This window comes from Pelobates fuscus, chromosome 10 (genome assembly GCF_036172605.1).
Source record: "Pelobates fuscus isolate aPelFus1 chromosome 10, aPelFus1.pri, whole genome shotgun sequence".
NCBI lineage: Eukaryota > Metazoa > Chordata > Amphibia > Anura > Pelobatidae > Pelobates > Pelobates fuscus.
This window is the reverse complement of record NC_086326.1, coordinates 120094608-120229117: the sequence shown is the minus strand read 5'-3', so window position 1 is coordinate 120229117 and position 134510 is coordinate 120094608. Positions and strand designations below refer to the sequence as shown.

General features: G+C 42.8%; 1 protein-coding gene across 1 annotated transcript; it reads left to right on the top strand.

Annotated features, from left to right (window-relative positions):
* Positions 1–30522: 30522 nt before the first annotated feature.
* LOC134575706 (S-adenosylmethionine synthase-like) lies at positions 30523–76195 on the top strand. Its single transcript, XM_063435078.1, has 5 exons — positions 30523–30664; positions 60346–60564; positions 62574–62756; positions 74414–74547; positions 75812–76195. Exons 2-5 carry the CDS (start codon positions 60448–60450, stop codon positions 75912–75914), a joined length of 537 nt encoding a protein of 178 aa, XP_063291148.1. The 5' UTR covers positions 30523–30664; positions 60346–60447; the 3' UTR covers positions 75915–76195.
* The last annotated feature ends 58315 nt before the right edge of the window (positions 76196–134510 follow it).

Genomic DNA, 134510 nt, shown 5'->3' with positions numbered 1-134510 from the left:
ACAGCTTGCGCACCACTACAGCTTGCGCACCACTACAGCTTGCGTACCACTATAGCTTGCCTATCACTACAGCTTGCGCACCACTACAGCTTGCATACCACTACAGCTTGCCTATCACTACAGCTTGCGCACCACTACAGCTTGCATACCACTATAGCTTGCCTATCACTACAGCTTGCGCACCACTACAGCTTGCGCACCACTACAGCTTGCCTATCACTACAGCTTGCGCACCACTACATCTTGCCTATCACTACAGCGTGCGCACCACTACAGCTTGCATACCACTACAGCTTGCCTATCACTACAGCTTGCGCACCACTACAGCTTGCATACCACTACAGCTTGCCTATCACTACAGCTTGCACACCACTACAGCTTGCCTATCACTACAGCTTGCGCACCACTACAGCTTGCATACCACTACAGCTTGCCTATCACTACAGCTTGCATACCACTACAGCTTGCCTATCACTACAGCTTGCCTATCACTACAGCTTGCGCACCACTACAGCTTGCATACCACTACAGCTTCCCTATCACTACAGCTTGCGCACCACTACAGCTTGCATACCACTACAGCTTGCCTATCACTACAGCTTGCGCACCACTACAGCTTGCATACCAGTGTTTTGTAGTATATAGAACAACAAGGGTATTCGGGATACGGCTGAAAGATCTATAATTGAAACATAAAAGTGTACATAGTGTAAATCTACATAAAGTAATTAGTAAGTGATCATGAAATGCACTCACGAGATGTAGATGAAAAAATCGCGTTTCAAAGGTGCCTCTCCCGGTAGTAATGGGGGGCTGATGCCTTTCTCCACTTACTCCCGATAGTAGATGAGAAAAACAGGACTTCCAGGTGGTGGAAAAGATAAAACAATTTATTTGGGATAAAAGAAATCCCCCAGCAATAAAAATAGGAATACAGGCTTTAAAAAGAGGTCCTACGCGTTTCGTTCACCAATTGGAACTTCCTCAGGGACCAAATAAATTAAAATTACATGTAGAAATCACAAACATGAAAAAATACAGCCTACTCCCACCCTCGCACCAGTCCTGTTTTATAGGGCTAATCCCTGAGTTAGTTGATAACCATCTGGGCGTTCTTCTTTCTTTCCTCCCTCATTGGTGGAACAGTGGGTCCTCTCCAGCTGATTTCTTTCGGTGTTAGTTGAATTTCCCGGGTTCTGTACCGGCCGAAAACCGGAACCGGAAGTGAACCTTCACTTCCGCGTTCCACTGAGTCATGCGTTCCAGCAGTGGAATTCAAAGAGGTTAGGATATGTAGTAGTGTGGCCATCTAGTGGTCGCCAGAAGAACAGTCCCAGAGAATAGGATTTTTAAATAGATATGAATCTAGCAAGAAAAAACATAATAACATCGGCAGCAAAAAGTGGAAAATAGATTTATGCAACATACATCGCTTATACACCTTGAAAATCAGTACAAAACACAATTCATATATAATTTGATATTAGAATATATAAATTTGAGAGAATGGTACTACATCTATGTAGATAGTATTAACTAAAGTGCCCTATTTGTGCTCAAATATTTTTAGATTTTATTTGAGATTATTTAAAGTTATAAAAAGTTATAAGATATACAATTTAAATTTAAAGTTATAAGATATACAGTTTGAACAATAATAAATGTGAATTTGGAAGGTGATGTTTATGGTATACACATCTACCCTCAAAAAACTCTTTGTATATAAACGTATATTAGTCCCAGTGAGACACCTTTAATTGGGAAATAAGAAGTGGTGGTGATAACAAATATCTCCTTATCAAGGAAATATGTGTAAAATATGATGTCGGGGCTTAAATCAAATGCCCCCTAGGTATCGGTGCAAAATTAATATAGGTATGATAAGAATAGCCCAGAGATATACTATATGAAAAATATATTGGATGCATCTACCTTAAATGTGTCTTTCACATTGATAATATTATGGATTGAGGGAGATACAAACGGATATTAATCTATGAACCACAAAACCACTGTACTTTATAGGAAACAGATAAGATCTATGTCTACATTCAATCCCATAGGTTCTAATGTTTGTAATTGATGAATCCAAAAGGTTTCCCTTTGGGATAAGTTCTTAATCCTATCGCCCCCACGCCAGTGGGGCATGACCCTCTCAATGCCCATACATCTAAACTGTTTCCATGAAAAGGAGGGGCATGTGCTACAATGAGCAGAGACCGAATGGGTGGTTAACCCTTTCTTAATGTTATTCAAGTGTTCAAGAATACGAACTTTCAAAATTCTCGTGGTACGACCCACATACTGTCTGCCACACGGACACTGCAGTAAGTAAACCACAAAGTCCGTGTGGCAGCTGATGTCTGATTTGATGTGGTATATCCTCCCTGTTATATAACTGGAAAAGGTGTCAGATCTCACAATGGACACAGTTTTGCAAGCTTTGCATACGTTACATCCCCTGCAGAATCCCGTATTGGTGTTGGTAAGGGAAGGTTTTATAGCGTAGCTAGGGGCCAACATATTCTTCAAATTCTGATTCTTTTTAAAGATCACTTGGGGGTGTTGGGATAAATGTTTTCCCAGCACTGGATCTTGTAATAATATTGACCAATGATTTTGTATTCCCTTTTTAATCTTCCTATGGTCAGTGTTGTATTGAGTGAGGAAAGCAGATCTAAATCGGTTATCTGTAGTGTCAGGGGTGGGTTTGTCCTCCAATAACTTATTCCTTTTAATTTAGTTAGATGACGAATTTCTTTTTCCAAGGCATTTCTCTTATATCCTTTTTCTAGTAGTTTCCTTTTAATGTGATGTGATTGGGTATGGAAATCATGGTCATGTGAGCAATTGCGTCTGAGTCTTGTAAATTGACTCTTAGCTATCCCATTGAGCCACGGCTTATGGTGACAGCTATCCTGATGTACAAAACCATTGCCGTCTGTTGGCTTGAAATAGCATTTGGTGCGTATCTGGCCAGCTTCACTAAACAATGTAAGGTCCAAAAAATTGATTATGTCTTTACTCCAAACTGGGGTAAAGACCAGATTATATTGATTAAAATTCAGATATTCAACAAACTCAAAAAATAAACTAGAAGACCCCTTCCAAATAATAATCACATCGTCGATATAACGCCGCCAGAGCACCAGGTTTTCCCTCCAGCCATGCCCAGACCACACAAATAGCTCTTCCCATCTGCGGACATAGGTGTTGGCATAACTGGGGGCAAACCTGGTGCCCATGGCGTTCCCCGTGATCTGTAAATAAAAATTACCATTGAAGAAAAAATAATTGTGCTCTAAAATAAATTGAACTGCAAATAAAATGAACGTTTTTAGGTCCTGTGATAAATCGGGATCTTGGGCCATGAAGTGATCAATCGCTTCCAGCCCTAATGAGTGACTAATAATTGTATATAAGGATGTGACATCCAAGGTGGCCCAACTATAATCTGGATCCCACTCAATATTTTCAATTTCTTGCAAAAAAGATTTTGTATCCTTGACATAGGAAGGTGAATTTTGGGCATATTTCTGCAGGAAGGAGTCTACAAAGGCAGATAGATTAGCAGTTATCGAATTGATCCCGCTTATAATTGGGCGACCTGGTGTGTTAGGGAGGCGTTTATGGGTCTTAGGGAGAAAATAAAAAATAGGAGTAATGGGATTTTTCTGAAATAAATATAGAAAGTTTTTTGGAGAAATAATTTCATCGTTTTTAGCTTGTTCCAAAATATTTCTTAATTGTAAATTAAATTGATGTGTAGGGTCAGATTTCAAGAGTACGTATGTATTTAAGTCGTTCAAAATATTGGAAGATTCTTCCAGATAGTAGGTCATTGTCATCAAGACAATACCCCCCCCCTTTGTCCGCTTCCCTAATAACCAAATCATCCCTTTTCATGAGGTTTTTTAAAGTATTGGATTCTTTTTTAGTAAGATTATAAGTGCGCCCCTTAGATTTATTATCCCATGTCAAAGATTGAAACTCCTGTTCAACCATTCGTTCGAATGAACAGGAACAGGAACAGGAGTTCAACACGGACTTTGTGGTTTACTTACTGCAGTGTCCGTGTGGCAGACAGTATGTGGGTCGTACCACGAGAATTTTGAAAGTTCGTATTCTTGAACACTTGAATAACATTAAGAAAGGGTTAACCACCCATTCGGTCTCTGCTCATTGTAGCACATGCCCCTCCTTTTCATGGAAACAGTTTAGATGTATGGGCATTGAGAGGGTCATGCCCCACTGGCGTGGGGGCGATAGGATTAAGAACTTATCCCAAAGGGAAACCTTTTGGATTCATCAATTACAAACATTAGAACCTATGGGATTGAATGTAGACATAGATCTTATCTGTTTCCTATAAAGTACAGTGGTTTTGTGGTTCATAGATTAATATCCGTTTATATCTCCCTCAATCCATAATATTATCAATGTGAAAGACACATTTAAGGTAGATGCATCCAATATATTTTTCATATAGTATATCTCTGGGCTATTCTTATCATACCTATATTAATTTTGCACCGATACCTAGGGGGCATTTGATTTAAGCCCCGACATCATATTTTACACATATTTCCTTGATAAGGAGATATTTGTTATCACCACCACTTCTTATTTCCCAATTAAAGGTGTCTCACTGGGACTAATATACGTTTATATACAAAGAGTTTTTTGAGGGTAGATGTGTATACCATAAACATCACCTTCCAAATTCACATTTATTATTGTTCAAACTGTATATCTTATAACTTTAAATTTAAATTGTATATCTTATAACTTTTTATAACTTTAAATAATCTCAAATAAAATCTAAAAATATTTGAGCACAAATAGGGCACTTTAGTTAATACTATCTACATAGATGTAGTACCATTCTCTCAAATTTATATATTCTAATATCAAATTATATATGAATTGTGTTTTGTACTGATTTTCAAGGTGTATAAGCGATGTATGTTGCATAAATCTATTTTCCACTTTTTGCTGCCGATGTTATTATGTTTTTTCTTGCTAGATTCATATCTATTTAAAAATCCTATTCTCTGGGACTGTTCTTCTGGCGACCACTAGATGGCCACACTACTACATATCCTAACCTCTTTGAATTCCACTGCTGGAACGCATGACTCAGTGGAACGCGGAAGTGAAGGTTCACTTCCGGTTCCGCTTTTTTCGGCCGGTACAGAACCCGGGAAATTCAACTAACACCGAAAGAAATCAGCTGGAGAGGACCCACTGTTCCACCAATGAGGGAGGAAAGAAAGAAGAACGCCCAGATGGTTATCAACTAACTCAGGGATTAGCCCTATAAAACAGGACTGGTGCGAGGGTGGGAGTAGGCTGTATTTTTTCATGTTTGTGATTTCTACATGTAATTTTAATTTATTTGGTCCCTGAGGAAGTTCCAATTGGTGAACGAAACGCGTAGGACCTCTTTTTAAAGCCTGTATTCCTATTTTTATTGCTGGGGGATTTCTTTTATCCCAAATAAATTGTTTTATCTTTTCCACCACCTGGAAGTCCTGTTTTTCTCATCTACTATCGGGAGTAAGTGGAGAAAGGCATCAGCCCCCCATTACTACCGGGGGAGGCACCTTTGAAACGCGATTTTTTCATCTACATCTCGTGAGTGCATTTCATGATCACGATTGCGGCGATCTGGGGTTAATTTTAACGGGTGACGGACGAGGTCCGTCACTCGTCGTTAAGGCAATCCCCAGAGTGACGGACCTCGTCCGTCACTCGTCGTTAAGGGGTTAAAGATATAAATCGTGCCATCTATGAATGTATAAACATGAGAGGCACAGTATTCAATAGGGAGAGAAAAAGGGGCGTTTAGCTAGTACTGAATGCACAGTGGTAAAGAAAAAAGGAAAAAATGTCTAATGACAAACACAGGTAGCGATGTTGACACAATTTGATTGCTCAACTACTGTGATTCCCTTAAATTCTAATATGATCCCTTACAAAATATAAATATAAATCGTGCCGTCTATACATATAGCAATAAGAGGCACAGTATTCGATGGGGATTAGAAGAAAGAGAAAAAAACGTTTAACCAGTACTAATGCACAGTAATAAAGCAAAAAGGAAAGATGTCTATTGACAAAACTCAGGCAGCGATAATGGTAAGATGTAACGAGAAAAGAATCTCTCTTTTGTAACACAGGTCGATCGCTAAGCTGCTTACGTTCCCTTTGCTTCTGCTAATAAACACCTTCGTGGGTGTTCTAACGCTAGATAATTAAACTAAATACTGTTCCTATCAGTAGTATCGGACTCCAAACCCATATCAAATGATCAATGAGAATAGTTTAACAAAAATCAAACATAACGAAAAGATGTGCAGAGAGGGGTTTCCCTTAGTGCATATTGGGTGGTGCACGTGAAGTGTCAAAGTGCCGTGAGTGGGAATACCCCCCGTCTTAACCCGACGCGCGTTTCGGAGTCTGAAAACTCCTTCGTCAGGGGTGGAAATTGCCGCCAGAACCCCCCGGATTTTAAACATAAGGTGGCCAATCATGACGGCGATAATTTGTTCGTCATCAGTGACGTGGTATCTTGACGTGAGCATCATGTGGGTGGAGACTCACGGATACCACGTCAGATGATTGGCACACGTCCCTCGCTCCATGGGGATAGTTTAATGATACCGGTGCAAGAATGCATTGCCGGTTACATGGTTGATCAAATGAAGGCTTAATTCTTGCTAGAAAGCCATTCAAATATATGGCAATCAGCAAATACCCCTCAAAAGCTTTTTTATATATATATACAATACAAACACTGCATCCTGAGAGTATTCTATGGAAGGTGAAAGTCCTCTCGTATTCTTATACGTGATATATATGGAGAGATCACTGAAGGGTAGGAATAATAATTTAAAGGGGAAGATTTCCCTTAGTTGGTCAGTGAAGAGTCCATAACACACGAAAGAAGGAAGGAGGAAACCTCTCGTTATCTTATAAGTGATATATAAGGAAAAAATCACTGATAGGTAAAAATAATAATTTAAAGGGGAAATCTCCCTTGGTTCATCAGTGAAAAATCCATAACACACAGAAGAAGGAGGAAACCATAATATAGGATGGTGTTGATAAGGTGGAGAGAGAGGCGAAAGGGGAGGAAATGGACGGTAAATATGGGACAAAAAAATATATATATATATAAATATGATGTCCTCCAAGTCAAATCATAATACAGTGATAAATAAAAACAATATATTGAAATAAATACTAAACAAAATCCCGTGAATTGATCAAAAAATACTTAGAAAATTATAATTAAGATAGATGAAGTAGGCTATTTACAGATATACAAAATAAAAATATGTGTTGTCTGAAGAGACTTCTAAATAAAGGGGGAGTATGAAAAGCCCTCATTAAGACCTTTAGGAGACAGAGTTTTTAGGCGGTAGATCCAATAACATTCGCGTCTTCTTAGACGTTGGTCCCAATTGCCTTTCCTCTGATCCTGTTTAATTAATTCTATGCCTTGAAATTTGAGGGTATTGACGTCTCCATTATGGACTGTTTTCACATGCCTGGAGACAGATGTTTCTATATTTCTAGTTGTTTTCACTGAGTTTATGTGTTCTAGAATGCGTTTCTTAAATGGTCTGAAGGTTTTTCCCACGTACATCACATGGCATTGACAGGTAATGAGATATATCACACCCTTCGAATTGCAATTGAAAAAGGAGGGTGAGGTGAAATTTTCGGTATTGGAGCTATTGCTAAAGTTTTTGGAGTTAGTATTAATGTACCTGCAAGCTTTGCACCTACCACATTTATAGGTGCCTTTAATTTTTTGTGACAGCCAGTGACTGGAAGGTTTTTTCATTTGAAAGTGGCTGTGCACCAGAATATCTTTCAAATTATTACCCCTTCTGGCTGTCAAGGAGGCATGAGAAGGGAGGACATCTCTGAGATGTGTATCCTGTTTCAGGAGAGGCCAGAAGCGATTCATGATGGTTCTGACCTGGTCCCAACCGGCATCGAAGGTGGCAATAATCTTTAGGGTCTAGACCTAGGTTTTTGGCTTTCTTCTCTTCGCTTAGGAGGAAATTTTTATGTAAAATGAGCTTTCTTGCGAATGTTATTGGATCTACCGCCTAAAAACTCTGTCTCCTAAAGGTCTTAATGAGGGCTTTTCATACTCCCCCTTTATTTAGAAGTCTCTTCAGACAACACATATTTTTATTTTGTATATCTGTAAATAGCCTACTTCATCTATCTTAATTATAATTTTCTAAGTATTTTTTTGATCAATTCACGGGATTTTGTTTAGTATTTATTTCAATATATTGTTTTCATTTATCACTGTATTATGATTTGACTTGGAGGACATTATATTTATATATATATATATTTTTTTGTCCCATATTTACCGTCCATTTCCTCCCCTTTCGCCTCTCTCTCCACCTTATCAACACCATCCTATATTATGGTTTCCTCCTTCTTCTGTGTGTTATGGATTTTTCACTGATGAACCAAGGGAGATTTCCCCTTTAAATTATTATTTTTACCTATCAGTGATTTTTTCCTTATATATCACTTATAAGATAACGAGAGGTTTCCTCCTTCCTTCTTTCGTGTGTTATGGACTCTTCACTGACTAACTAAGGGAAATCTTCCCCTTTAAATTATTATTCCTACCCTTCAGTGATCTCTCCATATATATCACGTATAAGAATACGAGAGGACTTTCACCTTCCATAGAATACTCTCAGGATGCAGTGTTTGTATTGTATATATATATAAAAAAGCTTTTGAGGGGTATTTGCTGATTGCCATATATTTGAATGGCTTTCTAGCAAGAATTAAGCCTTCATTTGATCAACCATGTAACCGGCAATGCATTCTTGCACCGGTATCATTAAACTATCCCCATGGAGCGAGGGACGTGTGCCAATCATCTGACGTGGTATCCGTGAGTCTCCACCCACATGATGCTCACGTCAAGATACCACGTCACTGATGACGAACAAATTATCGCCGTCATGATTGGCCACCTTATGTTTAAAAACCGGGGGGTTCTGGCGGCAATTTCCACCCCTGACGAAGGAGTTTTCAGACTCCGAAACGCGCGTCGGGTTAAGACGGGGGGTATTCCCACTCACGGCACTTTGACACTTCACGTGCACCACCCAATATGCACTAAGGGAAACCCCTCTCTGCACATCTTTTCGTTATGTTTGATTTTTGTTAAACTATTCTCATTGATCATTTGATATGGGTTTGGAGTCCGATACTACTGATAGGAACAGTATTTAGTTTAATTATCTAGCGTTAGAACACCCACGAAGGTGTTTATTAGCAGAAGCAAAGGGAACGTATGCAGCTTAGCGATCGACCTGTGTTACAAAAGAGAGATTCTTTTCTCGTTACATCTTACCATTATCACTGCCTGAGTTTTGTCAATAGACATCTTTCCTTTTTGCTTTATTACTGTGCATTAGTACTGGTTAAACGTTTTTTTCTCTTTCTTCTTATCCCCATCGAATACTGTGCCTCTTATTGCTATATGTATAGACGGCACGAATTATATTTATTTTTTGTAAGGGATCATATTAGAATTTAAGGGAATCACAGTAGTTGAGCAATCAAATTGTGTCAACATCGCTACCTGTGTTTGTCATTAGACATTTTTTCCTTTTTTCTTTACCACTGTGCATTCAGTACTAGCTAAACGCCCCTTTTTCTCTCCCTATTGAATACTGTGCCTCTCATGTTTATACATTCATAGATGGCACGATTTATATCTTTAAGGGACCATACTGTCTAGAGGTTGATTGTCGTATGTTTCCCTGTGAATAGCACTCTGAACAAAGTATTCATTTTGCACACCAGGGACAGACTCTCTAATCATTTATAGGATACAGAAGTACAAGTTGATATATAGTAGCAAGTGTATCTCTCTCTATAAGTAGTTAATAAAGTTTCAGTGTAACACTGTTGATTTCGAGATACTTTTTCTTGCTCTATATCCACCACTTTCAATATTATTTATTGCTGTTTTGTCCTATTGTTGTTCCCCTAGTTCGCCCCTATCCACTGGACTCCTTATCTTAAGATAGATTAGGCTCATACCAATATCGACTTGTCATTTTACCAGCTTGCTGGGTAGTCTCTCTCTTTCTTAAAGGGGCACTACCACGGCATTCAGTGCTTTTTTTCATTATATCTACATTTCTAGTTTACTGAGCCTTCTTTTTCTTTTGTACTTTGTCTTTTTCTTTGTGTGTGAGCCATCGATCGCAAGGTTAACACATTCTAAACATGCTTAAATTTTGCATGCAGTGCTTATAGAATCTAGAGTGGACTTTACTAAAGTAAATAATTAGCCGTCGAGGAATAATTTCTTTGTATTAAAAGAATCACAGGCATTTGTATGGGATATCCTGTTTTTTGGGGGGGTTTGGCTCAAAAAAACATACATGAGAATATATGCAACAAAAAAAACATCTGCATACTAGAAACTTAAACAGATTAAAATAATAACAGGTCATTGAAGTTTTATTAAATATTAAAGTTTCCCATAGCGGGAGACAAGAGTTAATGGGAAAACAGGTAATGAGAAAGAGCAAATGTGTTACTCAAATGTTCTCGATATGATAGTCATTAAGAGCCAGATATTGCTCACTGCATCTAGGTGATTTCAGTAAGGCTTTTGACACTGTTGCACATAGAAGGCACAGCAATAAACTGCAATCTTTAAGTTTGGATTCCAATATTATTGAATGGGTTAAGCAGTGGCTGAGTGACAGGCAACAGAGGGTTGTAGTCAATGGAGTATATTCGACGAAAGGTCTAGTTAACAGTGGGGTACATCAGGGATCTGTACGTAGACCCATTCTCTTTAATATTTTTATTAGTGATATTGCAGAAGGTCTTGATGGTAAGGTATGTCTTTTTGCTGATGATACACAGCTATGTAACAGGGTTGATGTTCCAGGGGGGATAAGCCAAATGGCAAATGATTTAGGTGAACTAGAAAAAAAATGGTCAGAGCTATGGCAACTGACATTTAATGAGGATAAGTGCAAGATAATGCATCTTGGATGTAAAAACCCAAGGGCAGAGTATAGGATACTCTATATTTGATACCCTACTAAACTCAACATCTGAGGAAAGGGATTTAGGAGTAATTATTTCAGACGACTTAAAGGTAGGCAGACAATGTAATAGAGCAGCAGGAAATGCTAGCAGAATGCTTGGTTGTATAGGGTGAGGTATTAGCAGTAGAAAGAGGAAGTGCTCATGCCATTGTGCAGAACACTGGTGAGACCTCACTTGGAGTATTGTACACAGTACTGGAAACCGTATCTTCAGAAGGATATTGATACTTTACAGAGAGTTCAAAGAAGGGCTACTAAGCTGGTTCATGGATTGCAGGATAAAACTTAGCAGGAAAGGTTAAAGGATCTTAACATGTATAGCTTGGAGGAAAGACGAGACAGGGGGGATATGATAGAAACATTCAAATGCATTAAGGGAATCAACACAGTAAAGCAGGAGACTATATTTAAAAGAAGAAAAACTACCACAACAAGAGGACATAGTCTTAAATTAGAGGGGCAAAGGTTTAAAAATAATATCAGGAAGTATTACTTTACTGAGAGGGCAGCTGAAGTGGTAGAGGTTAACACAGTGAGGGAGTTTAAGCATGCGTGGGATAGGCATAAGGCTATCCTAGACGTAGGATAAGGCCAGGGACTAATTAAAAGTATTTCAAAATATTGGGTAGACTAGATGGGCTGAATGGTTCTTATCTGCTGGCACATTCTATGTTTCTATCAATTCTGTCAAAAAAAAAAAAACAAACAAAAAAAAAAAAAACACACATACCGGTATATATATATATATATCAGAAGGGGAAAAAGCTGCACTCACGGTCTTCCATTAAAACTTCAATTTATTGGATATGTGGATATGCATTAAAAGATCGATGTTTCAGTCCCACATCTAGGACTTTCTTTCCTGAATGAATATATATAATCTCAAAGGGAAAGGTCTAACAGTTTGAAGTAGAGAAACAGCATTGCAAACTGTAGTGAAATCCCAGAATGACATGTAGTATTTTTACTCTGAAACACTGTGTTACTCATTTATATGTTTGTCTAAATGTCAGGATATCAACCAGTGCATAATTGTGAAACCTTTTGAATGAATTAATTACATTCAAACAGATTTATTTCATAGATTCTAACCATGTATTTTTTATAATAGGTTTTGACTATAAGACATGCAATGTTCTTGTAGCTCTGGAACAGCAATCTCCTGATATAGCGCAAGGTGTTCATTTAGATCGGAAAGAAGAGGATATAGGCGCTGGGGATCAGGTATCTAATTATTCTTACTCTTAAAAGCTACATTAGAGCCTTCACTTCCAGAAGAGTGTATAAATGATTTTGCTTTCATGTACTTTGACAAAACACAATTTAGTCCATAAATCAGTCCATTAGCCTGTATGGGAACCAATTTCTCTGCCAGAACCACTGGTCACTCATTTTAAAGGTCCCTAAGCACCACAATTACTTGAGACTAATGAAGTGAAGCCCATGGAACAGCGCAGTCAGGGGAGTGGGCCTTGACAGAGCCAGGAGTAGGCAGGGGAGTAACCAGTTAAAGGGGCGTGGTTATTTGTAAATGGGGGTTGGATAATAGGAGTATATTAAGCAGCCATTTTATGAGTAAGGGACATTTTAACTAAACTGACACTTACCTGGTAATTGTTTTTGGCAGGTCTGTGTTGGTTTTTTCTTTTGTCTTTCAGATCATGGCATCAATGGAAGAAATCCTGGAGGGAGTGAGAGCTGCTGTGCGGGATAGAGGACTGGCCTGGCTTCATGAGCAACTGGGGGCTCAGGGTCCCCCCCCTACAACCCCTGCGGCGGCTGCACGGCGTTCCATGAGGAGGGCGAGACCGCCCCAGCGGCTGAGCCCAGGCATGGAGCCCGAAGTCGGCAGACGGAGGAGCCCGTCAGCGGAGTCTGTTGGGGCCCTGGATGAGGTAGCGGGCCCCAGCGGAGTGGAGGTACCGCGGCCGGCACCGTCTGTTCGTCGCGGTGCTGGCCGGGCGCGGGCAACAGCTAGGCCGAGGCCTACCACGCGGTGTGCGCCCCGCCGGGAGGCGGCAGGCGGGACGGTTGCGGCTGGAGCCAGGACACGGAGCGGTTCGGATGGAGGAAGCAGCGAGCAGATGCGGCCCGGTGAGTCAGGGAATGGCGCTGGGGCCGGGCAGCGGGCGGGGGGCAGAGCGGAGGCCGCTAGAGATCAGGCGGTCCCCCTGATGGCAGGGGGAACCCCTGTGCAAGGGGACACTACGGGGGCGGCCTCTGGTGGGGCCGGGTGCAGCACAAGGGACACAGACGGCGGGTCCGCCCAGCCAGGTACCTTGGGGCCGGCAGGGCCCGCGGCTTTAGCGGACCGGAGGCGCCAGGACAGACAAGTGGAATCCCCAGTTCGCAAGGCGGCCCAAAAGGGGCCGGGTTCAGCGGGTCGGAATAGCTCCCAGGACTCAGCCCAGGGCATGGAGACAGGACGGGCTGGGAGAGAGCGGGAGGGCCACAGGGGCGGCTCCCGGGGACAGCGGGGTTTTTCGCACAGCCCTAGGCCGCATCGCAGCAGGGAGCAGCGCGGCGTCAGTGCCAGGCATGACAGGAGGCAGGCTGACGGGTGGAGGGGCAGAGAGAGGAACAGGTCAACAAGCAGGCTTAGCAGGAGGAGATCGGTTTCAGGGGAACGGAGGAGGAGGCAGCGGCGCAGTGCGTCTGGGTCATCAGGCTGGAGCTCGCCAGGTCAGCGGCGCAGCGCTTACGGCCGGGAGGGCCAGGCAGGGAGGCGGGACATGGTGCGGAACTACAGGCAGGAGCATAAGGAGGTTGGGCGGGTATGTGATCATGTGGACACACTACCCAGGTGTCGTTCTCCTTGCAGGTCTCGCAGCACTACACCCGCAGGGCCAGGCTGACAGGAGTCTGCGCCAATTGGATGCTCCAGAGCCAAGCATGGCGGACGGAAGGGAAACGAACCCACGGCCTTCTGCGGCTTCGGGATCAGGCGGTGAGTCAACTGTTGCACCACATGCAGGAACACTATTGACTTGTTTAAAATCTTTCTTAGACTCATGGGCGGGTGGGGAAATGGCTTCACCTCAGTTTGGGAGAGTGTGGACGTGTGAGAAGGGCCAAGGGTCACCGGGTAGGGCCGTGGGTCCAGCACAGGATAGCGAGGTGGGGTTATCTGCGTCTGAAACTAGTAAGGAGTCAGGGGAGAAGGTTGGTATTGGGGGCGAAATTACCGACGCTGCGCGGCAAAACGTGCACGTGTCTTTCTCGGGCCCATTAGGTTGTCATCTGAAAATGGACATAAAGGAGAAAATTTGGAAGGGTGAGTTTGTGGAGGTTTTTTCCTTACTCCCGTTGGAGGAGTTCTTAGACATGAAGGAGGAGGACAAGAAGGACGCGAAGAAGGAAGAGGAGAAGAAAAAGCGTAGGTATCGGAAGATTCCCAAAACATTTGGGAACTGGCTGAGGGCTTTTTGTATCCTGGCCAGCGTGATAGGGGAAAAGTCGCCGGATAAATGCTCCCAACTGTTTTGCTACCTAGACGGGATTGGGGAAGCGTACCGGACTTATGGCGGGGTCGCCTGGTGGCGGTACGACGAACAATTTCGCCAGAGGTTAGCGGCGAATCCCAGCATGCGGTGGGATCAAATGGACCTTCCCCTCTGGATGCGGCTCATGATGGCGCAGAAGGCTGCGCCCTTTCAAGGGACGGCCGGTGCGGCCCCTGGGGGACCTGCATCGGCCGGGCAAAAGAAAGGCTTCTGTTGGCTCTTTAACGAGGGCCAATGCAAGTGGGGAACGTCGTGCCGGTTTAAGCACGAGTGCTCCGGTTGTGGGGGGGCCCATGGAGCCAGTCGGTGTTTTAAGCGAGGTAAGTCTGCACCAGGAGTGGGAGCCAATGGAGCGTCGGCCCCCTCCGCTGCCGCGGGGGGCAACCCCGGTGAAAATAGGCGAGATGCTGCCGTGGCTAAAACAATACGGTAACCATCAGGACGCCGAATTCTTATGGCGAGGCTTTACGGAGGGTTTTTCAATACCGTTTCAGAGTAGGGATGTGGGGAGGTTATGCAGTAACCTCAAGTCGGTGGGGGAGCACCCGGGAGTAGTGCGGGACAAGTTGCTGAAGGAGGTGCAACTGGGTAGGATGGCAGGGCCGTTCGAGGCTCCGCCGTTGCCTGACTTGAGGGTGTCCCCGCTAGGGGTAGTCCCCAAGAAGGAGGCGGGTAAGTTTCGGTTGATTCATCATTTATCATTCCCGAAAGGGGCGTCAGTAAATGATGACATCGATGAGGCCCTGTGCTCCGTATCGTATGCATCATTCGACCATGCTGTCGAGTTGGTTCGGAGAGCAGGGCGAGGGGCCTTAATGGCGAAGGTGGATGTGGAGGCAGCATTCCGGCTCCTTCCTATCCACCCAGACTGCCACCATTTGTTGGGGTGCCTTTTTGAGGGTAAGTTTTTCGTGGACCTGTGCCTACCCATGGGTTGCTCCATCTCATGTGCGTATTTCGAAAAGTTTAGCACGTTCTTGGAGTGGGTAGTGCGTAAGGAAACGGGCGGGGGTACGGTGGTCCATTACTTGGATGACTTTCTGTGTGTGGGCCCGGCTGGGTCCGACAGATGTGCCCTAATACTGCGGGTTTTTCAGAGGATAGCGCAACAGTTTGGGATTCCTCTGGCTGTGGACAAGACAGTGGGCCCGACCGAGTGCCTGAGTTTTCTTGGGCTGGAAATCGACTCGGTCGTGGGGGAATGTAGGCTGCCGGAGGAGAAGTTGAGGGTGCTCCGCCAGCAGGTGAACGCGATAAAGGGCGCTAGGAAAGTTACACTTCGGGGACTGCAGTCCTTGCTCGGCAGCCTTAACTTCGCCTGTAAGGTGATCCCTATGGGTAGGGTTTTTTGTAGATTGCTGGCTAGGGCTACCTGTGGTGTTCGACTACCAAGTCATTACATCAGGGTGTCTGTAGGCATGAGAGAGGACTTGGACATATGGGACCGCTTCCTCACTAAATTTAACGGGCGGGTGTTTTTCAGGGATGCGATGAAGGCATCTGGTGACGCCGGGCTGTTTACGGACGCCTCGGGGAGCGTTGGCTTTGGGGCTTACCTTGGGGGCAAGTGGTGTGCCGAGGTTTGGCCTAAGGCTTGGTCCGAGAGCCCCTTGATTCGGAACCTCGCCTTTTTGGAGCTTTTTCCAGTTGTGGTAGCGGTATCGCTATGGGGCGAGGAGCTCAAGGACAAGAAAGTTATCTTCCACTCTGATAATATGGCAGTGGTACAGGTAATTAATAGTCTATCGGCTTCGTCCCTTCCAGTGGTAAGGTTGTTGCGGCAGCTAGTGCTCTTGTGTATGTCTTGGAACATTGTCTTCAGGGCACGGCACGTGCCGGGTCTGCTGAATGTGGTCGCTGACGCTCTGTCTCGTTCGCAGTGGGAGCGGTTCCGGGAAGCAGCACCGGACGCGCAAGCGACAGGGCAGGCGTGCCCGGAGGAGATGTGGCGGCTCGGGACGTTGTGCTTGGGCGATATATAAGGAGCTCGCTGGCACCGGGGACTTGGGCCGCTTATACTAAGGTTTGGAGTGAATGGGAGGAAATGATGTCCCAGGCGGGAGCAGGCGATTCCGCAGCCGATAGGTTGGATACGCTGTTGTGGCTTCTTTGCAGGTTGGTGGCAGGTGGGTCGTCCCCTTCTAGGGTGGAGCGCTACATGTCTGCGTTAGCTTTCCTGTTCAAGTTTAACGGGTGGGAAGACTTGACAAAACATTTTTTGGTGAAGCAAACTTTGAAGGGTTTCAAGAAGGGCAGGAGGTCCGTGGATACGAGGAGGCCGGTGTCCTTTGCCACCCTTCAAGGGTTGGTAGGGTTGTTGAGCGAAGTGTGCAGTTCGGCATTTGAGGTAAATTTGTTCTCTGTGGCTTTCATATGGGCTTTCTTTGGGGCCTTTCGAATTGGCGAATTGGTGAGCGCCAATAGGTCGGGGGCATCGGGCCTCCGGTATGAGGATGTGGTTATCGAACAGGACAGGGTCGTGATTTGGCTCCGGCGCTCGAAGACGGACGTCTTCGGAAAGGGTAAGAAAATTGTCCTGTCCTCGCTACCAGGGTCCCCGGTGTGCCCGGTAGTGTGTGGGGACGTGTTTTTGCAGATTCGCCCGAAGGTTGGTGGTTGCTTCCTGATTCACGAGGATGGGAAAGCGCTGTCGCGCTTTCAGTTCTTACGAGTCTTCCGCATGGGGTTGACGAGATTGGGCTTGCAGCCCGGACAATTTGGTACGCACTCCTTCCGTATCGGGGCTGCGACTGAGGCGGCGCGTCTCGGGCTAGGGGAGGAGCGGATAAAGCAGATTGGGAGATGGGAATCCATCAGGTTCCGTGCATATGTAAGGCCGGAAAAGTTGGTGTGAATGGAATGTTGTGGATGTGGGTAAAGGGTGCTCTGCCGGTTAACTGAATTTGTTTCCTTTCAGGCTTGGTCGCTTGGCTGGTGGGTCACTCGTTTGTCTACTGGGCGGAGAAGAGGGCCGCAGTTCGGAGACAAGGCACACAACTGGGTTTTCTTCTGGACACAGTGGACCTTCGGTGGTTTGGTTTTCGGGGTTTCAGCTGGCAGAGCATAAGTGGGGAGATTTTTGGGATGTTGTCAAGGGGGTTTGCCCCGGATATACTTTTGATTCACGGTGGGGGCAATGACTTAGGTTTGGTCCCCCAGAAGGTGTTGGTCAGGAGAATGAAGAGGGACCTGGATAGGGTGAGGGCACTGGTCCCTGGAGTTACAATAGTGTGGTCTGAGATGGTGCCGCGGTTGAACTGGAGGCATGCCAGGGACCCGGCGGCTGTGGCACGTTGCCGAGGTAAAGTAAACAAGGCCATGTCTGTCTTTATTAGGAGGATAGGGGGGGTCCCAGTGAGGCACTTTGAATTGGAGGGCGGGTTGCCCGGTTATTTTAGGCGGGATGGTGTGCACCTGTCTGAGGTGGGGTGTGATCTATTAAATTTAGGTTTCCAGGAAGGTATTTCCAAAGCCCTATTTATGTGTGGTGGGGGTCGCTCGAGACATTAAGGGTTCAAGTCTCTTGCTATGGCGGGATAGGGCTTGGGTAATTGGAAGGTAGGAGGAGTATAAATTGGTTAGGCTGGATTAGACTGGAGTGTGAAATGGTTTGTGGGTTCGAGCTCATCGGTGGCTCCGAACCAGGTGGTGTAGGGGGGTCTCGGTACACCCCTACAGTTAAAAAAGTTATGGATATGGGGCCTCTTTGGTAGGCTATGTGTTATTTGTTATTTATATTGTTATTTATTGTTATTGGGCGGGGTCATTGCCGGGGGTAATTTATGTACGGTGGGGGGTGGAGGTAAATTTACATTATGTGGCAATGACCCCAATTTGTTACCTTGTTTATAATAATAAATAAAGCTGTGGACTTTTATATTCCAACAGAAATACGGTGTCTGTAAGTTATTGGGGGGTTGGGGTAAACAGCGCACCTGCCGAATAATCGACTGTGCGCATGTCATGGTTTTGGCGTATAGATCATGCCCATGCAGTCTCACTGTCTTTATGTGGGTTTGGTCACACCTCCCCTGCTTTTGACTCACACAGCATCTATGAAAAAATAAATGGTTTAATTTTCAATTAGATCTTACAGTGCTTGGTAATGAAGCGATTATTGGTCTATTTTAGGTCTATTGTTTAACACTTACCGTACTTTATTGAATATATTCCACTCATTAAATTTTTTTTTCATTTCTCAGGGTTTGATGTTTGGTTATGCAACAGACGAGACAGAGGAGTGCATGCCTTTAACTATTGTGCTTGCTCACAAACTTAATGCAAAGTTAGCAGAGTTAAGGCGCAATGGGGAACTGCCATGGCTCCGACCAGACTCCAAAACTCAGGTAATCAATACAAAGAGGCATTTTCAATTTAAAAAAACTATTTAACTACAGTTTGATTTACCTCTCCCTTTATCAACACTACCCCTGGAACCTAGTCAGAGATTGATTTCCTAAACTGCTTCTACCTATTAAATAGATTCTTACCTAATCTTTCAAAGATATTGTTAATGCTCTCTCTATCTATATCTATATACATTAAAGAGTCACTCCAAGCACCATAACAACGTTGTGCCACTTGAAACGTTTTGGTGTGTACTTTGCACACTATCTCTCTTCTCAGTCTGACTAATGGCTTTCAGTTGCAGGATAAGGAGATTTTTCATTTTAGTCTTTGCTATGCGTACAGCATGCTCATATTGCATGCACAATCCAGGCAGCCATCTCCCTTCTGTCTTAAAGATAGTTGAACCATGGCGACTCATTTTAAGATTATGTTCTGGTAAAAGAATAGTTAATTGGAAGATTATATACAAACATTGATTTGTACTTGTACTCTCCATGGACTAAGCAAAATGCATTATAGTATTAACCCCATAAGACCACAGAGCGTTCTATGCGTCCCTATTTTGATGGCTCTAAACGCAGCATGGCGGCATAGAACGCCCTGCGATCTTATGTACTTACCCGGTCGCCGGCGATCCCACGCTGGCGATCGCGGTATGGGGACTCACCTGGGAAGCCCAGGGAGTCCCCCTCCGTCCATGTCAGTGCCAGCAGGGGGACTGCCTGTAATGACAGGTACTCCCCCTGCTGCCTGAAAATAAAATAATAAATGTTTAATCAGTGTAAAAATAAATAATATATACTTAGATCATATATATATTTATTATTTATATTATGTAAATATATATACACACATATAGATTTACTAGCCTTAACAGAAACCTGGCTCTCCCCCTCTGACACTGCCACCCCTGCATCTTTGCCCTTCGTTGGTCTCCAACTTACCCACAACCCAAGAAACTCTGAATGTAAAGGTGGTGGTGTTGGGTTTCTCCTCTCCTCTCACTGCTCCTTTAAACCTCTTCCCACCCCCCCTTCCCTCTCTTTCCCATCATTTGAAATACATTCAATTCACCTTTTCAAACCCTTCTCTGCTAACATTGCTGTTATTTACCGTCCCCCTGGTTCCCCTCTTCTCTTCCTTGACCACTTTGCTGCCTGGCTACCCTATTTCCTCTCTTCTAACATTCCATCCCTAATTCTCAGGGACTTCAATATTCCTATAAACCCACCTTTGACCTCTGCAGCCACTAAACTACTTTCAATTACTTCCTCCCTCGGGCTATCACAGTGGGCAAATTCTCCCACCCATGTAGCTGGCAATACCCTAGACCTAATATTCACTTATGCATGTACAGTATCTAATATCTGCAATACTCCATATCCATTCTCTGATCACCACCTCTTATCATTTGCTCTCGCGTACCCCCTCTCCCAACAACCTCAGCCTAACCCCCCTTAACTCAGGAGGGACCTTAATTCTCTTGATCTCCAACAGTTGTCAGCTGACACTGATTCACGACTGCTGTCCATCCCTTCCCTCTCCTGTCCTTCACTGGCCATCTCCACATATAATTCTACTCTTACATCTGCCTTGAACAGTGCAGCACCAACCCAAACAAGTACCTCGAGGAGGACCCGCCTCCAACCATGGCATACTAAATCAACGCGCTACCTGCAAAGATGCTCTCGTTGTGCTGAACGCTCCTGGAGGAAGTCTCGCACCCAGTCAGACTTTCTCCATTATAGATTCATATTGTGTTCATACAGTGCAGCCATTGCCCTTGCCAAACAGTCCTTTTTTTCCTCTCTCATTAGTTCATGTTCCCGCAATCCCAGGCGTCTCTTTGACACCTTTAATTCTCTTCTTCGCCCTGCTGTGGCCACCCCCCAAACTAACCTTACTGCTGATAACTTTGCATGTTACTTCACTGACAAGATTGAACAACTAAGGAAAGAATTATCCCCTCCTTGCCTTTCTGTTTCTCAAGCACACATAGATCATTTTTTTTCTTACCCTTCAGACATTCTCCCCAGCTACTGACCAAGAGGTGGCTGCTCTTCTTTGCTCCTCTCGCCCCACCACTTGCCCACTCGATCCTGTCCCATCTCACCTTATCAGATCTCTCTCCACTTGTCTCGTGCCTTCTTTAACACACATCTTCAACTGCTCGCTCTCTTCTGGCATCGTCCCTGCTGACCTTAAACATGCCACTGTAATACCTATACTAAAAAAAACATCTCTCGACCCATCCACCCCCTCTAACTACCGTCCCATACCCCTGCTCCCTTTTTCCTCAAAGCTTCTGGAAGGACTTGTCTTTACCCGTGTGTCTCATTTCCTCAATTCCAACTCTCTCCTTGACCCCCTTCAATCTGGCTTGAGGGTGCTCCGCCAGCAGGTGAACGCGATAAAGGGCGCTAGGAAAGTTACACTTCGGGGACTGCAGTCCTTGCTCGGCAGCCTTAACTTCGCCTGTAAGGTGATCCCTATGGGTAGGGTTTTTTGTAGATTGCTGGCTAGGGCTACCTGTGGTGTTCGACTACCAAGTCATTACATCAGGGTGTCTGTAGGCATGAGAGAGGACTTGGACATATGGGACCGCTTCCTCACTAAATTTAACGGGCGGGTGTTTTTCAGGGATGCGATGAAGGCATCTGGTGACGCCGGGCTGTTTACGGACGCCTCGGGGAGCGTTGGCTTTGGGGCTTACCTTGGGGGCAAGTGGTGTGCCGAGGTTTGGCCTAAGGCTTGGTCCGAGAGCCCCTTGATTCGGAACCTCGCCTTTTTGGAGCTTTTTCCAGTTGTGGTAGCGGTATCGCTATGGGGCGAGGAGCTCAAGGACAAGAAAGTTATCTTCCACTCTGATAATATGGCAGTGGTACAGGTAATTAATAGTCTATCGGCTTCGTCCCTTCCAGTGGTAAGGTTGTTGCGGCAGCTAGTGCTCTTGTGTATGTCTTGGAACATTGTCTTCAGGGCACGGCACGTGCCGGGTCTGCTGAATGTGGTCGCTGACGCTTTGTCTCGTTCGCAGTGGGAGCGGTTCCGGGAAGCAGCACCGGACGCGCAAGCGACAGGGCAGGCGTGCCCGGAGGAGATGTGGCGGCTCGGGACGTTGTGCTTGGGCGATATATAAGGAGCTCGCTGGCACCGGGGACTTGGGCCGCTTATACTAAGGTTTGGAGTGAATGGGAGGAAATGATGTCCCAGGCGGGAGCAGGCGATTCCGCAGCCGGTAGGTTGGATACGCTGTTGTGGCTTCTTTGCAGGTTGGTGGCAGGTGGGTCGTCCCCTTCTAGGGTGGAGCGCTACATGTCTGCGTTAGCTTTCCTGTTCAAGTTTAACGGGTGGGAAGACTTGACAAAACATTTTTTGGTGAAGCAAACTTTGAAGGGTTTCAAGAAGGGCAGGAGGTCCGTGGATACGAGGAGGCCGGTGTCCTTTGCCACCCTTCAAGGGTTGGTAGGGTTGTTGAGCGAAGTGTGCAGTTCGGCATTTGAGGTAAATTTGTTCTCTGTGGCTTTCATATGGGCTTTCTTTGGGGCCTTTCGAATTGGCGAATTGGTGAGCGCCAATAGGTCGGGGGCATCGGGCCTCCGGTATGAGGATGTGGTTATCGAACAGGACAGGGTCGTGATTTGGCTCCGGCGCTCGAAGACGGACGTCTTCGGAAAGGGTAAGAAAATTGTCCTGTCCTCGCTACCAGGGTCCCCGGTGTGCCCGGTAGTGTGTGGGGACGTGTTTTTGCAGATTCGCCCGAAGGTTGGTGGTTGCTTCCTGATTCACGAGGATGGGAAAGCGCTGTCGCGCTTTCAGTTCTTACGAGTCTTCCGCATGGGGTTGATGAGATTGGGCTTGCAGCCCGGACAATTTGGTACGCACTCCTTCCGTATCGGGGCTGCGACTGAGGCGGCGCGTCTCGGGCTAGGGGAGGAGCGGATAAAGCAGATTGGGAGATGGGAATCCATCAGGTTCCGTGCATATGTAAGGCCGGAAAAGTTGGTGTGAATGGAATGTTGTGGATGTGGGTAAAGGGTGCTCTGCCGGTTAACTGAATTTGTTTCCTTTCAGGCTTGGTCGCTTGGCTGGTGGGTCACTCGTTTGTCTACTGGGCGGAGAAGAGGGCCGCAGTTCGGAGACAAGGCACACAACTGGGTTTTCTTCTGGACACAGTGGACCTTCGGTGGTTTGGTTTTCGGGGTTTCAGCTGGCAGAGCATAAGTGGGGAGATTTTTGGGATGTTGTCAAGGGGGTTTGCCCCGGATATACTTTTGATTCACGGTGGGGGCAATGACTTAGGTTTGGTCCCCCAGAAGGTGTTGGTCAGGAGAATGAAGAGGGACCTGGATAGGGTGAGGGCACTGGTCCCTGGAGTTACAATAGTGTGGTCTGAGATGGTGCCGCGGTTGAACTGGAGGCATGCCAGGGACCCGGCGGCTGTGGCACGTTGCCGAGGTAAAGTAAACAAGGCCATGTCTGTCTTTATTAGGAGGATAGGGGGGGTCCCAGTGAGGCACTTTGAATTGGAGGGCGGGTTGCCCGGTTATTTTAGGCGGGATGGTGTGCACCTGTCTGAGGTGGGGTGTGATCTATTAAATTTAGGTTTCCAGGAAGGTATTTCCAAAGCCCTATTTATGTGTGGTGGGGGTCGCTCGAGACATTAAGGGTTCAAGTCTCTTGCTATGGCGGGATAGGGCTTGGGTAATTGGAAGGTAGGAGGAGTATAAATTGGTTAGGCTGGATTAGACTGGAGTGTGAAATGGTTTGTGGGTTCGAGCTCATCGGTGGCTCCGAACCAGGTGGTGTAGGGGGGTCTCGGTACACCCCTACAGTTAAAAAAGTTATGGATATGGGGCCTCTTTGGTAGGCTATGTGTTATTTGTTATTTATATTGTTATTTATTGTTATTGGGCGGGGTCATTGCCGGGGGTAATTTATGTACGGTGGGGGGTGGAGGTAAATTTACATTATGTGGCAATGACCCCAATTTGTTACCTTGTTTATAATAATAAATAAAGCTGTGGACTTTTATATTCCAACAGAAATACGGTGTCTGTAAGTTATTGGGGGGTTGGGGTAAACAGCGCACCTGCCGAATAATCGACTGTGCGCATGTCATGGTTTTGGCGTATAGATCATGCCCATGCAGTCTCACTGTCTTTATGTGGGTTTGGTCACACCTCCCCTGCTTTTGACTCACACAGCATCTATGAAAAAATAAATGGTTTAATTTTCAATTAGATCTTACAGTGCTTGGTAATGAAGCGATTATTGGTCTATTTTAGGTTATTGTTTAACACTTACCGTACTTTATTGAATATATTCCACTCATTAAATTTTTTTTTCATTTCTCAGGGTTTGATGTTTGGTTATGCAACAGACAAGACAGAGGAGTGCATGCCTTTAACTATTGTGCTTGCTCACAAACTTAATGCAAAGTTAGCAGAGTTAAGGCGCAATGGGGAACTGCCATGGCTCCGACCAGACTCCAAAACTCAGGTAATCAATACAAAGAGGCATTTTCAATTTAAAAAAACTATTTAACTACAGTTTGATTTACCTCTCCCTTTATCAACACTACCCCTGGAACCTAGTCAGAGATTGATTTCCTAAACTGCTTCTACCTATTAAATAGATTCTTACCTAATCTTTCAAAGATATTGTTAATGCTCTCTCTATCTATATCTATATACATTAAAGAGTCACTCCAAGCACCATAACAACGTTGTGCCACTTGAAACGTTTTGGTGTGTACTTTGCACACTATCTCTCTTCTCAGTCTGACTAATGGCTTTCAGTTGCAGGATAAGGAGATTTTTCATTTTAGTCTTTGCTATGCGTACAGCATGCTCATATTGCATGCACAATCCAGGCAGCCATCTCCCTTCTGTCTTAAAGATAGTTGAACCATGGCGACTCATTTTAAGATTATGTTCTGGTAAAAGAATAGTTAATTGGAAGATTATATACAAACATTGATTTGTACTTGTACTCTCCATGGACTAAGCAAAATGCATTATAGTATTAACCCCATAAGACCACAGAGCGTTCTATGCGTCCCTATTTTGATGGCTCTAAACGCAGCATGGCGGCATAGAACGCCCTGCGATCTTATGTACTTACCCGGTCGCCGGCGATCCCACGCTGGCGATCGCGGTATGGGGACTCACCTGGGAAGCCCAGGGAGTCCCCCTCCGTCCATGTCAGTGCCAGCAGGGGGACTGCCTGTAATGACAGGTACTCCCCCTGCTGCCTGAAAATAAAATAATAAATGTTTAATCAGTGTAAAAATAAATAATATATACTTAGATCATATATATATTTATTATTTATATTATGTAAATATATATACACACATATAGATTTACTAGCCTTAACAGAAACCTGGCTCTCCCCCTCTGACACTGCCACCCCTGCATCTTTGCCCTTCGTTGGTCTCCAACTTACCCACAACCCAAGAAACTCTGAATGTAAAGGTGGTGGTGTTGGGTTTCTCCTCTCCTCTCACTGCTCCTTTAAACCTCTTCCCACCCCCCCTTCCCTCTCTTTCCCATCATTTGAAATACATTCAATTCACCTTTTCAAACCCTTCTCTGCTAACATTGCTGTTATTTACCGTCCCCCTGGTTCCCCTCTTCTCTTCCTTGACCACTTTGCTGCCTGGCTACCCTATTTCCTCTCTTCTAACATTCCATCCCTAATTCTCAGGGACTTCAATATTCCTATAAACCCACCTTTGACCTCTGCAGCCACTAAACTACTTTCAATTACTTCCTCCCTCGGGCTATCACAGTGGGCAAATTCTCCCACCCATGTAGCTGGCAATACCCTAGACCTAATATTCACTTATGCATGTACAGTATCTAATATCTGCAATACTCCATATCCATTCTCTGATCACCACCTCTTATCATTTGCTCTCGCGTACCCCCTCTCCCAACAACCTCAGCCTAACCCCCCTTAACTCAGGAGGGACCTTAATTCTCTTGATCTCCAACAGTTGTCAGCTGACACTGATTCACGACTGCTGTCCATCCCTTCCCTCTCCTGTCCTTCACTGGCCATCTCCACATATAATTCTACTCTTACATCTGCCTTGAACAGTGCAGCACCAACCCAAACAAGTACCTCGAGGAGGACCCGCCTCCAACCATGGCATACTAAATCAACGCGCTACCTGCAAAGATGCTCTCGTTGTGCTGAACGCTCCTGGAGGAAGTCTCGCACCCAGTCAGACTTTCTCCATTATAGATTCATATTGTGTTCATACAGTGCAGCCATTGCCCTTGCCAAACAGTCCTTTTTTTCCTCTCTCATTAGTTCATGTTCCCGCAATCCCAGGCGTCTCTTTGACACCTTTAATTCTCTTCTTCGCCCTGCTGTGGCCACCCCCCAAACTAACCTTACTGCTGATAACTTTGCATGTTACTTCACTGACAAGATTGAACAACTAAGGAAAGAATTATCCCCTCCTTGCCTTTCTGTTTCTCAAGCACACATAGATCATTTTTTTTCTTACCCTTCAGACATTCTCCCCAGCTACTGACCAAGAGGTGGCTGCTCTTCTTTGCTCCTCTCGCCCCACCACTTGCCCACTCGATCCTGTCCCATCTCACCTTATCAGATCTCTCTCCACTTGTCTCGTGCCTTCTTTAACACACATCTTCAACTGCTCGCTCTCTTCTGGCATCGTCCCTGCTGACCTTAAACATGCCACTGTAATACCTATACTAAAAAAAACATCTCTCGACCCATCCACCCCCTCTAACTACCGTCCCATACCCCTGCTCCCTTTTTCCTCAAAGCTTCTGGAAGGACTTGTCTTTACCCGTGTGTCTCATTTCCTCAATTCCAACTCTCTCCTTGACCCCCTTCAATCTGGCTTGAGGGTGCTCCGCCAGCAGGTGAACGCGATAAAGGGCGCTAGGAAAGTTACACTTCGGGGACTGCAGTCCTTGCTCGGCAGCCTTAACTTCGCCTGTAAGGTGATCCCTATGGGTAGGGTTTTTTGTAGATTGCTGGCTAGGGCTACCTGTGGTGTTCGACTACCAAGTCATTACATCAGGGTGTCTGTAGGCATGAGAGAGGACTTGGACATATGGGACCGCTTCCTCACTAAATTTAACGGGCGGGTGTTTTTCAGGGATGCGATTAAGGCATCTGGTGACGCCAGGCTGTTTACGGACGCCTCGGGGAGCGTTGGCTTTGGGGCTTACCTTGGGGGCAAGTGGTGTGCCGAGGTTTGGCCTAAGGCTTGGTCCGAGAGCCCCTTGATTCGGAACCTCGCCTTTTTGGAGCTTTTTCCAGTTGTGGTAGCGGTATCGCTATGGGGCGAGGAGCTCAAGGACAAGAAAGTTATCTTCCACTCTGATAATATGGCAGTGGTACAGGTAATTAATAGTCTATCGGCTTCGTCCCTTCCAGTGGTAAGGTTGTTGCGGCAGCTAGTGCTCTTGTGTATGTCTTGGAACATTGTCTTCAGGGCACGGCACGTGCCGGGTCTGCTGAATGTGGTCGCTGACGCTTTGTCTCGTTCGCAGTGGGAGCGGTTCCGGGAAGCAGCACCGGACGCGCAAGCGACAGGGCAGGCGTGCCCGGAGGAGATGTGGCGGCTCGGGACGTTGTGCTTGGGCGATATATAAGGAGCTCGCTGGCACCGGGGACTTGGGCCGCTTATACTAAGGTTTGGAGTGAATGGGAGGAAATGATGTCCCAGGCGGGAGCAGGCGATTCCGCAGCCGGTAGGTTGGATACGCTGTTGTGGCTTCTTTGCAGGTTGGTGGCAGGTGGGTCGTCCCCTTCTAGGGTGGAGCGCTACATGTCTGCGTTAGCTTTCCTGTTCAAGTTTAACGGGTGGGAAGACTTGACAAAACATTTTTTGGTGAAGCAAACTTTGAAGGGTTTCAAGAAGGGCAGGAGGTCCGTGGATACGAGGAGGCCGGTGTCCTTTGCCACCCTTCAAGGGTTGGTAGGGTTGTTGAGCGAAGTGTGCAGTTCGGCATTTGAGGTAAATTTGTTCTCTGTGGCTTTCATATGGGCTTTCTTTGGGGCCTTTCGAATTGGCGAATTGGTGAGCGCCAATAGGTCGGGGGCATCGGGCCTCCGGTATGAGGATGTGGTTATCGAACAGGACAGGGTCGTGATTTGGCTCCGGCGCTCGAAGACGGACGTCTTCGGAAAGGGTAAGAAAATTGTCCTGTCCTCGCTACCAGGGTCCCCGGTGTGCCCGGTAGTGTGTGGGGACGTGTTTTTGCAGATTCGCCCGAAGGTTGGTGGTTGCTTCCTGATTCACGAGGATGGGAAAGCGCTGTCGCGCTTTCAGTTCTTACGAGTCTTCCGCATGGGGTTGATGAGATTGGGCTTGCAGCCCGGACAATTTGGTACGCACTCCTTCCGTATCGGGGCTGCGACTGAGGCGGCGCGTCTCGGGCTAGGGGAGGAGCGGATAAAGCAGATTGGGAGATGGGAATCCATCAGGTTCCGTGCATATGTAAGGCCGGAAAAGTTGGTGTGAATGGAATGTTGTGGATGTGGGTAAAGGGTGCTCTGCCGGTTAACTGAATTTGTTTCCTTTCAGGCTTGGTCGCTTGGCTGGTGGGTCACTCGTTTGTCTACTGGGCGGAGAAGAGGGCCGCAGTTCGGAGACAAGGCACACAACTGGGTTTTCTTCTGGACACAGTGGACCTTCGGTGGTTTGGTTTTCGGGGTTTCAGCTGGCAGAGCATAAGTGGGGAGATTTTTGGGATGTTGTCAAGGGGGTTTGCCCCGGATATACTTTTGATTCACGGTGGGGGCAATGACTTAGGTTTGGTCCCCCAGAAGGTGTTGGTCAGGAGAATGAAGAGGGACCTGGATAGGGTGAGGGCACTGGTCCCTGGAGTTACAATAGTGTGGTCTGAGATGGTGCCGCGGTTGAACTGGAGGCATGCCAGGGACCCGGCGGCTGTGGCACGTTGCCGAGGTAAAGTAAACAAGGCCATGTCTGTCTTTATTAGGAGGATAGGGGGGGTCCCAGTGAGGCACTTTGAATTGGAGGGCGGGTTGCCCGGTTATTTTAGGCGGGATGGTGTGCACCTGTCTGAGGTGGGGTGTGATCTATTAAATTTAGGTTTCCAGGAAGGTATTTCCAAAGCCCTATTTATGTGTGGTGGGGGTCGCTCGAGACATTAAGGGTTCAAGTCTCTTGCTATGGCGGGATAGGGCTTGGGTAATTGGAAGGTAGGAGGAGTATAAATTGGTTAGGCTGGATTAGACTGGAGTGTGAAATGGTTTGTGGGTTCGAGCTCATCGGTGGCTCCGAACCAGGTGGTGTAGGGGGGTCTCGGTACACCCCTACAGTTAAAAAAGTTATGGATATGGGGCCTCTTTGGTAGGCTATGTGTTATTTGTTATTTATATTGTTATTTATTGTTATTGGGCGGGGTCATTGCCGGGGGTAATTTATGTACGGTGGGGGGTGGAGGTAAATTTACATTATGTGGCAATGACCCCAATTTGTTACCTTGTTTATAATAATAAATAAAGCTGTGGACTTTTATATTCCAACAGAAATACGGTGTCTGTAAGTTATTGGGGGGTTGGGGTAAACAGCGCACCTGCCGAATAATCGACTGTGCGCATGTCATGAAGCCCATGGAACAGCGCAGTCAGGGGAGTGGGCCTTGACAGAGCCAGGAGTAGGCAGGGGAGTAACCAGTTAAAGGGGCGTGGTTATTTGTAAATGGGGGTTGGATAATAGGAGTATATTAAGCAGCCATTTTATGAGTAAGGGACATTTTAACTAAACTGACACTTACCTGGTAATTGTCCCTCCCACCCTCCCTGTTGTTTTGGAGTTCCCGTTTGGTCACAGCGGCGGGATAGGGCTTGGGTAATTGGAAGGTAGGAGGAGTATAAATTGGTTAGGCTGGATTAGACTGGAGTGTGAAATGGTTTGTGGGTTCGAGCTCATCGGTGGCTCCGAACCAGGTGGTGTAGGGGGGTCTCGGTACACCCCTACAGTTAAAAAAGTTATGGATATGGGGCCTCTTTGGTAGGCCATGTGTTATGTGTTATTTGTTATTTATATTGTTATTTATTGTTATTGGGCGGGGTCATTGCCGGGGGTAATTTATGTACGGTGGGGGGTGGAGGTAAATTTACATTATGTGGCAATGACCCCACTTTGTTACCTTGTTTATAATAATAAATAAAGCTGTGGACTTTTATATTCCAACAGAAATACGGTGTCTGTAAGTTATTGGGGGGTTGGGGTAAACAGCGCACCTGCCGAATAATCGACTGTGCGCATGTCATGGTTTTGGCGTATAGATCATGCCCATGCAGTCTCACTGTCTTTATGTGGGTTTGGTCACACCTCCCCTGCTTTTGACTCACACAGCATCTATGAAAAAATAAATGGTTTAATTTTCAATTAGATCTTACAGTGCTTGGTAATGAAGCGATTATTGGTCTATTTTAGGTCTATTGTTTAACACTTACCGTACTTTATTGAATATATTCCACTCATTAAATTTTTTTTTCATTTCTCAGGGTTTGATGTTTGGTTATGCAACAGACGAGACAGAGGAGTGCATGCCTTTAACTATTGTGCTTGCTCACAAACTTAATGCAAAGTTAGCAGAGTTAAGGCGCAATGGGGAACTGCCATGGCTCCGACCAGACTCCAAAACTCAGGTAATCAATACAAAGAGGCATTTTCAATTTAAAAAAACTATTTAACTACAGTTTGATTTACCTCTCCCTTTATCAACACTACCCCTGGAACCTAGTCAGAGATTGATTTCCTAAACTGCTTCTACCTATTAAATAGATTCTTACCTAATCTTTCAAAGATATTGTTAATGCTCTCTCTATCTATATCTATATACATTAAAGAGTCACTCCAAGCACCATAACAACGTTGTGCCACTTGAAACGTTTTGGTGTGTACTTTGCACACTATCTCTCTTCTCAGTCTGACTAATGGCTTTCAGTTGCAGGATAAGGAGATTTTTCATTTTAGTCTTTGCTATGCGTACAGCATGCTCATATTGCATGCACAATCCAGGCAGCCATCTCCCTTCTGTCTTAAAGATAGTTGAACCATGGCGACTCATTTTAAGATTATGTTCTGGTAAAAGAATAGTTAATTGGAAGATTATATACAAACATTGATTTGTACTTGTACTCTCCATGGACTAAGCAAAATGCATTATAGTATTAACCCCATAAGACCACAGAGCGTTCTATGCGTCCCTATTTTGATGGCTCTAAACGCAGCATGGCGGCATAGAACGCCCTGCGATCTTATGTACTTACCCGGTCGCCGGCGATCCCACGCTGGCGATCGCGGTATGGGGACTCACCTGGGAAGCCCAGGGAGTCCCCCTCCGTCCATGTCAGTGCCAGCAGGGGGACTGCCTGTAATGACAGGTACTCCCCCTGCTGCCTGAAAATAAAATAATAAATGTTTAATCAGTGTAAAAATAAATAATATATACTTAGATCATATATATATTTATTATTTATATTATGTAAATATATATACACACATATAGATTTACTAGCCTTAACAGAAACCTGGCTCTCCCCCTCTGACACTGCCACCCCTGCATCTTTGCCCTTCGTTGGTCTCCAACTTACCCACAACCCAAGAAACTCTGAATGTAAAGGTGGTGGTGTTGGGTTTCTCCTCTCCTCTCACTGCTCCTTTAAACCTCTTCCCACCCCCCCTTCCCTCTCTTTCCCATCATTTGAAATACATTCAATTCACCTTTTCAAACCCTTCTCTGCTAACATTGCTGTTATTTACCGTCCCCCTGGTTCCCCTCTTCTCTTCCTTGACCACTTTGCTGCCTGGCTACCCTATTTCCTCTCTTCTAACATTCCATCCCTAATTCTCAGGGACTTCAATATTCCTATAAACCCACCTTTGACCTCTGCAGCCACTAAACTACTTTCAATTACTTCCTCACTCGGGCTATCACAGTGGGCAAATTCTCCCACCCATGTAGCTGGCAATACCCTAGACCTAATATTCACTTATGCATGTACAGTATCTAATATCTGCAATACTCCATATCCATTCTCTGATCACCACCTCTTATCATTTGCTCTCGCGTACCCCCTCTCCCAACAACCTCAGCCTAACCCCCCTTAACTCAGGAGGGACCTTAATTCTCTTGATCTCCAACAGTTGTCAGCTGACACTGATTCACGACTGCTGTCCATCCCTTCCCTCTCCTGTCCTTCACTGGCCATCTCCACATATAATTCTACTCTTACATCTGCCTTGAACAGTGCAGCACCAACCCAAACAAGTACCTCGAGGAGGACCCGCCTCCAACCATGGCATACTAAATCAACGCGCTACCTGCAAAGATGCTCTCGTTGTGCTGAACGCTCCTGGAGGAAGTCTCGCACCCAGTCAGACTTTCTCCATTATAGATTCATATTGTGTTCATACAGTGCAGCCATTGCCCTTGCCAAACAGTCCTTTTTTTCCTCTCTCATTAGTTCATGTTCCCGCAATCCCAGGCGTCTCTTTGACACCTTTAATTCTCTTCTTCGCCCTGCTGTGGCCACCCCCCAAACTAACCTTACTGCTGATAACTTTGCATGTTACTTCACTGACAAGATTGAACAACTAAGGAAAGAATTATCCCCTCCTTGCCTTTCTGTTTCTCAAGCACACATAGATCATTTTTTTTCTTACCCTTCAGACATTCTCCCCAGCTACTGACCAAGAGGTGGCTGCTCTTCTTTGCTCCTCTCGCCCCACCACTTGCCCACTCGATCCTGTCCCATCTCACCTTATCAGATCTCTCTCCACTTGTCTCGTGCCTTCTTTAACACACATCTTCAACTGCTCGCTCTCTTCTGGCATCGTCCCTGCTGACCTTAAACATGCCACTGTAATACCTATACTAAAAAAAACATCTCTCGACCCATCCACCCCCTCTAACTACCGTCCCATACCCCTGCTCCCTTTTTCCTCAAAGCTTCTGGAAGGACTTGTCTTTACCCGTGTGTCTCATTTCCTCAATTCCAACTCTCTCCTTGACCCCCTTCAATCTGGCTTCCACCCTCTCCACTCTACAGAGACTGCCCTTATCAAAGTTACTAACGACCTAATCGCAGCTAAATCCAAAGGCCACTACTCCATACTAATTCTTCTTGACCACTCAGCGGCCTTTGACACCGTTGATCATGCTCTCCTTCATCAAACTCTTCAATCGCTTGGTCTCTTTGACTCTGTCCTCTCGTGGTTTTCCTCTTATCTCTCCCAACGCTCATTCAGTGTCTCTTTTTCTAATGATACCTCCTCCCCTCGTCCTGTCTCGGTTGGAGTCCCCTAAGGCTCCGTCCTTGGTGCCCTTCTATTTTCTCTTTGTACTGCCTCTCTTGGCAAACTTATTACCTCTTTTGGATTCCACTACCACCTGTACGCCGATGACACCCAGCTATATTTCTCCTCCCCGGACCTCTCCCCTGCCGTCCTGCAACGTGTCACTGCTTGCCTTTCTTCCATCTCTGACTGGATGTCCTCCTGCTTTCTGAAACTCCATCTCTCAAAAACTGAGCTCCTTGTCTTTCCTCCTCCTAATACTGATCCTCCTCTCCCTTCAAGTTTGTGGTACCAACATCAGTCCATCCTTGCAAGCGCGCTGTCTTGGCGTCATACTTGACTCTGGTCTCACCTTTGAGCCTCACATCCAGCATGTTGCCAAATCCTGTAGATTCCATCTTAAAAACATAGCCCGCATCCGCCCCTTTCTTGCACCAGATATTACCAAGGAGCTTGTCCATGCTCTAGTAATTTCCCGCATGGATTATTGTAACCCTCTCCTGATTGGTCTTCCCAATAGCCGTACTGCACCCCTACAGTCCGTAATGAACGCTGCTGCTAGATTGATTTTCCTCTCTAGTCGTTTCTCTCACACCTCACCCTTCTGCCAGTCCTTACATTGGCTTCCTGTATGCTATAGGAGTCAATTCAAGGTACTAACTCACACCTATAAAGCACTGAACATTTCTAGCCCCTCTTATATCTCCTCACAGATCCATAGGTATGTCCCTTCTCGGTCTTTCCGCTCTGCCCTTGACCACCTCCTGTCCGTTGTCCGCACCCATACGGCCAACTCGCGCTTGCAGGACTTCTCGCGGGCGGCTCCTTTCCTATGGAATAGCCTGTCTACCACCATCAGACTCTCACCTAGTTTTGCATCTTTTAAGAAGTGCATTTAACCCCTTAAGGACACATGACATGTGTGACATGTCATGATTCCATTTTATTCCAGAAGTTTGGTCCTTAAGGGGTTAAACCCATCTCTTTCAGAAAGCTTATGGCCTCCAAGACTAACCCCTACCTCACATACCTGTCACTTGTCCTCTCCTAAATGGCAGCCCACCTTATTTGATTGCAAATTCCTGTCCTAATGTGTTTTACACCCTACCTCCTATAGAATGTAAGCTCGATTGAGCACATAGTTACATAGTTACATAGTTACTGTAACGGAACCGCTGGCACCCCGACCGGGTACCCTCCGCTGACGGATGCTCCTAGTGCTTTCCGAGGTCTCCAAGCACTCCACCAGACACCATAACCACTGTAGACTCCCACGAACCGCGCGCAGCTTGGTTGGGGTCTCGCCACGCTACCCACTCTGGACCCAAGACCAGGGTCTAGCTTCCAGTAGATGGACCTCTCCGAATTCCAGAGAGCAGGCACAGGAACAACTCTTAACAGAGCTCAGCGATTATACCCTGGGGAGTATAGTGATTATAGCAATCCCCAGAGTGTAGTTCTCCAATCCCCCCAAACATGAGCCGAAACTTCATGAAGGTACAAGATGATCTGAGGTGCTAGCACACCCAGTCTGCTTTTATTTCCATCTTACACATAAAAGACCGCCCACAGGGGCGGGGTAAAACAGCCAATAGCATAACGGTTACAACCCACAAGTTCCCTCCCCTCAGATAACCAGTTAACATAATTATTACAGCCAGGGAAAATACAGTTTTTATACATGTGCTATAACTTTAAAACCGTACATCCAATCTTCCCACAAACCACATATTTGGAATCAGCACACTTTAAACATACACCCTTCCAAAAATCAGCCAAATCCCCCCAGTGGATCAAAAGTTAGCTGGAGGTCCCTTTATGACCGACCGCAAGCACATTTTCCTGCCCAAAACAGTTCCATAGATTTGGGCTGTGCGGCCGGTCAATTTCATGCGAAAAAAACGACTAAGTCCCATTTCGAACGGGACTTAGTCTCTGGAGCTGCAAGTTCAGTATGGAAGAAGGTAAGGGTCAGCGGTGTTCGGTAAAATGTGTAGCCGATTTTAGTTCCACAGAATCTTTAGCATACACCGCTGACCGCATTCGACTGAACAAAGATGGCCGCCGCCACGTGCAATTAACCTGCAGTAACCTCACAGCCTGGGAGGTAAATTGCCTGCACACTTTAACTTCTGGGTGGTCCGCCTGTGTGGTACTTGGTTCAGTAAGCCCTATTTACTGAACCAAGTGGGAGAAAGCCAGGAACAAGTTATTTTACAGGTCTGGGAACATAGTCTTAAAGGGACATTGTTCACCAAAGTTACAAGATGTCCCCAGACGGTTCTTAAAGGGCCATACACACACAATAAAAGTTCATACTTTTCAGGGGCCATAGTCTTAAAGGGTATTGTTACCCAAAGTCTCAATATGTCCCCAGACAGTTCTTAAAGGGCCAGCAGCAGTACAATAAAATACCATTCACTGTGCTTAAAGGGCCAGCAGTCGCACAATAAAATACAATATGCCCAAATATAGTTCTCTAAACGTACCAATTTTCAAGGGGCCATAGTCAGCAGGTAGGAGGCGGGCAAACAGGCTTCTCCAATGCCCAGTGGCGAGGTTGGTTTCGTCACAGTTACATAGCTGAAAAGAGACTTGCGTCCATCAAGTTCAGCCTTCCTCACATATGCTTTTGCTGTTGATCCAAAAGAAGGCAAAAAACCCAGTCTGAAGCGCTTCCAATTTTGCAACAAACTAGGAAAAAATTCCTTCTTGACCCCAAAATAGCAGTCAGATGTCTCCTTGGATCAAGCAGCTATTACCCCACTAATTAGAAATTGTATCCCTGTATGTTATGTTTTTGCAAGTATTTATCCAATTGCAACTTAAACATCTGTATAGACTCTGACAAAACTACCTCTTCCGGCAATGAATTCCATATCCTTATTGCTCTTACTGTAAAAAAACCTTTTATTTGCCTTAGATGAAATCTCCTTTCTTCAAGCCTAAATGTGTAACCTCGTGTCCTATGTATAGCCCTGTTTATGAATAGAATAGAGCAGGGTCCTCTTCAACCTATTGTTCCTGTAAGTTTATTTGTAATTGTCCTATTTATAGTTAAATCCCCTCTCATAATATTGTAAAGCGCTACGGAATCTGTTAGCGCTATATAAATGGCAATAATAATAATAATACACATAAATACACATACACTGTCTACGTGTATTTTAATATAAATATCTATATATAAAATTATAAATATATATTAATATCAAAATACACCTACAATTATATTGATTAAATATATATATAATTTTCATTATATATATATATTTATATATAAAAACATAAATAAATATGTAAATACGTTAAAAAATCAAATAAAAAAAATAATAAAAAATAAATAAATAAAAAATATATATACAAGTGTAATTTCGTTCTAACTGTATTTTAAAATGAATATATATATAGATATCAAAATACATGTAGAACGAAATAATATATATCTATATACAAAAGTTTATATGTATATATCACTTATATTTAACTATATATAAATAAAAATAATTTTTTAAAATTATATAATAATTCTATGTATATATTTAAATAATTAGGTCATTTTATTAATTACACTTTGCAGGACCTGCCTGACAACCCAGACCGAAAGTTCAGGGAATTTAATTTGCTAGCACTATATTTAACCCTGTAACTTTCCAAGACACCATAAAACCTGTACATGGGGGGTACTGTTTTACTTGGAAGACTTCGCTGAACACAAATATTAGTGTTTCAAAACAGTAAAATGTATTACAACGATGATATCGTCACTGACAGTGACATTTTTTGCATTTTTCACACATAAATGGCACTTACACAGACGATATAATTGTTGTGATACGTTTTACTGTTTTGAAACACTAATATTTGTGTCTAGCGAAGTCTCCCGAGTATAACAGTACCCCTCATGTACAAGTTTTACATTGTTTTCAAAAGTTACAGAGTCAAATATAAGGCTTGTGTTTCAGTTTTTTCACATTAAAATTCCCAGGTTGGTTATGTAGCCTTTGAGACCGTACGGTAGCCCAGGAATGAAAATTACCCCCAAGATGGCATACCATTTGCAATGGTAGACAACCCAGGGTATTCCAAATGGGATATGTTCAGTCTTTTTTAGTAGCCACGTAGTGACAAACACTGGCCAAAATTGGCATTCAACTTAGTTTTTTGCATTTTCAAATATTAACACTAACTTTGGCCAGTGTTTGTGACCAAGCGGCTACTAAAAAAGACTGGACATATCCCATTTGCAATACCTTGGGTTGTCTACTTTTGCAAATGATATGCCATCATGGGGGTAGTTCTTATTCCTGGGCTACTATATGGCCTCAAAGGCAGCGTAACCAATCTTGCAAATTTCGATGTGAAAAAAATTAAAAATGTAATATGCTATATTTGACCCTGTAACTTCCCAAAACACCATAAAACCTGTACATAGGGGGTACTGTTTTACACGTGAGACATCGCTGAATACAAATATGTGTATTTTATTGCAGTAAAAGCAAACAGTATTTTGACATTCACAATTAAAATGTCACGTAGAACTAAGAAAATTTTAAAAAAATCTTATTTTCTCCCTTTTTATAAAATATTTTATTCATATTAAATTATGTTCCATACCTAAATATTTGATGTTAAATGAAAGCCCTGTTTCCCCTGAATAAAATGATATACAGTTGCAAGAAAAAGTATGTGAACCCTTTGGAATGATATGGATTTCTGCACAAATTGGTCATAAAATGTGATCTGATCATCATCTAAGTCACCATAATAGACAATCACAGTCTGCTTAACCCCTTAACACCGCAGCCAAATGTACAAGTTGTGAACGAAACAAAATGTAAACAAAACCTGGCATTTGCGCTATATGTCTGTCCAACCGTAATTCACCTCTTTCATATTAAATGCACCCCCCCTTATTATATATCATGTTATTCAGGGGAAACAGGGCTTTCATTTAATATCAAATATTTAGCTATGAAACATAATTTAATATGAAAAAAATGGGAGAAAATAAGATTTTTTTTATTTTTTTAGTTCTACATGACATTTTAACTGTCAATGTCATAATACTGTTTGCTTTTACTGCAATAAAACACACATATTTGTATTCAGCAAAGTCTCACGTGTAAAACAGTACCCCCTATGTACAGGTGTTCTGGTGTTTTGGGAAGTTACAGGGTCAAATATAGCGTGTTACATTTGAAATTGAAATTTGCGGGGGGTGGGGCCGGGCCGCCGAGCTGAGCGGCCGCAGGGGGGACCAGCTCCCGCACAACATGACCCACTGGACCCATCAATCTGCCTTTTTAGGGCTAAAAAATACTCAGCACCTGCGGCCCTCGATACAGCGGGCTACCGGAGCCGAGGAGAGGCTTGCCGAGAGGGTTTTAGTCCCTCGGAGGAGAGGCCCCGGCTGCACCAGGTGGGGGCCTGCCTGGCGGTGAGTGGAGTGGACGGCCGCCACTCCACTATCTTGCCCAACGGAGCCCGCACAGAACACCGGCGGACTCGGTCCTGATCCCCCCCCTCTGGACCGGGGGGGTGATCCCGGTCCTAGCCACAAAGCCATACCTGGAGACTCTGCCCGACCACCGAGCAGGCCCAGAGCCCAACCTAAGATGGCGGAGGGAGAGAGAGCGGGAACCAGACTGCAGAGTCCGCTGCAGTATACAAGCACCACCTGGCCTGGCACACGCGACACACCAAGCAACCCATACCTTGCAGAGGCACCCAGGACCTGAGATGGCAAGGTGCAATGCTCTCTACACCCAGAATGTGACTCCACTCTTTAAAGCGGTTGCCCAATGAGAATATCTAGAAACAGCAATACGCATGTCAGCCATGGTCACTACCTCCCCACCCCATGTCAAGTTTCAAGCTGTGATTCTCAACATGGACATACCTTCACTACTAGAGGATGAATCCTCATCTGGAATGACAGGCAATCTTGCACTCTTGGGTTTCCGCTTGCTGCCACCTTCTTTGTCATCTGTAAAGGAAGCATCACTACAAGAATCCCTGTCAGAGCTCTGCTAATCACCCAGTATTAGACTGAAATCCTTATACTAGCCATAGCGGACACTGCAGCAGTTCCACGTCTTCAATGTCTGTATGTCTGTCGCTCTGCTGCTCCCTGGTGGATAAAATTAACTAAGCTTACAGAAATCTGTTACTAATAACTACTCCTGAAGCATGTGGTTCTTAACTGCCTCCCTACCTAGCCTGTTTAGAACTAACCGTACTGTTATTAATGCACACAGCACAGTCGAGGTATTATAGCCATTTTCAGGGTCAGTTAGCCATGCCTAATGTAACTTTACCAAGTTAATCACTTTTGTTAATCTCAACGTTTAATGCTAGTCTGTTCAGCAAGTACTTGTATTATTGTATTATATTACTTAACCTTCATGTCAGTTTTCACTCTGCTCTTCCACGCTTTATATTGTCTCTTATACTAACATAGCTGTTGATTAACCTTGAACCAAGCCTGAATCTCATACCAAAAATGTGCAGATGTAACCTATGCCGATTAATGACTGTACCTGCTGTTGTGGCAGTGCCGGAATGTTTGTCATCATTATGCACGCAAAAATAAAGAATAAAAAAAAAAAGAAATTGAAATTCGCAAGATTGGTTACGTTGCCTTTGAGACTGTATAGTAGCCCAGGAAAAAAATTTACACCCATAATGGCATACCATTTGCAATAGTAGACGACCCAAAGTATTGCAAATAAGGGATGTCCAGTCTTTTTTAGTAGCCATTTGGTCACAAACACTGGCCAAAGTTAGCGTTAGTATTTGTTTGTGTGTGAAAAATGCAAAAAACGCCAATTTTGGCCAGTGTTTGTGACTAAGTGGCTACTAAAAAAGACTGGACATACCCCATTTGCAATACCTTGGGTTGTCTACTATTGCAAATAGTATGCCATCATAGGGGTAATTTTCATTCTTGGGCTACCATAGGGTCATAAAGGCAATGTAAGCAATCTGGCGAATTTTAATGTGAAAAAAATGAAACACAAGCCTTATATTTGACGCTGTAATTTTTGAAAACACCATAAAACCTGTACATGAGGGGTACTGTTGTACTCGGGAGACTTCGCTGAACACAAATATTTGTGTTTCAAAACAGTAAAAAGTATTGCAGCAATAATATCGTCGGTGTAAGTGCTGTCTGTGTGTGAAAAATGCAAAAAACTTCACTTTTACTGGCGATATCATCGTTGTAATACATTTTACTGTTTTGAAACACTAATATTTGTGTTCAGCGAAGTCTCCCAAGTAAAACAGTACCCCCCATGTACAGTTTTCATGGTGTCTTGGGAAGTTATAGGGTTAAATATAGTGCTAGCAAATTAAATTCCCTATACTTTCGGCATGGGTGGTCAGGCAGGTCCCGCTAATTGTAATTAATTAGGATACCTATTTATGTAAAATTATTACATAAATATATGTGTAGAATTAATATATGTATATATATATATATATACATATGTGTATATATACGTATATATATATATAATTTTTTTAAAGATTTTTATTTATATAGGTATATATATAGTGATATATACGTATATATTTATGTATATAGATATATATATATTATTTCGTTCTACGTGTATTTTGATATAAATATATATATATATATTAATATCACAATACAGTTAGAACGAAATAAAACACATCTATATATTTTTTTATATTTTATTTTTAATTATTTGTATTTTATTTTTTTACGTATTTACATATTTTTTTTATATTATTTATAAATATATATAACAATAATTATATATATATTTAATCAGTATCAGTCTACGTGTAATTTGATATTAATATATATATATATATATATATATATAATTATATATATATTAAAATACACCTAGACGGTGTATGTGTGTGTGTATATGTGTATATATATATATATATATATACTTAGATCATATATATATAATATATATATATGATCTAAGTATATATATATATATATATTTTTTTTTTATTTTTTTTACACTTTTAACATTATTTGATTTTATTTTCAGCCAGCAGGGGGACCAACTGTCATTACAGTTAGTCCCCCTGCTGGCATTGCTGCAGCCAGCTATCCCGGCCATGTGATTGTGAGGTCCTCGCAACTACAGGAAACGTTTGGTTGAAGTTATTGCTGCCAAAGGAGGTTCAACCAGTTATTAAATCCAAGGGTCCACATACTTTTTCCACCTGCACTGTGAATGTTTACATGGTGTGTTAATAAAATCATGGCAACATTTCATTCTTTGTGTGTTATTAGTTTAAGCAGACTGTGATTGTCTATTGTTGTGACTTAGATGATGATCAGATCACATTTTATGACCAATTTGTGCAGAAATCCATATCATTCCAAAGGGTTCACATACTTTTTCTTGCAACTGTATAATAAGTGTGGGTGCATTTAATATGAAAGAGGTGAATTACGGTTGGACAGACATATAGCGCAAATGCCAGGTTTTGTTTACGTTTTGTTTTGATCAAAACTTGTACATTTGGCTGCGGTCTTAAGGGGTTGAACACAATCAGTTGTAACTTGCAAGGAAATAAAAATGGAAAGATTCCTCACATTCCACTTCCAATCCTGCCAATCCTGTGAGATTGCAAAGAGGCAGATTGACAAGGTGTGCAGCACCGGGCTCCGCGCTCCTCATGTTAGGTCACGCCCCCTCTCATTAGTCCCCAGCACTCATGATCTGCTCCATGTGGCAGATTTGAAAGGAAAAGGTTACAAGCTGTTTTAGTACAACATGACATCTTGTCCTCAAACTACCTGTCAGCTTGTAACCTTTTCCTACCAGCTCTGTTACCCAGCGAATCGCGAGGAGCATAGTGAGAGGGGGCGGGACCTAACATAAGCGGGCAGCACCTATTACTGCACACCTTGCAGATGTACCTCTTTGCACTCACCCAGGATGGTCCTTGCACTTGCACAAAAAAAAACCCATAATTTTAATAAAAAAAGAGTTATTAACCAACGTGAGAATTGTTGGGAATTCAAAGTGAATTTAAAAATTAAGGCCAAAATACCTGGATTTTAACATTTCTCAACTATGCTTCCAATTCAACTACTTTGTTTTTAAATTTGAAATTCACTTTTAATTCCTGACTGTTCTCCCTTAGTAGAATAGCCCTGTCAGGTATTTCAACCAAAAATGTTTGCAGATATTATGGGGCAAATTGACTTATGCCTGTGGAAATATGATTATGCTCATGCTTCAGAAATAAACTATGGACAATTTAGTAGCACAACTTGTGGTTCAATAAAATGGCTATAAACATCTGACATAATTTGCAAGTAAGGTGGTGAGATCAAGAAAGACCTCAGTAGGCAGGTGCTAGTCCCGCATCTTGACATTGTCTGGGGTCAACAGGTGTTGCATTCAGTCTGACCTTATCTTCAGTAGTAGTTAAAGCAGAAATTCCTACTATCAATTTCATTCCAACAACTGACACTCTCAGTCAATTACATCCAGACAAAGTAGAAGTATTAAGTTCAATTTTATTGATGTATAAAGAGGAGACATCTTTAACACCTACAGCATCAATGTATTTGTTATAGTGCTTGCTATAACACAAACAGGGCTAATTCTAGACTATTGTGCAGCCTTGGCAAGACCAACTACGTTGCCAACATTGCCAACATTGAGTGTCTTTCTCCACCCAGCCTCTTTGTGTGTCTCTTCCTTCCCCAACTACTTGGTATGTCTCTTTTTTTTACTACCACAGCCCCTCTGCGAGTCTCTTCCCCAGCACCTTTGTGTTTCTCTTTCTCCCATCCAGCCCCTTTGTGTGTCTCTTTCTCTCCCTCAGCTCATTTTTGTATCTCTCCCCCGGGGCCTTTGCTTGTATCTCCTCCCCAGCCCTCTTGCATGTCTCTTTTTTCCTTGTCTAGCCTGTATGTCATTGTCCACTTCCCCAGACCCTCTGTGTAGGTCACTGCCCCCTTCCCCAGACTTTCAGTGTGTATCACTGTCCCCTTTCCTAGCCCCTCTGTGTGCTACTCAGGGCTGCCATCAGAAAGTTTGGGGCCCCTGACACAGCTCAAGGTCTGGGCCCCCTGGCGCCTGCACCCGAGTCCCCCCCCCCCCCAGTCCGCCCACAGGGATGCAGTGTCTGCAGGGCCGGTGCAAGGATTTTTGCCGCCCTAGGCAAAAGTAAAGTTTGCCGCCCCCCCATGTGACATCACAGTGCCCCACCCATATGATCTGCCATGTTAACTAACACAGTGCTGCAGTGCCGCCGTGTTTACAATAAAAGGCCTGCAGGGACAGGCTATAGACACCAGAACCACTACATTAAGTTGCAGTGTTCTGGGGACTATAGTGTCCCTTTAAAGTGAGGTAAATTAAAGATTAGTGCCACGAATAATATACTAGATTGCCTACTTACAACCAGATGAGGATGATGATGGGCTTCAGCTGCCGTCTGGCTCCACTGGTCTGGTGTAGAACAGGCTCTCTGGAGGCGGTTTGTAACTGTGGTCACAAAAATCAATGTTCTGGGAGAACGGGAAGCAGCTCCATTTTTTGAGGGCCCTTTACACAGCTCAAGGTCTGGGTCCCAGTGTCCACCTTCATGTTCCACGAATGAGTTTGTTCACAGGGGTGTGTGTGGGGGGGGGTGTGTGGGGATGTCCTGATGTGTGTAAGGAATGCATTGTGTGAATCTGTGTTTGTATGTGTAAGGGCTGCAAGGTGAGTTTGTGTATGTATGGGATGCAGTGTGTGTGTCTGTAAGGGATGCACTGAGTGTGTGGAAGGGGTGCATTGTGTGTTGCTGTGTGTAAGGGATGCATTGCTTGTGTATGTGTGTCTGTGTGTAATGCATTGTGTGTTTTTCTGTGTGCAAGGGGTGCATTGTGTGTGTGTGTGATGGATGTCAATCTCTCCCCCTACCACCGTCAATTTCCTTCTTCTCCCCCCCCTCCAATTTCCTTCTTCTCCCCCTCCCTCTCATTGCCTTCTCCCCCCTCCAATTTCCTTCCTTCTCCCCCCCTTCAATTTCCTTCCTTCTCCCCCTCCAATTTCCTTCCTTCTCCCCCTTCCAATTTCCTTCCTCTCCCCCCTCCAATTTCCTTCCTCTCCCCCCTCCAATTTCCTTCCTCCCTCCCCCCTCAAATTTCCTTCCTCCCTCCCCCCTCAAATTTCCTTCCTCCCTCCCCCCTCAAATTTCCTTCCTCTCCCCCTCCCTCAAATTTCCTTCCTCTCCCCCCTCCCTCAAATTTCCTTCCTCTCCCCCTCCCTCAAATTTCCTTCCTCTCCCCCTCCCTCAAATTTCCTTCCTCTCCCCCCTCCCTCAAATTTCCTTCCTCCCCCCCTCAAATTTCCTCCCCTCCCTCCAAATCTTTTCTTTGCCACTAGATGTCATGCTTTCCTAAATGTTGTCAATCTGTCACATATTTAATCTTTGCAAATACAATTTAATCAGAGAGTGTTTTAGCTGCTTTTTTTTTTAACACCAATAGGACTAGATTCCAAAAATTCAGACTCCATAGATGACAATGAGAGGCGTCTTACCTTCTAATGTGAGCAAAGCACATTGGCCTCCATTTTATATTTTTGGATAAGCTTTTCAAATAATTTAATATTTTTGGATTCGTGTTTTTTCCTCACTAAAATTAAAGACAACTAGCTACGTAAAGAGCGTATAAAACTATGCACATAAGATTTATGAAGCACTATTCTAGAACGACATTACTTTGAGCATTTAAAATACCTAAACACTGCTAAAGAGAAGTTAGGGACAAGTGAAGAAAAGGGGAAATAAAGAAAGAGAGAGACTTACTCTGATTACATTAACAGATGGAGTGAAGGAAAAGAAAAATAGACCAGAATGTAGATTTTTAAATGAAAAATATATATAGTTTTTATTTTTTGTTAGTTTTTTTGTTTGTTTTTACTCTCCCCTCTTATATCCATTTAAAAATTTAAGGAAAAGGAAAAATAAAAATTAAGTATTTTTAAATAAGGGCTCAAGCAATAAAATATAGTTCTGGTAGCATTGAATTAAGAGTAGAAGAGGAAGAAAAAGAAAGAGAAAAGAAAGACATATAAGGATAAAGATGGTCTAGGATTTTTCTTCTTTCTTCTTGTTCTTGTCTGCTCCCTGCCTTACATCCTGAAAGGTTGTTAGTGTAAACAAAGAAAGTACACAAGTTGATAGAGGTGAGGACTCTTTTTAAAGTCTTTAGTATGAAATGTTTAGTCAACGCCTATGTATTATGTATTTGCTTTTTTACATCTTTTTTAATGTTGATTTAGTCATCGAGAGTTCCCCAGTATTCTCAATAGAAATAAGACTCAATAGATTTGTATGACTTAAAAATGGTTAGCTTTGTTACAATTGACATACAGAGCCTTAATATACCACAAAACCAATGGGCATTTCAAGATTATTTGCTAAAGGAGAATATTCAATTGGCATTCGTCCAGGAGACTCACTGGTGCCAGGGCGATGAAAAAAGATGGAATAGATGGATCACCATTGAAAGTTTGTGCACCAAGACAAAAGTGGGATAGCAATGCTTTTTTCTAATACATTAAAGTTAATATTAAATATAAATAAACAAACCGGGAAGGCAGATTTATTATCATGGTATGTACTTTTAATGCCGAAACATTTACTTTAGTAAATCTTTATCTCCGAAATAAGAACCCTTTGAGTCTCCTGAGGAAAGTGCTTACCAGAGCAAATAAAGTAAAAACAGGTCTTTATCTAATATCTGGTGATTTTAATTGTACACAAGATCCCTATTTAGACAAACTAACAAGTAAAAACATTATATTAGACAAAAGTACTCTAAAAAATGCTAGAATTATATGATATATGGAGAGTCATTAACCCTCAAAACAAAGAATATACATTTTGGTCTCAGGGGCCTTGTTTTCTATTCTGGCTGTTGCTGAGCTGTATGGGCAGTCTTCTTCCACTAAATTTGTGGGTAAGGCCTCTTGGGTGGTCTGGGCCCGTGCTGGTGGTGCAGTTTGGAGCATGAGGCCTATGTCACGCAGTGGCTGGGGCATGTGTGGGGCCGGTTTTTGAGATCTCTGAATGCCTGAAGGTACGGTCTGTAACTTATTGCCACAGACGGGTTGGCTGATATCAGTTGTTTTTTGGCTCTAGGCTGTCAGAGCCTTGGTGAGTGCGACCGCTCCAGTGTGCGGCTAGGCTCCGCTCCTCATTTAACTAATACATTTAATAAGATTGTGGGGGGAAAAAAACTTCCCAGGAGAAATGTTAAAAGTGAATATTCTACCTGTATTAAAACCAGGGAAAGACCAAACAGATGTAAAAACAACTACCGTCCTATATCACTGATTAGTATGGACACCAAGCTGTTCTCCTCTATCATTGCAGACAGACTGAAAGGGATATTGAACACTATCATTTATCCAGATCAAATAGGTTTTTATACCTGGCAGGTTAGCTGTATTTAAAGAAGATTGATTAATATAATAGATGTATCGGAAAAAAGGGGGGAACCAATGCTGATCCTGTCATTAGACGTTAAAACAGGATCAACTGGGTTTTCATGGAAGAACACTAGAGTCATTTGGATTAGATGGTTGGAATTTAGATGCAAAAAAAAAACAACAGCCAGGACAATCGGCCAAAATATATGTTCCACGTGGTTTGCATTAAATAAAAGAACGAGACAGGGGTGTCCCCTGTCACCCACACTGTATATTGTAACGAATAGAATTGTAATAGAAGTATTAGCTTTTAGACTTAGAAACAACGTGATGCTAAGGGGCCACATCTCATCTAGAAACAAAACTTTTATTATACGCAGATGATACAATATTATATCTGTCAGATCCTTCTTCTTCACTACCAGCTGCTTTGAATGAAATAGACAGTTATAGTAAAATATCTAATTATAAATATAATAGATCAAAAACTATTTTTATAGTTATATTAATACCATTCAAAAAGACAGAGAACAGGTTCCAAACTAAGTTTGGTTAAAAACTCAGATTAGTAAAAACTTGAATAGAATAATGAAAATAAACTTTAGGGACTTGTTAATATAAACAAATAAAAAATCTAAAGGAGTGGTGCCGCCTTGAGGTGTCCTGGTGCGGCAGGGTAAACATCCAGAAATTGCATGTACTCCCTAAGTGGATATACATTGTCAGGATGTTACCACTGTCCATCCCAAAACCTTGGCTGACTCTGGTTAATCTTCCTTTTCCAGTTTTGTCTGGAAGGGAAAAAAACAAGGATTACAAACTATCTACTATCTAATAGTACCAGAAAGGGAGGACTAGGGTTTCCAGATATATAAAAATACTACAAGGCTGGAGTCGTGTATCATATTATGAACATGCAACCCGATCTAATCAAAACAGAATACTGGTATATTATAATAAACTAAATTAGTAATCTCAAAAATCCTTTAGATCCAAAGTAGCAGTTCAAAACACTTGTTTTTCCATTGTGCAGGTTTTATTATTATTATTATGATATTTATAGAGCGCCGTCAAATTCCGCAGTGCTTTACAATGGGTGGACGAACAGACATGTAGTTGTAACCAGACAACTTGGACACATAGGAACAGAGGGGTTGAGGGCCCTGCTCAATGAGCACAAACGGTAAGGATAGTATTAGACTAGTGACAGTTGTAGAAGAGGAATCAGTTGGGAGCTATTAACAGTTTAATTGATACGCTTTTATGAAGAAGTGGGTTTTTAACGATTTTTTGAAGGAGTGGAGACTGGATGAGCATCTAACGGAGGAGGGAAGAGAGTTCCATAGGAACGGTGCAGCCCTCGAGAAATCTTGAAGGCGAGCATCAGAGGTGGGAGTACGGACAGAAGATAGACGTAAGTCTTCAGCAGATCGTAATGGCCTAGACGGGACATACTTGTGTATAAGGGATGATAGATAGGTGGGAGCAGCATTATGTAGAGATTTGAAAGCAAGAACCAGAATTTAAAATTGAGCTCTATATTTTATAGGAAGCCAATGTAGGGACTGACAGAAGGGTGAGGCATGCGAGGTGCGGGCGGACAGGAAGATATACAGAGAAGAATAAAACAAAAATATTACCCCTCCAGCAATTAAAACATGGAATAAAGTTTTAAGTACAGATATAACTGAAGAAGAATGGTTTTCTTCTAGCTACAAAATGAAAAAGCAAGTACATCTGCTTTCGCTCACTGAAACCCATTTTGAATTGATTAATATTTGGTTTATGGTTGCAACAAGAATATCTACATTTTCACAGAGTCTAAATGAAAATTGCTGGAGATGTAATGATCAAAGAGGTATTTACCTGCACATATGGTGGCTGGTAGAAAAAGTGCTCCAATATTGATATTGGCTTAAAGAGTTTTGTTTGATCTATACAGGATAGAATTGGCCATAAAGCTTGAGGTAATACTGCTACATTTATACTTGCCTAAATTAAACAAAATTGACCAATTGCTAATGCTACAATGTTTGATTGCTTTTAAAGTAATAGTTGGTAGAAATTGCAAAAGCGAAAAAGATTATGGTCTAACCCAAATAAATGCTCAATTGATATATCAATTAAAAATGGAAAGAGGATATCCAGATATCCAGACTTTGGGAAAAATGGGAAAACACATTGAAGAATCTAACCAGTAACAGAAAGGTAAAAAATAAAAATGAGCAATGAGATGAGATTTGTTGGGAACTCTTTTTTTTTTTTTTTTTTTTTATTCTTTATTTATGCGTGCTTGGTTTAACAAGTTAACAGAATCACACAGAAACAATGGTATGACAATTTGAGCGGAACAGTGAAATGGTGTTAACATATATGACAAGGTAGCAAGCACATTTTTATATTGCAAGCAAGTTGGATGACATACCCGGGGTCTACAAGGTTGTGACAGGCATAGTGACATGTACGTTAATCCCCAGGTGTACTACAAGTGTGAGAGTGTGAAGATGCTCCCTAGTTCGGGTTCTTGTGTGTCGGTGTGTGTGGGAGCAGGTGTATATGTGTTGCAGGTAGGTTCAGATGTGTGGGTTCGGATGCCCTTGTGTACTCGCCTGTGGGGCACTGAGTAGTTCCATGCTAATTGGGCTGACATATGTTGGGTGCTCCGGTAGGCGTCGTACCCTGTGTGGCATCTCTATCCCCCTATCCCTGGGGGTGGCGGGGGTGGGCGGAGTGGTGTTAAACCAGAGTGGGCGCCAGTGTTCTATCGTGCGTGGGGGGCTGTCTGCCGCTCTTGGGAGAGCGGAGGCGCCAAGGCTGTGGTTGCATTTAAGAAAAAAGGGAAAAAGAGGGAGGGAGAGGAGCACAGAGACATGTGTGCAATGCAATGTGTGATGAGTGAGTTGCAGCAGTACAACTAAACAATAAAAGGTAAAACAATGGAGATGGTTGACTCTGGAACTGCTCTCATCACGGGGGGTCTGGGTCTTCCCTTAGGCGGTTGTGACCGCGCCTTGCGTATTGTCTCTGGGCTCAGTCCTTGTGCAAGGTCAAGTGGGCAAAGGTTGTGGGTTATATAGTGACTGTCCTGGATTGGAGCTGTCCTCTGGGTCCCAGCTCTCCGGTTGGCTTACTCCCGTGGAAGGTTGTAGTCCCAGTGCCCTCAGGAAGGTGGGGGTCCCGGCTGGGGATGCAAGGTGGTGTGCAGTCCCATTGTGATGGACAAGCAGTGCGCCCGTGTTCCCCCACCTGTAGACTATGCCTGCCTTGCACAGCGCAGCCGTCACGGTTCCAAAGGTCTTTCTCCTCAGCAATGTGGCTCTAGTAACGTCCTGGAAAAAGGAGAGCTGAGCGCCCTCAAATGTCAGCGGTGTTATGCCTTTTATGGCGGTCATTATCAGTATTTTGTCAGACACTGTCAGTAAGCGCAGGATAACATCTCTGGGCGTGTTGGTTGGTAGGTGTGCGGTGCTCGTCACTCTGTAAATCCCGTCCAGAGTTAATTTCTTTGCGGTTGTCTGTGGTAGGATTGTTGTGAGCAGCCTCCGTGTTTAGTGCGGTAGCTCCTCAGTCGTGACCGCGGCTGGAACACCTCTGATTTTTTTTTTTTTCAAAATTCTTTATTTTCAAGTTTTCAACTGTTAATGTGGGGTACAGAATAAAAAAGAGGGGAGGGGTACAGAGTACAATTCACATGTTGTAGTGAGTAAGGATTTGGCTTTTCTGAGCCGGGGAGAAAGAGACTGGGTTAACCATGGCTCGCGTATAAGATGTCCTTTGACGATGGTCTCTTTAGCTGATGTTGTCTGTTGGTCTTGAGGGTGTCATGGGGATGGGCTGTTGCTCAGTTATTGTGTCTTTAGGTTAGTACCCTATGTGTCTGGGGGGGTAACAGAGGTGGGTAGGGTAGTTGGGAGATGGGGGGGTTGCGTGTCCGTTCGTGGATCTCTGTGGTCTTCATAAGACCGGTTTCTCACGGTTTGGTGCAGGGTTGGTCACTGTGAGTGGGCCATGAGTTGTCGCAGTCAATGATCTGTGGTGACCGTTTCGGGACAGGAGCCCGTCCAGGACGGTGTGGGCCTTGTGGTGAGAGTTATGGGGAGAGGGGCGTGGGGGTGTTGGCCCTTTGAAGGTTTCGGGTAGTGGGGGGTCAGTGTCGTGGGGGGGGGCGTGGTTCTTTTGTATCCATTTGAGAATCATCCTTTGTGTGAGGTAGGGTTTGAGGTGTCAGTTTAGGTTGGGAATAACATTGGTGGGTCGATTGCCAGTGGTCTGGCAAAGATGTGTGGGGGTTGAGGGGGTTAGGGGAGGTCGGAGAGGTGGTATCTTGGAGGGGTCGTAGAGGAGTAGGGCGGCTGATGTCTGTAGGGGTTGGGGAAGTTTAGGGGTGGGTCAGCCTATATATGATCCGGGGGTCCCATATTTTGTTGTGGTGGTGGGTTGTGTCGTGAAGTAGGGCCGAGAGATTGTCCATTTCCCTGGCTTCCTCTATTTTCTTAATAGTTGTGTCCATGGTGGGAATGTTTTTGTTGCCCCATTGTTCAGCAATTGTACGCCGCGTGGCCAAGGCGATTTTGGCGAGTAGTTTGTTTTGTGCCCTAAATAGGGGGGGATGGGGTTTGGATAGTAATCAGGCCCACGGGTCAAGAGGGATCTCAATGTGAAGGAGAGCTGATGCTAGGTCTGCGACTTTCGTCCAGAGTTGTGCGATGTGTGGGCAGTGCCAACAGGCGTGTATGTAGGTGCCCTGCGACCCGCAGCCCTTCCAGCAATTGTCCGTGGTTGAGCATTTCATCTGCTTCATCCGTAGGGGTGTCAGGTACCATCGGAGGAGCGTTTTATAGGCCTGTTCCCTATGGTTAATGCATATGGTTAGGGATGCAGTTGCTTCCCATATTGCCGGCCAGTCTGACGGGTCATTGGGGGGGCCGATGTCCCTTTCCCACGCTTTGGTGTATGCGAGTGCTTCTGTCGGGGGGGAGGAGTTTAGCTGGAGGTAGATGAAGGAGATTTGGCCTTTGCGTATCGGGGTGTGTAAGCAGTCTCGTTCGAATTGGGTCAGGGTAGCGGTGGCCGTGGCGGAGTGGAGGGGGTGTTGTAGGAAGCTGCGGATCTGGAGGTATCTAAAGTGGTCAAAGGTGTTCAGTGGTGTGTGCCTGGGCAGATCTGGGAATTGGAGCAGCTGATTGGATCGAAAGAAGTGGTAGAAGCGGTAGAGTTTGTTGTCTTCGAAATGTGCGAAGTCTCTGGGATTCATCCCGGGAGGGAATTGTTTGTTTCGGAGGATTGGGGTCAGGGGTGAGGGGGAGTTAACGAGTTGGGTGTTTGGTGTGGTCTTATCCCATATCTGGAAAGAGGTATTTAGGGCTGGTGACATTTGTGGAGTGGCGGGTCTGGAATGTTTGGGAACCCAGAGGAGCAGTGAGGGGTGGTCCCTACCCAACAGATCGTGTTCGAGGTCTACCCATAATTTAAGTCCTGGGGGGGCGTGTAGGTGTTGTATTTGTGTCAAGTGGGACACCTCTGATTTTTATATGCGTTCAACGTTGTTTGTCCTCCAGGGAGGTCATCTGCCCAGCCAGTACATGTTGCTCTGCTTGGAGTCGGAGGACCGAATCCTTGAGGGTGGACACTGTGTCCTGTACGTTGGTGAGGTTAGCCTCTACATTTCCAACCCTCTCCGTTACGGTTTGTATGTCAGCCTTGACCATCGCGACATCCGCTGCTAGCAATTTTTGGATGTTGCTCAGAAGGGCCTTTAGGTCCCCTTTAGTAGTGGGGGCTGAGTCGTCGTGGGAGTCAGGTGGCAGCGGGTGTTCCGCCGGGAGGGCCGTTGGCGTGGCTGGCTCACCTTGGTCGGGTTCGGGTGCCGGGCCGGCTGGAGGTCGGCTGGGGGTCGCAGGCCGAAGCCACATCTCCCCAATATCACTGCCTTGTGTGTTGGGGCCAGCTGAGGCTTTGTGTGAGCGTCGGCCCATGGTAGTGGTACCCGTGTCCGGGTTGGATGCGTAGTGTTCTAGGAGGCTTCCGCCGAGGTAGGCCTCTAGGCCTTGAGTTGGCGATGCGCGGTAGGCCGCGGATTTGCGCCTCTGCCTGAGCTGCTTGGGTGCCTGGAAAAAAGGCATCAATCTGTGCGGTATGTATCCCTGGTCAGTGCCGGATACCCGTCGAGGCTCGATGGGGCTTTGTTTGGGGGATTTTTGGCAGATTATCTCCGGGTTCGGGAGAGCAGGTTTAGATGGCGTCTGTACAGGATGGCTGCCAGGCTCCGCCCCCCGTTGGGAACTCTTGATTACTTTTTTTAAATTGTGGATTTTGTGTCCTTTGTCTCAGATAGGAGTTACGTGTTAATATACAAGTTCTCTGTAACATTTTAATATTGGTAATCCTATCATCATTGCGTTTGTTTGTTTACCTTGTAAACTCAGATCCTACGGACAGGTGCTGGGTTTCCATATTTCTTGTACTGTTGATATGACAAAAAATAAAAAATAAAGATATAAATAAAAAACGAAAAATAATATTTTTGAATATAATTTTCAAATGATTTATCTACAAAAATTCCCATGGACTTTAATGGTAACTTCTGTAGATAAATAATTTAAAAAATATATTAAAAAATATTAAATCTTTTGAGAAGCTTATAAAAATATATTGAACCGAGGCCAGTGATGGAAAGCAAAGCTGATGGTAATGTGAGAACAAATGCTGAAAAGTTAAGTATCCATTTTATCTTTTTTTTTTTTACTATTATTTTGGATTGATTGTATTTTTTTATGTTGTATAAATGAATGGGAGCAGGAATTAATAGCTCCCTTCTGTTATTTCTAAAAATAAATGCAATATTTTATTTTTATGGTGCACTGAAAGATAATCATAAACTGTATGCTCAGTATACATGATATCCCATTTATATTATTTTTTCTCATAATACAAATACAACCTCAAGGGCTCTCATATAACATTTCTCAGTTGGAAGTGGTTTGGCTTGATTACTTTCTAAGAACTTGTATAGAACAATGTCAGCTTAGACAAACTGTCTTTTATACACAAAGGGATATCTATAAAACATATTTGATGAGACAATGAGAACACTGTGCTCCGCCGATGAATGACAGAGGTAATTAGTACAGTTTATGAATATGAAAGCTCTTTCACCCTCCAAAATCACATTCCCAGAAAATAAAGTACCTTTGCAATCCTCATTTCACTGAAAAAATTAGACTGTGCTGCAAAGAAGTAGGGCCGAGCCACTTTGGAACTACAATCTGTATGCTTTGTCATAAGCCTCCACAAAGCTAACCCCGATTTTTTTTTTTTTTTTTTAGATCAAAAGCAAATCATATGAAATTCTCACTGAACAGGGACAATGTGATTTGCTCTATTTACAGTACCAGTTCAGAAAGGTCCAACATTGATTTAACACACTTCTGCTATTACAGGGAAAACTGATACAAGTATTACACCAGTTATATTCTATTAAAGTGAATCCAACCATAGCAAATGTGACTCAGCTTAATAATCAACTTTACTGAGTAAGATACTGTATCAGTTTACCAGAACAGTTATACTATTGCTATAGAACCTTTACTACAATGTGAGTGTCTTTGTATGTATTGCATTTATTATATATAATACCTTTTCTACCTTTTACTGGCAGCCTTGGGTATGGCTCAGTGCCCTAACACAAGGTTCCTCACAGGAGCCAAAACTTGTGCTTAGCAAGCGAGATTATGAAATCCAAATAGTGCCCTCACCCATGAGCTCTTGGGGAACCATTGGCACTGAGATGATGATTTTTTTATTCTAAACAGACAAATAGATATAAGATACAACTCCTTTGTATCAAAAAGAAAAAAAGTGGGTTTCAGGGCAGATATTTCACTAAAGCGAGATAATTCAAAATGAATTTCAAATTCAAAGTATATACTTCCAGTTTGACTTTATTGACCTTAAATTTTAAATTTACTTTGCATTCGCTTTTAATTTTCACTATAGTTAATAACCCTGCAAGATTTCCTATGTAACTTTCACAGTTTCAAAATTCCAAAGATCTGTATGAAGTGGATGTTTGCATAAATGCGATTCATAGGATATGTTAGGGCTTAGAAATGGACATAGATTGTGGAATAAGGTGAGGTTTTGTTATAGTTTAAACTTCTAAAGAAAGCGTGACATAAATATTAATTTATGGTTGTCGCTCCCTTCAGGATCCATAATGGAATAATACCCTCATGAAGATAATTTACCAACAGGGACCATTTCCCTGCTGGGTACTGGGAATCAACACCTTGGACTCCTCTGTCAGCTGTTGCCACAGCAAGTGAGCTGTGCTCAGTACTCAAATTGAGTGCTGTACTCAGCCCTTGAAATTACCATGGATAAATAACCATGTTCTTCCATTGTAGTGTTTGGCGATGCCATTACTAACATCATCAGGGCTTCCCTCTGCGAGACGGAGACCTGTGAGAACTGAGAAGATCGTGATCGAGCCTTCCTCCAAGCTCTCTACAGCACTATCACTGGCTTCTTGCCTAATGCTGATTAACATGTTGTAACTGCAGGAAATAAACCCTCACACTCTGCACTCTAAGGGAATACTTCTGCTGAATCTAGGGATAGGGTTAGGATTAGCATTCAGCTTTGTCAGTGTTCATGATGAGTTAGTGTTTACGGGTGGGCAAAGTAAGGGTTATTGTTTGTAGTTAGGGTTAGATAGTATTCATGGTTTGGGTTAGTGTTACTGCAAAATGATAGAGTTATTGTTACATTAGGGTTATACTGCCAAGTCTAATGGGTTGGCTACATAGATCCATCTTCACTTGTTTTATAAAAAACAAGGAAACAAGCAAACAAAAAAAAAAAAGAAAAACCCTGCAATACATATCCAGGCATTCATATGAGATTCAAATGTAAATATAAAATTAAAAAATATAATGGATAGTGAGTAGCTGTGTATTTTGTGTTGTGTGCTTGATACATATGAGATTGTTGTACTCAGAAGATGTTGCTGAGTACAGTTTATGGAACTTTATCACAGCTTTAAAAAAATGTGCAGCAAAAATACGTGCATGTAAAAATGATATCATTAACTTACATAGTTTCATAGTTACATAGCTCAAAAGAGATGAGTATCCATCAAGTTTAGTCTTTCTCACAATCGATTTGTGCTGTTGATCTTGCAAAAAACCCAGTCTGAAGCACTTCCAAATGAGCAACAAACTATGGAAAAATTCCTTCTTGACCCCAGAATGGCAGTCAGATATCTCCTTGGATAACAACTATAACAGATAATATACCTGTATATTATGTTTTTGCAGCTGTTTATCTAATTGCTGTTTAAACATCTGCATAGACTCTGATAAAACCACTTCTTCAGGCAGAGAATTCCACATCCTTATTGTTCTGACTGTAAACATCCTTTCCTTTGCCTTAGACTAATTCTCCTTTCTTCCAGTCCAAATGCATGATCTCTTGTCCTATGTATAGTCCTACTTATGAATAGATTTCCGAACAATGGTTTGTATATATTTGAATAATGCTATCATATCCCTCATGTGCCGCCTTTTTTTCCCAAAGAGATTTAAATTTGGTAACCTCTCTTCATAACTAAAATGCTCCATTCCTGTTATCAACTTTGTAGCCCGCCTCTGCACTTTTTCTAGTGTCATCATATCCTTCTTTAGAACAGTTACCCAAAACCGTTGCCCAATATTACACAGCATATTCAGGGTGTGGTATTACCAGTGATTTTTTAAGAGACAAAATTATATTTTGATTCAATTTATATATGACATTACCTCACTGGCCTTAGCAACTGTTGATTGACATTGCATATTGCAGTCTAGTTTATTGTCTATAATAATTCCAAAATCTTTCTCATTTGTTGTTATCCCTAGTTCACTACCATTTAGGGTATAAGTTACTTGTGCATTCTATACTCCAAAGTGCATTACTTTGCATTTTTCCACATTAAATTTCATCTGCCATTTGATTGCCCAGTTGCCTAATCTATGTAAATCCCACTGCAGCAAAGCAATATCCTGATCACAGTGTATTACTTTGCAGAGTTTTGTGTCATCTGCAAACACTGAAACATGGCTTTCAATGCCTATTTCAAGATCATTTATAAATATGCTGAATAGAAGTGGTCACAGAACAGAACCCTGAAGGACACCACTTACCACTTACATATAATGCAATTAGGTTAGTCCTCAGTGCTTTTTTCACTAAAGAGTTTATGACAGTGAATATGCTGTAAAGATGCCCTTATCTTATTGAAATTAATATGACAAACCTTGAAAGGAAATAATAAAAAATGGCACTTCAGTGAAGCTCAACATTTATCATGTGAAAGTCCCCATGGTTTCTACAATATTATGCATTCATGGAGTAATTAAATGTATGAGCTACTAAAATGTACCATAGCTCTATCTTCACTTTGCTATTTTTTCTTTAGAAAACCTGCAGTGGGCAGGTTATTATTTCAGCCTTCATTTTCACAAAAACTTGACAAAGTTATGTGGTGGGGGTCAGCCTGTACTCAGACATTGTAACTGAGAACAATGTAGTGATTTTAATATTAGTAGCACATATCGAGTTTTACAAAATAATTACAGCAGCATAGATCAGTTTACAAAACTGCCAGCAAAAATGCAAAAAAAAAAAAAAAAAAATCACCACAAATGTTAGCATAAATTGGTGTAGCATATTACATATTTTATGTTTCTATTCATATACATATTAAGGTATGATTTACTCATGGGTTAAAAAGAACAGATGATAGTTTGCTATTATGTACCATAAGGACGCTGAAATGTGCTGTATAGGGTGATTGGGGGTAGTGTCCTTATATGGGTAGTGTCCTTAAATGGCCAGAGTTTAATTTAAAAGTTATGACATCATTTTGCCTATTTAAGGACCACTCTCTCCTACTCTCTGCTCTTCTCTCCGGGGGTATCAATGACTTGCTGATACAAAGACGACTTACATCAAAGATCTCTCTCTCTCTGCAATGTCGTTAAGAAATACCACCTGTTAAGTATATTATTGTTTGCTTCTGGAGTAGAATAAATGCATATTTTTTTATAAAGAACGTTGGATTACGTATTAGTACTTTTGGGTGATATAGATGTATATTAACCCATTAACCCAAGAAGATATATACATAAAAGACTTATTTCAATCACCCTGTAACACATAAATCAATATATTACAATTGTGAAACAAAATGGCAGCTCTGCAAGGCATTACATACAGCATATGAGATTTCCTGTACTGTCTTCTTTTACAAATGGTGGTCCTTTGTGGGGTTATTTGAACAGTCAAACTGCTACTTCAATGTCCTAAATTGAGACACAGGCCTATCATATCCATGTATCAAAATTTTGACCGTAAAAAAAATTGAAACAATGATATCTCTTACATGACTGTAGCTTCACAGGACTGTAGCAAATGTATTCATTTGGGGTATTGTACTAAACACAATTTGGGGTTTTGCACAGGAGTAGCATACATCAGGTTTACAAAATACACATTTTAAAAAAACCTTTATATGTGTATATGTAAACAAACAAAAAAACACGAATTTTAATACAATATTTAATAGAGATTGGCAGTTACATTTTGTTTTCTATCATTGCTATTAAATTCACAAGACAAGCATGCCACATTTTGAAAATGATATTTGATTCCTTGTACTTTGTGACCTGTATTAACAAAAAAACAACCAGAATTCTTCGACATATGATGTACTCTGTAAATCAGCTAGTTTTATTAAGCTGCACTAATGATGTACACATTATTATTAACACTGTGAATAAATGCATATTTCTTTTTTTTTTTTTGCATTTTTGTGCTTGCTTAAAGGAATGCTCCTAGCACCATAACCACCATTAGCGCACATCAGTTGTTATGGTATTTAAAGTATTCCTTTAGCAACATTTGCTGGTCAACTATTAAAGACATTTGCCAAATCCAGATAACATGTCCATTACAATGTGCCATACCTCTCTGTATACCATCTCACATTTTTATGACAGAAGTTAATTTAGATTTGTTTAAAAAAAACATAGAATTTGATGTAGCATAAAAAACAGTGCTTTGACTTTATGTCCATTCGATGGGTCAGTAAAGTACAATTTTTTTTAATTTATTTTTTAAACCTAAATATTTTTTAGTAATATTTACTGTTTACATACTTTTTTTTTTTTTTTTTTTTTTTAGCTATTCTGTGTTTTCCGGTAGGAGGGAGGTTTGAAGTTGCGCAATTTTCACCCTACTGGTGTTTTACTTGGAAGTTGTTATCTTATTGACAACCACATTTCTCAATATTACTGGAATTTGATTCAAGTGTTTTCCCTGGTTTAGTTAATTTTTAAACAGAGTTGACTAAATGCTTTGTTATGCGATTATAAAGCACTCGTGCTTCAATAAAGGTGTTTCTCTACTTCAAATATTTATGTACTTACACATGACTTTAAACAAGTCTAAAACGTGTTTGGGGCAACCACATGACTCTGAGCAAAGTGCACCCTGCTTTCCCCCTCCCAATTTGTAGAGGGACCACTAAAACAATGAGTGGGATGTGCTAGGATGTTAGAAATCCACAAAATTTTGTGTCATGCAACTTTGTCCTATTTTTGCATTAATTATTCAAATCCGTGTTATAGTGACAAATACTGAGTCATAATTTCATATATACGTGATAAAATATTTGAATCTCTCTATTGAAATTAATACCGGGATTACTAACACTTTGCATCAAAACATTTGAACAACATGCGTCTCTTAGATATATATTTTATTAAAGGGAAACTATAGAGCCAGGAAAACAATGTTGTCAGCCGGAAGTGGAGACCTAATGCCCACCAGGCCAAAAATTATACCCTGGAAGTCCTTCTAGTGGCTAGACACTGCTAGATCTGATCTGCTAGACAGCCAACAGAGGTGGAGTTAACCCACCACACTCATTTATTGCAGTTTCTTAAAAACTGCCATAATTACCTTTGTAAGGTTAAGGGACCTGGGACACTGCACCCAGACCACACCAATTAGCCTAAGTGGTCTGTGAGCCAATATTGTCCCTTTAAGCTTATGCTGCATTGGTTTTTAAAAAGACTCAAAGTCCAGCAAGTGAATATTTTAATCAAGTCATATATTTCACAAAGGGGGAAAGAAAGCAATAACAAGCATGCTTTCCAAAGATATATACTATAGCAATGTTATCTAAATTTATCTAATTGCTATAACCATATCTGGAAATGTGTTATCTTGTTCTGTACTAGTGATAGAAAATGTCACAGAAAAGAAAGGTAATTCAGCTGGAAGTGGCTGGTTTAAACACTAATGCCCAGTGCAAGGTGATTTGTGATAGCGGACCATTGGAAGTCCAGAGCCTCCTGGATATGATTGGCAAATTCCTTGTCATGGTTATATCCATTAATGCCCTTACTAGTAAAGTGCAACTTATATGAATGCATCAGTTGATTGAAATATTAATTATATTATCAAATGTGAAAATGACGGCTTTCAATAAATGGTATATGGTATGTTAGAAGAAAATGCTAACACTTCTACTTCTAACACAGGTAACTGTGAAGTACATCCAAAGGAACTGAGCAGTGATCCCCGTACGTGTGCACACCATTGTTATATCTGTGCAGCATGATGAGACTATCTCTCTGCCCGACATGCGGGAGTCATTAAAGGATAAAGTCATAAAGGCTGTAGTGCCATCTAAATATTTGGATGAGAAAACCATTTACCACTTGCAACCCAGTGGCCGATTTGTTATTGGAGGACCACAGGTATGTTTTATTTTTTTATTTTATTTCTATCACCACATTTTTTTTAAATTGTATTTCTATTTGTTGCAAATAACTGTTTGCAGTGCTGTTAGTATAAGAAACATTGGCATTGCTGAGAGTGGGCATTGTTTTACTCACTGGATCGATTTAGGTGTATAATTGTGTGCTACACCTTTAAAGGGACACTCTAAGCACCAGAACCATTACAGTTTAATTAATTTAGTGGTTATGGTGAAAAGAGCATATCCTTGCAGTCTGTTGTGTTTTGTCCTTCCAGTCCTGCAATGTTTGTGGAACTGATGTTCAGCATCCTCATGCCCAATATGCAGAAGCTGAACACTCACCATAGAAATGCATTAGTATAGTGCATTTGTATAAGAAAATGTGGAGATTGCTGGGCATGCGGAGTGGGTTCCTAATGCTTTGCTTTGGAAAAGCATTGGATTGGCTGATGAGATCAGTATTACTGATGATCACAGCTATGGGCACCGAGGCGTTCGCTGTGAGGGATTTAAATTTTTATTTCTATATTACAATTGTAAATTTGGGCCCCTAAATCTAAGACATTAACATACATGTTAGCATTTCTAACAGTAGAGTTTCTCTTTAGATATAATTCTAGTATTCTCCCCTCTGCCAAAATTTAATTTTAATGCAGTTCTGGCAAGAGATGGTTTCTGCTATAGCACAGGCAGTCATTCAACATTATCGTAGAGAAGTTCACAACGCACAAAAAAAGCTTTACCAGCGGCCCGTGCATTTCCAAACCTTGACTGTTGGTAAACAATATTTGGATTCAAGAAATATTGTAATGAGGGAGAGTGGACACTGGGATGGCATTGGGAAGGGAAAGAATATAACATTGTGGGCATGGAAGAGAAACAACTTTAAGACAACAATATTTTCTGCAGTAAGGTAATCAGTAAAAACTAATCCAAAAATTAGTGGCCTTATTGGAATCCATGGTTGTATATCCAGTATGTTAAAAGTTCAGTGGTTACTAATGGCGATTTTTATGTTTACTTTGTATACACATATTTAAAGGAATACTCCAAGCACAACAACCACTACATAATGCTGTAGTGGTTATGGTGCAAGTAGTACATGCTTTTGAAAGGTTTGACTTCTTACCTGGGGTCTGCTGGGAAACGTTGTCCACCTCCACAACCTCAGCCAGAGAGGCATTAGCTCAGCAGAGGTAACAGAGGCACCTGAGCAGGAGCTTCCAGTTCTCTGGCTGAAGTAGTGGAGGTCGACCCCACGTAAGATGTCAAATTATTCTAAAAATGCTTTAACTATTACTATGGGTAAGTGTTCCATTACAAGGACAGCCTAAGCATCAGAATTGTTTCATCATAATGAATGGGATCAATATTTATATACTACGGATGAAACATCAGACATATAGAAATGCCAAGATTTAAATTCTATAACAAAGTAGTTAGCTGTATTGAAAAGGACACTCAACAGCAAAACACTTTCAACTTATTGAAGTTAATTTTGGTCCTGTTCCATTTTGTCTGGCAATGTTTACATTTGCCTAAACTACTAGATAAGTTCAAGACTGACATCCTCATCCTCATTGAAGACCTTTGAGTTTCGAAAGGTCTTCACCTTCGTCATCACACACAAGATGATTCAATCAGATTCGGTGCTAATCTATGAGAAGCGTCAAATTGGTGAAGTCCAGCAGTTATGTTCCCAAAGCGCTATGAGAAGCAATGGATTTTGTTAAAAGTCATCATAAGTGATGACTTCACTGGAGGAGAAGCAACGCAGAGAAGAGACTGGCCCAGCGCTGGATTACAGGTAAGTTTTATGATGTTATTTATTCACCTTTTTGCATGACATGAGGAGCTCAGTCATGTAAGCAACAAAAGGAACACTAGAACGTAAAAAAGAAATATATTTATTTTTAATATTAGAGTGTGCTATTTATGTTTTATTGAGTTATACTGCATTTTAAGAAAAAATTGAGTTTAAAAAAGATTTTTCTCTCTGTATGACAGGGTGATGCTGGTGTCACTGGGCGAAAAATTATTGTGGACACTTATGGTGGATGGGGTGCCCATGGGGGAGGTGCATTTTCAGGAAAAGACTACACTAAGGTGGATCGATCAGCTGCTTATGCTGCACGTTGGGTTGCAAAATCATTAGTGCACGCCAAGCTTTGTCATCGTGTCCTAGTTCAGGTAAGTTGTGGTTTTAGATCATCACTTTAATCATATTAATCCTCTTTAACACATTAAAAAAAAAATTGAAAGAAATATTTTCCCCTCCAAGTATAAGTTGTAAATTGTCTTCCATAACCACTACAGCTCGCTTTTGATTTCTTGCCTGGTGTACTTTAGCTGATGGTCCTAGCCTCCACTACTAATTTAGGAATGCTGGAAGTCACTAAACAGGAAATTCGCTTAGCTCTACTGAGCTAAGCCTGGCTGTGGGGGGCTCCATCGCACTTCTGACACCATAATCACTAAAGTGAGTTGTAGTGGTTATGGTGCTTGCAATGTTCCTTTTGTACCATAAATAGTTCTGCTACCAGAATAAACTCACCTTCCAATTAAAGGAACACTATAGGGTCAGGAACACAAACTTGTATTCCTCACCCTATAGCGCAAAAAGCCTCCATTTAGGTAGCTTGCCCCCCCCCCCCCTCCCCTTACCTCCTTTAAAAATATGAAAAACTCACCTTATTTACAGCGCCGTGCGGGTCTGCTGGCACTTGCCCCATCCCCTTGGTGACATTATCAGAATTGCCGATTTTTAACCAGTCCAATGCTTTCCCATGGCTAAAATTGACAAGGGGGCGGGCCAAACATTGTTTTGGCCAGTCAGCATCTCCTCATAGAAATGCATCTCTATGAGGAAAATTCAGCGTCTCCATGCAGAGCAGCACTGAGCCAGGAAGCACCTCCAGTGGCCATCTTGGAGGTGTCCCTAGAGGAAATGTAAACACTGCCTTGTACTCACCAGAACAACTACATTAAGTAGTTGTTCTGGTGACTATAGTGTCCCTTTAAATCATTATAGAATAGAGAATGAGCAACTGAAATAAAATCATAGATGTGAATAAACCAAAGTACTTTTGTGAGAAACAAAGTAAAAATATATCTAAAGGAAGGGCCGTCGTTAAACGCAGGGCAAACTATGGGGGCTGCTGCCCCGGGCCCTGTCCCTGCTGGGGGGCCCAAGGCAGCTGCCCCGTTTGCCCTCTGCACGCAAACTATGGGGGCCCATCGGTTGGCCCATGCACTCAGGCGCTTTCACAGCGCGGCCGGGCCCTTGCTTTTCAGCAGCCGGCTGGTAGGAAGTGACAGCCACGCGTCACTTCCTCCCACAGAAACAGGAGCCGGGAGGAAGGAGGACCAGCTGTTCCGGAGGTGGCCAGGCCAGGAGAGAGCAAGAACTTAACTCCCAGCCACCCCAGCGAGCCCACTGGACCCCAGGGAAGCCACCCTCCAGGAAAAGGTAAGAAACTGGAGGGTGGTTATCAAATTTTGCATGAGTGTCTGAGTGTATGTGTGTGTTAATATGTCTGTATGTGTGTATGTCTGTCAGTGATATGCATGTGTGTTTTAGTATGTATGTCTGTCGGTGTGTATGTGCGCCAGTATATCTGTCAGTGTGTGTGTGTGTGTGTATGTCTGTCAGTGTATATGTATTTCAGTATCTCTGTCTGTCTGTGTGTATGTGTGCCAGTATGTATGTCAGTGTGTCAGTGTCAGGATCGGGACAGGGATCCAACACGCAGAGTACAGACAGTAGAAAGGTACGTATACCGGACCTTAGAATGGCCGGACTAACGTACGGAGATAGAGAGAATGGTCAAAGGCAAGCCGAGGTCGAGGGAACGAGAAGACAGGTAAGCGAGGAACAAGCCGAGTCAAAGGGTAACAGAGATAAGCAGAGTAATACAAACAAGCCGGGTCGGAACAAAAAGGATAACTGGAATACAAGAGCGCTGAGTGACTAGACAGGCTAGAACCACGACAGGGCACGGAGGAAACAGGGACGGAGGAAACAGCCCTTCTGGACGGTTAAACTTCTAAGTCTCTACCTCTCTCAGAGGTAGAGACTTCAGGTACCCTGACAGTACCCCCCCTCTCAGATACGCCCACCGGGCGGAAGGAACCGGGACGAGATGGGAAGCGGGAGTGAAACGCCCTGCGGAGGCGAGGAGCATGAACATCCTCTTGAGGTACCCAACTCCTCTCTTCAGGACCATATCCTTTCCAGTCGACCAGATATTGTACTCTCCCCCGGGAGATTCAAGAATCGATGATAGAGTTAACCTCATACTCCTCCTGACCCTCCACCTGAACAGAGCGAGGAGAGGATACCGTGGAGGAAAATCTGTTGCAGACTAGCGGTTTCAGCAATGAAACATGAAAGGAGTTAGGGATGCGTAAGGCAGATGGGAGAGCTAGACGATACGCAACTGGGTTAATTCGAGTCAGAACCCTGTAAGGTCCAATATAACGAGGAGCGAACTTCATGGAAGGCACTTTTAAACGAATGTTTCTAGTACTCAACCATACTCTATCGCCTGGAACAAAAACCGGAGCCGACCTTCTACGTTTATCAGCGTGTTTCTTAACCAGCATAGAATTGTGCAGAAGAATTTGTCGAGTCTGATCCCACAACTTCCTCAAATTGGCAACATGAACATCAACCGACGGTACCCCTTGGGAAGGAGAAACCGAGGGAAGAATGGATGGATGAAAGCCATAATTCATGAAGAAGGGGCTTGAATGAGTAGAATCACAAACGAGATTGTTGTGCGCGAACTCCACCCAAGGAATCAAACCGACCCAATCGTCCTGGTGTTCGGAAACAAAACAACGTAAATATTGTTCAATCTTTTGGTTGGTGCGTTCAGCAGCTCTGTTAGACTGAGGATGATAGGCGGAAGAGAAATTCAATTTGATACCCAGTTGAGAGCAGAAGGATCTCCAAATACGAGAAACAAATTGGGAACCTCTGTCAGATACAATTTGGGAGGGTATCCCATGTAAACGAAAAATCTCCCTTGCGAATATCTCTGCCAACTCGGGAGAAGACGGAAGTTTAGGCAGAGGAACGAAGTGAGCCATCTTGGTGAATCTGTCAACCACGGTGAGGATAACAGTCTGTTTTTTAGATATAGGGAAATCGACAATAAAGTCCATAGCCAAACAGGACCATGGCTTTTCTGGAACCTCTAAGGGATGCAGAAATCCACATGGAAGCGTATGAGGTTGCTTGGTCTTAGTACAAACCTCACACGCACCGATGAAATCTTTAATATCCCTACGTAAAGCATGCCACCAGAAGTCTTTAGAGATCAAAGCGCACGTCTTGCGAATGCCAGGATGTCCAGCCACCTTGCTGTTGTGAAAACATTGTAACAGTTCCAGTTGAAGAGCAGGAGGAACGAAATGTCGACCCCCGGGAGCCTGTTTAGGGGCTAGATGTTGCAGCTTTAAGATCTCGGCAAGTAACGGAGAGTGAATCCTGAGATTCGTGTTAGCGATAATATTGCATTTCGGAACTATAGAGGAAAGCACCGGTTCAGATATAGTAGAAGGTTCATATTGGCGAGACAAAGCATCGGCTTTAGAGTTCTTAGAACCAGGTCTATAAGTAAGCACATAATTGAAGTGGGTCAGGAATAAGGACCAACGAGCTTGTCTGGCGGACAGTCGCTTAGCCTCCCCAATATAGGACAAGTTCTTGTGACCCGTTAAAATGGTAACAGGATGTAAGGTCCCCTCCAATAAATGTCTCCACTCCTTTAAAGCCATAATGACCGCTAATAATTCCCTGTCACCGATGTCATATCTGCTCTCAGGCCCAGACAGTTTCTTGGAAAAAAAAACACAAGGGTGTAGTGGTTTGTCCACCCCTAACCTTTGTGACAGAATAGCACCTACGCCTGTCTCAGAGGCATCGACCTCGAGTAGGAACGGCAGAGTCGTATCAGGATGAACTAAAATTGGAGCAGAAGCAAAAAGTTCCTTGAGAGTCTATCTGAGACTGGTCAAAACTACATTTCTCCAATTTGCAGTATAACCCATGTTGAAGAAGTTTGTGTAATACCTTTCTGACTTGTCTGTGGTGGGTCTCAATCTCTCTAGAGTGTATAAGTATGTCGTCCAGGTACACAATAACACAATCATGTTGAAATTCCCTAAGAACTTCATTAATCAAATCCTGAAATACTGCCGGTGCGTTACAAAGACCAAAAGGCATGACCGTGTATTCATAATGCCCATAACGGGTATTGAACGCTGTCATCCACTCGTGTCCTTGCTGGATTCTCACCAAGTTATATGCCCCTCTGAGATCCAACTTGGTGAAAATTTTAGAGCCCTTTAGGCGATCAAACAGCTCGGTAATCAAGGGGATCGGGTAGGCATTTCTGATGGTTATTTTATTCAAACCTCGGTAATCAATGCAAGGTCTTAGGGAACCATCCTTCTTTTTAACAAAAAAAAAAACCAGCCCCGGCAGGAGAAGAAGATCTCCTAATGAATCCTTTGTCTAGATTCTCCCGAATATATTCCTCTAGAACTGAATTCTCTTTGGTGGATAGAGGATATACATTGCCCCTCGGAGGCATGGTACCAGGTAGTAGATTAATTTTACAATCAAAAGTCCTGTGTGGGGGTAGAGTATCAGCATTCTTTTTGTCGAATACTGCTTTTAAATCCAGGTACAGAGGCGGTATCTGTATATCTGTAGACTGGGTAGAACTACCTGGTGTGTTAATTACACCCAATGGAGAAACCCTCCGTAAACACCTCTCCTGGCAACCCTGGCCCCATGAGAGTATCTCCCCTAACTCCCAATCAATAATAGGGTTATGTCTCTTTAACCATGGGTAACCCAGGACTATGGGAACAGAAGGGGACGAAATAAGCATAAGCGATAAGTCTTCCTCGTGTAAGATACCAACAGTTAAGTTAACGGGTATGGTTTCACGAAAGATAACAGGCTCAAGTAAAGGTCTACCATCTATGGCCTCAAGGGCCAAGGGTGTATCCCTTAACTGGGATGGGATAGTGTGTTTAGTAGCAAAGGCCTGGTCGATAAAATTCTCAGCAGCTCCGGAATCTATCAAAGCCATGGTCTTTAGCACTCCCTTCTCCCAAGTTAAAGAAACTGGTAGCAGAAGCCTGTGATCTTTATAATTATGAGTAGAGGACAAAATAGAAACACCCAAGGCCTGTCCTCTAGAGAAACTTAGGTGCGGGCGTTTCCCGAGCGATTAGGACAATTCAGGCGTAAGTGACCTCTGACTCCACAATACATACACAATCCCTCCCTTCTCCTGTACTGTCTCTCCTCTTCTGAGAGGCGAGTATTGCCTATCTGCAGAGGTTCAGGAAACAGTGAGGTAGTGGAATCAGGACTTTGAAATGCGGTAGCTAATTTAAAGGAAGGTCTAAAGTTCCTCTCTCGAGTGTTCTGTCTCTCTCTTAAACGCTCATCAATACGAGAAATGAACGAAATGAAATCCTCCAAATTTTCAGGAAGCTCTCTAGTAGCAACCTCGTCAAGGATTACATCTGATAGCCCGTTCAAAAATACATCTATATAAGCCTGCTCATTCCACTTAACTTCTGCCGCCAAAGACCTGAACTCTAGTGCATAATCCACAAGTGTTCGTTTCTCTTGTCTCAGGCGCAAAAGTAATCTAGCTGCATTGACCTTTCTACCAGGAGGGTCAAAAGTTCTTCTAAAGACAGCTACAAAGGCATTATAATTATATACTAACGGGTTATCATTCTCCCATAATGGGTTGGCCCATCTCAGAGCTCTCTCAATGAGTAAGGTGATAATAAATCCAACCTTCGCCCTATCTGTAGGATAGGAGCGAGGTTGTAATTCAAAGTGGATACTGATCTGGTTTAAAAAACCACGACACTTCTCAGGTGAACCACCATAACGTACTAAGGGTAACAGAGATAAGCAGAGTAATACAAACAAGCCGGGTCGGAACCAAAAGGATAACTGGAATACAAGAGCGCTGAGTGACTAGACAGGCTAGAACCACGACAGGGCAATGAGCAAATGGAAGAAGCACTGTTAAATACCCTGGCTCAGGAGAGTAGGCACGCCTCCGACGAGTCCTGATTAGTTTCCAGACAATTGAGTGACAGGTCGGTCCGGGTTGGCGTCATGACGTCGACTGCTGGGCGTCGTGTTACAAAAGGAAGTGGATCCCTCGCGGCCGGCGTGTAAATGACCGGGAGGACCGCGAGGGACGGAGGAAACAGCCCTTCTGGACGGATAAACTTCTAAGTCTCTACCTCTCTCAGAGGTAGAGACTTCAGGTACCCTGTGTCTGTGTGTCTGTGTGTGTGTCTGTCAGTGTCTGTGTGGTTCAGTATGTCTGTGTGTCTGTGTGTGTCAATATGTGTGTATGTGTGTCTGTGTGTTTCAATATGTTTGTCTGTGTGTAAGTGTGTCAGTATGTCTGTCTGTGTGTCAGTATGTCTGTGTGTGTGTGTGAGTCTGTCAGTGTCTGTGTGGTTCAGTATGTATGTGTGAATGTGTGTTTCAGTATGGCTGTCTGTGTGTGTCAAAATGTCTGTATGTGTGTATGTCTGTCATTGTCTGTGTGTATGTGTGTTTCAATATGTCTGTGTGTCTGTGTGCCAGTATGTCTGTCTGTGTGTAAGTGTGCCAGTATGTCTGTCAGTATGTCTGTGTGTGTGTGTGTGTGTGTGTGTGTGAGTCTGTCAGTGTCTGTTTGGTTCAGTATGTATGTGTGTATTTCAGTATGGCTGTCTGTGTGTGTCAAAATGTCTGTCTGTATGTGTGTATGTCTGTCAGTGTCTGTGTGTATGTGTGTTTCAGTATGTCTGTCCGTCTGTGTGTATGTGTGCCCGTATGTCTGTCAGTGTGTCAGTATGTCTGTATGTTTTGTCAGTATCTGTGTGTATGTGTGTTTCAGTATGTCTGTCCGTCTGTGTGTATGTGTGCCAGTATGTCTGTATGTTTGGCAGTATCTGTGTGTATGTGTGTTTCAGTATGTCTGTCCGTCTGTGTGTATGTGTGCCAGTATGTCTCTATGTTTGTCAGTATCTGTGTTTCAGTATGTCTGTCTGTGTTTATGTGTGTTTCAGTATGGCTGTCTGTGTGTGTCTCTGTGTCAGCACGTCTGTCAGTATGTGTCTGTATCTGGATGTTGTCTGTTTGTGTTTATGTGTCAGTGTGTATATATGTGTGTGTATCTGTATATAGTCAGTGTGTGTGTCTGTATGTGTCAGTGTTTGTATCTGTATATCTGCATGTGTGTCAGGTTGTGTATCTGTGTGTCTGTATGTGTGTCAGTGTGTGTGTCGGTGTATCTATATGTAGTCAGTGTGTACCTTTGTATCTGCATGTATGTCAGTGTTTGTATCTGTGTATCTGCATGTGTGTCAGGTTGTGTATCTGTGTGCGTCAGCGTGTGTGTCAGTGTATCTATATGTAGTCTGTTTGTATCTATATGTTCTTGTTGTGTGTATGTGTGTATGCATGTGTGTCAGGTAGTGTATTTGTGTATCTGTTTGTGTGAATCTATATGTAGTCAGTGTATGTATCTTTGTATCTGCGTGTGTGTGTGTATCTGTATGCATTGTATATATGTGTGTATCTATATGCATTCATTATGTGTATCTGTGTGCCATTGTTTTGTATCTGTTTGTGTATCTGCATGTGTGTCAGTGATAGTATCTGTGTGTCTGTGTATCTGTATGTGTGTCAGTATGTGTACCTGTATGTTCTCATTGTGTGTATCAATGTATCTATATGTAGTCAGGGTGTGTATATCTTTGTTTCGGCATGTGTGTCAGTGTGTGTATCTGTACGTTCTCATCGTGTGTATCTTAAAGTGGTCAGTGTGTATCTGTGTATTTGCATGTGTCAGTGTGTGTATCTGTGTATCATTGCTTGCATCTGTATGTGTGTCAGTGTGTTTCTGTATGTTTTCACTTTGTGTATCTATATGTAGTCAGTGTGTATCTGTGTATCTGCATGTGTTAGTTTGTGTATATGTGTATCTATATGTGTCAGTGTGTGTTATTGTTTGTATCTGTATGTCTGTGTATCTGCATGTGTGTTTCAGGTTGTGTGTCTGTATATCTGCATGTGTATCAGTGTGTGTGGCAGTGTATGTGTGTAGCGGAGGTACAATATTCTCCAGGTTATCTCCGCTTATAATCCAAGGGAGACTCAGGAACAAGGCAACTGTAAATCCACAAGCAAGGTTTCCAGCAGGTAAAGTAATACAGCAATATCCCAGCCGCAATTCCAATAACTGGACGACACACAGTTTCAGGAGCAGAACTGACAATCTTTATTCCACAGTGCCTTATATAGCATGCTCCCATGCAAGGGAGGAGTTTTCAACAATTAGTACAGTATCCAATCTGGGATTAGTAACCTCCCACACATTTCCTCCCCTCAGCTTACATCATAATCCCCTTTACACTGTACTCAGATTCCCCCAGTTCCTGGATGTACCCCTAAACCTAGGGGTACCCCTTTAAATGGCACATCCCCTGATCTGGGTGAGTAACATATCTAAAAATCACCCAGATCGGACCAGGAGTTCGGGACTTTTATGGAGGTAATAAAAAGACCGACCGCGCTGGATGTAACAGCCGAATTGGGTTCCATGCGATGGGGCCCTGCGGTCGGTCACCGTATAAGGGAACACTTTACACGAATGGCTAAAGGTACAGCGATTAGGTAGGGTTCACAGGAATCCCCTCGTCCGGTTGTACCTGTCCACCGAACGAGGGGCCATTTGGTAGTTTGGAACCGTACGGACCGGGCTGGTGGAGGTCTCAGCGGTGTTCGCCTAGTCGAGTGTCCGATTTCGGTTCCAGACACTCGACGGCAAAACACCGCTGTTCGGGAGATTGTAAAATGGCCGCCACCACGTGTTTGTTTCCCGAATGGCGGCCACCCCGAGACAAAGGACCTACCGCATAGCTCGTTAATTACCCGCTTGCAACATTGTTGCCACGGGTAATTGAAGGCACACTTCACACAAGGGAGGTCTGGTTGTTCGGTAGTTTCATTCCCTTACTTTATTCGAATGATTCTACCGAACAATCAGAGGAATACACTTCTTTTAAAACACATAGAAGCTGGCAATGTACACGAATACAGTTATTCACATGAAATTTGTAGGACAGCCCAGGGTCATCCGCTACAATGTGTATATGTGCATACATCTCAGTATTCAAACACACTCCTGCATTGAAACATTAACACTACATACAAACACACCTCTGTGTTAAAAACACCAAAATTATATATAAACACACCCCTGCATATGCATAAATACATGCTTGCATTCAAATGCCATGCCAGTGGGATGGGGGGGCAGGGGGCCCAAGCAAATGCTTGTCCAGGGTCCAATCAATATTAAAGACGGCCCTGTGTAAAGGTGAAATCTGAGAGGGTAGTTCCTGTAACTACTTTTTAAAACATTTCGGATGCTGCTTCAATGTAAATAAGGCAGGTACTACATTGCAACCTATTGTAAGGGAACAAGCATGGTGAATTACGAGGAATCAATCAGTGTCATTCTATGACAAAATAGCGAGTTAAAAAGAGAGCTGACTTAAAATTCACTGGTTTATTACTGACAATTAATGGATTTGTAGATGTTCCTGATAGCTTTAAACAGTACTGCTAAATAAATTTAACAGTTTTGTGTATTGAAAAGTAAATTCATAAATTTTGGCTAAATAGCTAAGCTAAAATGAGTTGGATACTTTTTCCAAAACAGCTATTTTGGCTTAAAGTAACACTTTAGTTGTTTTTGAGATGGTAGGCATCCTATCAATGGATGCCCAATCAGAAAAATAGCACATACTATTTTTCTCAGTAAACGCCAACTAACAGACTATAATTTTGCTTTAAAAAAATATTGCAGCTTTCTGCAGTGTAAGCCCACCCCTTTAGATGTAACGGAGCTCCGTGTACTCCGACCGAGTACCCTCCGTTGATGGATGCTCCTAGCGCTCTCAGAGGACTCCAAGCATTGCAGACGACACCACAACCACCGCAGACTCCACAACCGCCGTAGCTTAACTGGAGCCGTGCCGTCTTCCTTCCACCCTGGATCGGTTTCTGTCCTCCAGGACCGTGTGGGGAAGACCTCTCCTCCAGGAGAGCGTATCCGGAAAAGCTCTTAAAAGAGCTAAGTGATTAAGCTCAGGGGAGTATGCAGAGCATAGCAATCCCCAGTGTGATACAGCAATTCCCTCCAATAACGAGACAAGGCTACGTTTTGAAGGGTCAAGAAGAACTGAGGACTGGGACACCCAGCCTGCTTTTTATTACAAAAAGGTACATACAGGACACTCCCAGGGGGAGGATGAAATTAACCAATCACATGCATGGTAACACCCCCACGTCTCCTCCCCTCAGATAAACACATAACATAATTATACGGCACACATTTTTAGTCAAGTTCTGGATGTACCCTAAAAACAGGGGTACACCTTTAAATCCAGCATCGCTGGATAGCCCTTGTTCAGGGGAGTAACATATCAGAAAATTAGTCAATTCGGACAAATGGTTCGGGAGATACAGAGTTCCAAAGTTTTGACCGACCGCACAGACCAACTAGCCGAAAATAGTTCCATGAGTTTTGGCCTTGCGGTCGGTCTCCGTTCGCACGGTGAAAAGACACGAAAATCTTGCCATCCATTCGAATCTCGGTGTTCGCTGAAATCCCCATAGACGATTAAGTATAACTACCGAACGGTGGGACGTTCGGTAGTTACAGTACGAATTTATGGAGGTCTGGAGGACTCAGCGGTGTTCGCCTGTTTGTGTATCCGTTTTTAGTTCCATGCAGTTACAGGCAAACACTGCTGTTCGTGCGCAAGATGGCCGCGAACACGTGTAAAGTCCCGAAATGGCGGACACCTATATTTTACACACGGAATTCGTACTGAACCATACGAACGGTTTTACTACCGAATTCCAACAAGGCATTTACACATCTTCTATGTGTCCATAGTCTCTGTACAGCCCATTTAAAGAGCCACAGACAGCATAATGAAAATTCATTAAGCCCAGATATAGTTTTTAACGTGTAATATGTCCTGGGGCCATAGTCGTAGGGCAGGAGGCTAGCCATAAGTTTCCTACAATGCCCAGTGGCAAATGGCAGTTTGGCACACCACGCCTCCTCTTTTCACAAAAAACATTTCTTATTAGATGTACTCTAGGCATGTTCTCAGCCAATGAGAGTTCAGTGCGAGCTGAGTTGCTGACTTGAGACCTACCCACAGCCAGTCACTGTTCTTTGTGACTGCCTGTTGGTGAGTGGGGGTAGTCAAGGCAGCAATCCAGTTATGCTTTTGAAAGCATTCAACATGAGGCTATAACTTTTGCCTCACTCACTCACTCACTCCCTCAAATAGATTTGATAAAGATTCTATGCTTCTCAATTCAAAGTATTGCTTACAGATTGTTATGACAGATGTGCTTGCAGAATGTGTTATTCTCTGAGACACAATGGACTGACTGTGAGATCATCCGTAGTTATCCTCGCTAGTCATGATCTCCTACTGAGCAGAGTGGGGCTGCAGCAAATCTAGTGGAGGGTCTTAAAATCGATAATAACAATGGAACATGTGTTCGTTCCCAGAGTTTTCCTTTGAGCATATTTTCGGAACCTAACTTTATTGTTATGTCACAGTTAGGCAAAAATCTACACATTTCACTTTAGAATGAATTGTAAGTGCTCGGGCTAGATAGTGTACCAAAAAAAATGACATGAAGAATGTTAACTGTGTAAAATGTTTTATATGAAATTCATGAAGGTATATATGACTTGTTTTGCAAGGTATCTTATGCTATCGGAGTGGCAGCTCCATTGTCCGTTTCCCTTTTTACGTATGGAACATCTGAAAAAACTGAAAAGGAATTACTAGATATTGTGAATCACAATTTTGATCTACGACCTGGAGTCATTGTGAGGTAATTTTGATAAGTAATTAGGTACATTCCTTAGTACATTGTATGTAATCGCTTTTACTTTTTTAAAGGTATATCCCTAGTTGCTATAATAGTCTGCAGAGATGATATACAGTTACATTTATAAACACTTACTTGTAAAATTGAAAATGGATGTATCAAAACAACTTTAGCGCAACAAAGCAGTTTGCTGTATAAATCAGGCTCCTGTAGTCTCACTGATCAATCATCTGCTATTTAGGAGTTGATTCATTTTGCTTATGCCACCTTAGCCACAGCTTTCCTGGCTGAGAATCATACAGCCGTCATGAATTATTTTTACAGCATAGTGTGTTTACTTTATAAATTTGTATCTCCTGCTTTGTTCATGGAACTTTAATCATACACAAGAGGCTTCTGAAGGCTGTAGTAGTCAATTAACATGGCCATAGATAATGCATTCTTTCTTAGTTTGTTGCGAAATTGGAAGTGCTTCTGTTTTTTTTTTTTTGTCCTTCTTTTGGATCAACAGCAAAGTAGATGTGAGAAAGTCTGAACTTAAGGGACACATTTCTTTTTTCACCTATGTAACTATGATTTAACTCCTAAATGTCAGAGAATTAGGCAGTGAGATTTCAGGGACATGTTCTACACAGCCAAAATGTTTCATTAAGCTAAAATAGTTTTTGTGCCTATAGTATCCCTTTTACTATTACTAAATAATATCCGAATTGTAAAAACAGATTTTTTTAAAAGCTTGTCCAAACATAATCTAAATTGCTTAATTATTTTCCTCTCTCTTTCTCTGAGACTCTCCTAGCCCTCACAGCCATTACTTTATTCCCTTTCCCATAGTGGGCCATCCTTTATTTGTCCCTTCTCCACAGTGCATCCCCTGCTTTATTTGGTTTCCCTTCTTCTGTTTCCCCACCCTCTCCCTACAATATATTCCCATTCGCATTTGGTTGCTGCAGTTTCTCCAAAATTCTTTGTGTGTTTGCTTTCAAAACAGTGTAACGTAGGCCCACATAAATGTACAGTAGGGTTGAACAGTAGTAGAGCTTTGTAACAACTACCCAAGAGCTGATGCTCCAGTAATTATTTCTCCATGAACATACAGACTTTAATGGAAAGTCCTGCTTTTATTATTTGGCTTTCAAATGAAATATTGGTATTCATATAATCGTAATGAAAACATAATCCCACCAATATGTACAAAGCACTTGCCTAAAGTTAACAAAACTGTTTCTTGTCCTACAATCTTACTTCTTTTTTTATATCAATATAGGGACCTTGACTTGAAAAGACCAATCTACCAAAACACTGCATGCTATGGCCACTTTGGAAGGGATGAATTCTCTTGGGAATTTCCAAAGGAGCTGATTTTTTAACAGTGGCAACACTGTCACAAGGGCATTGGTTACAATAAATATTTTCACTCAGAAATTCCTCAGTGAGTGGGATCATGAAGGGACTTTCAAAAGTGTGGTGGTTAGTAGCTCACAACATCGAAACGGAAATCTATTGAACCAGAGTTATAAATGTATATCCATGTCTTAATATATAGACTTCTGTGCTGGGAAATTGATATATGTTTTAATTGATGCTGATTTGAGAAGAGCAATATCACAGATGTTGCAACAGGACACAAAACAATACACTAAAGGAAACATATTTTAATTTCCTTTAGAATACATTATTGAAAAAGATACATTTTAAACACCATAACTACTATAGCTCATTTTAGTAGATTTGGTGCAAATAGTGGATGTCAATGATAATCTGATAATCACTATTAACACTCTGAGCCTTGTAGTGCTGTTCACAGTTGGATATGTTGACAAGTTTGTACAGACCGCAACAAAATTTCAAGACCAGAGATTCTGATAAAATGTTTATTGAGTATTTTAATACAGAGAGAAAAACACCCTTGATCAGAGGGGAGGTTTGTAAATGATGGTAAGGGGCAGTCCATTGCAGACAATTGTACAACATAAACCACAATCATCGCCCAGGAAGGCTGGACCTTGTCATATCTCATGATTTTTAAAACACTTCCTAAATCAACTTATCATCTAAACATTTGCTGTTATTTTTCCCCATATTTGCACGCATCAGCAATATAAAATTAATTCCAGACAATTATATTTTCTGGACCATGGGTTGTCATCCATTGAGGACTAATCTTTCGTATACTATAATTGGGTTACTTTATATAAAAATAAATAAAGACATACACACACGTTTTGACCACATGCCCATTGCACCCCTCCTTCTTCTATCAACAACCCCATGTCGGTTCCTCTTTTCAGTTAAACACAATCATAAAGAAAACAAGAATATAGTAAATGTCCAGTATGATATCTTGTGATGGCAAAAGAGGTTCATTCCAAAAGACAAAATGTTAGTGTTATGTTCGGAAACAAAAATAGAATCGCTAAGGCAAAATGGAAAAACTTAGGCTGCAGAAATCATGCAAGTGTAGAACAGATGGTTAATGATAGAATACCTTTTTGCTGAAATCTGTTTATGCAGCATTTCATTATGAAAAGCTGCACATACAAAGTTTAACCCCTTTGCTACCAGAGAAACCACTGTTTCTGGTTTGTCATCAGCCAGCCCAGACAAAGAGTTCTGGGCTAGCTAATGTAAATTCTGTGCATATTTCTATACACAGAATGCCATTCAGTGGCTGAGACTGGTCAGCTGATGCTCTTAGTTAATGAATGAGCATCAGGATTAGCATCTGGTTTCTGCAGCTCTGCATAAGCCAGATGTCATAATTCTTCTGAAAAGGAGACCAAGCGCGGATCCAGATAGGAGGGTAAACCGTTGTTGGCAAACTGTTTGCCCAATTCTGGAGAATGGCGCCATGGTACTCCTGGCATCATAATATCACTGTAGCGGTTATGATGGTCGGAGTAACACTTTACATGCCTTGGTGCATTATCTTAAATTGTGCAAAGCAATTCGGGAAATAGGAAACAAAGACTCTTTGCATCATATTAACAAAAACAAATTGTGATCATAGTGCACAGACTGCTGCGTTAATTTGGAAACTTTGTAGTGGAAAAACACTACATAGCTACACTTAATATTACTTTATGCTAGATTGTATTATATAGATTTCTGCATACTACAAGGTCCAATATCCTTACACAACGCACAGTTTCCGGAATTATTTTGTGGGGTTTTTTAGGTTTTTTTTTGCAGATTTCTCATCTGCAGTCAATCTGTGAAATAGTTTGGTAGATAATTTCTAATTTACTTGTATGTTAACCAATGAAATGCATATATTATATAGAGTATTGTTTAATTTAAAGAGCAAATCATGTATAACTGGAACAAGGAGCAACTCTGCTTACTAATACATGTGTGTATTCAAAGTGTTCTATAGCACATTCGTCATGCTTTAAAGTAAATAGGAACAAATTGCAACACTAGCACATGAACATTGGACAAAACATGTTGTCTATAGATTGTTGTTTTCGTATATCTAGAAGCATTAGGGCAACTGACAGTTTTTTTCATGTCATTTTTTATCCTTACTATATTACCGGGAAAGAAAAAAATTTAAGAAATGATATGATGACATCAAATACTGAAATATTTAAAGGAACACTCCAGGCAAAAAACAACTTAATCAAAATGAATGAGGTCCTTTAGAGGTAAACCATCCACGAGCAGTTTCACACCAAAGTCTTTTCAGTGCTGGAAAGCTCTGCTCCTCCAGCACTGATTGCTGCAAAGCTTGAAAATGAAATCTGGTGTGCCTGTTCTACACGTATTGCTGCGAGCATGGCTCCGCTGACTGGCTTAGAGCTGCCAACTGCTACACTTTTAATAATGATTTATGTATGGGTATGTGTAAATAAAAGTGCTTAGATCATATATGTATATATATATGATCTAAGTACTTTTATTTACTTTTTAAACTTTTATTTAAACAATAAAAGATAGTGTGCAGCGCAAGTGTATAATACCACAGAATAAAATGTGATGCATGCACTGTGGTGGTATATATAACCAATAGATAACACACAAAATACCCAAGATATATAAACAGAATCAGATAATTAACCAGAGATCAACTGCTGGGGGTTCCAATAGTATAACCCTTTTCTGACAGTCTGTTTCAGTTACAAAGGTAAGTATTTTCATTTATTCATAAAAAAGTATAAAAGTTCTTACATGAGAGTTGTAATGATGCTGTTCAAAGGTAAGTACCCAGTAGCACAACGCGTTTCGACGAACAAGGTCGTCTTCCTCAACTTTTATACTTTTTTATGAATAAATGAAAATACTTACCTTTGTAACTGGTGTGCCTGTTCTACATTATTCATTTTGAGGAACAAGCTTCACACAGAGGAACATCTCTTGGATTTTTCCTTGCTACAACACACCACCACCCGAAAAACAGACTGTCAGAAAAGGGTTATACTATTGGAACCCCCAGCAGTTGATTTCTGGTTAATTATCTGATTCTGTTTATATATCTTGGGTATTTTGTGTGTTATCTATTGGTTATATATACCACCACAGTGCATGCATCGCATTTTATTCTGTGGTATTATACACTTGCGCTGCACACTATCTTTTATTGTTTAAATAAAAGTTTAAAAAGTAAATAAAAGTACTTAGATCATATATATATACATATATGATCTAAGCACTTTTATTTACACATACCCATACATAAATCATTATTAAAAGTGTAGCAGTTGGCAGCTCTAAGCCAGTCAGCGGAGCCATGCTCGCAGCAATCCGTGTAGAACAGGCACACCAGATTTCATTTTCAAGCTTTGCGGCAATCGCTGCACACTATCTTTTATTGTTTGCATCCACTTTCCTGTGTAATTTTTTGTGATTATTCCCACTTAGTGTGTCCTAGCAGCTTTATTCAGCGCCACGGTTTATACTGTTTCCTTTTTTGCTGTAAACTTTTATTTAAGTTTTACAAGCTTTGTAAAACTTTTCTGCAGGCATTAGGGGGACTGCCTGAGAGCTCAAGCAGGCCCCCTACTGGCACTGCACAAGTCAGCTATTCCGGCCATGTGATCGCGAGGACCCCTCGATCACCTGGCACAGGAGGGCCTGATCAGACAGTGGGAGTCTGCCTAAGCTCCCAGGCAGACCCCAGGATCGCGATCGCCAGCGAGGCATCGCCAACGATTAGGTAAGTGGCGATTTACTATCGGGTTACTAACCAGGTACATCCAAGGTTATAAACGACCATTTTGACAGGCGTACCTGGTACATCCGAGGTCGGGAAGGGTTTAAAAAACACTATAGCGTTAAGGAAGACAAATGTGCATTATTAATGCAATAGTGGACTTGTTGCCATTTAAGCCCCCAGCCTCCAACTGCATGGAATAAGAAAAAAAGGTATTTTACTTACCTATGCTTCCTCGCAGTGCTGCTCTCTGCAGTGCTGTTCATCTTTTTTTTGGAGATCATCCAAACCAATTGTGCGGTAAAATTAAGTGCTGCGCCAATCAGATTTTTTTGAGACTGATAGAAATAGCTTAGTTTTACGCGGCTACTTCTGTGGAAGCGCCTCTAGTACCAGCAATGGCCACTATGGTAGACTGGAAGTGATCAGCTGACCTCATTATGAGAACAAATTATTATTTAACAAATTATTGCAATTTTTCAGTTTTATATATATATATATATATATATATATATATATAAATATATATATATATATATATATATATAATATATATATATATATATATATATATATATATATATATATATATATAAAACAAAACAATATTGCTCCTGCACTCACGCTTGAAATTCCCTTGAGAGCCGGGTGCCAACCAAAAAGAACAGCTTCAATATCCAGAAAATTCAAAGGAATGGTTGCACTCACGTAATTAAAAGTCCAAAGTTTAATGGAAAGATTTAAAAAAATCCAAGATCAACGTTTCAGTCACTACTGACTTTCATCAGGATCATGAAGTTAATGAGACATACAGACATCTTATATACCCTATACAATTATACCAATTAAGCAGATGATTGCAATAAACATAAATATAAATAAATGCATTAAATCAATAAATTAGCTTACCCCCAGTGAAACCGCTGTGTTGCCGGCGTTCCCCAGTGCCCAGTGCGCCTGCGCTAACAGGCTACTCCCCTTACGTGACGTAATTGCGTGGTGACATCCGCCGTTCGTCTCCATAGCGACCGCTATGCTAATCCGTCGCTATGGGGATACCAGCTAAACGGACGGCAATAGAAATTAATATCAGCGTGCACGATGTAACGGGACTGAGTGCCAATAAATTAATGTATACAGATACCTTGATTGTGGTGTGATAAGTGAGCTTAGTGGAATTATAGGCTCAAGTAATATATAAATCTTACTCACTGTGAATAAAAGTGTCGTTGTTCTTAAAGTGCTAGTGCATATTATATACTTCTTGTCAAGATGCAATTTGTGTACTTTATAGAATGTGTACAAAAGGTGCCACATTAGTAATGCATACAGGACCTAATATGCAAGTGCAGAATAAGTGTTGTTAAAAGTGCCAATCGTGCTTATTAAAAAACCAAAATGTGCAAAAATATAATAAACTATCCCAGTGCTATACAATAGTGAAAGAAATTCTGCTTAATTCACCCACATTCATGACAATAAATATTTACATTAGACTAAAAATATATTGACAATAATATCACACAAGGCATGAATGGTTAGTAAAGTTCAATGGTGTTAAGCTATGTGTACAATCTTACTCGAATACATTAAAAGTAGTAAGGAGTACACCTTGGGGTCATTGATGCCACTATTACCTATGGCTTATTAACCTTGGATACTGAAATCGCTAATGTACCTGTAGTCAGTATCACCAAGCGTGCTTATGGAACTTTACTAGACAACAAAAAAAAGAAAAAATGCATGACTAAAAACATAATGCAGCTGGGGATTGACGCCACTATGAATTGTGGGTGTCAAGTACAGTTGGTAAAAAGGAATAATGAACATCAGAGTCAAAATTGAAGATATATGGGCTGTATACACTATCGCTATAGTATAGTATTCCAATAGATAATATAGTAATGGGCCTTGATATCAAAAATTGCAAAGAAGACCAAACTTCGAACTGTATAGTAGACCTTGATGTTAGTAGTTACAGAAAAAAAGGGGGAAACCAAACATTAAACTGAACATCATCATGCGATCATTGGTGCTGAACTATAAAAAGGAATGAAAAGAAATCTGTTCATTTAAGCCCTTTGGAGCTACTGTGTCCAAATGATAGATCCAGTACGTCTCTCTATTCAGTAATGCTTTTCCTCGGTCCCCTGCTCTGTTGGACAACGGAATATGATCAATTGCCACAAACTTTAGGGAAGATAATGGATGTCCAAGTTCCAAGAAATGTTTGGCCACAGGTTTATCCGAGGCCCCGTCCCTGTACGCCAATCTGATGCTGGACCGGTGTCCCCGAATTCTTTCGCACAATGCAGTCTCTGTTTTACCAATATACGCTAAGCCGCACGGGCATGTCAACTTGTATATGACATGCGTTGTTTTGCATGTAATTGTCCTCCTAATAGAGTATTGTTTGTTCGTATGTGGGTGAGAAAAAAATATTCCCACGATCGGCAGGGGTAAGGCTAAGGTCTGCAAAGACTGTACCATGGTCTTAAACAAGGCATCCTTGGATATGATGCTCATCATCATTAAGGACGTCAAAGAGGATTTCATTGACGTAGATAAGAAGATTCTAGCAGTAGAAGCTGAACATGCGATTCTCCTAGCCTCTACAGAAGGGCAGAAGATGTTGCACAAACTACAGGAGGATCTACTAAGATATAAAAATTAATTAATCAAGTTTAAAAAACTGAAGTTCGAGAGAGTCCACCAGGACTATCAAGATCATCACGTGTATAGATGGCTTTCTGGTAATAACCCACAGAGACCAAGAAGACCGCGAAAGAGGATCATCAAACCTCGGATAGTGACGATAGATACCACATCGGGTGAATCAGCTTCAGACAATGACCATAATGAGACGACATCCCAGACTCCTTCCCCCCTTTTTTTAGAGAGCGCAACAATGGGCACCTCTACCAGAAGCCAGCTACGAGGAAACGTAGAACAAGGAGAGGGGGCACCACGCAATTACGTCACGTAAGGGGAGTAGCCTGTTAGCGCAGGCGCACTGGGGAACGCCGGCAACACAGCGGTTTCACTGGGGGTAAGCTAATTTATTGATTTAATGCATTTATTTATATTTATGTTTATTGCAATCATCTGCTTAATTGGTATAATTGTATAGGGTATATAAGATGTCTGTATGTCTCATTAACTTCATGATCCTGATGAAAGTCAGTAGTGACTGAAACGTTGATCTTGGATTTTTTAAAATCTTTCCATTAAACTTTGGACTTTTAATTACGTGAGTGCAACCATTCCTTTGAATTTTATATATATATATATATATATATATATATATATATATATATATATATATATATATATATATATTAAACATTACTTTGCAGCTGCTCAGAGCAAATACTGCATACTTCCCTAAATATTTACATTTATAATAATCTAAACCCAGTTTCTCTTTGCTATTTGTTTTAGTGTGTGTGAAACATATTCTAATGTAATAATACACCGCCCAATAAAAACGTTACTTTCAAACACTGATCCCACATAATTCAAGACTCATAAGACTCCAAGCTTTTAGAAGAAGATGGTAATATTGATGATCTTAAAGGAACACATGGGGCACCATAACCACTTCATCTCACATAAGTGGTTATGGTGCCTGGAGTCCCTTGGAGCCATCATATATTCAAGTGTTAAACCATTTTCAAACAGTTTAACACAAAAAGTAGTGTCTGCAGGTGCCAGTCTGCTGTCTATACCTCATGTATGGGCTAATTATAGAAGCATTCTTTCGATCTAGATAGGCATTGAGATGAAGTTGCTATGGTGTCCAGAGTGTTCCTTTAATATTTGACATAAAGGGTAAATGCAAATTACAAAATAAACTATTTTAATCAGGCTCCTTTTTCTGGACCAATATCAGTTTCTAACCATGAACATTTTCTTTGATGTTACTGTAAATCTAATCCATATTTTGGAAGCCATTTGTAAAGAATCACAGTTGCAGAGATCTAAATGTTTTCCACTATAATAAAAACATTCAGACAGATGCTATTTACTGGAGAATGTGCTGTTTTTGATATTAGTGGTATAGCTTATTTGATGTTATTAAAGCAATTATTGTATTGATTTACCTATGTTTAATGTTTACAGAAATGCTGAACACTTCATTTTGTTTACCAGAATTTTCTAACTCACATTTGCTTTTAAATGGGACATAGAATGTGGCAATGAAACATCATGTGAACTTTTATTGAGATGCATCAATCATAATAAACATATTCTTTGTTTTCACCCTGTTTGTTGATTTATTTGCCTCATCTTGGTATAAACCAGTGGTTCCCAAACTTTTTAGGTTCAAGGCACCCTTAATATTTTTATATTTTTCCAAAACACCCAAAGCCAAAATGTCTAGGTTGTATATCTGTACAGCGCTGCGGCATTTACTGGCACTATAGTGTAATGTACAGTGTTGGTGTTTGAAGAGGTGTGTTTGTATGTAATCTTTGCCTTTGATTGCAGGGGTGTGTTTGAATGTTATGTTCACTTTTAAATGTGGATGTACATTTGTGTGAAGTATTTGTGTTTGGGGTGTGTTTGTATATCCTTTTGGAGTTTGGATGCAGGATTGTGTTTGTATGTAATATTTGTGTTAGATTGCAGGAGTGTGCTTGTATGTTGTGCTGGTATATATATTAATATCAAAATACACGTAGAATGATGTTGATTATATATATATATATATATATATATATATATATATATATATATATATATATATATATATATATATATAATTCTATATATAATAGGAAAAAAATTTAATTACGTTAAAAAAAATAAAAAAATATATATGTGTAATTTCGTTTTAACTGTATTTTGATATTAATATATATATATTGATATCAAAATACACATAGAACAAAATAATATATATATATCTATATACATAAGTATATACGTATATATCACTATATGAATACCTATATATAAATAAAAATAATTTAAAAAAAAACTATATATATATGTGTGAATATATATATATATATATATATATATATAATATAAATTTACATATTTTTTATGAAAAAACTGAAAAATGTAACATGTATATTTGACCCTGTAACTTCCCAAAACACCATAAAACCTGTACATAGGGGTTACTGTTTTGCACGTGAGACATCGCTGAATACAAATATGTGTATTTTATTGCAGTAAAATCAAACAGTATTATGACATTCACAGCTAAAATGTCACGTAGAACTAAAAACGTGTTTCTAAATCTTATTTTCTCCAATTTTTTTTTATATTTTATTCATATTAAATTATGTTTCATATCTAAATATTTGATGTTAAATGAAAACCCTGTTTCCCCCTGAATAAATAAAGGGCAAATGCCAGGTTTTGTTTTCGTTTTGTTTTAATTTGGTGTGACATATACATATATAAATTGTCATTTATTACAAAAAAAATGCAAAATAACGTGGAAAAAAACTAAAAAAATATTTTTTCCCCAAGTTTTGGCAATAATAAAGTGTGCATAATATGTCCAGCTTAGGAAAAGTAATTCAAAACCAATTCATTTATGTGTCTTGATTTACAACGTACATAATGTGTAGGATTTCAGTTTATTTTGAAAGTTACAGGTCACAAACTACAAGGTCTAAAATAAAATTTCAATGTGAAACAATTTTAGAAGTTGGTATGTTTGTCTTGGAAGTTAAATACCCATTACAGGAAACAAAATTGCCACACAAAAGTATATATTTATATAAAGTAGACATTACATGCTATTTACCTAAGGTTAGTTTGACACTTTTTGCGTAGCCATTTCACCGCCAATCTCTGCTAAATATTGGAGTAAAATTGTGGTTTTTCTCTATTTTGGCATATACACATATAACAAGGTTTTTGTAATGTGTATTTTGTAAATCTGGCGTGTGCTATTCCTGTACAGAACCCCATATTGTGTTCAGCTACATCTGCTGAGTACAACGATACCCCCATTGTATACCTTTGTATAGCTTTGCCGCTACCCCTATTGTATACCTTTGCCGCTATTCTGTAAAGCTAAAATGCCATATAGGAGACCATGCTATTTCAGTTACTATAGTTGGAATTTTCATAGATGGTTATATGTCTGATTTTGTGGCATTATAGCCATTTGACTGTTCAAAAACCCCACCAAGGCCTTCCATTTGAGAAAGCAGACACTCCAGGGTATGTTGTTAGGCATATATTATACCTTAACTTGCCACCATTTTTACATGTTGCATTTTCGCTGGGTATTTCTTACATTTGATACGTGCCACTGTCATAAATTCCTAAATATGCTCAGTTACCTCTTCTGAGTAAAACAATAAGTCCAATGTATGACCATTTTGTGAAGTTACAGTGCTGTGAAAGAGACGTGACAAGTTCAGGTTTTTAAGTGTGAATTTACATGGAGAGTTTTAATGGGTCCGTATTCTATTTTTAAACATATTAGCAGGCTGCTTTTTCCAACTACCCCAAAAAGGCGTACTATTTCTTAAAGAAGACGCCCGAGGGCATTTCAAAAGGCAAATTTTGAACCTTAGCGTGGAATAATTTTTCCGTTAGCTTGTATCAAATGTAGTGGTAATAAGCATTTTTTTCTGCCTTTTTGACACACAGTGAGTTTGTACTGTATATTTTGCAAACCTTATGTGTGCTACGGCTTTATAATACTTTTTATGTTGCTCAGCTATGTTGTCTGAGTGCAGCAATACCCCCGTATGTACCTTTGCCAGGTATATGTGGACGTTGAAGGGGCACATTTCAGACACAGCCATTGCAGGTTTTTTCAAACTTTGAATTTTTACGCTGTGTTGTTACCCCACTTTGGAGTTTTTTTAGCAGGCTATATATTCCAACTATCCCATAAAAGCATACTATTTCTTAAAGAAGACATCCCAGGGTATTTCAAAAGGCATATTTTTAACCTTAGTATGGGATTATTTTTCCGCTAGCTTGTACCAAGTGTAGTGGTAATAAGCATTTTTTCTGCTTTTTTGACACACACAGTGAGTTTGTACTGTATATTTTGCAAACCTTATGTGAGCTACAGCTATATAATACTTCCTATATTGCTTAGCTTTGTTGGTTGAGCACAGCAATACCCCCATATGTACCTTTGCCAGGTATATGCGGATATTGAAGGAGCACATTTGAGACACAGCCATTTAAGTTTTTTCAAACTTTAAATTTTTACGCTATGTCCATACCCCACTTTGGAGTTTTTTTGTAGGTTAATTATTCCAGCTACCCCATAAAGGCATACCATTTCTTAACGAAGACACCCTAGGGTATTTCAAAAGAAGTGTTTTGAACCTTAGCGTGAAATATTTTTTTTCCCGCTAGCTTATACCAAGTGTAGTTTTTTATGCCTTTTTGAGATACTCAATGAGTTTGTAATATACCGTATATACTCGAGTATAAGCCGAGTTTTTCAGCACATTTTTTGTGCTGAAAAACCCCAACTCGGCTTATACTCGAGTCAATAGTCTGTATTATGGCAATTTACATTGCCATAATACAGACTGGGGGCTGTGGGGGCTGTCAGGGAGCTGTAACTTACCTTTCCTGCAGCTCCTGTCAGCTCCCTTCTCCTCCGCGCCGTCCATTCAGCTCTTCTGTCAGCTCCCACTGTAAGTCTTGTGAGAGCCGCGGTTCTCGCAAGACTTACAGTGGGAACTGACAGAAGAGCTGAATGGACGGCGCGGAGGAGGAGAGAGCTGACAGGAGCTGCAGGAAAGGTAAGTTACAGCTCCCTGACAGCCCCCACAGCCCCCACTGAACTACCAATGCCACTGGACCACCAGGGAGTAAGAGCCGCCCTCCCTGGCCAGCTAGCAAGCAGGGAGGGGGAATATAATAATAAATAATAATAATAATAAAAAAATAATAATATTAAAAAATAAAATAATAATTAATAAAATAATTAATAATATAACAATCAAAATGCCCACCCCCACCAACACATACACAAACACACACTGCATCACACACACACACTGCATTCATATACACACACTGCACTCACACACACTGCATTCATACACACACACACTGCACTCACACTGCACACACACACTGCACACACACACTGCACACACACACGCACTGCACTCATACAGACACGCACTGCACTCATACATACACACACTCATGCACGCACTGCACTCATACACACTGCACTCATACACACAGAAAAGATATAACTGGTATGTGAGCGCTCCAATACAAATAAGCTAATAATTATGCACATAAACATAAAAATCAATGTAATAATGACCAATATAGCTGGGATCACCACAATGACCACCATAAACCAAAATTAAATGTACTGGGTGAATCTATCTGAATCAGAATACTCTACACATATATAAAGAGTATACAAAATATCATTTATTGTATAAAAAGCCAAACATAAAAATATGAAACAACATCTCAAAATGTCCAGTATCAGATGTAATCGTGGTGAATAATATGGGGCCCCTTATTCATATTCTTGTCGACAAAAGACTGATGTAAAAAATCGGAGATGTGCACATAAACATAAAAAATATGTATAAACATAAAAAAGAATTCAAGCGATAAACTCCATGTACATTCCGTAAAAAATATGTGTGTAGACGGATAGTGCCCAGACGAAAGAACCGTCTCACGGAGAGGGAGCTCGAGAACCAGCCAAACACCCGGGTCAAGACTAAGGGGGAAGCGATAGGGATGGCCCCAAAGGTGAAATCACATCCACCAGATATGGAACACTATGGGGATATCACTAAGGCAACTTACCCTATTCGTCCGACCTTCGGATGAGATACTGGGAGCACATAAACTCCAAACCGTGGGAGCTGCAGGATCTGTCGTTCTCGCCAGGTCACTTGCCGAAAATCAATGACGGGTCGTAAAGGACGGACCGGCTGGAAAGTTCAAATCAGTCGGCGGTGTGGTGAGGCAGCAGACAGCACGTCTACGCGTTTCGTCCTTGCTGGAGGACTTTTTCAAGACAATGTATGCTGTCTAAGAGGCGGGTATATATACCCACTCTTAATTGTTTCACGAAATGGTCATGATTGTTAATTGATATACTGAGATCATTACAAATCTAAATAAAGAATGCTGCAAGTGGATAAAGCAACACCAACTATAATAAATAAAAATATAATGAAATCGTTTATCATTATTGGGACAATGTCATATTATTAACATCGAAAAATGCATATATATAGAAATAAAATAAAGATTAAGAAATTTTTTACTAATAAAATAATTCAATTTCCAATTTTAAAAAGATTCTACAGAGCTTGATAATATTAGTGAATCTTAGTTTGCTAGCCTTTTTGAAAAAATAAAAATACAGTTAAATTATTTTATGAATCATAAATTTTTTATTATTTAATTAAGAAAAAGAACAATGAAATGATGCTGAGCACTCATGTGAGATTCATATAAGTGTCATAGTGACCATGGGGTCTATAGTGAATCACAATATATATATGTGATTCCCAATTCATTCTCTCCCACATATAGAAACAGTGAGATATCTTCCACTGACAGGGACAAAAAGTTTATATTCCAAATCTTAAATGTTACATTCCACTTCTTCATTTAACCCATTGGGGGTAAGTGTATTGAGTCTGAAGATCCATTTGGTTTCCGCTGTGATTAAAGCTAATTTTCTATTAAGTGTATTCTCTGCAATATGCTCAATGCCCATTACTATTAGATGTGAAGGATTACTGTCATGGGCCATTTGGAAGTGTCTGGCTACCGAGGATTTTTTATCACGGTTGCTGATGGCTCGTCTGTGTTCCCTGAACCTAGCTTTTAATGGTCTCGAGGTCTGACCTACATATAGTAAGTCACAAGTACATATCAGCAGATATACAACAAATTAAGTATTGCACGATATTCTTGTGGTTACATGGAAGTTCTCATCTTTAGAGGATGGGGAAAAATTCTTCCTTCCGTGACATATGTGTTGACAGGTTAGGCATCGAGTGGCACCACATTTAAAATTTCCTGCTTCACATAATACCGATGTTTTATTGGTTTTTGCAGTCGGAAATTTGGAAGGGGCCAATAGGTTCTTTAAATTCCTATTTTTACGGAATGTTACTCTGGGTACTTCAGGGATACTGAATCGAATCCATGGATCCAAACGCAGAATTGACCAGTGATTATTTAAAATTTGAATGATCTGATTATACGCCCTATTGTACGCAGTCGAGAAAATGGGACCTTTATTCTGACCCACCTCTCTAGTGCTGATGTGAAAGTCATTCCTTGATTTAGGTCTCCTTTTTATCGGATGATTCTCCAGTAAGGATAGAATCTCCCTATGTTTGACTGAGGGGGGGGGGGGATGGTGAAATCGATGTATCAGCTGCAAACCCAGGGATGATAGTGGAGTTTTTTCCGTCCATTCCAATTTTCCGCTGATTGATAAGGGAATCTCTATTGAGCCCTCTAGCCTTCTGGTACGCCCGACCAATGATGTTGGGATCATAATTTTTGTCCAGGAATCGCTGGCAGAGGTCCAACGACTCCTCTTCAAAATTCTCCATAAAGGAACAATTGCGTCGGAGCCTGGTGAACTGGCTGAACGGGATATTATTGATCCACGTAGGATGATGACCACTAGTGGAATGCAAAAATCCGTTGACATCCACCTGTTTTTTATATGTTTTGGTGTGGACATGACCAGATTTCCCACTCAAGATTAAATCCAGAAATTCAATCGTCGATCTGTTTTTGTTACTCGTAAAGGAGAGCCCCCACTCGTTGTTGTTAAGACTTTGAACGAACTCCTCAGCTTCATTTAGATCACCTTCCCAAATGATCAGGATGTCATCAATGAAGCGTTTGTAGAATTTCAGGTGCCTCTTCCAAATAGGGTTATGGTAAATGTTGGAATGTTCCCATAGACCCATAAAGATGTTGGCGTATGCGGGGGGATTTTAACAGTTTATTTCCATTCAGTGACGATCATGCCCCTTCTTAGCCTTACAGAAAGGAATAGTAGAAGGTTAAATTTATTAATGGAAAAAGAAAAAGATGAGAACTCTCCCTCCCACATATCAGAACCTTCCATAAAATCCCTCTTTTTTGAGTTAGAGAAACAACTAAAATCTGAAATGAGGGATTGGTGGGATCATGCATTGTTAGAAAAATATCTTGATCAAAAACTGATCCCAAGAGGCCTGAGGTTTGACAAAAAACCTTTCTTTACGGACCATTCTGAATTGGAAAATGAATGGTTGGTAGCTTTAGACACCTGCTCTATGGTACTCATGAGAATTTTGGTTAGATATAGAGAGTACAGATTGAAAAAGACTGAAAAGGAGATTGAAATAATTCATTCGAAGATTAATACCACTGACAAACCCGATTCAATAACAGAGTTGGACAATACTATGAACAATAGGATTATTAAATTTGAAAAAGACCTGGTCACCAAAAAGAACACCAAATATACAAGAGACCTAAAGGACTATGAAAGTGGCTACATTAGAAATTGGCAAAGAAAGGCCTTAAGATCGAAAAGGGATTCATCTACTCCTTTTCCGAGGAATGAGTCTAGAAGTCGAAACCCCGACCGTATCCAGCAATTTAAAGGTAAAAGGAGTTTTTTTTTTTTTTATAATTCTTTATTTTTGCGTGCATGAGTTTAACACAGATTTTTCCAATGCCACAACAGCGTTGGTAAGAAATATTAATAAAACAAGACATTTCTGTTACATGGCATTTGAATATACTGCACAATTTTTTTTTTGTAAATAGTAGCAGGCATAGAAAACAAGAGAAGAAGAGTTATGATTTAAAGGCTAGACATGCTATCTATATGCATATACTTTGAGGCGTGATGATGGTTAGATAGGCATGTGAGACAAAAGAGGTAATTCTTCTTATGTTGATGATTTGGAGTTTCAAAGTATTACTGACAAGCTTAACAATATAGCATTAAAACTGATTGGACATACGCGTAGTATCGATTGGGAGTTTAATATTTACGTGCCATGAGGAGCATTGCTAAAGTGGTGCGATAGGGCAGTAGGTTATAGGCTCGTTATTGTTATTGGAGGGCATAGCTAGACCATAGCACTGGCTTGGGATAAGTGGGAGCGTAAGATTAGTGCCTTAGATTTAACATTTGGTTGGTTCCGGTATGGTGAAGTGACCGGGTTTTAGACATGGGAACATCAAAGATTATCAAGTAGTATTGTGTGGTTTATAAAGCATATAAAACATTTTAAACCATGCATTTTAAGCCGCTGAGCATAGGGCAACGATAAAAATACCCCTTTAGTTCAGCTCTGCTGACCGGGTGGCCGCAGGGATAGAGGCTACTGCAAACCTTCACCCTACGCCACTGGTGTGTTGAAGCAGATAGTCCGTTTCGTGGCTCACTGGGAAGATGTTGGTGTGCGCTGGTGGGCTGTACAGGGATGTGGTGATCCTCCAGCCCCAGACTGGTGAGCAGGCCTGCATCGCTGTGCCACAAACCCGGTGTCTGCCAGAGTCCGAGTTTCCTCCACTTGAGGGAGTACTGAGGGGTCTGGCGTTGTGCTGCCGGTTACAACGCTGGGACCTCTGCTGCTGTGGGAGATGCTGTCGGGCTTTAGCCCTGATGGCCTTCAGACTTGTTTTATTCTTGCCGGTTCTATTACTGGTCGCGGCTTGCCGGTGTTCAGGGCGTGGGTGTTCCGTTCTGGGCATTTTCTTGGCTCCGTGGGTCAGTGTCAGGCCGTCCCTGTAGGTATTGGATCTCCCGGTGTGTTTTTTCAAGATGGCGCTCCTGCAACGCCGGCCTTTCGGGCGCCTGGAGCCTGTGAGAGTGTTGGAGGTCCGCCGTGCGGTCACCCGGACTGGGCTTGGTAGCTTGCCCTTTGTCTGGGTCGTCAGGTGGGGTGGTCGCATGCAGGCTGCCAGTTTCTCCCAGAAGGAGTTGAAGATTGCGGCCAGTCGGAGCTCCGTGGCCGCTGCGGTGTGGTAAGCTTCTCCAGTCGCCGCCATTTTGAGGGCCTCGTGTCAAAAGGAGTTTTAACTACGCAAATCGTTCTTATGGATCCAAGAGTACTCCTCAGTGGAGCCCGAAGACGTATGTTGAAGCAGTCAAATCTAAACCATACAATTCCTTCAATCAAAACCACTATGCCAGAAATAATCATTACCAGAAAGAGAAAGGCATTCGTTATACCCCTAATACATCACATCGTGACCGATGGAGGAGACAGGACAACCCCAATTTTATCCCCATATTGGAGACCACAGACCGAGGTTCCACGGAGAGGTCAGGCCCCCTGATTAAGCATGGGGAACTAGGAGCGCGTCCCAAACTCCCCAGAGCACTCAACCAAGATGATCCAGTTGAGGCTCATTTTTTTAGAAGAGGGCCCTGTGGATCGACCCAAAACGTTCCCACTTTTTTCCAAAATAGGGAGCAAGAAAAGAGATGCACCCACAGGGGAACGAGAGGAAAGGGAAACAAACCCCAACAAGATGAGATGCCTTCCATAACTGGAATTTTTAACCTATCCACCCATGTACTGACCGCATCTGAGATCTCCCTACTCAACAAGGGTCTGAGTTTTGCTCCTTTTAGGAATCCAGATATCCTAGATCTATTTCGAGATCTTAACCAATTTATTAGAAAATTAACTTTAACCAGGTCGTTTAATATCAAGGAGGCCAATAGCGTCCAAACGGCGTCAATTTTTCTAAATGATCCACAAGATAAAATCATCCTGAAGAATCTAATGAGTCTACTAAATGACCAAACTGAATCCCTCAGGGAAGTTGATGCCTTGGAGGTGTTGGAGGCTAGTATATCTACGGGACTTAAAACTCGCTCTACATATTATCCTCTAGCTGACAAAGGAGGGTTCATTCCTATCTTCTATGAATTGGTTATGAAGGATTTTAAACACCTGGTCCTGGACCTTGAGAAGCAACAGAAAGATCGAAAATTGGAACATAATCTCACTAATCTCGAAATGTCAGCCCTAAAGGGCCTTAAAAAGGATAATAACATCATTATAAAGGGAGCGGACAAGGGAGGAGGGATTGTCCTCCTTAATAGAGAGGATTACCTGGGTGAAGCCAATCGAATCCTTGGAGACCAAGAATACTATAAAGTTCTCACCTTTAACCCCTCAACCCGATTTATTAAAGAATTACGGGCTTGGGTTAACAAGATGTTTGACATGAAGGTTATTGATAAATTGGAGAAAGGTTTCCTCCTCTCTGGTGAAGGCAATATCCCCATTTTTTGTTTTCTCCCCAAGATTCATAAATCACTCACCAACCCGCCGGGGAGACCCATCATTTCATCTATTGGTTCTCTGACTGCACCACTCTCAAAATGGGTAGACACTCACCTTCAAAAAATCATGATTCACCTTCCCTCCTATATTAAAGATACAGGACATGTACTGTCTCTGATGCAAGATGTTGTGTGGCAGGAGAACTTCTGCTGGTTAACTATTGACGTGGCGGCCCTATACTCCAACATTGACCATCACTTAGGTTTGAAAGCGGTCAAGCATTTCCTTTTGGAAGATCCTCTTCTTCCACTATTCCAAGTGGAAGCTATTGTTGAAAGCATATCCTTCATTTTAACCCATAACTATTTTTGTTTCAATGGGCAATTTTATTTACAGAAGAAAGGGACAGCAATGGGGCCGAGCTTTGCCCCAGCATACGCCAACATCTTTATGGGTCTATGGGAACATTCCAACATTTACCATAACCCTATTTGGAAGAGGCACCTGAAATTCTACAAACGCTTCATTGATGACATCCTGATCATTTGGGAAGGTGATCTAAATGAAGCTGAGGAGTTCGTTCAAAGTCTTAACAACAACGAGTGGGGGCTCTCCTTTACGAGTAACAAAAACAGATCGACGATTGAATTTCTGGATTTAATCTTGAGTGGGAAATCTGGTCATGTCCACACCAAAACATATAAAAAACAGGTGGATGTCAACGGATTTTTGCATTCCACTAGTGGTCATCATCCTACGTGGATCAATAATATCCCGTTCAGCCAGTTCACCAGGCTCCGACGCAATTGTTCCTTTATGGAGAATTTTGAAGAGGAGTCGTTGGACCTCTGCCAGCGATTCCTGGACAAAAATTATGATCCCAACATCATTGGTCGGGCGTACCAGAAGGCTAGAGGGCTCAATAGAGATTCCCTTATCAATCAGCGGAAAATTGGAATGGACGGAAAAAACTCCACTATCATCCCTGGGTTTGCAGCTGATACATCGATTTCACCCCCCCCCCCCCCCCCCTCAGTCAAACATAGGGAGATTCTATCCTTACTGGAGAATCATCCGATAAAAAGGAGACCTAAATCAAGGAATGACTTTCACATCAGCACTAGAGAGGTGGGTCAGAATAAAGGTCCCATTTTCTCGACTGCGTACAATAGGGCGTATAATCAGATCATTCAAATTTTAAATAATCACTGGTCAATTCTGCGTTTGGATCCATGGATTCGATTCAGTATCCCTGAAGTACCCAGAGTAACATTCCGTGAAAATAGGAATTTAAAGAACCTATTGGCCCCTTCCAAATTTCCGACTGCAAAAACCAATAAAACATCGGTATTATGTGAAGCAGGAAATTTTAAATGTGGTGCCACTCGAGGCCTAACCTGTCAACACATATGTCACGGAAGGAAGAATTTTTCCCCATCCTCTAAAGATGAGAACTTCCATGTAACCACAAGAATCTCGTGCAATACTTAATTTGTTGTATATCTGCTGATATGTACTTGTGACTTACTATATGTAGGTCAGACCTCGAGACCATTAAAAGCTAGGTTCAGGGAACACAGACGAGCCATCAGCAACCGTGATAAAAAATCCTCGGTAGCCAGACACTTCCAAATGGCCCATGACAGTAATCCTTCACATCTAATAGTAATGGGCATTGAGCATATTGCAGAGAATACACTTAATAGAAAATTAGCTTTAATCACAGCGGAAACCAAATGGATCTTCAGACTCAATACACTTACCCCCAATGGGTTAAATGAAGAAGTGGAATGTAACATTTAAGATTTGGAATATAAACTTTTTGTCCCTGTCAGTGGAAGATATCTCACTGTTTCTATATGTGGGAGAGAATGAATTGGGAATCACATATATATATTGTGATTCACTATAGACCCCATGGTCACTATGACACTTATATGAATCTCACATGAGTGCTCAGCATCATTTCATTGTTCTTTTTCTTAATTAAATAATAAAAAATTTATGATTCATAAAATAATTTAACTGTATTTTTATTTTTTCAAAAAGGCTAGCAAACTAAGATTCACTAATATTATCAAGCTCTGTAGAATCTTTTTAAAATTGGAAATTGAATTATTTTATTAGTAAAAAATTTCTTAATCTTTATTTTATTTCTATATATATGCATTTTTCGATGTTAATAATATGACATTGTCCCAATAATGATAAACGATTTCATTATATTTTTATTTATTATAGTTGGTGTTGCTTTATCCACTTGCAGCATTCTTTATTTAGATTTGTAATGATCTCAGTATATCAATTAACAATCATGACCATTTCGTGAAACAATTAAGAGTGGGTATATATACCCGCCTCTTAGACAGCATACATTGTCTTGAAAAAGTCCTCCAGCAAGGACGAAACGCGTAGACGTGCTGTCTGCTGCCTCACCACACCGCCGACTGATTTGAACTTTCCAGCCGGTCCGTCCTTTACGACCCGTCATTGATTTTCGGCAAGTGACCTGGCGAGAACGACAGATCCTGCAGCTCCCACGGTTTGGAGTTTATGTGCTCCCAGTATCTCATCCGAAGGTCGGACGAATAGGGTAAGTTGCCTTAGTGATATCCCCATAGTGTTCCATATCTGGTGGATGTGATTTCACCTTTGGGGCCATCCCTATCGCTTCCCCCTTAGTCTTGACCCGGGTGTTTGGCTGGTTCTCGAGCTCCCTCTCCGTGAGACGGTTCTTTCGTCTGGGCACTATCCGTCTACACACATATTTTTTACGGAATGTACATGGAGTTTATCGCTTGAATTCTTTTTTATGTTTATACATATTTTTTATGTTTATGTGCACATCTCCGATTTTTTACATCAGTCTTTTGTCGACAAGAATATGAATAAGGGGCCCCATATTATTCACCACGATTACATCTGATACTGGACATTTTGAGATGTTGTTTCATATTTTTATGTTTGGCTTTTTATACAATAAATGATATTTTGTATACTCTTTATATATGTGTAGAGTATTCTGATTCAGATAGATTCACCCAGTACATTTAATTTTGGTTTATGGTGGTCATTGTGGTGATCCCAGCTATATTGGTCATTATTACATTGATTTTTATGTTTATGTGCATAATTATTAGCTTATTTGTATTGGAGCGCTCACATACCAGTTATATCTTTTCTGTTCTATTAGACTAGTCGCTCCCTTGTATGTGACGCAGCCCTGCTGTTATTTGATCCTATTGGGTCTATTCATTTCTCACGGTCAGTCCCTATATATATTTGCACTCATACACACACACTGCATTCATTATTTACACACACTGTAAATAAATATTCAATTAATATATACACAAACACAATGCACTCATACACACACACACACACACACACACTGCACTCATATGCACACTGCATTCATACGCACACACTGCATTCATTATATACACACACTGTAAATAAATATTCATTAATTAATTCATTAATTAATATAATTTTTTTAGGATCTAATTTTATTTAGAAATTTACCAGTAGCTGCTGCATTTCCCACCCTAGTCTTATACTCGAGTCAATAAGTTTTCCCAGTTTTTTGGGGTAAAATTAGGGGCCTCGGCTTATACTCGAGTATATACGGTATATTTAGCAAACCTTATATGTGCTACAGCAGTATATTACATCATATGTTGCTCCGCTATGTTATCTGAGTACAGCAATACCCCCGTATGTACCTTTACCAGGAATTTGACAACGTTGAAGGGGCACATTTGAGACACAGCCATTTAAGTTAGAATTTTTACGCTGGGTCCATGCCCCACTTTGGAATTTTTTTAATAGGTTGTTTTTTCCAATTACCTCACATACTGTGTTTTGATCACGGCAGGCAGTGATCAAAGGGCAGGGGAGGGGTTAAATTTTATTTGAAAGAGGTGAGGGGGGAGTGGGATTTCATTGCTAACACTTTTTTTTTTTTTTTTTACAGGGAGAGACAGATTAGCACCAATCTTTCTCTCTGCAGTTCACAGCTCACACGGAGCTGCAGGGAAACAGATCGGGTTTTACTGCAGCACATGTGATCGCTCTGACTCCCGGTCAGAGCGATCACATGGGCTGAATCAGTGAAACTGCCCATGGTAGTGTGCCTCCGATATGGAGACACACTACAGGAAGATTAGCCCCACGATTGCCGCGATTGTGGCAATCAGGGGTTGATTTTCATTTTGGACGGAAATTTTCCATCCAGCGTCCTTAACCCCTTAAGGACCAAATTTCTGTAATAAAAGGGAATCATGACATGTCACACATGTAATGTGTCCTTAAGGCGTTAAGGAAAGAGCTGGAATGACGGAAAATTCCCATCCAGTGTCCTTAAGGGGCTAAGAGGTTAAAAGATTTCTTGAACCAAAAAACAAAAAAACAAAAAAAAAACTGGATTTGGTTAGTGTAACCTTTGCTGTGCTGGTTTGTCCTTAAGTTAAAATAAATACATAAATAAAAGCTTAAAAAAAAACGTATTTCAGAACCCTGCATTTGTTCTCTATTAAGAGCTCTCCAATCTGATGTGCTTACACTTCTACAAGAACCTTACTGTTTCCATCTACTTATATACACTATTCACAGTGTAACAATTAAGTGAACATAAGGATGTTAGAGCTATTAGTCTTAAGCTGCTGAAAAGTCATAATGTCTCAATCCAGGCTTTATTTACTACAGGGGTAGTCAACTAGTGGGTGGTTTGGGATTTCAGGTGGGCGGTGGTGGGTTCTGCAGAAAACGCACAGTGGCCAAGGCCAGCAGGAGCAAAGATTTGGTACTTAGTTCCAGCAGAGGGACGGAAGTGCATGGGAGGCTCTATGAACCTCCTGCGAGCAGACTGGTCGGCGCGTTGCCGCACAATACCATGGCAACGCTCCGATACATTGCTGTGCTCGCAGGAGGACAGGAGATTCAGCTTGCAGCTGGAGCGCTACAGGCTAAAGTGAACATGCCACCACTGGACCATCAGGGCTTGCAGCATTGTCCCCCCTCCTTGGTAAAAGGTAAGAAGAAGGGACGGGCAGACATTAATATAGATTTTCACATCTCACCCACCTACACACAGCATGCACCCTTCACACGCGAACATACACACACACACTGCCCCCTCACACACAATACACCCCCTTACACACACACAGATCCCTTCTCACACACACACACACACACACCGGCCGGGAGGGGGGGACAATAGGACAGGCTGCTCACTGTTTACTAGACATGCCCCTACTTAATGCTTCTGAACCAAAACAAAACTTAGAATTTGAGCTATAATTTACTTTTATCATATAAAGTGCACCCACACTTTTTATATATCATTTTGTTCAGGGGAAATTGGGCTTTGATTTCACATCAAATATCCATATATGGAACACAATTTAATATGAATAAAATGTAAAAAAAAGTGTGAGAAATTAAGAAATTATAGTGCCAGGGAGGAATTAAAGTCATGATTCCAAACCTATACAAAGGAACAAGTCTAGACCAATACATGACAAGCTCCTTCCAAACTGCTGTGAAGGACAGGAGAAAAGACTGATGGGGAGGGAGAGGATCTATTTATGCCAATTTCAGAGTTCTATTTCCTGTCCTTTTTGCTGTGAGTGGATAAGCTAACCCTTAAGTGAATGCTGCCATGTTTAATCAGTTAAATACATTTAGAATAATATATATACCATTAGAAATATATAAACATATTTATATAAACATCTCTATTACGGTTTAGACAGGTAGAGGACTCATTTCTTATCAGTATTTGTCTAACGCATGCTTTGTAATTACTGTATTGTGTTATTTAAGTGTCTGTATGATTCCCCATATGAATATGTTTGTGTGTTTTAAGTGTGTCGCCATAGGTTTAATGTAATGCGAATTGAGGCTAGTCTTGAGTGTAAATAAAGTATTGTGTGTTATCTCCATTGGCAGGGCTCGAGTCCTGCAGGAACGCATGGGAACGGCGTTCCTGCACTTTTTCTAAAGCAGGAACGCCGTTCCCGCTAGTGATCCTGCAGGACCTGCCCTGCTACCTGCACACAGGGACCATCACACGCTGTGTTCCCTCTCCACCTATAACTCTCGCGAGACCCGCGACTGTCAGAATGTTGCCACGGGTTACCATGGCAACGCTCCGCACAGGCGGGTCTCGCGAGAGTTAGAGCTGGAGAGGGAACACAGCGTGTGATGGTCCCTGTGTGCAGCGGCTGGCTCCCTCCACCGGACCACTAGGCGATCTCCCCCCTCCCTGACAAGGTAAGAAGCAGGGAGGGGGGAATAAAATTAAAATATATAAACACATAAAGTAAAAAAAAAATGCTCCCCCCCATCATTCAGCACACACACCATCCAACACACACATATTATCCAACACACACACATCATCCAACACACACACACACATCATCCAGCACACACACATCATCCAGCACACACACACACACACACACATCATCCAGCACACACACACACACACATCATCCAGCACACACACACACATCATCCAGCACACACACACACACATCATCCAGCACACACACACACACACACACACACACACATCATCCAGCACACACACACTGCATTCATTATACACAATCTGCACTGACTACACACTACATTCATTATACACACTCCGCACTCATTACAAACACACTACATTCACTATACGCACTCTGCATTCATTATACACACTCTGCACTCACTACAAACACACTACATTCACTACACACACTGCATTCATTATACACACTCTGCACTCACTACAAACACACTACATTCACTATAGACACTGCACTCACTACACACACACACACTACATTCACTATATACACTCTGCATTCATTATACACACTCTGCATTCACTATACACACTCTGCATTCACTACAAACACACTACATACACTGCATTCATTATACACACTTCATTCATTATACACACTCTGTACTCACTACAAACCCACTACATTCACTATACACACTCTGCATTCACTACAAACACACTACATACACTGCATTCATTATACACACTCTGCACTCACTACAAACACAGGCTAAAATAAATTTTGTATGAGTATTTGCAAGTCATTTGTCTGTATATGTATTGTGATCCTTGTCTGCAGGTAGCACGGTCCTCTAGGGTAAACGCCAGGCACAGTCCTTTTAATTGCATATACTCCAGGCACTTTATTTGTAAATCCACACAGGAGACAGCAGTAAACGAAAACATAAATATAACACAAATCCCTATAAACAAAAACCTAACTCGTCTGAGCATTAACTAACATTAGGTTCCCTATCTCTCAGGGGTTAAACTAGAACAAAAATGATTGGTTTCACCAACCTAGAGTCTTTGTCCGCTCTCAGCACTCCAGTATTTAGCCAGCCTGCTGCTTCCAGCCTTTCAGAGAGAAACAAAACATTCTCCCCTTACCTGCCTAGCAGGGAGGGGTTTATTCCCACTGCTGCAGCTGATTACCTGCAGCTGAGCAGTAGGTTGTAGACAGTCCAAAAACCCTAGCCTGGATCTATGTCTTCCAAGAAAACCGCTAAACTGCGGCGTGGAGCACTGGCCCACCCTGCTCTCCAAATGCTCCACCCCAGGGGCCCATAACTAAATATTCATTCTGGTTATATACACAGAAACATACACTCCCTCTGGGGTTAAAAACCATATGCCTCTCTGAACAATTATGTCGAAATATAGACTCCCTCACAGACCACCCCATTCACCTTATCACAGTATGTATGAATGTATATGTATATACTAGTGTATATGTATGTCATTTTGTCTCTTTAAAAGTCACTGGTAAGTCCACACCTTGAATATGCTGTGTAATTGTATTCACAGGGATATTATGGCACTAAAAAAGTGCAGCGGCAGAATACAAAATTGATAAATGGTATGGAGCAGTTTATGAAGAAAGGTTAGCACATTTAAATCGGTTTAGTTTAGAAACACGGTGCTTCAGAGGGGATATGATAGCATTATACAAATATATTCAGGGCCAATACAGACCATTGTCTGGATATCTATTCATAAACAGAACTATACATAGGACATGAGGACACACATTTAGACTGGAAGACAGGAGATTTAGTCTAAGGCAAAGGAAAGAGTTTTTACAGTAAGTACAATAGTGATGTGTAATTCTCTGGCTGAAGAGATGGTTTTATCAGAGTCTATACAGATGTTTAAACAGCAATTGGATAAATAGTTGTAAAAATAATGTTTCATTTGTGGGGTATAAGCTTCTTGAGTCAATGAGAGATCTGATTGCCATTCTGGAGTCAAAAAGGATTTTTCCCAAGTTTGTTTCAAAATTGGAAGCACTTCAGACTGGGTTTTGTGCCTTCTTTGGATCAACAGCAAAAACAAATGTGAGAAAAGCTGAACTTAAAGGACACATGTCTATTTTCAATTTTGTATGTTTGTAACTATATATCTGTACATGTGTAATTGTGTAAATGTTTGTGATTGTGTCTGTGTGTGTGTGTGTTTGTCTTTAAGTATGTATTTATGTGTACTTCTGTATGGATATGTCTAGGGGTAAGTCTTAGAGACAGTCATCCGGTTTTGTATTGGGCTCCAGTCCCAGGATTATTTTTTTTTACCTATGAATGACCCTGACTGTGGTAGAGACCATGATTTTTTGCACTTACAGGAAGTGTTATGCAAAATGTATTGCTCAGAAAATGCCCATTTAATTGGAATGTCAGAATATTGAGTGTAAGGCATTCTGGTAATGCACGTGGGAGGAGATGGGGAGTAAGGGAGGAAAGGGACACATTGAGGGTAGTGTGAGAGAGGGAGGAATTCGTACACATGGAGGGGCTGGGAAGGCAGGAGGTTATGGGACACATGGAGGAGAAGGGGGATAGAGGGAGGAATTGGACACCTGAAGGGGCTGGGGGAAGAGTGTATGGGACACATGAAGGAGCTGGGGCGGGAGGAGAGTATGGGACACATGGAGGGGCTGGGACACATGGAAGGGCTTGGGGGCAGGGTAGTTTGGGACACATGGAGAGGCTGAGTGGGGAGGAGGGTATGGGACACATGGAGGAAATGGGGGAGGAAGGTATGGGACACATGTAGGGGCTGGGGGAGGAGGGTATGGGACACTTGGATGGACTGGGGGGAGGTTGGTATGGGACACGTGGGGAGGAGGGTATGGGACACATGGAGGAAAGGGATGGGGAGAGGAGGGTATGGGACACTTGGTATGGGCTGGTGGGAGGATGGTATGGGACACTAGGAGGGGGCAAAAGGTCAAAGTCTATATTGAGACCTTTTGGAGTAAGGGTTTTTAGGTTATAGACCCACTCCATTTCTTTTTTTCCAGAATCTTTTTGATGTCACCTCCTCTCCATGGGACATTACATATATCTATACCAATGCATTTTAAAAGTTTTGGATTTTTATCGTGTTTCAGAAAGTGCTTAGATACCGAATGGTTATCATAGCCTTTTGCAATGTTGCGACAATGTTCGGCCAGTCTTGTTTTTAGATCTCTAGTGGTCATACCTACATATTGTAAGCCACATGGGCATTCTAATAGATAAATGACGTTTTTTGTATTGCAGTGAATAAAGTGTTTTATCTGATAGTTTTTTTGTGTAATTGATGATTTAAAATAAGTAGTTTTAGACTTAATAATGTCACTGGTGCGTTTACATACTATGCACTTGTTGCATTTAAAAAAAACACTGGGTTTAGGTAAAAAAGTAAGAAGGTTAGGAGGGGGTTTATCGTATTTTTGTTTGGTATAGTTAGTTGTGAGGATGGACTTAAAGCTGGGTGCCCCTCTGAATAGGACATGTGGATTATCTGGGATAACGCCAGCTAGAGTTTCATCCTGTTTTAATATATGCCAATGTTTCTTAAAGGGAAACTCCAGTGCCAGAAAAACGATCAGTTTTTCTGGCACTGGAGGGTCCCTCTCCCTCCCACCCACCAATCCCCGGTTACTGAAGGGGTGAAAACCCCTTCAGTCACTTACCTGGGACAGCGGCGATGTCCCTCGCCGCTGTCTCCGCCTCCGTGACGCTCCTCCTAATGATTACGTCGGCCGGTGGGCGAGACTAATCTCGCTCACCGGCCGTGGAGACCTAATGCGCATGCGCGGAAATGCCGCGCATGCGCATTACGTCTCCCCATAGGAAAGCATTGAAAAATCATTTCAATGCTTTCCTATGGGGTTTTGAGCGACGCTGGAGGTCCTCACACAGCGTGAGGACGTCCAGCGACGCTCTAGAACCTGTGCTAGAACCCAGGAAGTGACCTCTAGTGGCTGTCTAATAGACAGCCACTAGAGGTGGAGTTAACCCTGCAATGTAAATATTGCAGTTTATGAAAAACTGCAATAATTACACTTGCAGGGTTAAGGGTAGTGGGAGTTGGCACCCAGACCACTCCAATGAGCAGAAGTGGTCTGGGTGCCTGGAGTGTCCCTTTAATAATCTTCTTCATAACATTGCTTTTGTTATTGAAGTCAAAAATAATTGGCAAAGATGGTGCATCTTTAGTGTCTTTTTATTTTTGTATTCAAGAAGTTCTGATCTGTTTTTATCTTTAATATTCTTTAGAGTAAGGTCTAAATTTTGTTTGGGGTAATTTTTCTCAGAAAATTTGTCTAACAGCGTCTGAGATTGGGCTTCAAAGTCTTGGGTAAGGGAGCAGTTCCTCCGAAGACGGAGGAACTGGCTTTTTGGTATGCCTTGGAGCCAGGGTTTATGATGGCAGCTAGTAACATCAATAACATTATTAGTGCATACTTTCTTAAAAAAAGTTTTGATGTTAATTGCATCATCTTTAATAAAAATTTCTAAATCTAAAAAATGAATGGAAGAGTTACTGTATTCCCAAGTTAAAATAATACTTCTGTCATTTTTGTTTAGATGCTGTAAAAACTGGTTCAAGGAATCCTCCGTCCCTTCCCAAATAAAAAACAGATCATCTATATATCTAAAATATGTGACCAAGTTTGCTCGCCAGTCATGCCCTCCCAGAATGGCAGTGGATTCCCAATCTGCCATAAAGAGATTGGCATAACTAGGGGCAAACCTGGTCCCCATAGCCGTACCCTGTTTCTGTAAATAAAAATAATCTAAAAACCAAAAATAGTTGTTTTTTAAAATAATATTAATACCTTGTATAATAAAATCAATTTGGTGGTCTGGAATATTATTTTCAGTTCTTAAAATGTTCTCAACTGCATAGCAACCTTTATCGTGAGGGATGATTGTGTATAAAGATTGGACATCGCATGTAACTAAAAAGTAAGTGTTTTTCCAAGTAAAATTATTTAAAAAGCGAAGGAGAGTCATGGAGTCTTTTAAGTACGACTCCATACGTTTAACTGAAGGTTGTAAAAGGATGTCCAGATATTCAGATAAGTTAGATAAAATAGAATTAATCCCTGACACGATAGGCCTGCCTGGAGGGTTTGTCAAATTTTTGTGAATTTTTGGTAAAAAATTAATTACGGGGATTTTGGGATGGGATACGTTTAAAAATTCATATTCTTGTTTACTTAAAATATTAGAGTCACGGCCATTGGTTAAAAAGGAGTTTAAGACTTGTTGGATTTTTGGGGTGGGGTCTTGTGTAAGTTTTTCATAAACATTTGTATCTTTAAGTTGTCTCATAGCCTCTTCTATATACATGTCTTTAGTTAATATTACTATACCTCCCCCCTTAATCCTTTATGATATTAATGATGGTAGCAATACATTTTTTATTACACAGTAACAATAACTTTTTTATTACACAGCAACAATAACTTTTCTACTACTTTCTGCTTCTCATTCCAATCATTGTTTATCTACACAAATATTACTTATATGAGTATGTACTAACTACATTTCATATATATATTTATTAATTTTATTATCTTTATTATGTTTTTATAAACTTTGTATTTCACAGTTTAGTTAACCTTCCCCAAGATATACTGTACATATATGATGTTAACCTTAATCAAATTTGTTGACAATTATAATTTCCCTCACTGTGCCTAAGTTTTATCCCCCCTCCCTGTTTATATCCCCATTATCCCCTCCAGGGAGTATGCTAATTTATCTAAACATCAGTCACGTGACGCGGAAGTATTCTAGTCGCACGTCACATGACCCATTTTCTTTCTTTAATTTATCAAGCTACAAGCTTCGTTTTTATAAACCAATATTACCACTCAGTTAGTTTGGGTTATAGCTTCACTTTTATACCTGTAAAAGTCATTTTTATTTTTTTATGCTAATTTCCGAATTCGTTCTTAATATATAATTTTTTACAGGATTAAAGCCTCTTTTCCTGTTCTTTCTGGTCCCATAAGATTGGCCTCTTATAATATTTTATCCTATTGTGTTTAAAAAACACTTTTATTATATTTGATGTTTTATGCTAATTATGGTAATGACGCCATTTTGGCGGGATATTCAAATTTTACTAATACTATTGTACCCTATATAAGTTCATGTATGTCAGGTTATGTTTTCTATTATCTACTTGAAGAAGCCTCTTTAGGCGAAACGCGTCTAGATATTATACATTTTATATTTTATATTTTATATTTGTAATAAAGGAATTTTTGGCACCAAAATATCTTGTTTGCCATATTCCTTTAACCCCTTAAGGACCAAACTTCTGGAATAAAAGGGAATCATGGCATGTCACACATGTCATGTGTCCTTAAGGGGTTAAATAACCTTTTTTTTTTTTTTTTTACACACGCAATAGCGCAAAGAATCCATAGGTGGGGATTATACCACCCATACGCTTACACCGAGCAGTTCAGCCTGCTCTATATACTGTGAGTATATTTTTATTTTCTTCTAGCATTTTTATCTGCCATACAGAGAGCACTATATTTTATTTTCTCTTATTATCGGCCGAGCCGGATCATCGCTGGACTTTTCACCTGCACTACTTGCTGACCAGCGTCACCCTATATATCCTTGAGTGGGGATCATTCCACTTCACGCATATAATATCAGAGCTGGATTTTAGCTCTGAAAATTGTGAGTAATTTTCATTATCACTATTTTATCCCCTTTCACCTTGCTGACATACTGTACCATTGGGATTTTTGTTTTCCTGCTTTTATCTTCACATATCATCACCGAACTACAAGTGCATAGGCGTAAAGACTGACATCATCCTCAAGCATCCTCCATACTTTGTGGAACTTACCACTTCGGACTTATTGTAGGACTTTGGACTATTATTTTATTATTATTTTATTCATGCATAATATTATTTTTATGTAAGTTAGGCGCACCCTTTTCATTTCTGTTTTCGTGTCTAATGGCCTTTCTACTTGTGCTCGGAATTTAATATGAAATGGATATTGTTTGATATGAAAAGTTGGTTGTGGTGTGCCGAAACCAACATCCGAGTGGGCCTGTAAATAAAAGAGGGCAAAGAGAAGTTCGAAAAAACACACTTTATTGCATTTGTTTACATGACTAAATTCCTGAAGGCTTGGCAAAGCTCTCGTTCTGGTCGTGGAATGAACGTATTGTATATAGAGGATTTCCAACGACCCAGTCTTTTAATGATGTGGACCGGAGTGTTAGGACTAGAAGCTGCTGAAGCGGCTCCTATGTGGAAGGAATGCCCGGAGAATGAAGCTGGGTTGTAACCCAATTTCCCCAATAAAATTCTAACATGCGTGGTGAATTTTGCTGTAGTGAGTGGGTGCCCTTGTAGTTGCAAGAGTGGTGAGTTTGCAAATTGTGCATTATTTGTAGACCGTAGGTGGTCTAGTGCTTTAACTGGGCACCAAGCATTGTCTGTTGGAAAGAGAGGGATGATAGTGGGGTGTGGTGAATGATTAGTTTTGGTAGATGGAATAGTGAGAATGTAATAATCGTCTACTTTAGTGAGTTGTGAGGTTTTAAGGCTGTGTGTGGTATCTCCTTGACAAACAACAGTAAATTCCCTAGGTCTTAGGAACCCATAAAAAGCTAGATAGATAGCCGATTTGATCACCAGGTTTGTGTTAGGATCAAATGGGGATTCGTCAAGGAGATGTCAGGATCGGGACAGGGATCCAACACGCAGAGTACAAACAGGTACAGGATACGTATACCGGACCTTAGCATGGCCGGACTAACGTACGGAGAATATAGAGAATAGTCAAAGACAAGCCGAGGTCGAGGGAACGAGAAGACAGGTAAGCGAGGAACAAGCCGGGTCAAGGGTAACAGAGATAAACAGAGTAAGTCAAACAAGCCGGGTCAGAACCAAAGGGATAACAGAAATACAAGAGCACTGTGTGACTAGGCAGACTAGAACCACGACAGGGCAATGAGCAAATGGGAGAAGCAAGTTTAAATACCCTGACTCGGAAGGGTAGACACGCCTCCGACGAGTCCTGATTAGTCTCTGAAGGATTGAGTGACAGGTCATTCCGGGTTGGCGTCATGACGTCGGTTTCCGGACGTCATGCTAGAAAAGGAAGTGAGTCCCTCGCGGCCGGCGTTTACGTGACCGGATGGACCGCGAGGAACAGAGGAAACAGCCCGTCCGGACGGATGGACGTCTAAGTCTCTACCTCTCTCGGAGGTAGAGACTTCAGGTACCCTGACAGTACCCCCCCTCTCAGATACGCCCACCGGGCGGAAGGAACCGGGACGAGATGGGAAGCGGGAGTGAAACGCCCTGCGGAGACGAGGAGCATGAACATCCTCCTGAGGTACCCAACTCCTCTCCTCAGGACCATATCCCTTCCAATCGACCAGATATTGTACTCTCCCCCGGGAGATACAAGAATCGATAATAGAGTTAACCTCATACTCCTCCTGACCCTCCACCTGAACAGAGCGAGGGGAGGATGATGTGGAGGAAAATCTGTTACAGACTAGTGGTTTCAACAATGAAACATGAAATGAATTAGGGATGCGTAAGGCAGTTGGAAGAGCTAGACGATACGCAACTGGGTTAATGCGAGTTAGCACCCTGTAAGGTCCAATATAACGAGGAGCGAACTTCATGGAAGGCACTTTTAAACGGATGTTTCTTGTACTCAACCATACTCTATCACCTGGAACAAACACCGGAGCCGCCCTTCTACGTTTATCAGCGTGTTTCTTAACCAGCATAGAATTGTGCAGAAGAATCTGTCGAGTCTGATCCCACAACTTCCTCAAATTGGCAACATGAACATCAACCGACGGCACCCCCTGGGAAGAAGAAGCCGAAGGGAGAATAGATGGATGAAAGCCATAATTCATGAAGAAGGGGCTTGAACGAGTAGAATCACAAACGAGATTGTTGTGTGCAAACTCCGCCCAAGGAATCAAACCAACCCAATCGTCCTGGTGTTCGGAAACAAAACAACGTAAATATTGTTCAATCTTTTGGTTGGTGCGTTCAGCAGCTCCGTTAGACTGAGGATGATAGGCAGAAGAGAAATTCAATTTGATACCCAGTTGACAGCAGAAGGACCTCCAAAAACGGGAAACAAATTGGGAACCTCTGTCAGATACAATTTGGGAGGGTATCCCATGTAATCGAAAAATCTCCCTTGCGAATATCTCCGCCAATTCGGGAGAAGACGGGAGTTTAGGCAGAGGAACGAAGTGAGCCATCTTGGTGAATCTGTCAACCACGGTGAGGATAACAGTCTGTTTTTTAGAGATAGGTAAATCGACAATAAAGTCCATTGCCAAACAGGACCATGGCTTCTCTGGAACCTCTAAGGGGTGCAGAAATCCACAGGGAAGGGTATGAGGTTGCTTGGTCTTAGTACAAACCTCACATGCACCGATGAAATCTTTAATATCCTTCCGTAAATCAGGCCACCAGAAGTCCTTAGAGATCAAAGCACATGTCTTGCGAATACCAGGATGTCCAGCCACCTTGCTGTTGTGGAAACATTGCAACAGTTCCAGTTGTAGAACAGGAGGAACGAAACGTCGACCTTCAGGAGTCTGTTTAGGAGCTAGATGTTGCAGTTTAATGATCTCGGCAAGTAACGGAGAATGAATCCTGAGATTCGTGTTGGCGATAATATTGCATTTCGGAACTATAGAGGAAAGAACCGGTTCAGATATAGTAGAAGGTTCATATTGGCGAGACAAAGCATCGGCTTTGGAGTTCTTAGAACCAGGTCTATAAGTAAGCACATAATTGAAGTGGGTCAGGAATAAGGACCAACGAGCTTGTCTGGCGGACAGTCGCTTAGCTTCCCCAATATAAGACAAGTTCTTGTGATCCGTTAAAATAGTAACAGGATGTAAGGTCCCCTCCAATAAATGTCTCCACTCCTTTAAGGCCATAATGACCGCTAAGAGTTCCCTGTCGCCAATGTCATATCTACTTTCAGGGCCAGACAGTTTCTTAGAAAAAAAACCACAAGGGTGTAGTGGTTTATCCACCCCTAACCTTTGCGACAGAACAGCCCCTACGCCTGTCTCAGAGGCATCGACCTCGAGTAGGAACGGCAGAGTCGTATCAGGATGGACTAGAATTGGAGCAGAAGCAAAAAGATCCTTGAGAGTCTTGAAAGCAGCGAGAGCTTCATTAGACCAAGTCTTAGTGTCAACCCCCTGTCTGGTCATATTGGTAATAGGTGCAATAATAGAAGAGTATCCCTTAATGAAGCGCCTATAATAATTGGAGAAACCAATAAACCTCTGAATAGCCTTGAGTCCCTTAGGCAAAGGCCACTCTAAAATGGACTGGAGTTTGTCAGGGTCCATCTTAAAGCCTTCCCCAGAAATCACGTATCCAAGAAAGTCTATCTGAGACTGGTCAAAGCTACATTTCTCCAATTTACAGTATAAGCCATGTTGCAGGAGTTTGTGTAATACCTTTCTGACCTGTCTGTGGTGGGTCTCAACCTCTCTAGAGTGTATCAGTATGTCATCCAGGTATACAATAACACAATCATGTTGAAATTCCCTAAGAACCTCATTAATCAAATCCTGAAATACTGCAGGTGCGTTACAAAGACCAAAAGGCATGACCGTGTATTCATAATGCCCATAACGGGTATTGAACGCTGTCATCCACTCGTGTCCTTGCTGGATTCTCACCAAGATATATGCCCCTCTGAGGTCCAACTTGGTGAAAATTTTAGAGCCTTTCAGACGATCAAACAGCTCGGTAATCAAGGGAATCGGATAGGCATTTCTGATGGTTATCTTATTCAAACCTCGGTAATCAATGCAAGGTCTTAGTGAACCATCCTTCTTTTTAACAAAAAAAAACCAGCCCCGGCAGGAGAAGAAGATCTCCTAATGAATCCCTTGTCTAGATTCTCCCGAATATACTCCTCTAGAACTGAATTCTCCTTAGTGGATAGGGGGTATACATTGCCCCTCGGAGGCATGGTACCAGGTAGTAAGTTAATTTTACAATCAAAGGTCCTGTGTGGAGGTAGAGTATCAGCATTCTTTTTGTCGAATACTGCTTTTAAGTCTAGGTACAGGGGCGGTATCTGTATCTCTGTAGACTGGGTAGAACTACCTGGTGTGTTAATTACACCCAATGGGGAAACCCTCCGTAAACAATTCTCCTGGCAACCCTGGCCCCATGAGAGTATCTCCCCTAACGCCCAATCAATAATAGGGTTATGTCTTTTTAACCATGGGTAACCCAGGACTATGGGAACAGAAGGGGATGAAATAAGCATAAGCGATAAGTTTTCCTCGTGTAAGATACCAACAGTTAAGCTAACTGGAATGGTCTCACGAGAGATAACAGGCTCAAGTAAAGGTCTACAATCTATGGCCTCAACGGCCAAGGGTGTATCCCTTAATTGGGATGGGATAGTGTGTTTAGTAGCAAAGGCTTGATCGATAAAATTCTCAGCAGCACCGGAATCTATCAAAGCCATGGTCCTTAGTACTCCCCTTTCCCAAGTTAAAGAAACTGGTAGCAGAAGCCTGTGATCTTTATAATTATGCGTAGAGGACAAAATAGAAACACCCAAGGCCTGTCCTCTAGAGAAACTTAGGTGCGAGCGTTTCCCGAACGATTAGGACAATTCAGGCGTAGGTGACCTCTGACTCCACAATACATGTGTTACAAATCGCTATTTGTAACTGGCCCTTTAAATGGAAAATTGCCCTGCTTCCCTGGATTGTGGAGAAGCATGTTTGCCAGCCTCCTGCCTCATGACTATGGCCCCTGGAAGATTGTGCCCCTGAAAACTTATTAACATTTATTGGGTGTGTATGGCCCTTTAAGAACCGTCTGGGGACATATTGTGACTTTGCTGAACAATGTCCCTTTAAGACTATGTCCCCAGACCTGTAAAATAACTTGCCCCTGGCTTTCTCCCACTTGGTTCAGTAAATAGGGCTTACTGAACCTAGTACCACACAGGCGGACCACCCAGAAGCTAAAGTGTGCAGGCAATTTACCTCCCAGGCTGTGAGGTTACTGCAGGTTAATTGCCGAGCGCTGGGTGGCCGCCATTCGGCAGCCGAACACGTGGCGGCGGCCATTTTAGTCATTCGAATGCGGTCAGCGGTGTATGCTAAAGATTCTGTGGAACTAAAATCGGCTACACATTTTGCCGAACACCGCTGACCCTTACCTTCTCCCATACTGAACTTGCAGCTCCAGAGACTAAGTCCCGTTCGTTTTTCGGCATGAAATTGACCGGCCGCACAGCCCAAATCTATGGAACTGTTTTGGGCAGGAAATTGTGCTTGCGGTCGGTCATAAAGGGACTTCCAGCTAACTTTTGATCCACTGGAGGGATTTGGCTGATTTTTGGAAGTGTTTATGTTTGATGTATGCTGAGTCTGAATATGTAACTTATTGAAATTGAATGTATGGTTTTAAAGTTACAGTGTGTATGTGAAAACTGTATTTTTATTGTATGTAATAATTGGTTTAACTGTTTATCTGAGGGGAGGGAACCTGTGGGCTGTACTATGCTGTTATTTGATAATTTCATCCTCCCCCTGGGAGTGTCCTGTGTGTACCTTATCCTAATAAAAAGCAGGCTGGGTGTTCCAGTCCTCAGACCTCTTCTGACCCTCAATACGTAGCCGTGTCTCGTTATTGGAGGGAACTGCTATATCACACTGGGGATTGCTATGCGCTGCATATTCCCCTGAGCTCTTAATCACTTAGCTCTTGTAAGAGCTTGTTCCGGATACGCTCTCCTGGAGGAGAGGTCTTCCCCACACGGTCCTGGAGGACAGAAGCCGATCCAGGGTGGAAGGAAGACGGCGCGGCTCCAGTTAAGCTACGGCGGTTGTGGAGCCTGCGGTGGTTGTGGTGTCGTCTGCAGTGCTTGGAGTCCTCTGAGAGCGCTAGGAGCATCCATCAACGGAGGGTACTCGGTCGGGGTACACGGAGCTCCGTAACAACATGCATAATCCCTCCCTTCTCCTGTACTGCCTCTCCTCCTCTGAGGGGCGAGTATTGCCTATCTGCATAGGTTCAGGACATAGTGAGGTAGTGGAATCAGGACTTTGAAATGCGGGAGCTAATGTAAATGAAGGTCTAAGGTTCCTCTCTCGAGTGTTCTGTCTCTCTCTTAAACGCTCATCAATACGAGAAATGAATGAAATTAAATCCTCCAAATTTTCATGAAGCTCTCTAGTAGCAACCTCGTCGAGGATTACATCTGATAGCCCATTCAAAAATACATCTATATATGCCTGCTCGTTCCACTTAACTTCTGCCGCCAAAGACCTGAACTCTAGTGCATAATCCACAAGAGTTCGGTTCTCTTGTCTCAGGCGCAACAGTAATCTAGCTGCATTGACCTTTCTACCAGGAGGGTCAAAAGTTCTTCTAAAGGCAGCTACAAAGGCATTATAATTATATACCAAAGGGTTATCATTCTCCCATAATGGGTTGGCCCATCTCAGAGCTTTCTCAATGAGTAAGGTGATAATAAATCCAACCTTCGCCCTATCTGTAGGATAGGAGCGAGGTTGTAATTCAAAGTGGATACTGATCTGGTTAAGGAAACCACGACACTTCTCAGGTGAGCCACCATAACGTACTGGTGGTGTAATACGGGAAGAGGCACCTACAGTGGCTACCTCTAGGCCTGAGCTCACAGGAGAAATAGAAGTAGTACGCGTCTCCTCTGGCGGGTTATTAGCATGAGACAATAACGCCTGTAGTGCTAGCGCCATCTGATCCATTCTGTGCTCCATGGCTTCGAACCTAGGATCAGAAGAACCAAGCTGACTGTTTGTACTTGCAGGATCCATTGGCCCTGTCGTAATGTCAGGATCGGGACAGGGATCCAACACGCAGAGTACAAACAGGTACAGGATACGTATACCGGACCTTAGAATGGCCGGACTAACGTACGGAGAATATAGAGAATAGTCAAAGACAAGCCGAGGTCGAGGGAACGAGAAGACAGGTAAGCGAGGAACAAGCCGGGTCAAGGGTAACAGAGATAAACAGAGTAAGTCAAACAAGCCGGGTCAGAACCAAAGGGATAACAGAAATACAAGAGCACTGTGTGACTAGGCAGACTAGAACCACGACAGGGCAATGAGCAAATGGGAGAAGCAAGTTTAAATACCCTGGCTCGGAAGGGTAGACACGCCTCCGACGAGTCCTGATTAGTCTCTGAAGGATTGAGTGACAGGTCATTCCGGGTTGGCGTCATGACGTCGGTTTCCGGACGTCATGCTAGAAAAGGAAGTGAGTCCCTCGCGGCCGGCGTTTACGTGACCGGATGGACCGCGAGGAACAGAGGAAACAGCCCTTCCGGACGGATGGACGGATGGACGTCTAAGTCTCTACCTCTCTCGGAGGTAGAGACTTCAGGTACCCTGACAGGAGATTGCTGAGTAGTCTGAAGATAGGCCCATCTATTGGAAGTCTGGTGGTGATAACTGGAACCAAAACTTTAAAGATGCCCTTTAAGATTTTCTTAATGGGGTATGATGACAAAAAGGGGGTGTTGTTAGGGAAATTAGTGAGGCTGTGATGCTGCACCCCTGTGAGGTATAGTTTTATTGTATTGTGTGAAAGTTTTAAGTGTAAGTGGCAAAAAGAGGCAAAAGCCACCATTGTTTGGGTAGAAAAATCACCTTGTAATCCAAATTCCGCTGTGAATTTATTAAAGACGGTAAGTGCCCTATTGTAGGTGATAGTTGTGTTGGGTGATAGTGCTTGGTGTGTGAGAGCCCTAGCGTGGTGCATAAGTATGTTTAATCCAGGAATAACTCGTGACACGTTGGTGTTCTGGATGGTTGATGGTGGGCTGACGGGAGTGCCTGGAAAAATACCTGGAATTGAGATCGAGACAGAGCATCAGCGACCGTGTTGTGAATACCTGAGACTGCAAATTAAGTGGAACTGGACGGTTGCTGCCAGCCAGGTCAGCTTGCGGATCAGCCGCATAATGGTAAGGGAGGATGAGCGCCCTTTGTTAATGATATCGTAAGCTGACGAATTGTCGGGGTTGGTGCGCCAGGAGGAAAACGGTGAGAAGGTGAAGGAGCCGATCATGAAACCTAGTGCAATTTCTGTGGAAAGGAGAGTGTCGGTGGCTTCTGGATCTAGGCAGGCTGACAGGAGGTTGGGGCATTCCAGTGTCCCTGGGGGAATGGCTATGAGACCCGTGAGAAAGCCCTGGGTGAACCCTGTTATCAGATATTCCACTAGATGTTTATTTGGATGAGCTTTTAAATAAAAAGCCAGGTTGTCGATGTTAATGTTGGTTAGTCATTTGCTAGGGGACAACCTGGCCGGGCACATGGTCTTTGTGTGTGCCCTGAAGCAGATGGAGCAGATGTGCAACAATCTGCAGGCGCTGAAGCTGCAGGAACCAGCATTGAAATTGTTGCACACCTGCGCCTTCCCTAAAAAGGAGATGGGCCTACCCAGTTTATCCCGCTGTCCACCTTCGTGTTTAAAGTGAGGAGTGGAAGTGGATTGAGGGGTGGGAGTGGGGGTAGATGGATCAGCCATAGAAGGGCACAAATCTGCCAAGTGGGTAGAGGAATTACATATGGCACATGACGGGGGCCTGAGACCCGCGAAGTGGCGACAGAATAATTCAGTATCCATCTGGATACTGAGGTCCAGTTCCTCTCTCCTGTGGGGATATACCGAGCAGATGACATCCCGGTATATCCCGAAGGCCAAAACGAAATTGGGAATTGATAATTTTTTGTTTAGCCTGGGGTCTCTGGTTTTAAAAACCACCAAGATATCGCCAAAGTTATAAGCCCTGTTCTCCAGCACGTCTTGGGATGCGATAAGCAGTGACACCATACACACGTCCTTCCCATCTAGGATTTCTTTCCTAATAGAGTCTGGGACGGAGTGAGCTGGTGACACGAAAGGAGACGCAACTGAGGTGGGAGCTGGAGGGGGAAGTATAGGGACAAGTGTTGGCGCCATAGGTACTGCCGGGGTGAGGGCTGAGAGGACAGGAGGGTTACCTGAGGGGGCTATGGCACTCTCCACCTTGCTTAACCTGCTGCTAAGGTCTGCAGCTTGGCCAGGATTGCCGCAAGGGTGTCCTGGGTGTTTGTGCCAGCGCCAGATGGTTGACTTTGAGAGCTAGAGCCTGGCCTAGGCTCAGGGGCTTGGTGGGTCAAAAGTCTGTATAGTTCCGCCTTTCGGGCCATAGCCGGAAAGGGGATGCCTCTAAGCCTAAGTTCGGCCATAATTTTTGGTATAGTCCATGCTCTCAAAGACGTAGGGGTAGAAGGGGCGAGAGATATGCCTGGAGACTCTGGTCTAATGGGAGTGGATATTATGTCCTCAGCAGGCAAATCATCAATAGTAGATGTATCTTGCGACATTCTAGAAATGAATTAAATGAGTTGGATTTAGTAGGGCTTTTGAGAGAATTATTACAAGGGGTGGGGGAGGGGGGGGAATTCCTCAGATGAACTAGACTGTAAGGTTATTGCCGAAGCGAAAAACTTAACTTTTACTAGTGACGGATGAGGCCCTGCTAGTGCCAAGTGGCGGTGAGAGGCTCTATCTATGATTTGGGCGAGGTGACTATGTTGCCACAGATGTGGTGGCGGGATGTTGGCCTCTCGATGATATTTAAAAGGTTCAAAATGTGTGGCCGTGAAAGGTGAGGCCCTGACTACGGCCCTGTAGAAGAGCGAATGAGGCGTTTAACTATGATTTGGACGTGGGGCCGTACCTCCGTGTTGAGGTGGGAGATGGCTTTGCGGGGTCTGTAAATGCCTCGGTGAGCTAGGTCTGAAGCCCAGACCCTGTGTGCCAGTTCACGTACCATCTATGGGGTAAATTGGCGAATTGTGTGATGGTGAGATACTAACCTTGATAGTGGTTATACCCGGGGACTTGGACCTTCGAGTATTTGTGGAAGAGAGACCCGGCGGTTGGTGATATCGTAGAAGAGGCCTAAGGGGTTATGAGACAGATGTAGATCTGATTGAGCGTGGCGTATGAGCGCGTGAAGCATTACTGGGGGGCATGGACGAGTGATATGAGAGAGTGGCGAGTGAACAGTGAAGGCTGTCTGAGGCCTTAAGAACAAAACTGAAGTAAAATAAATACTGAAGTTTGAAGAAAATACTATACCTGGGTATAAGGGGCAGGAACAATAATTTCAGATATATTTTTTTGGGGGGGGGGGGCGAAGCTGTTGATGCTATCGTAGAAGAACCTAAGGGTTTTTGGGCCAGATGTAAATCTGAGTGGGCGTATCGTATGAACGTAGGATGAGTAGAAAAGTAAAGTGATATCTGTCTGATTTTTTAACAAACCAGGAACTAAAGAATAAGTACTATACCTTGATTAAAGAACAAGAAACAGGGTTTTTCAATATGGAAGGAGCAAACGGTTGGTGCTATTGTAGAATGGCAACCAGGATTTTTAAGGAGAAGAACCCCTGTTTTGCAATTATTTGACGAAATATATGACAAAAGTATAATCTGTGGAGATCAAAGAAACATTTTTTTAACAGGACTGAGATTGACTTGTACGTAAAGGCATAGTATAATATTGTGCTAGTAGCTGCTGCTGTAATTTAGTGCAGGGAAACTACATTTTATGCAGAATAGGACAGAGAATACAATAAACAACCACTAGGTGGTGATAACAGCCCAAAACTAGGTATGTGAACTGATACAGGAAAATACTATGAAAGGTATGAATGAAAGTTTTTCAATCAATAAATGTCTTGCATTATTATAGTAACTTTAATGGCATCATCCCTTTCCCATATAGTTATACAATTTATAGCTTTATAACCGGAAGAGATATTCCCCAAATGTATTTATATGTATATTTAATTTGACAGATTAACGTTTTTACCAAAAGTTTTTAAGTTTGTGAGGGGGTGAGGGGGGGGGGTGTAGGACCCCCCAGATGGGTGGCCGCATAGATGCTGACATGAGGGGACCATGGGTGGTCCCCGGTAAGATTTTCCGACATGTGCGTTCCGGCCCCCCGGTGAGACCACAGTGCGGTGTGGTGGGGACCGTAATGTAACTCGTTTAGACTCATGGTTAGCTAACAAGCCGGACCGCCGAAACCGGAGGATTTTAGTCGTGCAGCCAACACACCAGACACCCGAACCGGAAGTGACGCGAACCGGAAGACCCGCGAACTGGAAGTAGATCAAGGAACACTTGAACTCGAACGTCAGAGGTGAGTAGGGGCTGGTGGTTTAAGTAGGGGACTTACTCCTCCCACAAATTCAGGCCTAATGGCCTTTCTACATATATATATATATATATATATATATATGTGTGACAAACTGCCATTTGCCACTGGGCATTGGAGAGGACTTATTGCTAGCCTCCTGCCCTGCGACTATGGCCCTGCAGTTCAAACCTGTTATTTTCCCTGCCGAGAGGTTTATTTGTGCATTTCTGCGGACTGTTAAAGCCATGCTACCCCAGATAGCTATGCCATGGAGCCCAGCCGTATACTGAAAGACTGTATGAAAGACTTTGGCTCCATGGCGATTGAACTGTATGTATGTGATCTGAGCGCCATCCGGTAATAATGTGCGCTCAGATCTAAGCTATCTGGGGATAGGTAGAATGTGTATGTTCTATGTGATAAATGTAACAGTATGTATTTTTATGTCTTTTATTGTACTTCGTCTGCCATGTGGCTAATGGAGTTTTGCCTCTGTCCTTGGAGATAATTGGATTACTTCTCAATTATCTCCAGGATAGAAGACTCTGAAACCGGCTTGGGCCAGAAAAGCCATGCTGGCAGTGGGTTTTTAAAAATACTTTTACTAACTTTTGAACCCCTGGTCTGATTCGTGCCATTTTTAATATGTTGTATATTGATTATGAAAATGTATGTTTTATGTTTGTGACATGTATATTTTAGAAGTTATAGAAGTGTATAAAATGTATAAGTTTTAGCTTGAAGATAATTGAGTAGATACAGTAGGAAACTCAATTATCTCCCAAGCAGAGGGGAGGGAATATGTGGGATGTAACCGATATGTGATTGGTTAATACCTAATTGCCTGTGGGCGCCTCCCTTGCAGGGGAGCACTGCATAAAAGCAGAGTCCCTGTCATTAAACCAGAGTTCTTTTTGACCCTCAATACGTAGCCTTGTCTCGTTATTGGAGGGAACTGCTATATCACACTGGGGATTGCTATGCTCTGCATACTCCCTTGAGCTTTAATCACTTTATTCTTGTTCCTGATACCCTATCCTGGAGGAGAGGTCTTTCCCACACGGTCCTGAATGCTGGAGGTTCATTCAGGGTGGAAGGAAGACGGCGCGGCTCCAGTTAAGCTACGGCGGTTGTGGAGTCTGCGGTGGTTGTGGTGTTGTTTGCAGTGCTGGGAGTCCTCAGAAAGCGATAGGAGCATCCGTCAACAGAAGGTGATCCGTTGCATTGGTGGCAAGCGGTGGGATGGCGTCCTAGTGCGAGGAGAAGCATCTCAGAGACACTGTTAACGTTTGGAGTTACAAAATTGAGGGCAACGCTAGCCACTGCGCAGCGTCCCTACCTATAGCAGCATGGAGCAGGCATGGAAAGAGCCCTGCGAAGAGCACCTAAAAATGATACGTCGCTACGAGGACGACGCTTACTTTGAGGAGGTAAAGAGGCGGTTGGTCTGCTATGGCCCAGACCTTTCAAACGAGGTGGTCTCTCAAGTAATGCACCAGTTAGATGCTGAGAACAGTGTGGCAAGGGCATTTGAGCGACAACTGTGGAGGTTGAGGATATGGACACCCAGTCTCCAGCAGCAGTGTGTACCCCAGGGAGCTGAAGGTGTCGTCCTTCCTCCCCAGCGGCAGTGTGTACCCCAGGGAGCTGAAGGTGCCGTCCTTCCTCCCCAGCGGCGGTGTGTACCCCAGGGAGCTGAAGGTGCCGTCCTTCCTCCCCAGCGGCAGTGTGTATCCCAGGGAGCTGAAGGTGTCGTCCTTCCTCCCCAGCGGCAGTGTGTATCCCAGGGAGCTGAAGGTGTCGTCCTTCCTCCCCAGCGGCAATGTGTACCCCAGGGAGCTGAAGGTGTCGTCCTTCCTCCCCAGCGGCAGTGTGTGTCCCAGGGAGCTGAAGGTGCTGTCCTTCCTCCCCAGCGGCAGTGTGTATCCCAGGGAGCTGAAGGTGCCATCCTTCCTCCCCAGCGGCAGAATGTCCTGCAGGGAGCAGAGACGGTCAGTCTCGCACCCCAGCAGCAGGTCAAAATATTGAAAGGGGAGACAGTTGGTCCCCCTCTCCACCAGCAGAGAGATTGTCAGGGTGAGGAGCCTGCTGCCCCCTCTCCCCAGCGGCAGTTTACAGTTCAGAGAGAGCTTGTTACACCCTCCCCAAGGGGAGATGTTACACCCCCCCAACGGTGCAGATGGGACCGTAGTCTCTGTACTTGCAGCACAAGGGGTAAGGACGGTCGGTCCTGTCCCCCAGCCACAGAGCGGTGTATCCAGAGGGGAGACAGTCGGTCTCCCCCTCCCACAACCAGGCTCCAACCAGGCTACTTCCATGGTAGCGCTGGCACCAGGGCAGAGTACCGCTGGTCTCTGCCCACTCAGCAACCCACCAAGGCAGTCTACCAGTCTCCCGCACAGCCGTGGTGAGGCACCTGGACATGGACAAGCTACCCACCACCCCAGGTGTAGTAACTCTTTCTTGTGGGTAGGCTCCTCTTGCACTTTGTTGTTGTGGGGGGGCTGCTATGGCACTGTTTTTTTGTGGGTTGGTGGATCGACTAACGGAGGTACTGAGGGACAGAAGGTCAGGTGCCTGGTTAGTCTTCCCCCCAAAGGGGAGATATGTGACAAACTGCCATTTGCCACTGGGCATTGGAGATTACTTTTTGCTAGCCTCCTGCCCTGCGACTATGGCCCTGCAGTTCAAACCTGTTATATCTGGTCTCACAGTAGCTTGCACGCATAGTACCACTAATCCCCCAAAAAATGACAGGCAGAGGCAGGCCACCCCACAGGGGCCATCGTGGTCGTAGTGCTGTGATTCCCTTTGGCCCTAGAATAATGCCCAGTTTTCAGAGGCCACGTACCCTGAACTTGAAAAGTTCTGAGGACATAGTTGACTGGCTAACACAGGACACCCAATCTTCTACAGCCTCCGCTCGGAACCTTGACGCACCATCCTCCTCCAGCTTAGCTTCAGGCACCTCTCAAGATACCACTCACCCGCCTGCCGCCACCACCAGAACTAGCACCACAGCCGCTTTACTTGGTATGTCAGAGGAGTTATTCACACATCCGTTTGAAGAAATGAGTGATGCGCAACCATTATTGCCAGAGGATGTAGATAACAGGGATATGTCTCAGGCAGGCAGCATTACACACATGGACGTACGGTGTGATGATGATGATGTTGTACCCGCTGCTGCTTCCTTTTCTGAGTTGTCAGATACAAGTGAAGCGGTTGATGATGCCTATGCGTCCATGGATGTCACGTGGGTGCCCGCTCGGCAAGAAGAAGAAAAGGGCGAAAGTTCAGATGGGGAGACGAGAGGAGGAGGAGGAGACGAGTTGGAAGCAGGGGGAGGTTGTCGCAAGGAGCTAGTGGCACAGTCAGTCAGCATGCATCGGCACCCGGGGTCAGCCCGACAGCACGCCAATCAACGCATGCTGTGTCCACCACCAGAATGCCGTCATTGCAGAGCTCAGCAGTGTGGAATTTTTTTTGTGTGTCTGCCTCTGACAACAGCGATGCCATTTGCAACCTGTGCCAAAAGAAACTGAGTCGTGGGAAGTCCAACACACACCTAGGTACAACTGCTTTGCGTAGGCACATGATCTCACATCACAAACGCCTATGGGATCAACACATGAGTACAAGCAGCACGCCTACTCTAAGCCGCCATCCTCCTCCTGGTCCAGCATCTTCAGCCACGTCAACCACTGCTGTCCTTGCCCCCTCTCAACCATCCACCACTCCGTCTCCCGCCTTGAGAAGTTCCCGCTCATCTGCCCACAGTCATGTGTCTGTCAAGGACATGTTTGAGCGTAAGAAGCCAATGTCAGAAATTCACCCCCTTGCCCAGCATCTGACAGCTGGCTTGTCCGAACTATTAGCCCGCCAGCTTTTACCATACAAGCTGGTGGAGTCTGAGGCGTTCAAAAAAATTGTAGCTATTGGGACACCGCAGTGGAAGGTACCCGGACGAAATTTCTTTTTACAAAATGCAATCCCCAACCTGTACTCGATTGTGCAAAAGGAAGTAATGGCATGTCTGGCACACAGTGTTGGGGCAAGGGTCCATCTGACCACTGATACCTGGTCTGCAAAGCATGGTCAGGGCAGGTATATCACCTACACTGCGCATTGGGTAAACCTGCTAACGGCTGACAAGCATGGAATGCGTGGCTCTGCAGAGGAGTTGGTGACACCGCCACGACTTGCAGGCAGTCCTGCTGCCACCTCCTCTACTCCTCCTACTCCATCCTCTTCCATAACCTCCTCGGCTGAGTCCTCTTCTGCTGCTGCGTCTTGCTCCACATCAACGTCATCCCCCCAGCTCCCCAGGTACTATTCCACATCCCGGATACGGCAGTGTCACACCGTCTTGGGTTTGACTTGCTTGAAAGCAGAGAGTCACACCGGACAAGCACTCGTGTCCACCCTGAACGCACAGGTGGAAAAGTGGCTGACTCCGCAGCAACTGGATATCGGCAAAGTGGTTTGTGACAACGGAACAAATTTGTTAGCGGCATTGAAGTTGGGCAAGTTGACACATGTGCCGTGCATGGCACATGTGTGTAATCTGATCGTACAACGCTTTGTGCATAATTACACAGGCTTACAGGACGTCCTGAATCAGACCAGGAAGGTGTGTGGCCATTTCAGGCGTTCCTACACGGCCATGGCTCACTTTGCCGATATCCAGCGGCGAAACAACATGCCAGTGAGGTGCTTGATTTGCGACAGCCCGACACGTTGGAATTCAACACTCCTAATGTTCGACCGCTTGCTCCAACAAGAAAAAGCAGTTAATGAATATTTGTATGACCGGGGTGCTAGGACAGCCTCTGGGGAGCTGGGATTTTTTTTGCCACGTTTCTGGACGCTCATGCGCAATGCCTGTAGGCTCATGCGTCCTTTTGTGGAGGTGACAAACCTAGTCAGTCGCACCGAAGGCACCATCAGCGACATCATACCATTTGTTTTCTTCCTGGAGCGTGCTCTGTGAAGAGTGCTGGATCAGGCCGTAGATGAGCGTGAAGAGGAAGAGGAAGAGTTGTGGTCACCATCACCACCAGAAACAGCCTTATCAGCATCGCTTGCTGGACCTGCGGCAACGCTGGAAGAGGATTGTGAGGAAGAGGAGTCAGAGGAGGAATGTGGCTTTGAGGAGGAGGAGGAAGACCAACCACAACCGGCATCCCAGGGTGCTCGTTGTCACCTATCTGGTACCCGTGGTGTTGTACGTGGCTGGGGGGAAGAACATACCTTTATTGACATCAGTGAGGAGGAGGAACGAGAAATGAGTAGCTCGGCATCCAACCTTGTGCAAATGGGGTCTTTCATGCTGTCGTGCCTGTTGAGGGACCCTCGTATAAAAAGGCTGAAGGAGAACGACCTGTACTGGGTGTCCATGCTACTAGACCCCCGGTATAAGCAGATAGAGAGGCCTTCTAACCCCAGGGAAAGTACGTGTAGTTTGTTTGTTGCACAACACAAAGCTATGTTTAGTTATGGGCCCCTGGGGTGGAGCATTTGGAGAGAAGGGTGGGCCAATGCTCCACTCCACAGTTTAGTGGTTTACTTGGGAGACATAGATCCAGGCCAGGGTTTTTTGGACTGTCTCTAACCCACTGCTCAGCTGCAGATAATCAGCTGTAGCAGTGGGAATAAACCACTCCCTGCTAGGCAGGTACAGGGGGATTGCTGGCTTCCTCTCAGGAAGCAGGTAGGAAAGAGGCTGTTCTCTCCAGTGAGAGTCAAGGAGACTAGGCACTGGGAGTGCTGGCTTTTAGCACTGGGAGTGCAGAAAGGGAAGCAGTTAAGGCTGGATTGGAGCACTGGGAGTGCAGAAAGGGAAGCAGTCAAGGCTGACTTGGAGCACTGGGAGTGCAGAAAGTGAAGCAGTCAAGGCTGGCTTGGAGCACTGGGAGTGCTGAGAGCAGACAAAGAACTAGGTTGGTGAAACCAATATTGTTTTGTTCTAGTTTAACCCCTGAGAGATAGGGAACCTGAAGTGAGTCAGTGCTCAGACGAGCTAGGTTTTTGTTTAAAGGGGAAACCTGTTATATTTATGTTTTCATTTGCTGCTGTCTCCTGTGTGGACTTACAAATAAAGTGCCTGAATTATATGAAAATAAAAGGACTGTGCATGTTTTTGCCCTAGAGGACTGTGCTATCTACTAACAAAGATCACAATATGTAACGTCATTCTAAGTGTATTTTAATACTAATATATGTACTTATATTAACATTAAAATACATAACGTATGATGTTACATACATATAAGATGTGTATATATAATATATATATATAAATACTTTTAATTCATTTTAAACATGTTTCTTTTATTTTTTTTTACACTACCCACCAGCTGACATTTCAGACAGTCCCCCTGCTGGCAGATCCACAGCCAGCTATAGGGGGCCATGTGATCGCTCTTTGAGAGCGATCACATGGCCCCCGTTGGACTGATTTGACGTGGGAGGACTGCCTGGGCTGTCAGGCATTCCTACCGAAGAGGATCGCGGCGGAGATAAGTACCTCCGAGCTCCTGGTGCTAAAAGACGTTACGACGTTCTATTCCGCCACAGCGGCTTTAAAGCTCATTTAATGCGCGACGGCATAGAACGGCGTTAAGTGGTTAAGTTTGCCTATCCAAATATCTCCCTTCACCTGTCACCACTTTATCTGTCGAACAGGCCACATTCCTGTTAAAAACAAACAAACCCATAGATCTATTTCTATATTTTGGGTGATATTGAAACGGCTAAAATTTAGACATAATGTTGTATTCTCTATCAGTCTTAAAATGTGTCTCTAGTGTTCAGATATTGGATTTACAAGCTTTTGCTTTGTTTAATAACCCTCCTCCTATGCATGGTGTTCAGACCTCTAACATTGAATAACAGAAATTTCAATACCATGGTTTAGAATGAGTATTGTATGTGTGAATGAATTAGATAACAATAGGGAGGTCTGAACAGAGGAGAAACAAACAATCTGATAATGGTCTTGGAGTTAATCCAAATATTGTATGGTATATCAAGATCATGAATACAGGTAAATTTCAATTTAACAATCCTAAACCTGAAATGAAAATGTGGTGGAATCTCGGTAAAAATAAATTTAGTAGGCCGAGATTACCACGTGGCATGTGTACGTGCATATACTGGTGTATCGGTCGGTTGGTTGCACGTGGCAAAGATACGATCAGTAGTGTACGGAGCATGTGCGAGAATACCGGATGTAGTATTCCCCTCCTCCACTGTGCTGGGCAAGCCATGCGGTCAAACCGGAAGTTAGTTCTTATTCGATTGATTGGGTAAGAGAATGTGTGGGTGGAGCTACTTATGGGAGGAGTTACATGCTTATATAAGGAGCCTACACTATTGTCCGGGGCTCAGAACTTGTTGTATTTTGGTGACATTAGTCCCTCTGAGTCCCGATCGGTGAACCGAATAAAGAATCTCTTCCTTCCTGAAGAAACCTGTGTCCATCTCTCTGTGCTTGGCTTCCGTCAGTTTCTCCGGTATCATTTGGTGCATTGGCCGGGAAGCTCATCGTTCAACGGTAGCTGAGAAGCAGAGGCGTGAGACGGTCTATCTTTGCCCACGCTCTCTACGGCTGCACCCCTGAACTTCTGCGTGGACCTCCCTTCGTCTCGGCGCCACTGGTTTGTTGTCCAGGAGATCATCGGCCTCTACGTAGTAAGTGCTGGGGTGTCCCCGTCGATGAGTGTGAACTCAGGTTCAGGAACGAGGAGGTAAGACGACCACTGTTTTAGACGGCGGACCCACTAGGGGTATTGGATACCGATTGTGCGGTAGGCCCATTATTTGGAATCTGCCCCCTCCAGTGGAGGGAAGGAGCGAAGGCGCACCACTCAATTAAACGCCCTTTAGTAAGCCCGTTTAATTTTGATTTGGAGTCAGGCGGGGTTCTGGTGTAAATAGCCCTAGCCGGACACCGGTGTCTTGTCTAGACTAGCGTTCTAGAGTGTATATTTCGTTCGCTAGGTCGGAGGGACCGGGAAACTAAGCGGCGCCTGTGTAAATTCGGTTCGCTAGATCTCAACCTATCTTGGCTAAGTGGGAAGGCGTGTAAATTTGGAACCCACTAGACTATTGATAGAGTAGATAGACTAAGAGGGTACTGTTGTAAATTCCGCCCTCTAGTTCGCTATATGTGGTGCTTGGGCAGTGTGGCTAACCAAAACGTATGTAGATAGTTTTAGGTAGTCCATCAAGGTACTGGCCAATAGATTAGTTGGGAATTGTATATGTGTTAAAGATTGTTGTAGTAGTGTGTATATCTTGCTAGATAGCGTGAGCTCTGCCATCTAGCGAGAGTGTGAATAGTGTGTAATTGTACCATAACCATGTATAATTACTGACACTGTAAATAAGTACTAATAATTGTCGTCTATGTTGCATGTTTAACACCATAACCACTACTAATTGTACTGTGACTTTAAATTGTACTTTAACCTATGCTAACCGTACTGTAACTACTGTTTTAAAGACGATGTTACTGGGGTATGTTATAGACGGGTAATTCAAATATAGGAAATTATAGCGTGGGTGACCGTATAGTTTCGCCAAAGGGCACAGTATTAGTTACTTAGTGACTGGTGTAACAGCTGTGTGTGTACAGGAATTCCCTGAGTGTTTTGTTGTGTGCGTTTCACTTAGTAACTGTACCACGTGGTGCTGTTGCCGAGGGAATGGGTGTGACCGTTGGTAGAGTGTTTGTATAGTTTCTGTTGGAAACAACGCTCCATTGTTAAATATGGGCGCGTCAGATTCTACGATTTTGGATCCCTTAGGATGTATGATAAAGAATTTTAAAAAGGGATATAAAGCATGTGATTTTGGGGTAAAGATGTCTCCAGCACGCCTGATTACATTGTGTAGTAGGGAATGGCCTACTTTGGTTGCCGCATGGCCGCCACGTGGCAGTTTGGATCCTAATCTGGTACAGCATGTACACGTGGCTGTATCAAGTAGGCCTGAACTTTACGGCCAGTTTCCATATATTGATTGTTGGAGGCAGGCCGTAAAAGACTCGCCAAAATGGATCCGAGTATGCCACGAGGAACAATGTCGCCTCATGGTGGCCAGGACTCGCTTGTCCACTAAGGCCGTAATTACGCCCATTTTGGACACGCCCCCTGAGTCTGAGATCCCTATGCCGCCCCCTTACTCCTCCTCCACCGGAAGAGGAAGAGGAGGTGCTGCTGGAAACGCTCCTCCCCTTGCCCCGTTGTCCCCACCTACTTCCTCCTCTAGCTCAGAGCCCAGCCCCTTTGTTTCAAACCCTCCCCTTCCGATACCTGCTTCCGTTAACTCCACATACCCAGATTTGGCGCCATATCTAGCTTCCGGTCAGGCTCCCCCTAGCCCGGCCCGGAATATTTTACTCACCAACCTTCCCCATAGTAAAACTTCCCCATCCCCATGCCTTACTACCCCTCGACCGGAACCCCTAACTGATGCATCTCTGCGAAGCCCCATATTAACCCGACAACTGACCGGTACTCTCCAACCCCGACATTATCAAATGCCACTTCGATTGACTCCTGGCCCGACACAAATTAAAGATGACGGCCAGATACAATATGCTGATCCAGTCTACGTCTATGTCCCTTTCACGACCACCGATCTCTTTAATTGGAAGACCCATAACTCCTCTTACACCGAAAAGCCTCAAGCCATGACGGATCTGTTTACTTCAATAGTCCAGACACACAATCCCACTTGGGCTGATTGCCAGCAATTATTAATGACATTGTTTAATAACGAGGAAAGGACTAGGATAAATCAAGCGGCAATTAAAGCGCTGGAAGAAGAGGCCCGTACACAAAATCAGGCCAACCCAGCAGCATGGGCCACAGCACATTATCCAAATGCCGATCCAAATTGGAATGTCAATGGCGCAGACTTGGTTCATTTAAAAGCTTATAGGGACGCTATTATTGCTGGCATGAAAGCTGGAGGAAAGAAGGCGATTAACATGTCTAAGACGGCTGAGGTATTGCAGAAATGTGATGAATCGCCCAATGTCTTTTATGACCGATTATTGGAGGCATACCGCTTGTATACCCCCTTTAATCCGGAGGCCCCTGAGAATTCCCGGATGGTTAACTCTGCCTTTGTCAGCCAAGCCTACGGATATAAAGCGCAAGCTACAAAAGTTAGAAGGGTTCGTAGGGATGTGCATAACCCAACTAATGGAGGTAGCGAATAAGGTGTATATGAACAGGGAAACAGAAACGAAGAAAGAGGAAGAGCGCAAGATGCGTAGAAAGGCAGATATGCTAGCGGTAGCGATCGCAGGCGTAGATAGAAGGGAGAAAGAGGTGTATAGGGGAGCAGATAAAGGCGATAGTAAGTGGAATAGGGAACCCCTGAGTAGGAATCAGTGCGCGTACTGTAGGGAAGAAGGGCATTGGAGAAGTGAGTGTCCACAAAGGGAACAGTATGAGAGAGACAGACCTAGGGCAGGATATGGTAATTATAGAGGCAGAGCGAGAGGTAGAGGAGGTCCTGGAGGGAATAATGGTAGCAATAGAGGAAGTGTTAGAGAAGACAGGTATTATCCAGCAGCGCAGAGATCCCGCGATAGAGAAGATAGGGACTTTGTAGGATTGGCTGACACGGTCATGGAGGACTATTAATACCGACCGGGCTCTATCCCCCTTGGCCGAGCGGAGCCTATGGTCGATGTATCAATAGGGGGAAAAAGGAGTGCGTTCATGATCGATACTGGTGCTGAACATTCGGTGGTGACTGACCTAGTTGCTCCTCCATCTGGAAGAACCATCACCGTAATAGGAGCAACTGGAAGGAATGCTGCTAAACCGGTTCTTAAAAGTCGACTCTGTACATTGGGAGGCCACGTAGTAAAACATCAATTCCTTTATATGCCTGAATGTCCAGTCCAACTGCTAGGACGTGATTTGTTGTCAAAACTACAAGCGCAGATAACGTTTCTACCAAATGGAACAACATCTTTAAAGTTCAATGGACCTTCAGGTATAATGACAATATCTGTACCAAAGGAAGAAGAGTGGCGACTTTATACAGCGTTGACTAGCCAAAACCCTAAGAGTGATGAATCCTTGTTTAATATACCAGGAGTGTGGGCAGAGAACAACCCACCAGGACTTGCTCGCAATATCCCACCAATTCGAATCGAACTGAAACTTGGGGTCTATCCAGTGAGCTTAAGGCAATATCATATCCCACAAAAGGCCAAGAAGAATATACAATCATATTTGGATAAGTTCATAAGGTATGGTATCCTAAAATTCTGTACTTCTCCCTGGAACACCCCATTGCTGCCTGTTCAAAAGCCCGGTACAGATGAGTATCGCCCTGTGCAGGACTTGAGAGCAGTCAATGATGCAGTCGTAAGTATACACCCAGTTGTGCCCAATCCATATAACCTGCTTGCTTTAATTCCGGGCGGGGCTACCTATTTCACTGTCTTAGATCTCAAAGATGCCTTCTTTTGCCTTCGAATTGCTGCGGAAAGCCAGTGTATCTTCGCATTCCAATGGGAAAATGCTGTAACGGGCTCGAAACGCCAGATGACTTGGACAAGACTGCCCCAAGGGTTTAAAAATTCACCTACCCTATTTGGATCAGCTTTAAGTCAAGACTTACTGGATTTCAAGTCCATCCCAGGAGAGTGTGTACTATTGCAATATGTAGATGATTTGTTGATAGCGGCAGTTACTAGAGAAATATGTCAGCAAGCAACACATGATCTACTACACATTCTCTGGAAGGCAGGATACAAGGTGTCCAGGAAGAAAGCTCAGTTGTGTCAGCCAACTGTCAAGTATCTGGGATTCCATATCTCTGAAGGTCAAAGAATAATGGGGTGTGGCGAAACCGACCTCGCCACGTGTCCTTGGAGGGGGCTGCTTGCCCGCCTCTTGCCTTTGGACTATGGCCCTGGGAGATTGGGCCCTTTTACAAAACGTATTCAGTCCTAACAGAGTGCCTGTCACTCATTCTGGCCCTTTAAACACAGTGGGTCCATTCGGTACTTACCCTGTGTGAGCAGTGATACCCCCAGATAGCTATGCCATGGAGCCTATTCATATAATGAAAGACTATGGGAAAGACTTTGGCTCCATGGCAATTAAACTGTATTTGTGTGGTCTGCGTGCCATTCACCTAATAATGTGCACGCAGACCTGAGCTATCTGGGGATATGTTACATGTCTGTGTTTAATGTCTGAAAAGTAACTTTATATATTTTAAAACATAATCCTGTATTTAGGTCCCGACATGTGTAATGGAGTTTTGTCTTTGACCTGGGAGATAATTGGATTACTTCTCCAATTATCTCCAGGGCAGAAGGGAGGAAACCAGGATGCATTGTGGGGATGTTTTTACTTTTACTGTGTGACCAGATTAAAATACTGCCAGCCAGGGGGAACAAAAGATACTTTTACTAACTTTGGAACCCCTGGTCTGATTCATGCCATTTTTGAATATGTTGTTCCCCGGAATGGATTGATTGTAGATATGTATTTTTATGTGAATGTGATGTATGGTTTTAAAGTTACAGAGTATGTGTGGAAACTGTATTTTTACTGTATGTAGTAATTATGTTAATTGCTTATCTGAGGGGAGGGGATGTGTGGGTTGTACTATTACTTGATTGGTTGTTTTATGCCTCCCCCTGGGTGTGTCCTGTATGTGCACAACTGTAATAAAAAGCAGGCTGGGTGTTCCGGGAGATTGGTGCTTGCAGTAGCTGCTAGTCTATGGAAAAGGGGGATTGTAACAGAACTCCATCCTCTCCTAAGCCCTGTGGACTAAGACAGTGAAATGCAGGATAAAGCATCTGTTCGGTAGTTTAATTCGTTCCGTATCGGCAGATTTCTACCGAACACCGGACTGTCTTGATATAGTATAAAAGCATGTTTTACCTTCCCAGCTTGTTCCCAGCCGTTCGCATCATTCAGCACGAACTCCGTGTATAACATATAGGTGGCCGCCATTTCGGGACTTACACGTGTTCGCGGCCATCTTGCGCACGAACAGTGGTGTTTGCCTGCGAACGCATGGAACTAAAAACGGATACACAAACAGGCGAACACCGCTGAGACCTCCATGCGCCCAGAACTTCGTACTGGAACTACCGAACGACGGGCCGTTCGGTAGTTACACTTAATTGGCTATGGGGAATTCAGCGAACACGGAAATATTTGTGGATGACAAGGATTTCGTATCATTTTAACAGGCGAACGGAGACCGACCGCAGGGCCAAAACTTGTGGAACTCTTTTCGGCTAGAAAATCCGTGCGGTCGGTCAAAACTTCAAACATCCATAACTCCCTATGTCCGATCTTCAAATAGACTATACAGTAATGCCTAAATCCGGTGGACATCGCTACCTACTGGTAGTTGTGTGTACCTATTCAGGCTGGGTAGAAGCATGTCCTACTCATACAGAGAAAGCAGGAGAAGTTGTACGATTCCTGTTACGAGAAATAATACCCCGATATGGACTACCATGCTCTATAGGACCCTAACCCTAACCCTAACCCTAACCCTAACCCTACAACAACTGACTCATATGCTTGGTATTAAGTGGAAGCTTCATACGGCATATAGACCTCAGAGCTCTGGTAAAGTAGAAAGAATGAATAGAACTATTAAGAATCAGTTGGCAAAGATGTGTCAAGAGACTCAGCTTAAGTGGAATGTTCTTTTGCCTATAGCTCTGTTGGGTCTCTCACCTTTTGAAATCATGTATGGGCGTCCACCTCCCGTACTTGGTAACTTAAGGGGGGATTTGAGTCAGTTGGGAGAAGGAATTACCCGGCAGCAGGTTGTAGAGTTGGGTAAAACTATGGAGGAGGTACAGAAATGGGTACAAGATAGATTACCTGTGAATATTTATCCCCCTGTTCATAGCTATCATCCAGGAGTATACCGTTAGGGCCTAAGTGGAGGGGTCCTTATGTTGTTCTTTTGTCTACCCCTACAGCAATAAAGGTGGCTGAAGTGACTCTGTGGATTCATCACTCCAGGGTTAAACCAGCAGCAGTAGATTCTTGGCAAGCTACACCAGATCCAGAGAATCCCTGCAAGATCCGGTTAAAGCGCACGACTCAGTCGGAGTGACGAGGAGATATTGGGATTACAATTGTATTTAAAGAGATCAGTAAGTGAGTGTTTTGACGGCCATAATAAAGCCTGACCACTTACCCACGTGTCATAGCCAGGGTGTCTCGAAGGGACCTCTGTGAAGAGAAGAGCAGAACTCCATTCCTTGCAGCCCTTACCCCCTGGAAGCTGAGGTGCCATCACACGGACGAAGACTGAGGATGAAGACGTCGAAAGAAGTGTTTTTGATAATGTGTATTTTTGTGTTTTTAAATATTCAGGAAGGTAGAGGTACCAACACACCTAGCTGTGAGGTTTGCATTAAGACTACTATAACAGGTAATCATATTTCCCAAACCCTAATATGGCATTCACAATATGAGTGTAAAGGATATGTGTCTAGGTGTAGATACTTAGGTATAGAATACAGTGTATGACATTTAGGAGTAGGAGACCCTAAGTGCTTCAATCCAGAGTATCAACCCCGTACAATTTGGTTGACCCTCCGGAATGGAGATCCACAGGGGACCCTAATAAATAAAACAGTATTAGAAACCGTACATTCTTCGGGTGTTCTGCTATTTGATGCATGTAAAGCGATATCAAGTGGTAGAAAGCCGTGGAATGTATGTGGGGATCTTAAATGGGAGAGAACGTATGGGTCTAACGATAAGTATATTTGTCCCAGTAGTAAAAAAAGGTACGCAAGTCCAAAATGCCCAGATAGGGATTATAATTATTGCCCATATTGGTCTTGTGTGGGGTGGGCAACTTGGGGACAGACAGTAGATAAGGATATGATTGTTACTAAGTTGCCTACCAAACCGTATTGTAAGTCTATGGAGTGTAACCCAGTCCATATACTTATTAATAATCCTGAACAATTTTTAGATAGGTTTGGTAACTTATTTGGGTTCCAGATATATGGGACGGGATTAGATCCTGGTACAATATTATTTATAGGGATAGAGACCGATACCGTAGCATCCCAAACTCATCAGGTTTTCCATTCTTTTTATGAAGAGATGAGTGTAGAAAATAAGATCCCCCATAATGCTAAAAACCTGTTTATAGATTTAGCTGAAAGTATTGCTGGTAGTCTTAATGTGACCAACTGCTATGTATGTGGAGGTACTAACATGGGAGACCAATGGCCCTGGGAAGCAAAGGAGGTAATGTCCGGTTCTGAGACAATTGAACAAATAATATCTTCTCAAGCCAATTATCAAATGAGTGTTAGAGGTAAATCTGAGTGGAGATTAAAGACTTCCATCATAGGTTATGTTTGCATAGCAAGAAAAGGAATAATGTTTAACACATCTGTAGGAGAACTAACTTGTCTAGGGCAAAAAGCTTATGATGATAATACAAAGAATACAACCTGGTGGTCGGCTTCAAATGTCTCAGAACCACCTAACCCGTTTGCAAATTATGCCAATTTAAAGGACGTGTGGTTTGATCTATCTATCACATCTAGTTGGAAAGCCCCAGCAAATTTGTACTGGATCTGTGGTAAGAAGGCCTATTCGGAGTTACCACAGGACTGGGAAGGGGCATGTGTGTTAGGTATGCTCAAACCATCCTTCTTCTTGTTGCCTATTGAAACAGGAGAGACTTTGGGAGTTAAAGTATATGATGTGAATCATAGGAAGAAAAGGGGACCCCTAGAGATAGGTACCTGGAAAGATAATGAATGGCCTCCCCAGCGTATCATAGATTATTATGGGCCAGCCACTTGGGCAGAAGATGGTACTTTCGGATATAGAACCCCAACATATATGCTCAACCGCATTATAAGGTTACAGGCAGTGGTTGAGATAATTACCAA

Bases quoted from the DNA above. Each gene is read 5' to 3' on its own strand.
- LOC134575706 (XM_063435078.1), top strand. From the start codon at position 60,448: ATGCGGGAGTCATTAAAGGATAAAGTCATAAAGGCTGTAGTGCCATCT. The intron at 60,565-62,573 runs GTATGTTTTATT...TCTGTATGACAG, and splicing joins TTGTTATTGGAGGACCACAG to GGTGATGCTGGTGTCACTGG. The intron at 74,548-75,811 runs GTAATTTTGATA...ATATCAATATAG, and splicing joins CGACCTGGAGTCATTGTGAG to GGACCTTGACTTGAAAAGAC.